The sequence below is a fragment of the Magallana gigas genome, chromosome 4 (assembly GCF_963853765.1).
Source record: "Magallana gigas chromosome 4, xbMagGiga1.1, whole genome shotgun sequence".
Taxonomy (NCBI): Eukaryota; Metazoa; Mollusca; class Bivalvia; order Ostreida; family Ostreidae; genus Magallana; species Magallana gigas.
This window is the reverse complement of record NC_088856.1, coordinates 55,802,749-55,912,668: the sequence shown is the minus strand read 5'-3', so window position 1 is coordinate 55,912,668 and position 109,920 is coordinate 55,802,749. Positions and strand designations below refer to the sequence as shown.

Here is a 109,920-nt window from a genome sequence, read left to right as displayed (position 1 = left end):
GTTTTCGTTCCTCGTCATGCAGGATCGTGATATTACGTCACGGGCAAAGGAGGATCATTCTAAATATTTTGGAGCTTAAAATTAAAGGCATGGTCGAATGTTTATTTGAAAAATCAGTTAAAATAACGTTACGTCCAGCATGCTGCCGTATAAATTTTGACACTCGCCTTTTGAAGAAATTTGTAAGGCAATCACGTGACTCGTTTCATCCAATGACGTCGAGATATTCTATTTCGAGGCAAAACAATTGTCAAGCAATTACCTTAAAAATTTCTTTAAACGGCAAGCATCAAAATGTATACGGCAACATGGCGGATGCAACGTTATTTGAACTGATGTTTTACACAAACGTTTGTTTACATATCATTTAGGTCCTCGACAAAACGCAAACAATTGTTATAAGAAATTTGTGGAGTCTGTAAAGTCCACACACACACACACACACACACACACACACACACACACACACACACACACACACACACACACACACACACACACACACACACACACACACACACACACACACACACACCGTGACATAGTACCAAATTATATGGAAGCCTGGTGTTTGTGTTCGAGCTTTTATTAATCAATTTAAACCACATACTAGGCAAATGAATGATTTTTGTTATATAAACATATGACTTTTACATTGAGTAAATTAATCTTTGTAATTAATTATATTATTAAACTACCGTAAGTACACGTTATCGAGAAATGCGGTTAAATGACCTTTTATGTACATAACAACTTTTTGAACTAAACACTTTTTCTTATAAATGAAATAGATTTAATCACTGTGACAGGAAATCGTTATTACCGGCTGACAACATCTAACTTCGGTGTACGATAATGCACTAGTAGTATTTGTAATGTATTGTACTCTAATTGGTTATTAGCGTTACTGTCGTTAGTCTTGCCGCATCCGTTGACGTTCTTCATCAACTGCGTCAATCAGTGTAAAACAGTTCTTTAAAAGCGGATATTAGTGATAAGAACACGTGTAATCCAGGACACATATCCCGTTTTATATGTCTCAAGTATTGATGTCGAAAAGATGCAAATTCAGGGATAATATTAGACATCTTTGATGCGCGTCGCTAGTGTTACAAATTCTGAACTGTTTTGGAATAGCTATTGAAAAATACGCCATCTTTTGTGTCAAACGTCACCATGAACAAGGAAGTGACGTTGGAAGCGGTGAACCGTGTCATGGCAGACGACAGATTGCCGGTGTCTGTTATCATGATAATAACAAATTCCATTGGTGCTGTCGCAAACTTTATGATCGTCTTTGTTTTCCTCTTTCGACTGACAAAATGGATGGATTCTTGTCGTTTTTTTGTCCCGTTTTTAGCTTTGAACGATGCTATTGTTTGTATAGTCGGGACTGTATACAGAGTGTACCTTAACTTTTACTTTATTACGCCTAAATCAGACATTCTCTGTCAGATAGGAACTTATTTCCTTGACGTATTTGTACACATATCGTCCATAATTTTACTTTTGATAGCAGTTGACCGGTTTCTGTTGTTCTACCACCATGGTAAGAAATCCTTTAGTTTAAAACAAAAGTGGATCTCGTTATGTGCCGCAGTATTTATTGCTGCGATCTCTGGCTCCACAATCTGGATCTTCTACGGAGAATTGGAGGTTCAAATTAAAGAGCATCGCAATTTGAACGTTGAAAACATTACGTTTCATCAATGCAGCGAGAAACACGGTCCGAAAAATGAAACAGCTGCCGTCCTTAATACGGGGATTATTCTGTGTCTGGTTTTCTGTCAAGTGATAGTAATGGCGGTTTTATACTCCTATATTGCCCGCATCATCCACACAGCGTTTAAAAAAAGAACCCACAGGAAGAAAATAAATGCAACGGCAAAACAAGATTCCATGAGCAAACCGTCGTCTTTTGAATTAGGACCCATTGGCACCAAAAACGACTCCATTATTAAAACCAAAAGAAAGACTGGAAGGTCAAGAGAACGTCTTAACAGTTTGTGGGGTAAGTCATTGTCGAGACAAACCTTGACCTTTCACTTCCGGAAGCACCGCTTCACCTACACCTTCATGGTATTAACAGGGGTGTACGCCATCAACCTGATTCCTTCCATGGTTATTACGCTCATGGCCATCACCGTGGGAGAGCACACGTTCTGGCACCAGCTCACCTACAGTCAGCTCCAGGCGAGCCTCATAGCCTACAACTCGGACACATTCGACTCAACAATTCATCCGTTCATCTATGGGTTTCTGGATACAAAATTAAGAGAAGAGATCAAGGGAATGTTTAACGGCAGAAAATAGGACATTTTCAACAGGCTAGTCACTCTTCTTTTATCATTTAAGAGAAGAAATAAAAGGAATGTTATCAGACAGAAGGTGACATGTTTCATTGTGAAGTAATTTTAGTGTATTTAAGTGTTAGGAACACTTTTATCGTAAAAAGACAAGACGTTTATATGTGTTCTTTTGTTTTCAAAAAATAAATTTATCCATCTTTACACATTGTGTTTCATTTTCAGTATGTAATTCATTTTCTTTACAAACCTATTTACATTCTATTCTGTGTTTGCAAAACATGTAATTCATAAGATGAAACTTTTTCCTCTTTGTTACAATGTAACAAAGACGTTCAAGTTTAATCTGATTTAATAAGTTGTTAACTTATTTCAATTCGATTGATTTCTATCATAGTGTGCATAAAGAAAAGATTGCAAACCCTCTTGTCATATACCTAAAATCATAAAACATCTTTCTGTAAAATCCATCAAACCGTGTATATGTATATTGTATGAATTTGAATTCCCGATGTACGTGTAAATTTACAAGATTGTATGCAAGCAAAGCAATTATTGCCTAACAATAAATAGTTGAAAAGCCTCAGAATATAGCTTGTGTTGTCTATAGATGTGTATGAATAAAAATACGGTAAACAGTTTAAAAAATGTATTCTATCTTTTTGTCAAGAGGCCCTCGCAAGGGAATCCTTTCTTATTTTTATTGATACAATAAGTAATTAATCTGTAATGTACCTCACCTGGACTAATCACTTTATGCTGGATCTTCGTGGAATAAACATTTTTATTGTATATCGACTCCATTTATCAATTACAGAAAACCGACCAACAACCAACCCAAGCACAAAATATTTTTCGTGACAAACTTATTATTTTTCGTGACACAGATATCGGTCAAATGAGCGGAAAACGAGCGATACACACTTTTTGTAAATGAATTCTGTTCAAGGATCAAGAATTAATACGATAGATACATGTATCTAGAACTCATTACTGTGATTTGAAGGCGCTTCACTTGAAAATCTTTCATTTTCGATGCTTGATGAGCTTGCAGTTTAATAAGAGTCAAAATTTTGGGCTATTTAATTTTTTTTTACATGCATGTACTTTTATTAGAATATCGTTTACGGAACGTATATATACCTGTAACGCATATAGCAAAAGCCTGGAGATGTTTTCAAAGTTTTATTTCCATTTCAATATATAGAAATATTTTTAATATATTCATTTATTTAATTAATTTATTCACACTAGTACTTTAAAGATATATAAATTTCACACAATTCACAGCTCTTCAGAGGTCAGCTCATAAATAATTGCATTGTTTAATTAATTTGGATTTACACGAAAATATAAATCAAACTGGTGTCTATTTTTTAAAAAAGAAAAATTATAAGACTTTGGATCGATATGTAAATAACAGAAGTTTACATAATAAGAGAGATTCGGTCCTGTAGAATCTGTCCAAGTAAATACGCGGTGTATACGATGTTTACCTTCGGTTATCGGTGGCCTCAAAAATACACCTATGTAAGATCTATAGTCGAGCGTCAGCGCCCATAAACCGAGCGCTCACTTGAAGAGCGTCAAAATGGCTTAGATGTGGTATGTAGTAGGAGGACTTACTCCGGAATTCCTCCGTCTGAACGTCAAAACCAGTAAATAACAAACAGCTTATCCTGTCACCCGCGCGTACCCGTCCGGTGTTCCTTCCGATTTTGTGTTTTTGTTTTTTGTTTGTTTTTCAATGATTTGTATACTTGTAAACAGGTGACATACACGTACCTACCTTTGCGGTCGGTGATATAAGTATTTACAACTGCTTTGATGACACGTATCAATAAAACGAAAGAAAAACCCTGGTCTACAATTGAGTGACACATATCTTCATGTTCATTATAACGTAAACAAGGCTGTTCTTCACCATAAACTAACGTCCTAAGAGTGGGGCCCATTTCTTACATTGCCATTCTCTCTCTCTCTCTCTCTCTCTCTCTCTCTCTCTCTCTCTCTCTCTCTCTCTCACATTCTCTTTTTCTCTTTAAGTCCTTTGCAACACACGGGAAGTGTTTAATTCCTCTACCTTTGTAACCTATGACCCAAAAAGATTAATGTCCACACTTAAAGCTGCTTGGTCTGATTTTATATCAAATTTTATGCACGCTTTTAATCGATGGCTATGCTTAGTATATGTATGATAATATACAATGCAGTAGTTTTACCCGTCAATTATGTCAAATTTCAATGAAGAAGAATACGTACAAAATTTGCTAACAAAACAAACGACATTAATAGGTACCGCGTTATTTCGCCTGATGTTAAATTTCACACCTGACGACGTGACGGGTATGGTTGTATTACGACTTTGATATCGCTTTAAATAAAGGTCGAAATGATCAGACATATTACAAATAAACATGCGTACGTTTTGTTCGCTAATATTTCCAAAGTCTGCTTTCTTTACAATCTTTACAAACCTATTTACATTCTATTCTGTGTTTGCAAAACATGTAATTCATAAGATGAAATTTTTTCCTCTTTGTTACAATGTAACAAAGACGTTCAAGCTTAATCTGATTTAATAAGTTGTTAACTTATTTCAATTAGATTGATTTCTATCATAGTGTGCATAAAATAAAGATTGCATACCCTCTTGTCATATACCTAAAATCATAAAACATCTTCCTGTAAAACCCATCAAACCGTGTATATGTATATGGTATAAATTTGAATTCCCGATGTACGTATAAATTTACAAGATTGTATGCAAGCAAAGCAATTATTGCCTAACAATAAATAGTTGAAAAGCCTCAGAATATAGCTTGTGTAGTCTATAGATGTGTATGGGTAAAAAGTTTAAAAAATGTATTAAGTTAAAATAGATACAACAGTGATTCGGGGTAAAATGCATGTCTGCATACGGAAGTAGAAAACCAAATTGCATAAAACTGTGTAACAGTTGAAAATGGAGTAGATCGTAAGAAACGATTCAACTATTGAATATATTCTGTTTCCTTCATATGAAAAAGTTAAACTGTGAGCATGAAACTAATGATTTAAAATGGCCTGGTTTAATCTCGGATTTTGATGCATGAGGAAATATAATTTAATAAATGTTTTCGACTGTACTGTAAGACTTTTGGATACAGACAGTGCATGCTATTTGGGTTGTAATTGACACTAGAAATGTGACATATAAGTGGTTAACTAAGAACTTTCTGATTAATTCTTTTAATTATATTTGTGTCTTTTTTTATTTATTTTCTGCTGCTTCCCTTCTTGATGATTTACACGTGCACTCTAATAAGTTTCAATGAAATATGTATATCAGCGCGCGAAACCAAGTTAGTTTCCTATCGGTGAAAATTAAATGCACGAATGCAAGAATCTACCTTTACTTTGAGAGAATACAGCTTAACATCAATGAAGTTTGATGAGAGTGATAAGAGCTAGACCAATGCACTTTAACTGGTGAGAGTGGCCGTGAATATATCGATGGTCCAGTGCAGGCCTAGGTCATCAAAAATATTCATGACAACCATAAAATTACTTAACTGTTTACTTATAAGAGCAATATTGTTAATCAACACAATTAAAGTGTATTAAAATTTTACATTACCTGCACTTTCTTTTGTTCCTTTGTTTTTCAACAGACTTAGTGGTTATACTTTCGGTGTAACTTTATACAAAACTTAATATTCCTATCTTTTTTTTTCTTTTTTGGGGGGAAGGGTGTGTGGTGTATTTAGATATTGATCACCTCCTTCCCACTCTCAATACTCTTTCAATACAACTATTGTTATTGGATTAATTATTTCTGCCTATTTATCTTTTTATCTGTTCATTTTTCTAATTTTATTCAATATGGGTAGTAATAATACTACACATGATATCAAAACTTAAATTTTAAAATATATATCTAGATGTGCTTGTTTAAAAATTGTTCACAAAGGTGTGAAGAACCTTAAACGATTCGGTACAGTGACATTACTATCACAAATGGCTTTTCGAAGTCATTTGTGGTTACCAAACACATCATTTGATTCAATAAGAGCATGAAAATGAAATCTAGTTGATGTTCATAGGTATAATAGATATAGCGCGTAATTGATATATCCAAACATCATTCTCAGTATATTGAAATAGTTTTCATGTAAAATGCGTTTGTGAGGAAAACAACTACGTTCAGTTGAAAACAACATAATTTGATTTACTCAAATCAAAACGAATTACTTTACAGGAAATCGTAGTCAATGTTTAACTGTAATTAAGTACAATGCACTACTGTATTATTTGTATGTTATATTACTCAAATTGGTCATTAGCGCATCTCAGGGTCGCCACATCCGCAAGCGTTCTACAATGTATGTTTATCAGTATTAAACATTTCTTTATTGTAGTAAACAATGTTAAGTCGAACTGACTTGGGAAAAATTGGGAAAATACATCATCAGTGGCGTTACACATTCTTCTTAAACAGCAAAGATTTATACAGCCATACCTAAATCATAAAGTACATAATCCTGCAAAACTCTTGTGTGTTCTGTATCATATAAATCACATGACACAATTCAAAATATATCTGATTATAATTAAGTATATGCAAACACCGATCAACGTATTTACCAGCCTAAATGCAAGCAAAGCATAAACGACATGATAATTTTAGTCTGTTTAATCAGAAACTAATTTATAAAAGTTAAAGAGCTAGAATACACCTTGTTGTATAGTCTACAGATGAGTGCATGTAAAGACTAGTAGACTAATTGTTCTCAAACAATTAGAGGTCTTTCCACCTTAATATTTTTTAATTAATTGCTAGATTGCTCAAAAAGGTATACCAAAAATAATTATACCTGTAATATATGTTGTACTAGAAAATGGGAAAACCACAAAGCCATAAATGATTTTTAAGAGATTTATGTGTATTTCAAGCCATTGCTTTAAAAATTCCCTGTTTGTTTATTGTAAATATCTTTTGAATTCCTTTTCTGAATTTTTTCTGGTGTGCTCGCAAAGTGAATATTCTTTACAAAAGCATATAAATAGAAAACCTATCAATAGAAAAGCTTGTTCTTGAGGCTAGCTGTCCTTTTACAATATGAATGGGTTGACTGTAAAAACAATTTCCACTTTAGTAACCATAGGACATTAATGTGATACCTGGCTGACCAAATTGAATACATTATTACGCAATCCAGCAAGCTAGTGAAACCATTACTAGAATTCTAAATTTCAAAAGAGATTCAAAAACTCATTAATTTACAGATTTCCAAATAATCTTGACCTTTGACCTTTATGTCATTTTGTTTGGCCAAGGTAGACGCTCCCATCCCAAGTGGTCCGAAGTCTCTATGATAGATATTAAAACGTTGGAAGTGAATTTATGGAACTGTTTATACTTTCAGGAGCAATAACTGCTAGAAAGGGGCCTCAGATCCTTTCGGTATCAATAGATTGAAAAACCCTCTAAGCGTACCAAGGACATTGGTAAAAGTTCCAAGTCTCTATCTCTTATGGTTTCAGAGGATTACCGATATAAAACATTTCATACAATAGGGGCAATAGCTATGCAATTATTTAAAGGTATGAGCTAAAGGGTTATATATAAAAATGTCTTAAGATGTCCTACTATATCCATGAAAAAGTTTTTCTCTATCACCCTAGAAAAAGAAATCTAAAAACTCATTAATTAACAGATTTCCAAATGACTTTGACCTTTGACATTTTGTTTGGCCAAGGTAGACGCTTCTATCCCAAGTGGTCCAAAGTCTCTATAATAAATAGTAAAAAAAGTTGGAAGTGATTTTATGAAAATGTAAATACTTTCAGGGGTTATAACTTCTAGATGGGGCCTCAGATCCTTTCGGTATGAATAGATTGAAAAACCCTTTAAGTGTTCTGAAGACATTGGTAAACGTTTCAAGTCTCTATCTCTTATGGTTTCAGAGGAGTAGCGATAACAAGCATTTCCTACTCAAAGGGCAATAACTCTGTAAGTTGTGGGAGTTTTTAGACACAGGGTCATTTGGTACCAAAACCTTTAATGACCAAACACATAAAGTTTAAATTGTTTGTATAACCATAATAACAAAAAAATCACTCCGAGATCAATAGAAAAAAAGAAGAATAAAAAACATAAAGAAATCAAAAGGTCTTTCACCTGGAAGGTGGAAAGACCTAAAAATAAAACTGTAAGTAAAAATACCTACAACAGGGATGAAGGGTAATACAGATCTGCATATAAATAAAAAAAAAGTTGATACAGGAAACGAGAAAACAAAATCACAAAAGCTGGTTTAAAAGTTGAAAATAGAAGTATAAGAGATGCAACAGATACACCTTTCCATTTTCCCAGCATTATGCACAATTCATAACTGTTTACACATATTTTTCTGTAAGAGTTCATCTTTTCACTTCACATTGTAAAAAATGAGATGAACTGGAAGCATAATGCTTATGACTTAGAGTATGCAATGTTTAATTTCGGTTGGGATGCCTGATTAATTATGTTAACTAGCAGTTCTCTTGTGTACATGATATTGTAACGTAATATGTGCATGCAACTGATTTTCTCACACCACAAAATTGCGATATTTACCGATATTTCATTTATAGCTCTATATTAGTAGAATTGTAAGGTCGATAAACAGTCTTTATACGTTTATGGTTTTATTTTTTTCACTTAAGCTAATCTTTCAAATCCTTACACATGATGAAGCCGTGCAATTCAGTTAACTTAAATGGAACTGAAAGGTATCTAAAAGGTAACTGAACGGCATAGCTTTGCCATTCAGTCACCTTTCCAGACCATTTATCTTGCTAATTCTCTTACACTGTTAATAAGAGAATACAGTTCACTGGAACATTCAAAGATGGAGTCACAAAAAATGATTTATTGGTAAATGTTCATATACGACAGAAGTGATGGATCTCTCTCCGTATAAAAGAGTTTGGCGATGTCTGGAAATGGCTTCAAACATTCGTTAAGGTTCAAATTTAGCCTTCCGCCTCGTCTACGATCTTGATGTCCAATAAAGGTAGTTATTGACCAATTGCTATAACAACCGGGGTATGGACCATTGACGTCACAGTTTATGACTTCATCAATGCAGTTGTTGGAGAAATCCACAAAATGGAACACTCTATCTGGATAGAGGTTGGATATATTTACTTTTGTCAGTGTTCCCCTTTGACTTTGGAAGTTCATGTCTATTAGCTGAAGGTACATGCAGGACACAACAAAGAGAGAGGCCACCATTTCCTTTATTCAACTGTTTTGAAACTTTGATATTTTGTGTTTTGGAACAAAAGCTTTTAATATTTCTTTAAATAGTCAAAGTATGAATGAAATCTGATGTCACATTTTTGTTCTCATCGTTTCAATTCTTCTATTTCCTCCTTTTCATGAGGTAAAAGAATGAAATTGTCATTTTTAGAATTTTCATTACTATAATACTACTTTTCGAGATATTGAATATTTTTTGTTATTAAAAAAAAACCTTTTTGTTCCTTTGAAATTGAAACATAAGTAAATTATGATACATCTTTTTTTTTAAAATGAATGCTTATTAATTATCGTTTAACAGCAGAATTGTCATAAACCCGTTAATAAGATATATTAAATAAGGAATTTGACCGCGAGTGAAATAAGATATGCTTTTAAAAATATTTGACAGAGGTGAAAACTGAAAAAAATCATAGATAACATCATTACAGTTGACCGTTGATTTATTTACATGACCTTAATTCTAAGTGCAAGTTACTCATTCTTAAGATTCTCCGGTCCTCAGCCTCAATGTATTTTTTCATCATAAAAATGTTATTTATCCTTCAAACTTAAATTGACATAAAATAAGAAGAAATTTGTTGATGGTATCCATGCATTTTAGGAAGTTATTGCAATTTTACCCACGATGAATATCATGGAATAAATATACAAGTTGAGATAAAATTAGAAAAAAAACCCGATTGTACCGGTGCATCGGAGGGTTAAACCCCTTTCCCAGAGTGTAGTAGTTCTATGTTAAACCACTAAGCTAAGAAGTTTGTTGAATAACTGCATGTTATATTAACACTACATAACTAATTAAAATTATCTATATAAAAAGGCAGATTTATGGTACGAATAAAAAAAATCCGGATAACTTAGTTATCGAACATTGCCGAGAATGGGGGATCGTTAAATTAAAGTTGACTAAATTGCACGTTAAATATAAAATAGTACAGCTGAAATGATCAAAATACCAAGTACTTCGATTTCTTACCTATTGTAATTGAAAGGTATGATTCGTATAAAAAAGAAATATTACTGTTTCTCTTAATCTATTCCCACATAGCAAGCTTATATTGACCCAGCGTTGGCCCGATGTTATCATTTATGTGGGCCCAATGTCGGAAAATAACATCGGTCCAATGTAATTTTGCTCATCGGCACAACATTGCACCAACACGCTGGCGTGACGTTGGACCATTGTCAGTAGATTGACACTTTAAATGTTGGCCCAATGTTGGGGCAACAATTTAATCCAACAAATATTCCCCAAACGTTGTCCTTATAAAACAATCTCACAAAGATTAACAGTAAGTCTAATCTTTATTGTTTTCTCACAGAAATATAATCAATATTCAAATTTTCAATTTTTTTTATAGTCGATCTATATACTTCCACATCTCTTCAATCTTCTTCATTTGTTTTCTTTACTCCTATTTTCATCCCCTTTTCCAATCAGATGAATAACGAATCACAATAAATGCGTTTGGTCACTATCTTTGTTCAGTTCCAGTTTAGTTCTCTGGTTCTGACCTCGTTGATAACTTCAAAAGCCCGTTTTCGCAAAATGCTGCTGTAAATTAAAAAAAATAATCATATAAATGGAGAAAAAAAAGATAAATTGATATATCTATGGAATTGCATTTACATTATAAGAATAATATTGCAGAAAAAATCCTCAATATATAACGATTTAAAACAAATGTAATACGTACATTATTGTGTCTTATTGAATTTAGTTTTCAATCCAACAACAAATTTGTTTGCGGGAAGGGGGCCTATTTTACTCTGCAGTTTTGATATGTGTATCAGAATTTTTTTTGTAATATAACTGCTTTTTTACTGATAATAAGTGAATTTGAATTTTCCGGGGAGGAGGCCAGGGGCGCGGGGTCTGGATCTATCCGACCTTTTTTAGATCCGTGCAAGACCCACAGCTTCTGATCTAATATTATCAGCATATCATGCCGATGATTTATCATACAAACATACGACAGAAGTATTTATTAAAGCTGCATTGAGGACAATTATATCATTTTGCCCTGACATATTCTGATCATCTCACATCAATGATAAAAAATTGTGTCTTTAATTCGTACCCTAAATATTGAATATTATCATAATATTAAATTCAGTTAAATTAGCTGTTCCTTTACCTTAACTTGAGCCGATAAACTGCATAGTTCTATTCATCTTCACAAATAATATAAAAGAGAGCATGTTTGAACATCAGCAGGAGGATGTCTGTACAAGAAAATTGCCTTTAATTTGCTTTCAAATTTTATTTTCATTCAAAGTTTTGAGAACATTATTGAAAAATAATCACCGATATATAATAAATCTGTTAAAGAACAACTTCATACTTACATTATTCTTGCAGGCAGCCATGATGATAACATCAGATCGAGTTACTCCGATGGTTTTGTCAAAAATGACATCACAGTTTTTTTTTAGCGGTAATGTTTCATTCAAGAGTGCAGAAAAGTTACTATGCATTGATACTACATTGCATTCAAAGTGTAGACAAGTAAAATGCTTCATGATGGACACACATAACATAGTCATGTACATTTAAAAAAAAAAATTAACAACAAAAATTCTTAATCTGAAATTAATTTGAATACATTTATATTTATAGTAACCATTATATATTTATGAAATATTCAATATAATACTAATCTAAATTAATCTAAAGATTTTTAAAATATAAAAGACTTTTAGTCAATAGTTTTCTAAAGACACACCAATTTTAAAATTATATACTTTGTTCATCTGTATAATAATCATTTATATATATAAAAATTCAAAACACACATTTTAGTCCGTCGGCCCGACATCGGTGTAGTGTATTCGCGCCCACCGAGATCAATTTGATTTTGGCCCAACGTTGGTACAATGCTGATGTACCAACGTTGGATTAATTACTTTGTCCAATCGTTCTACCAACAGCGATATGTAGCCAACCTTACAATCATAAGCCAACGTTGGGCCAACGTAAGCTTGCTATCTGGGTGATACTTTAAGTGAGCTGGATGGTGGTAGCCATTTTTAGGCCATATTTACACCAATCAGATGAAAAGTTTTGTATAAAGATATAAAACAAATCTTAAAAGCCAAATTATTTGTTTATAACTTTTTACTTATTAATAGTCAATAATAGATGTATCATAACATGTTTAGAAGTTTAAGGCAGATCTTATGGATAATTTGTTGACCACAGCCTCCTCAAAATTCTTTGGTATTTAGCGGGAAAATATTCCGAAATATTCCGAAAACGTCAAGAAAAATCAAACAATTTTTTCCAACAAAGTAATCCCTGTCAAAATTTGATGACACTGATCCGTTTATTAAGATTACACAATGGCTGCACAGATCTAAAAAAAAGAAGGATAAAAGGGAAACAGATACAATGTATATTCAATATGGTGTGTGAAATAGATTATTACTACAAAATGTCATTTTTGTAGCTAAATGCACTGTTCGAAACTTCTTATATTATACATTTATACATACAGACATATATGTCTATGTTAATGTATACCGAAAAATCAAATCCCAACAGTCAATATATTTTCATTCCAGTTTTTATAATATTTGTTGTAGTTGAGAAAGGGGATACGAACAATATAGTCTTATATATAATATAGTCTTATTATACGTTTACTTTATCTGATTTGCGCCGACATTTTCGATAATACCGACTGCAATTGGATACAGTAAACGTATAATTATAAAGTTCAACATTTTAACAATTTCATTGATTTAAAAAACAACAATATTGAAACAGCTAGAATGTCAGAGTTCACCCAGTAAATTGAAACTTTTATATTGTTCATTGTAAATTTTCTGAGTGGGTGTTAATAAAAAAAATTACAGTATGTCATATTGAGATTTTTGTGTTTGCACCCACTCAGTTTGTTAAAACTGTGACTATCTGAATTTTGTATTCACAGCCATCCAGCCAATAACAGTTTACAAAATGATGATATGCTAACATGATTACTCTTTCATGAACAATGCTGTAGTAACTATATCTTGAAAGCCGATTTTTGGTGTTTTGTTTGTTCCGTTAGAATAACTTTTGATGTAACTAAATATCATCAAAATCGCTAATTTTTCCAGGCATTAACAATTCTGCTTCATGGAATCTGTAGCAAGTAAGCAACCTAATTTTTGTACAGGATGACAATAGAATTTTGCTTTAAAGTTTCTAAACTGCTTTGATCACAAACATTTATCATAAATTTAATTACAGTAATTGTTTTCGTCAATAAATTGATAAATTGCATTTTTTGAATAGAAATAAGTAGTAGAAGATCATACAGCAGCGTTGGAGAAAATGGTTGACCTTCCTATCACAGCCACCTTCATTATTAATTTACTTTAAACGTGTTAAATGTGTATATTATGGTATATAAGACATGAGGTACTTGAATATTAAATAATTATCTGAATATTTATCATATATGATTGTATGACATACTGTTGGTAGACATGTTCACTCACACCTATATTAACAAACATATCACCTTCATTTATACCTGCAGAGATACAAACATAAGAATGAGATTTTCATGATCCAGCCCATTTAAAAAGAACAGTAAATAAAAGGGAACTATATATTAAGTAAATATACAGGTATAATACTTAAATAGGTTTAAACAGTGTACCTTAAGAGAATCAAAATCGCTTTGGAGATCTAATATAAGTATAAACATGGGAAACAATTTTACAATTTTATCTATGTGAAAAATCAGAACTACCATAAAGTATATAGTTCATATAAAATGGTACACTTATCTTGAATATCCAGGGGAAAAATCACATTTCCTTCAGATTCAGACCCACAGTATAAACATCGACTCACATCAGAAAAAAATCCTTAAATAAGTAAGTTTCACTAGCTTTATTCCGTAATTGACGTAAAATAATATTTCCTATTGTCTTAACTGAAAGGTTTGTAAGCTCTAGGTATATTTTGTTTTTAAGTTTTGACTTAAAAGAAAGATAAAGTTGATGAAATTTTCTTTTCTGCATGAAGATTATTCCATAATTTACATGTAGACGTAGCAAAGCTATTGTAATAAGTATATAGTGGTAGATAGTAAAAAAGCTAATTCGATCTATGATTATATGCATGTTCAGTAAGAAAATATGATTGAATTCAATCTAACATATCTTGTGGTGCTAAACCATTTATATTCTTGTAGAATATAATTAGTTTATGGTTACACTTTCGAGATTGCAAGGTTTCCAAATTAAGCTCACTATATAAAATTATTTTAGAAGAATTAACTCTGATCCCTGTCACTGTCCTGGTTGCTTCAATTTGTACATGTTTAAGCAATTCGGATTTTTCCTTGATACAGCTGCTGCAAACAACATATCTATCAGTTGTATACTTTTCGCATACCTTTTCATGTATATACTATTAATATAATTAGATCAACAATCCTCCGACTGTATATTTAGTTGCAAACCTACTTTTTTTTAAAATTGATATCATTTTTGCTGTAGAGGGTATATGTTTTTAATTTTGAGAAAATATATTACGTCAGTTGCCTGTGTTTCTAATTAACAGGTAAATAATAGAATTGAAAACTCAAAATTATAGAAATAAATTGCCTTTTTTAGAAGAACCATAACTTTTATGCAGAAAATTGGATGGTGCTTCAATAAAGTTAATCAGACAAGTTTATGAAAAATTATTTTTTTTAAGTCGTAAAAAATTAAAAACATGTGTAAATATGTATATGCTGTATATATATGTATAAAAAAAACCCAGTATATATAAAAAAGGATAAAAATATGACAACCAATCATTTATTATTTTGTCAGTGAAATATTCTGACTTCTTCAAATTAAGCATAGGTATTTGACATTATATCCTTTTGTCTTTGTAACGGGATGAGCGGAGGCTACTCCAAACAACAACAAGACATCTTAAATTTAACAAAATTTAATAACAAAAAAATAAGAGAAAGAAAGAAAAGATAGAAATATAAACACTAAACCACACAAACACTCACACACCTTTCACTCAACAAGAAAAAATATGATGTTTATACAAATGACCAAAAATAAATTAGAAGAGTGTCCGAATCTCCGGGGCTGTAGTCCTGGACCAACTACGGACAACTACAACTAAAGTAGTTTCGTCACCACAATCATCATCATCACCATAATCATCTACTTCATAATCATCACCGACGTCACCATGAACGACATCATCTACATCATCATCATCGACATGACCATCATCATCGTCGTCGTCATCATCACCATAACATCATCGTCGTCATCAACATGAACATCGCATCGTCATCGACTTCACCATGAACGACATCATCTACACCATCATCATCGACATGACCATCATCATCATCGTAGTCATCGACATCATAACATCATCGTCGTCATCACCATCAACAATATGACACTACAATAAGTGTACAAGTGACACCATAACACCATAATAAAAACAATATTGTATAATACATCATATAAGTATCTCACTGATAGTATCAAACTATGATAATGTATAAATAGTATTATATTAAAGGCAACATCTCAAAATATTGTAAGTATATGGTAACTAAGTTATTTGTTTACAGTAAACAATATGGCGTCTGAGACTTCCGGTGACGCACTTCCGCCCAAGTAGTTAAGTGGAAAAAGTGACAATAAATTGTAAAATAAAATAACGCATAGAAAATAGCCCTTTAAATCACCGTTTCTTTATACAGCAATAGCAAAAACTGTACTATAGAAAAAGACGAATTCCATTTAAACACTCTCGCTAAAGTCACACATCAGTGAACACACAGGTAACTCTACAGTGAACAATGGTCAAGGTGACTTTATAGGACGACTGCGTAATACTAATAAAAAGGCAAAAATTTACAAATAAACTACACCAAACTAAATAAATACTTACCACGGTCAGCTATCCGTGTCCGCGTCAAATGCTGAACTTGTGAAACTAAAACATGCCACACAGGCTTCTAACACGATACCCCCTTCACACACTAAGCACGTCTTTATTGCTGGACAGCTCGGCCGGGTATATCTTAGCGCCTATTGTTAGCGTCGGCCAAGCACGTTGCAAAGAATTATGGGAAAAATAAAATCGGGTGTGTTCGATATGAACAGTGATTGTCACACACCTCCCCCCTTAAAAAATTGTCCTGCAATTTCAAATAAACAATCACTGAATTTTGAAAATTCTCACGTATTTACAATAAAACCTATATACATACCTGTACTGTCTACTATACATCTCACTGACGACTCAGGTAATCCGCACCCACATTGTCGCTTCCTTTGATTGCAATGATCCTAAAGCGGTATGGCTGAAGCTGCAAAGCCCAACGCATCAGTCTGGAGTTCTCTGTCTTTGCTTTGTTAAGGTAGGTCAGGGGTTGGTGATCAGTTTCAAGTAGAAACTCGCATCCATAAAGGTACTGGTGGAACTTCTGTATTCCCCACACTACCGCCAAACACTCCTTCTCGATAACAGCGTATGCCTTTTCTCTTGGTTGAAGTTTCCTACTGGCGTACGCTACGGGTAGTTTCTCGTCATCCTCCATCTGTAACAGCACAGCACCTATCCCATCATCTGCAGCGTCCGTGCGTAAAATGAAGGTTTCATTAAATTATGGCAACTTCAATATTGGCCTTTCTGATAACATGTGTTTCAATGTATCAAAAGCTCGTTGCTGACTTTCAGTCCAAATAACTTTATTTGGTTGGCCCTTCTTCGTAAGATCAGAAAGTGGAATGGCTATCGCAGAGAAATTCGGAATAAACTTTCTGTAGAATCCTGCTAAGCCTAGGAAGGCACGAACCTGTTTCTTGGTTTGTGGTATTGGCGCATTTCTGACTGCATCAATCTTGTCCTGTTCTGGTTCTAGACACTTGTTGCCCACCATATGTCCCAAACAGTCAATCTTGTCAAATCCGATGAAACATTTTGTCGGTCTGGCCGCAAGTCCCGCATCTCTGAGTCGTTCGAACACAGTCTTCAGTATGTGTAGATGTTCTTCAAAGGTATCTGTAAAAACAATGACATCATCGATAAAGTTTTCTACGCCGTTCATACCTTGAAGTAGTTTTCTCATCATACGACTAAATGTTGCCGGCGCGTTTACAAGACCAAACGGCATTGTCCTGAATTGGTACAATCCGGATGGTGTGGAAAAGGCTGTAAGCGGCTTACTCTCGTCAGCCATCGGTACTTGCCAGTATCCTTTGCTTAAGTCTATCTTTGACACAAACTTCTTTCCGGTCATTTTGGAAAATATGCTTTCTGGACTGGGCATTGGTTCTGCATCAAATACCGTAGCACAGTTCAGTCGTCTATAATCAATGCAAAATCGATTCGTTCCATCTTTCTTCCGAGCTATGATAACTGGAGCTGAATAAGGGGAAGATGATGGCTCAATCACATTCAACTGTAGCATTTTCTGAACTTCTTCTGTAATTGTTTTCTCTGTACTGAACGGAATTGGATATGGTTTCACACGCACAGGTTCAGACGATGTCACAACAATCTTATGCTCCACTAAGTTCGTCATTCCAGGTATATCCGTAAATACATCTGAGAACGAATCACACAGTGATTTAGCAGTTTCCAACTGATCTGGTGTTAGTCTGTCTGCAAACTTTATGTCCTTTGCTGTTTCGGTTTGAGTAACAGGTGGCATAAGAATAGAGTCCTGTTGTTCATCATCATCTAGGTCACTAAAGTCTATGAGTGAAATTGCACATGTTGACAAAACACCACAGTTCAATGTATCTCGTTCAACATACTTCTTAAGAAGATTTGCGTGGAAAGTTTTCAGCTTGCCTCCCATATCGATCTTGTAGTCCATCTGTCCTAACGGTACTGCAGGTACTTTTTCTTTCGGAATAGTCCGCTGACACACGTCACATGATCTGCAAAACCGTCTAATGTCTGACTGAATTCCTGGCCAGTAAAATTCGGACACTATTCTGTCGGTTGTTTTCTTTGATCCCAGATGACCACCCATCAGCGTTTCATGTGCTATCTTCATGACGATAGTTCTGTATTTCCGAGGAACGATTAACTGTCGGAAAAGTTTTCCACTGGACACTTTGGGACTGCAAAATTCTCTGAACAACATTTGCTTCCGTTCACACATTTTTGAAAATCCGCCGTCACTGAAATGTTTAAGCTGTCCACTCTCAGCTAAGCTCCATAACTTTTTCAGTGTCTCGTCGTTTCGTTGTTCTTGTAAGATATCCTCCGGCGATACATCCCGTATTGCTTCCGGTACTTTCAATGGTTTGTATGGAGACTGTTTCTTTTTCAGTTGCGCACGCGTTTCAACAGCTGCTATGTTTTCAACGGAATGAATCCAGGCTGGATTTGGTTCATGTGGTTTCCTTACTCCACGAATATTACCAAGAATAAGATCGTACGAAGGCGAATCAAAGCACCAAGCATCAACACTTCCGGTAAAGTAAGGAGTATCGACATCAATTCTAGCCACATCTGAATCAATAATACGACCGTCTGCTAACTTGCATCGTTGAGATGTCCCTGTTAGTTGATCATCGTTTACCAGTTCTCTACGAATAACGGCACCACTACAACCTGTGTCTCTTAGCACAGTCACTAGTTTATTGCCAACACATCCCTTCACAACTGGCATTTCCGTTTCACAGAAAGCAACCGAATCACCAACACACGGTAAGTTTCCATGTTTCTCGACGACACTCGCGGCTCCTTGGCGACCTCTACCGCGTCCTGGATATCCATGGTTCCCATTATTGTACGACCCACGTTGAAAATCACTAGGGTAAGTATGTTTCGGTGTTGTTTCTTGTTTCTCGCTCGAATTAAACGGCCTGTTATTCGGACTTTTGCGGAAGTTGCAGTTAAAGGCTTTATGTCCTTGTCGTCCGCACTCATAACACTTCACTGCATTTCCAGATTGGTTTTGTTGCACGGAATCTTTGTACGGCGGTTGTCTATCGGACTGCTGTCGTCTGTCAAAGAGCGGTTTTTGCGTAAGTGAAGAGGATGTCACTGTTCTGGCCTCAGCAAACTGGTCCGCGTATCGCGCCATGTCTTGGATCGAAGTAGGAATCCTCTCCTTTAGGAATAAGGCAAGTTCTTTCGAGCAACACAATAAAAACTGTTCACGTAAGAACAAGTCCTTCAGATCATCGAATGTCTTGTTAGTCTTAGACAGCTGAATCCACCGCTCAAGGTAACTGTCCAGTCTGGTAGAAAATTGCATAAAAGTTTCACTTCCGTCTGGTTTTGAAAATCGGAACTTCTTGCGGAAACCGTCCTCCGTCATGTCAAATCGTTTCAACAGGGCGTTCTTCAACTCGTTGAAATCAAGTGCTGTTTCGGGTGAGAGTCTTGCGAACACATCCAGTGCCTTTCCTTTGAGTAATGCGCTAAGATGAGTCCCCCACGTGTCTTTATTCCATTTCTGCGTTGTTGCGTATATCTTAAATCTTTGAATGTACGCGTCAATGTTGTCTTTCGAATCCTCAAACGGAGGAAGTTTTGGTCCTTTTATCACTTGAGAAGTTTCTTTCTCCTCTTTAGTCACAACACTCGGATTCATGTGAGATCTCTCGAGTTGCAGTTTGTGATCAAGTTCCAGTTCTTCTAGTTTTTGCTGATGTCTCTTTTCTTCTATCAATCGGGCGTGCTCTCGCTCATCATGTTCTCTTGCGGCGCGCTCTTTCTCCATCTGTAGTTTGAAGTCGCGGTCTTTCTCCTCCATCTGTAGTTTGAAGTCGCGGTCTCTCTCCTCCTGTCTCTCGACTCTATGTTTCTCACGTTCGTCCCGCATTCTGGCCTGTTCGTCCTTCACGAATTGTTGAAGGTCTTCATCCTTCATCCCCATCTTGGTCCCCACTTCAAGTAGCTCCAGCATCTCCTTGACAGTAGACATGGTGCATTGACTGACAGACCAACTTACCTCAAAATTATCTCATAAAGGGACTAACTTCTCAACTTTTAACAAAACAATCTGCCTAACGTAATGTACTCACCAAGGGAAAAGGAAACAACGACCTACACTTGCTCTTACATGTACTACAAAAAAGATCAAAAAATGAAAAATAAAATAAACCTTGGCAACTGTTCACTTATAAAGATATCTTGTAGTATCTGGAGGAGTCAACTCATCCCACCGCTGCCACCAATTGTAACGGGATGAGCGGAGGCTACTCCAAACAACAACAAGACATCTTAAATTTAACAAAATTTAATAACAAAAAAATAAGAGAAAGAAAGAAAAGATAGAAATATAAACACTAAACCACACAAACACTCACACACCTTTCACTCAACAAGAAAAAATATGATGTTTATACAAATGACCAAAAATAAATTAGAAGAGTGTCCGAATCTCCGGGGCTGTAGTCCTGGACCAACTACGGACAACTACAACTAAAGTAGTTTCGTCACCACAATCATCATCATCACCATAATCATCTACTTCATAATCATCACCGACGTCACCATGAACGACATCATCTACATCATCATCATCGACATGACCATCATCATCGTCGTCGTCATCATCACCATAACATCATCGTCGTCATCAACATGAACATCGCATCGTCATCGACTTCACCATGAACGACATCATCTACACCATCATCATCGACATGACCATCATCATCATCGTAGTCATCGACATCATAACATCATCGTCGTCATCAACATCAACAATATGACACTACAATAAGTGTACAAGTGACACCATAACACCATAATAAAAACAATATTGTATAATACATCATATAAGTATCTCACTGATAGTATCAAACTATGATAATGTATAAATAGTATTATATTAAAGGCAACATCTCAAAATATTGTAAGTATATGGTAACTAAGTTATTTGTTTACAGTAAACAATATGGCGTCTGAGACTTCCGGTGACGCACTTCCGCCCAAGTAGTTAAGTGGAAAAAGTGACAATAAATTGTAAAATAAAATAACGCATAGAAAATAGCCCTTTAAATCACCATTTCTTTATACAGCAATAGCAAAAACTGTACTATAGAAAAAGACGAATTCCATTTAAACACTCTCGCTAAAGTCACACATCAGTGAACACACAGGTAACTCTACAGTGAACAATGGTCAAGGTGACTTTATAGGACGACTGCGTAATACTAATAAAAAGGCAAAAATTTACAAATAAACTACACCAAACTAAATAAATACTTACCACGGTCAGCTATCCGTGTCCGCGTCAAATGCTGAACTTGTGAAACTAAAACATGCCACACAGGCTTCTAACACGATACCCCCTTCACACACTAAGCACGTCTTTATTGCTGGACAGCTCGGCCGGGTATATCTTAGCGCCTATTGTTAGCGTCGGCCAAGCACGTTGCAAAGAATTATGGGAAAAATAAAATCGGGTGTGTTCGATATGAACAGTGATTGTCACGGTCTTGATATAAATATATATACCCTTTACCCAATAAAGCAGTATAGAGGTTATATATTTTCAATTATTAAAAAAAATATACAACGTCAGGTGCCTGTCGAATAGAGCTCTGTTGAATTGCCTTAAAGTGACGATAACGGGCAATATGTTTGTTAGATATATTTATCAGAGATTGTGACAAGTTTAAACTTTAAATTCTGTCACATGAGGGAATGAAAACCATGTCATCTATGTCAAAAAGTATTCTAGCCCTACTCGCCTGCTCCATTCCGAAGCAAACGGTCATCTTCTTGGATTTTATACATCGTATTGTAATAATAAATGGATATCATATTTTCAATCTAAAAACTAAATGATTAATTGGACATATCAGCCTACAAGATATTAGCCTTGTCCGCATATGTATCGGACAGTATGTACATTTTAAAACTGAAATTTTCAAATGTGTGCATGGTTGTACATTTAAACCATGAAGAGTAAGTTCCAGTTCAGATCAAAACTCTGCGGTTTGGGTCAATTCTCAACAGGATCAATTTTCAACGGGTCGAGGTAATCGGAGTTTAGAAAAATCTTTCTCATACCGTTGAAAATGACCCCGGGTATAAATTTCACGATTTTGGTATCAATTTTCAACGTTGAAAAATGACCCCCGGGTCAATTTTCAACCCGGGTCAATATTCTTCGTTACACCAGCGTAGAAGTATGTCTCTACAGGAAAAACGATTTCTCTATTTTTCCTTCTTTCAGGTAAGGACATAACATGTTATAATAGATGGTCATATTAACATGAAATTACAATTCCTTTTAAATTTTTTTCATGAATTATGTCCCTTTTCACACTTTTCACACTTTTTAAAATGTTTGTTATCTCTTGAAACAATGTGAATTTTGAAAGAAAATTAAATTGTATGGACGTTTGTAGTTAACAAAGACACCCTGTATTCTATTACATGTTTGCAGGAATTTCTCTTGTTGCTTTTGTCAATTATCATACATACCATCACATAGTACCAACGCATATTGAAGCCTGGGGTTTGTTTTTGAGCTTTTATTACTCAATTTAACACCACATAGGCAAAAGGACTATAACAAGGACTATAACTGTTTTTGTTATGTAAACATAAGTGAATCGTTGGATCGATTCTGTACAATGCATGGCATTATCATTAAAACTGGCTCCTTTTTGGTGGCATTTAAGTTTAACAAATATATCCTTGTAATTGATTATATTATAAAACTATATCGTGAAAATATTTTGGAAAAGTTTACTTAAAAATGTGTGGTTAAATGACTTTTTTTATGTACACAACAACTTTCTCAACAAAACTCTATTTTCTTAAAAATAAAACAGATTTAATCACTGTGACAGGAAATCGTGATTACTGACTGACAATATCTGACTTCGGTATACTGTAATGCACTAATACGTGCATGGTACAGTACTCTATTTGATCATTAGCGCTACTGTTATTAGTATTGCCGCATCCGTTGACGTTCTTCATCCATTGTGTTAATCATTGTAAAACATTTCTTTAAAAGCGGATGTTTGTTTTAATACCATGCGTAATCCAGGATGTACATCCTGCATGCTTTTATATGTCCAACGTATTGAAGACAAAAAAGATATAACTGTAGTGATAATGCTAGGCATCTTTGATGATCGTCTCTAGTGTTACAAATTCTGAACTTCAGTGATTTTGAATAGCTATTAAAAAAATGCCATCTATTGTGTCAAACGTCACCATGAACAAGGAAGTGACGTTGGAAGCGTTGAACCGTGTCATGGCAGACGACAGATTGCCGGTGTCTGTTATCATGATAATAACAAGTTCCATTGGTGCTGTCGCAAACTGTATGATCGTCTTTGTTTTCCTCTTTCGACTGACAAAATGGATGGATTCTGGTCGTTTTTTTGTCCCGTTTTTAGCGATGAATGATGCTATTTTATGTGTAGTCGGGACTGTATACAGAGTGTACCTTAACTTCTACTTTATTACACCTAAATCGAACATTCTCTGTCAGATGGGAACGTATTTCCTTAACGTATTTGAAGTTATAACTTCCATAATTTTACTATTAATAGCAGTTGACCGTTTTCTATTGTTCTACCAAAATGGTAAGAAATCCTTTAGTTTAAAACAAAAGTGGATTTCGTTATTTGTCGCAGTAGTTATTGCAGCGATCTCTAATTCCACAATCTGGATCTTCAACGGAGAATTTGAGGTTCAAGTTAAAGAGCATCGCAATCCGAATGCTGAAAACGTTACATTTTATCAATGCAGCAAGAAACAAGGTCGGATTATTGAAACAGGTGCCATCGTTTATATGGTTATTAGACTGTGTCTGGTTTTTTGTCAAATGATAGTTATGGCGGTTCTATATTCCTATATTGCTCGTATTATCTACACGGCGTTTAAAAAAAGAACTCAGAGGAAGGAAAACAATGCACCAGAAAAACAAGATTCCCTGAGCAAAACGTCGTCTATTGAATTAGGACCCATTGGCACCAAAAACGACTCCATTATCAAAACCGAAAGAAAGACTGAAAGGTCAAGAGAACGTTTGTGGGGTAAGTCATTGTGGAGACAAACCATGGCCTATCACTTCCGGCAGCACCGCTTCACGTACACCTTCATGGTAATAACAGGAGTGTACGCCTTCAACCTGATTCCTTCCACAGTCATAAGTCTCATGGTCAACACTGTCGGAGAAAACACGTTCTGGCACCAGCTCACCTACAGTCAGCTCCAGGCGAGCCTCATAGCCTACAACTCGGACATATTCATCTCAACAATTCATCCGTTCATCTATGGGTTTCTGGATACAAAATTAAGAGAAGAGATAAAGGGAATGTTTAACGGCAGAAAATAGACATATTTCAACACCGCAGGTCACTTTTATGTTGTTTGGTGTCTAGACACATAGAGAAGAGATAAAAGGAGTGTTAAAGGACAGAAATTATTATATTGTAAAGTACTTAATTCTTGTATATATAATTGTTAGGAACACTTATACAGTACACAGGCAAGATGTGCGTTTGTGTTTTTTATACTTTAGACAAAAAAGTATTTTATCCATCTTAACACATTGTGTTAATATTTCCAGTATTTTTACAATGTAAATAATTTTTATAACGAACATGTTTACATTCCATTTCATGAAAGTGATATTTTTTTATAGTGTGAATCGTAAGTTTAAACTTTCTCCTCTTTGTTACGATGTAATGAAGGCGTTCTATCTCAATCTTATTAAGATAAGTTGTAAACTGATTTTAGTTAGTTTGTTTAGATTGCTTTCTTTCTACCATGTGTGCATACAAAAACAAACTGTACACGAATTTGTCATACAGCTAAATTCCTAATACACCTTCCTGTAAAAATCAAAAGATGGCTGGTATCAATCACAGGACGAAAAACCACCTTTAAGCAAGTCCTTAAAGGTGGCTTAAAGGTGACTTAAAGGAGCTTAAAGGCTATACGACCTTTAAGCCGCCTTTAAGTCACCTTTAAGCAAGTGCTTATAGGTCCTTAATGTCCAAACTTCTTTAAGCCACCTTTAAGCCACCTTTAAGCATCTTTAAGTGGCATTTACGCTCTCTTTACACTGCCTTTACACTGTCTTTAAGTGGCCTTTAAGTCAATATTGATCAAGCTGAACAATAAACACATATATTAAATGCAAAAGCTCTTTTATAGAGATGGAAGGGAGTCATCCGAGTGATAATATAATTTCCAAGGAAGGGGGGGGGGGGGTGTTCCAGGCGGTTTTAATCGTCGCTCCATTAAACACAGATCGCTATCATCAGCACCGCTCCGATGGACACAGATTGCCGTTATAAAATTCTTTATAATTTTTGGGGGGTTTCAAAATTATTGTAGGGATGAGCGCAGTCTCTGTATCTTAATATGTGCATAAAACTAATTAAAGTATGTTTGTTTCCTATTATGAATTAATCGGTGAAAAAAATCTCTCTCTCTCTCTCTCTCTCTCTCTCTCTCTCTCTCTCTCTCAGTTCATCCGGTTATTAAACAAAATAAAGATAATGAACCAAAAATGCATGATTTAATTTGTTAATCGGTTTAAGGTTTGTATTTTTTTTTTCAATTTTCATTATTTCCAACTCTAGATCTGCTAGATACATGTTAAAGATGAAAAGACTCTCAACTGCCTTTGTTATATCGGGCAGGATATTACTTCTTTGTTTGTCTAGACATAGTTTTGTTCGTTTGTGTATATCTAATTAGAGTCTATTGTTTGTACAACTTAAAAAAAAAACCTGGAACTAACACATAATATACAAGATATACACAACAGTTGTGTCGTGTGCCCAGGTGCATGTTTGTGTATATCTAATTAAAGTCTATTGTTTGTCCAACTTAAGAAAACCCCTGGAACTAACACAGAATATACAAGATATACACAGCAGGTGTGTCGTGTGCCCAGGTGCACGTCAGGGTTTCTAAAGGCGTTGAATTTTAGTATGTACGAGTATACGATAAGTCTAGTGAATAAAAGTTAATTTACATTTGTAATTCATTTTCAAAGTATTATCTCCTAGCTCTGGGTTTCAAAGATGTTACGTCTACAAATTAACGATACATGTATGTAAGAGTAAAATCTTGAGGCTAATTAATTAATGTACCGGTGATCATAAATAAAGGTTGATTATTTAAATATATGTATAAGGGTAAATATGTCAAATATACCCGGCCTGGCACATCATACAATTGTATGTACAAGTCATTTGCAATTGCCACATACAGTAAATACGTCACCGGTAATTGGTAATTTTGTTTGTTATAGAATTGATAGTTTATAAATCATGTACATACAATTACATGTAAATATTTAAACATATTGGAACGGCGCCGCGATCATGAAAACCTGGAAATTGCGGGAAATTGAACAAATTCCCTAATAGTATCAATGCATTTAATAAAAGAAATGATTTCATTTTCTTTCTTACATTTTTATAGCTATAAATAAGATGAACGTATATCTACTCGGTTTAAATTTATTAACTACATGTCAGAAAGCCTACTATAGTGAACCTAACGGTTTCCATTTAGGTATAATATATTTTTGTTCACTGAAGACCAAGTTCCGTATTTCATTCTAAATACATGCATGCATGTAATTTATAAATTAGATATTATTGATTGTTACAAACTGAATGGTTTGTCAAAATCTTTTCAAGTAAACACATTCAATACAGTGATTCAATATCCACTGATATATAGGATATAAAAACGCGTACATATATGTAAGTTGCCGTGGCGCAGAGGATGTGTGGTGATGCTAGTAAACTAAGGGTCCCGGGTTCAATTCTCGCCGTGGCCGGTTTTTTTTTGTGTTTTTTTTTCATTTTTCTTTCTAGAGCAAAAACCGTTTTAATACCTTTTCTTTCATAAAGTTAATACATTTTGTTGGAAATTAAGCACAACATTGAATTAAATTTTTTTTAATGGCTTAAAGGTGGCTTAAAGGTAGCTTAAAGGTGGCTTAAAGAAGTTTGGACATTAAGGACCTATAAGTTGTCCTTAAAGGTGGCTTAAAGGTGACTTAAAGATAGTCTTTAAGCTGCCTTTAAGCCATCTTTACGCTTTCTTTAAGCCACCTTTAAGCAATACATATAGCTTAAAGGTAGCTTAAAGGTGGCTTAAAGATCGTCTTTAAGCTACCTTTAAACACCTTTAAGCTATCTTTAAGGAGGACTTAAAGATGGTCATTCATCCTGTGAATTTTAATTTCTGATATGCGTGTAGATATGCAAGATAATATGAAAGCAAAACATAAATTACATGCATGGGCATATTAACTATGAATAGTTTCAAATCAGAATATAGCGTATGATAGTCTATAGATGTGTATTATTAAAAATAAGATAAACAGTTTAAAAAAATGTATTGAATAAAAATAGCTACAACAATGTTTCAGGGTTAAGTGCATATCTGCATACAGTAGAAGAAAACCGAATCCTAGAAAATGGTTAAAAACTGAACATACAGCAGTATTAAAGGAACGATTCAATTATTGAATACATTTGTACCGGTACATTCTTTTCACTTCATATTGTCAAAAAAGTTAAACTGTGAGCATGAAACTTATGATTTAAAAATGGGTCTTGTTTGATGTCGGGTTTTTGGTGCATGAAGAAATATAATATAGTAAAAGTAGATACCGTATGTTTTCATGGTACTACAGGATAACAAAGGCACATGATATCTGAGGTAATAGACTCTAGGAGTGTAAGATATTAGAGGTCAATAAAGAATTGTGTTATTATTTTTTTTCGTGTTCCTTCTTTTTTTTCTTCTTTTTTTTAATTTTTTTGTTTCTACTGGCTCCCTTCTTGATGATATGTGCAGTGTAATAGTAACTTCAGTAAAAGATGTACATATCAACACGCGAACTCAAACCGATCATGTTTCCTATCTGTGAAAATCAAATGCATGAATGCAAGATTTTACCTTAACGCTATTCAAAAGAATACAGCTTAAATTGATTGATTTTACAGGTGTTATTCAGTTTTTATCTCCATGCCGCGGTGTGTCACGTCATCTGGGAATTGCTTGAGGTGCACGGCTCAAAACCCCCTTATACATATTTTTATCATCATATAGTGAGTCTATCGTGGTTATTGTTTATTTGATTTCAAAGTTGTGAAAACCGTCTTAATTACTGCATACTATAGCATTGAATGATTTATTCTGACGTCGTCGTGTCAATAACTACCGTCAGGTGAGCAGACAAATTATGATAACGCGCTAACGCGCGTTATTCGATATGTCTGCTCACCTGACGGCAGTTATTGACACGACGACGTCAAAAATACATCATTCAATGCTTATATTTACATTCCCTCACTGAAGAAATCAATTGCTTACTTAAATAAATCGATATAAAGTGCATATCACGGAGGGAGTAAATTAGTAACAGCAAGAACGGCTGATTTGTAAAACCGGTTTAAACTGGTTATCAAAGAGACTGTTGAGATGAGATCGACGAGCATGAAAATATAATCCATGAAAAATAACCATTGAAATGTTGCTTTTAACAATAAAGTCAACTGTTTTGGTGAATAATTATAAAACATGGTCTTTTGACAACATTTATGAAATACATTTTTTAACCGATAACATAGAAATAACTGTTTGAGAACTACTTATGTAAATTACTTGAAAATCCATATGCAGTGAATAGGTGTTGCATTTAGAGGCATTTAAACATCACGGAATTTAATGGAAAAACACAGTAGAATGTAAATATAGGGAAATATTCACCCCCGTTTTATTTTCGCCCCCTTCGCCCTCCTTGTCTGCGGGCGAATTTAAGACTGGACGAATTTTAGTCTCTCAAATTATCTCTCTGAACACAACTATGTCTCCAGGGCGAATCCAGGACTCAGGGCGAAACTGCTTGCAAGTGAAGAAGGGCGAACATTACAGGGGGCGAAAATAACCCTGCATATTTTGTACACATGCATGCCTATACGGATATATTGTTAAGAGAAAAAGTAAACTTGTTTAGTAGTTTTAAACATAATAACTTTTAAAATAAAAACCAGGTGTGCTTGTTTAAAAACTGTTTACAAAGGTGTGGAGAACCTTAAATGGTTAGGTACTGTAACATTACTATCACAATTGGCTTTTCGAGGTTGTTTGTTTTTACCAATAACATTACTTGATTCAATAATAATATGAAAAAAGAAAGCTTGACAATGGTTCAACGCACAGGCACTTGTTTCTGAGAAAAAAATGACCCTATAGTATAATAGATTATGCTATACTTTAGGGTATTTTTTTTTTCTCAGAAACAAGTGCATGTGTTTCAACGGTATGAATTGATAGAAATTATAGATAACCAAAAATCATACTCTTTACATTTAAGGGAAAACAACTACGCTCAGTTAAAAACAGCAGAATAAGATATAATTTAATCGAAACGAATTTATTCACTGACAGGAAATCGCAGTCAATGTTCAACTGTAATGAACTACAATGCACTAGTATTTTTAGGTTACTTTACTCAAACTGATCAAAGCGCATCTGGGTCATCACATCAGACCGATTTCTTTGTTAATCAGTATATTGAACATTTCTTTACTGTCGCAAAAAAAACCCGTTACATGTGGTCGAACCTATCCGGCAAAAACCGGAAAATACGTCAACAATGGTGGTACATCCATCTTAAACAGTTAACAGCTTTACCCAAGTCATAAAATATATGACCCTGCAAAATCCGATTATGCTGTGCATTACCTATAACATGACACCATATCATTGGCGTCGAACCGGGGGGGGGGGGGGAGGGGGCTAGGGGGGCATAGCCTCAACCTTTTTTAAGACCTAACCATTAGGCCCATAAAGCATCATAGTAGATATACTTTTAGCCCCCCCCCCCTTTTACACGGATCAGGAATTTCACGATTTTAGGAATAAGGTTTTTGCTTGTCAAGATTTCTGTGGATTAATCTAGCGCCCCCCCCCCCCCCCCACCACCACTATCAATTTGCTTCCGATGCCACTTCATATTCAATGTATATATAAGGAATATGGAATCATTCTTTGAGTATTATAAGGTGTGTCAACAACCTGTGTGTAGAAGTTATCAATAATCTGACCACCACAAAGGATAACGTCCAACTGAAAGTCGTCAGTGTAAGAGTCCTTCATGGCTATCAGGTCCCCTAGACAGTATGGCATCAGGAGGGCTTTTGAGCACTGTTCTGCTTTAATCATGTCCCATACTGACATGATGTCATTGCCTTTGATTGCCAGTGAGGAATCGCTGAACACCCGAGTGATGCCGTTGCTGATTTTGATGACAGGTGACCCGCCTACCCAGCCAAACGGCCGGTCGTTGTAAGTCTTTTCTTGAATGGACTCCACGGTGATCAATGTTGTTGACATCAAAGTGAGAATGTGGGACCATCTTGGGCTTCCCTGTGCTGCCGGAGGTGGTAAAAATAAGAATTTCGTCCTCGGGATAAAGCACTGGAAGCTGCACATCAGTGTCTTCCATTTCCAGGATTCCTGGAAGATTTCGGTAACCTTGGATACCGTCAACTTCCCTGAGAAACAAAACTGTCGCGTCGTTCGAGTCTATGTCCTTGTACTGTCTTGAAGGACGTCGGCGCCAAAAAAGCGCAAGTAACTGCAAAAATGGCGTCCAGAAACGCTTCTCCTTTCCGAGGGTCGATCAAGAAAGCTTTACAATTCGCCTGCCTGAAGATATCCCAGAGATCCCGCGCGTCTGTGACGCTTATTGTCACGTGGACAGCGACGCCTCCCGCCAAAAGTATCGCAAGCTCTCCTACAACCCATTCTAGAGTGTTTGGCCCAAACAAGGCAATCTTGTCCCCCTTTTGAATCCCTTTGTAATCCAGGAACTTTGCCAGCTTAGAGGCTTTCACGTACAGTTCCTTATACGTCATGGCATCACGTGACCCATCTATTCCGCGGTGTATCAAGATTTCGAGGTCTGGGAATCGCTGGGAGTTTTTCTGAATTAGTTTTGTGATTGTACAGTATCGATGGGGTTTCTCTCGGGGTTTCGAAAGATAGCTCAACTTCGACATGATAAGTGATATTGATGTCTTCTGTATATAGGACAAAAACGATCTACTTTTTATCGCATAAAATAACTTTACCCATGGCAATTTAAGCCTAAGGTCTCTATAATCAATGAAATTTTGTGAGAGAAGTAACAGAATGACAGATGGCCGTGGTCTGACAGGACAGAGCAAAAACAATACCATCTTCTCCCAACTTTGATCTCGAGTACATTAAAATAATGCAGATGTCTGATTTAATTTGTCGCTGTATGTGTTAAAGAGAGCAGTATATTGTAGCGCGACCGAGCGTGCGGTCTTATTTTCCCACTATTCTCTATAAACTAATCCATTTTTAATTCACTGTTAATTTCCTTCTTTGGTAGCGTAAATAAAAGTTCATGTATCTATTAACAAATTTATTCCGTGTTACATTTTAACAATTTACAAAAACGTAGGTCACTTTCTAACTCTGACTCTCGAAATAGAGCTCTACCTGTACATCTCATCTCACTCACGCTTTCACCCAAATATATATACATAACGGGGGCAGCTTACGTAATACACATACACACGCTTTTGTTGACAAACAAATCACTTTCTACAATATACTAGAACTAAAATCTCTCCTCTCTCTCTCTCTCTCTCTCTCTCTCTCTCTCTCTCTCTCTCTCTCTCTCTCTGTGTGTGTATGTGCGGTACAGAATCCAATTAGTTACGCCATGATTGAAATCATTTTGTATCAATTGTATTTATACAGACAGAATCCGTGACAATCATCCAGAGTCTCTGATGTTGATAACTTGATTTTCTTGGAATCACGGTTTGCTTAAACTCATTATATATAGGGGTAGAAATACATATATTAACCATGCCGGAATCTAGAAATTTTTCAATGAATTTTAAGGTCCTAAGATGTGAAATTATTACCTATGTTCAAGGGTAGTGATTTCAAAATTATAAAAACTAATATATGTAGCTCTCAACTTTGTATTATTTTTGTTGGTTTTTTAGAAACACTGGAAAATCTATTTTGATTGCAAGCAAGATATATACACCGTCAAAAGAAGGGCCGCTGCAACCAAATTGTGTTTTTTAACGAAAATATGCTTAATTTAATAAGTTTTAACACGATTTTTATTAAGTTGAAGTATCTTCGCCAGCCTAGTTTTTCCGGTCCGCTTCATACATCAAAGATGGATAGGATGGAGTGAATATTCAAAGTAATGTTGCAATATTTACGGTTAAAACGAGAAAAGAGAAGAGGTGTTACATTAAAAGTTTAAAATCAAAGATTTCTAAACCGAACTATACCTATCTAGATTGTTATAAAAGTAAAATTTATAAATCTTTGGTTTTAAACTTTTAATGTAACAGAGGGAATTGCCTGTTATACAAACAACACTTCGACTATCTCCAGCATAATATCGGAAGGGGGTGGGGGCGAAGTAATTTGATGTACACACAAAACTTTATTTGTTACTTGTGATAAAATTAAATAGAATTCCTTTAAATAATCAGATTTTAATTATCATATAAAACCATTGGATATTTATATTGTATGTACACGTCCAGAGAACAGTACATGGCTAGAAATTGATGTTTTCAAATTTTTTGAAGGTATAAATCCCCGAGAAATTTGCTAACAAATATCGAACTGAATTTCATTTAACACATATACTACCTTTCGGTGCCAATTTCCCACACAAATATTGTTATCTAAAAGAACAATTCCTAATCAGTAAAATTCCAAAGAGGGGTGGGCCCAGCCTCCTCTACCCTTCCCGCGTTGCACGGCGACTTCTGTCTTTAAATGATAAATACAAAATTTTCTTTGAGATAAAACCTGCAGGTAAAAAAAAAACAACCTTACCTTGTAGCTGCCTACTGTGTGCGTCCCATGGTCAGGGAAGACGACGTGTTCGTGAGACCAACAGGGCGAGTGTTAAATATAGGTCAGTGGTCAGCGGTCTTTTACTAGAGAGAGTGACCGTGAATCTATCAATGGTCCAGTACGGAATATATGGCTAGTCAAAAACTAACCAAACATGACAGAGAGCAAATTGGATATATATATATATATATATATATATATATATATATATATATATATATATATATATATATATATATATATATATATATATAATCCAAAATGAGTGAAAGGTGATATCACACAGTATAAATAATCAAAAAAGAAAAAGAAAATGAACAGTTCCAAAGTTTCTATTCACTATGAATAGAAACTTTGGAACTGTTCATTTTCTTTTTCTTTTTTGATTATATATATATATATATATATATATATATATATATATATATATATATATATATATATATATATATATATATATATATATATACAAACTTTGTTAATTTCAAAAGCAGTCCAGTTCCTCCGCGCCAATAAACTTGCTTTCCCAAAAAAGCTTAAATTTCTCTCTCTCCCATTATTATAATCCTGTTATCATAATCTTCAATCAAAACTGCTTTTCCGATTTGATTTTTTCCATTTTTTCTTATTTATTAAATCGGTGAGCACTACCTCAGTCCCTCTAGAATTGGAATTGTCTTAAATTTTCTCTAATATGCTAATCAGTATTTAGAAATCTGATACTGAAAACGTATTATATTTGGCGTGTATGATATTTGGCGAAAAACGATTATTCAACAAGTTTGCTTGAATTTGATTTAGCGCATTTCTAAAGGTACCCATTTATCTACAAACAAGTATATATTTGACGATATACTTGATTTAGCGGACGTCCTTTTCCGTCAAAAACGCTAAATAAATACACAGCCAATGGTATTTGCGTTTACAGTAATTCAAACCAATTGTTTTATAACATACAAATAATTAAGGTGGTATGAGACACCTGTTTATATAAATGTGGATAAAAGTACATTATATTCAAAATACTTTGACCTGTTTCGAATTTTTTAAAATTTTACAATATTCGACAAAAAAAATTGTTTTAAAACATTTTTGGAAAGGTTTATACTATAAAATAACCAGCGGGATTTGAACTCATGACTAACAATTTCATAGGTAATGCCGATTGCGCTACGCTGTAAGGTAACAATTTTCGGAAAGAAAAAGTTATAAAGTCATAAAGTCATACTTGATTTTATTGTTGATTTCGATAGGAGGTATCTCACATTATGGAGATGTCCCATACCACATTTAATCATGTCATCTATTGAAAGACAAACAGTCATACTCAGTAGGTCACGGACCATCAATAATTGAGAGACAAACAGTTATATTCAGTAAGTCACGGACCATCAATAGTACTTTCCTGAAATTGATTTGTTGATTAAAAACACACATATTTTATTTCAAATAATAATGTTGTAGAGTTTTCCTAAAATGCATTTATTTGGTTTTTGATATTTATCTGTTAAACAGCTAAATATTTCTTCCCTTCACTTTGTACATTTTGCAATACACATATACCACGTGATTCTTATATGGCAGTGCATTGCCTTTTATATAATGATAATGATACTTAATAATGCGCGTATTTTCAAAGTGTTTACTTGTAAAAATTGATATGAACATTTATGTCATAATGAAAAGTCACAAAATTGTTGCTTTAAAAAATAATACATTGTTCATTAACCATTCATATCGGGATCACATGAAACAATAAACATGCTACATACATACATCTCTAAGGTGATATAAGGATCGTATGAAACATTGTAGTTTATCAGGTAATGAACACATCTAATCTCTTTCTAACAGGGAGGATGGTATCACAGTCTCCTTGGTAACAACCCATGTTTTATTGTCTGATAGGTTTTTTGTCCATTACTTTCTTCTGGTGTGATTTGTTTTTCCTCCCTGTTTTTGTTTTCTCTTTTATTTCCTTTTGCCACTGTTTCCTGTACATGGTATACATTGCCAATATGGCTCCGGTGTCTTGTCCCTATTTAAGTGAAAGAAGAAAAGGTTGCTATTCATACCAAATTCTTGTGCCAAATTACAATTAAAATAGTAAAACCTTGTTAATGAAGTATTAAAGTTCTAAATCACAACCTCATTATCACAATCAAATAAGGTGCCTAATGAGGTCCTAACTTCATGTCCACAGAGAACTTAAGGTTCATCATCCTTATGCATAATCTTTAAAATCCTGCTGTTGTGATTATAATTCTAAAAATCTTTGAAATCTATATTGCAATTTATCATTACAATATCAGCATAATTTTCGAGGAGGAATCTAAAATAAGAATGCCTTTTGACAATGATATATGTTACTTGCAGTTGTTTATCTCAGTTATCTATCTTACCAGAGGTTCATTGGCCTTAAAGAGGTATGGGACACCTCCATTTTGTGCAAACACTGTAAACCAACTTTCATTTACGTGCGAGAAATTTTCGGGAGGTTCGCAAGGACCTCGTCGTTGCGAATATTTCTCGCCGCAAACCAGTCTTTGTCTTATGGTTCTTATACCAAGAAGGATCTGGATAAGGTTGGTCGCAAATGTTAGTCGTTGCGAATCAGTTATCGGTAGTAAATTGCGAAATAAAGTCATGGCGAATAAAAGTTGGATTACAGTGTTAGTTTGAAACCCACTCGAGCTTTTACATTTTATACCCATCTTTATAAGAATTCTTAGTATGTATTTAATGTCAAATGTTGTGTGATTTAAAAATCTTAAAACGGTGATTATGTTTTAGGTGGTATGGGACACCTGTCGATATCAATGTGGATAAAAGTACATTATTATCAGGATACTTTCACCATTTTAGATTTTTTAAATTTTACAATATTTGACCAAATATATGTTTTAGAAATTTTGGGAAAGCGCTAAAAATTATAAAACCAGCCAATGGGATTCGAACTCATGATTTAAAGATTCGTACTTGACTCGATGTTAGGTCACAATTATTGGAAAGAAAAAAATCATAAAAATATACTTGATTTTAATGTTTATTTCGATAGGATGTACGCCACTTTATGGAGCTGTCCTATACCACCTTAAGAGGGCTCGATGGACATGGCCATTTTTAGACTATATTGATCTCCTTCATAAAAGAGGCTACATATAACAAGAGTCACCTAAGTACCATAGTCCATACACAAACTTGTCGAGGAGTCTCATATATGCATTTAATTAAGTTTCATTCTGGAGTAGAAATATTATAATATTGTAATGATGACCACCTCCATGCCTGAAATCTTTCAAAAAGGACTAAGAAACCTATAATTTTAGCGAAAAACTTAAAGATCATAATAGAGTGCATGACCTGATATTGAAAAAGTGCAAGACTGATAGAAATTGATTTTCCCATATTGGTTAACTTTCAAGATATGTTTTATGTGTGTATGTTTTTATAGATAAACTAAAACAAGATGGCTAGTATACATGTTTTATTTAAAACAAATTACCATTCCCCATCCCCAGGGGCAGACAGAAACTCTCCCTGTGGGCATTTAAATAGAAACAAAAAAAGCTGTATAAGCTATCAAATGATTTTCACTTCTCCTGTTTCAGCTTTTTTATATTCAACGTTCCTTTACAGTTGATCACCATCTGGCATTTATACCAAAATCATTTTACATGTACTGCTTATCAATGATTTTGGTTAGCCAACTATTACTTTACTATTAACATGTCTATCTGTTTATCTAGAGAGTTTAAAAACTGTTTTTGTTTCAAATGATAAAAATACTTGCATAACGCTCTTGATCATACAACTTTTAATTACCTTATATTCAATGATTGAATACTAAATATGAACAAACAAAGGAAGATAACTCCATTATGAAGAGGCAAGAAAAGATCACTCCCTTAACTGCCTGAACTCTTTCCAAATGCAGCAAAGTTTTACAATATCTTTAATTTGATAGACAGCTACATTCTTTCTCTTTTCTAAATATGTGAATTTACTCATTCCTTTCATTGAAATTCCTGAGCAGAATAAAGTAATAAGACAAATATATAACCCCCCCCCCCCCCCAAGGCATAACCTTTACCTTAGATGTAGGTGACATGAAATATTATTAAAGATTACAGATTACTGGGTTTTTTTTAAATATGCAGTCAGTTTTTATTCTGTGTCAGTAGATGTTTTTTAAACATTATTTAATTATTTTACATTAACACTTAATGACCATTTTGGCCACACCCTGCATTAAGAACCCTATACATTTTGAAAGATGGCTTTATTTTCTTTCTTTACATGCAGTCAGTTTTTATTCAGTATCAGCAGAAGTAAAGAAAACGATTTTTAAAATATTAAATGCATTAACACTGTATGACTATTTTGGCCCCGCCCTAGAGTCAGAACCCCTACCTCAGGGGATATGAAATTAATACTTTTGTTAGAGGGCGTCCTGGTTTACAAAATCATGAATTCAGTTTTTTTTACATGTGTGTGGGAGTAGATAGGATAATTTTTAACCAGTATATGCATTTACACTATACATTCATTTTGGCCCCGACCTAGAGTCAAAACCCATACTCCAGGGGACATAAGATTTACAATTTTAATAGAGGACTTCTTGGTTAACATAATTATGAAGTCAGTTTTTTTTACAGATGTGCGAGAGTAGAGAAGAAGATTTGTAAACATAATATGCATTAACACTGTATGGCCATAGAGAGTAGAGAAGAAGATTTGTAAACATAATATGCATTAACACTGTATGGCTATATGGCCATATTGCCACCCCACCACACTACGGCCTAACCCTCTGACCCCAGGGGCCATGAATTTCACAATTAAAGCAGAGGATTTCGTGGACATCATAACAATGCATTAAGTTTTTTCCCTCACACGAGTGGGAATAAAGAAGATGTTCTAAGATTTAATACATTTTCACTATATGGCTATATTGGCCCCTCCCTAGGGTCTAAACCCCATGTCTCAGGGGTCAGGAATTTCAAATTTTAGGTAGAAGACTTCGTGGACATCATAACCATGCATTTAGTTTTTAAAAAATGTATATGAGAGTAAAGAAGAAGATTTTCTAAGATCTAATACATTTTTACAATATGGTCATATTGGCCCCACCCTAGAGTCTGAACCCCTGACCCCAGGGGCCATGAATTTTACAATTATAGTACAGGGCTCAATGCTTATTACAATTATGCCAACAGTTTGACTTCTTGATGCCTATGAGTAAAGAAATTTTTTTTAAAAAGATTGCATTAATTTTTATGGTTTTACCGCCACCCCGCAGACCCCAGGGGGACAAGAGCCATGAATTTCACTCCCGTTCACCCATAGATGCTTTATGCCAAAATTGGTTGAAATTGGTTCAGTGGTTCCAGAAAAGAATCTTAAAATGTTAATATGTTAACGCACGAAGGAGGACGCACAACGCACAGCGACGGACGAAAACAGATAGCATTGTAAGAAAATACCCAAAATTTAAAAGGTAAAATTAATGGATTTTTTGTTTAGTTTATAATAGTTTTTAGGTAAACAAACCATTTTTGAAAATTTAAGGCAAATCTGATGGTTAATTTGTTGACCTTAAATGTGATGTGTTTTAACCCACAATGATGTCCCATAGCGTCCCATCACACCTTAAGTGGACTTTTGTTTTGTTATACATATTCTACATGTATTCTACACTTTTTTGTTCACATTTTGGACGTTTTCAACACATTGTCTTTATGTTTTCTACACCATTTCCTACACTTTTTTCAAATCTTCTACACTGTTACTTACAGAGCTGTGCTCCCCCTCCTGTACACTGACCCCAAGGACCTGAGCGGACAGTTTCTTCAGGGACGGAGTTATCCCTTTGGTCAGCTACCGGAAACGTTTGTAGCGTGAAGTGTCCCGAATTTCTTTTTAAGGGTGTCCAATGTACAAAACCTAAGAAATAAACAAATATATGTCAATATTTGTTTTTGTCCATCAAATTGTTTGAGATAAAAATTCTAAGAATAATAGATAATTCCTGAATTTTTGGGATGTAAATGTATTTATTCATGAACCTGTAAATCATGTTGAATGGCATGCCCTACAAGTATTCTCCCCTGGAGTATTTCTCCGACTTCCTTCTGGACTACGGCAAACCCCTTACCTTATGAAACAAGAGATAATATACGCTAGCAATATCATCATCATTAGCATGAAATTTATACAACAGTGAGACACCTTTTTCATTTCAAATCAGTTTTAAAATCTTGTGTAAAATGTTGTTAATATTGATTACATGAATTCATTTCTAAACAGAATAGTTTAATTGTATTGGAAAAATAAATCATTTACCATGTTTACAAAATCTATTACATTGGCAAAATTTGAAGAAAAACAAATTATGTATAAATAATCACTACTGGTACTTTATTTATAAACAGAACATTTATCAGTTTATTTCAAATTAAAAATAATCAGTATCACCTCAAGGTCGTACCATTCTCAAGGTCGTGTTTGCGTACTCCACTGACCTTGGTGCGGTAGTCGACCACTTCCTCCATCGGCCGGACGAAGTGGTCGTACACACAGTGCCCGTGCTGGTTAACAACGGACACCCGGGCCAGCATGCTTTTCCTGCCCTCCCTCCCTACCCCAACCATCTCACAGGCCATAGCAACGACCTTGGTCAATCTACAAGGTCAATTATTAACCTTAAGGTACATCAACCAACAAGTTCTCAACAAAATTACATGTACATGTCATTGGTGAGCTTTGATTGGAAAAGTTCAAACTAGTGCATGCTTAGATTATAAGAATAAACAAGGAAAAAAAAATACATAGTCACAAAAAATTAAAAGGTACATCAACCATCAGTTCACTCAGATAAAATGTAAATTTTGTGGTACTGAGTTTTCAATAGATTTTTAAAATGCACAAAAATTTATAACACTTGTGGGAACAGCATTTGTTAGAAATCAACTTCTTTCAAGAAAGAAGCAATTTAGTCATTTACTCCAATCATAGTTATCTATCTTGTGAGTAGGTTGATGTACCTTAAGCTGTAGGAGACAAGTAGATGCCAAAGATATAATTGGCAGAGTAAAAAAAGGAGGACATCAAATCAGATCAAAAGTTTTGAATGCGCAGAAATCCCTGTTTCTTAAAACAAATACATCTATGACACATCTTTGATTCAGGAAATTTAAATTTCTACATCAGGTTTGCGAACTTCAAGTGCAGCATTCACATTTATTTATCAACGATATCTCGAATACAATGGATATGTCGAAGTGATTTGTAAGTCCCAACTATTTTTTTTAAGTATTGTACCCTCGATATCTCGAATAATCGGATATCTCGAAGCTTTTAAACAGTCCCATCTAGTTTGAGATAACGAAGTTTGACTGAGATAGATAGGATCTCACCATGAACGCCGTTATGTAAATATATAAATTGGTGGTGTAGAAGTAATTAAAATTCATGTTATAATACCGGTTGGCCTGCATACATTCAAAGATTCAAATTCCGCTGCTGTCTACACAGTTTGAAATGTATGCCTACAATCATGCCGGTCTGGTGAAGGGTGTAAATTGAGAACTAAATTTACTGTATCGTATGATTGCGATTAAAACAGACGTGTTGTTTTACGATCTAAACATCTGTATTAACACTTGGATATTGATAAGGAAAAGGGGTTAAATTTTGCATTGTTTAAAGTAATAGCAATAACGGTTAACCCATTATTCGATCACGAAAGGAGACCGTATATGTGGAAGGAAGGCGTGGGGGTCGCCTTTCCCCGGGTGGGACCTGATTTTTCTACATTTGTGACATCTTAATCTTAGTCTCGACCATTAAAAGACAGCGCGTCACACATTCAACCTGTAAAACTATTTTTTTCCACCGTTTCTTAAGAAGAGAAAATTCACATGTTTATGATGGAATTTGATTTTATGTATGAAATTACTTTTATAGGAATTAAATACCACCAGTGCATAGTATGTGCATTAAACTTTAACTTTTCATCGACTGGAGACTCCGTTAAACGCACATTGCCATAGAACTTCCTCGTATTTTTCTTGTTCACATTTTAACCAGACATGTTATTATTAACACAACTCTCCAAAATTCAATGTTTAAATATAAAACGGGATTTTATTGTTTCCAATTCTAAAACTGTCAAACCAGGGCTACATCTGCAAGTAGCTGCATGCGCGGATCGAGAATTTTTTTTTCCAGGAGGAGAGGCTCCGACGGTTATTTTAGTTTGCCGGGGATTCTGAGGCATATTTTTGGTAATTTTATAATTATGAAAATTGAAAGGAATTGGAATTTTGCAAGGGGGATGGGATGTCTAGACCCTTGACCCCCTCTAGATCTGTGCATGAGCTACAGGTTTGTAGCTCTACGAAAAAATAGGGTTACACCATGTCCCAGAGCTACGTGCAGTTCGACCAATACAAAAACTTCGCAATTTCTGGCGCACAAATAATTGGGTTAGTTTGGGACTGATTTACTTTTTGTTACAATAAATTCAGTACAACCAATCAATACCTAAAACCTCCAAGTCATTTTCTGACAGATGTATCACTGCTTCAAGACCATGTTGAAAAGGTGTGATCAAATCCCGTGCAAGACTCCGCACCACGTGAGATTAAACTTATAGCTCACACTTTAGCAGGCACAAAATATTGGGGAATTATTCTGTTATTGTTTAATCCGTTACATTGTACATGTACATTTTTCAAAAGTTAAAGAAATGTCATAGAAAAAAGAGGTTTCTAAATGTCATAAACAACATTAAATATAATCTACATAGGAATAATATTTACATTAAAATATAAAAAATCAAAAGCAAAATAGCATAAATTGAGATAAAACTACTTTTTATATGTACAAAAGTTTGTGTTGAGCTCCTCTACTGGAATATGACGATACACCGGCTTCTTGTTATCAACCATTCTCCCAGCACGTAAAGGTTGTCCAATTTCTCTTAGATATCACTCAAAAGATGCTTTTCAAATCTGAAGAAAAGTTTCAAACGTATAAATGCTTTAATGATCCTATCGTAGCAGTTCGAATATTTCACGTGATCAAAATTAACTAACATAAGTTTTTGCTTTGTTTGTTTCGGTACGAGTTCCAGATATGGCGCCATTCCATATTCATTTTTGTATCTTCGTGTTCTTGTAAGCCAAAGAACGCAGACGATAGAAATATGACATAATTTGCAGATTTTATCACGGATGATAACACTTGATCAAATATCGAAAACCCCGGGAGGAAATCCGGCTCAGTCCAATGAACTCGATATATCTGCAATTCAAAATAAGGTAAAAAGACGTCTTTAAGCCATTTTGTTAATTCGGGAGAATTTTCTTCACAACAAATATAAATATCAAACCTATAGTCTTGTTCTTTTGTTTTACGGAATGCAATGACCTCTCTGTTTAAAGGATAAACTTCAATTCTAAAATAATGCACGCTGAAGATCAATGCAATCGGAATGATAACAAATGCCAGATATATGTACCATCTTCGTGTTCACAAACGTCAAACTCTGAGGTATTGCGAATGCTAAAGCCGGTGTCCCTGCACGTGAATCCAAGGTCATCGCCACAGTCATGGTTCATCAGCCAATCTCTGAGCCACAGTTCCGAGCACTTGCAAGGGATGACTGCATCAATTTTTAGAACACACGTCCTCAAGAACAGACCCCGAAATATACTGGACAGAACAGATCTATCGAGGACGCTTTTTCCAGATTTCGCAGAAACGAGCGAGGAATGGCGGTTATCATGTTGTTTGATAAATCAATGCATTTCACGTTCCGTAGAAATTTCCCAGTAAAGTGTTTCAATGACGAGATCTCGTTATTGTCCAGGAGTACTGTTGTATTGTGGTATTGCCAGATATTTGTAACTTTACGACTGTCGCTTGTTTCTAAGCCTCGAAATGAGCAGTTCAAAAACACTGTTTCTAAGGATGGCTTATCATGGCTTTCGCATAGACTTGGACAGACGCTGTTGTTGAGACTGGTTCTGAAGATGTCAGTTCTGTTTTCACGATACAAGTAGTATACGTTATACATCTGCCCTGTAATATGGTCATTGCAGTCAGCTTTAACGCTCCAGATCTTGCTAATTCTCTTACACTGTTAAGAAGAGAATACAGTTAACTGGAACATTCAAAGATGGAGCCACAAAAAATGATGTATCGGTAAATTTTCAAAAAAGACAGAAGAGATGGATCTCTCTCCGTTTTAAATAGTTTGGCAATGTCTGGAAATGGCTTCAAACATCCGTTAAGGTTCACATTTAGCCTTCCGCCTCGTCTACGATCTTGATGTTCAATAAAGGTAGTTATTGGCCAGTTGTTATAACAACCGGGGTATGGACCATTGACGTCACTGTTTATGACTTAATCAATGCAGTTTTGGAGAAATCCACAAAATGGAACACTCCATCTGGATAGAGGTTGGATATATTTACTTTTGTCAGTGTTCCCCTCTGACTTTGGAATTTAATGTCTTTTAGCCGAAGGTGGGGAGACTGTAGAGTACTCTGATCAACCCAAGCTGTCATTGAAAGAGAGGTCAATTTTCCACAGGTAATACAGCTTGTCAAAAGTACCTTTACGTATGTAAGAAATCCTATTTTCACGAAGGTCAAGGACACTCAGAAAGGTCAAACAAGAAAGGTTCCATATGGTCTTTATTTGATTGTCAGACAAATCCAGCTCCAGAATGCTTGGGAACGTGCATTTATTTTCAGGAATTGAGCTAAGGTATCCATGGCTATGTCGACACTTAATAAATATTTGCTCTGCATTGCTCTTGTTTTCCATGTAGACAAATCTTGCATCACCAAGAGCACTGAAATATTCTACAAATAAAACATCTCCTCTCACATTGCTCTTGTGTGGAGAAAATGGTAGAATGGGGAGGCCTGACTGGCACATCATCTATAGCGGCCTCCATGGAAATTGAAGATATTAATGATTCGTCTTCCTCTGAGGGACACGATGTCGGACAGTACATAAAAGCGTCAGAGGAACTGTTGTCGCTAAGTCCCGCGATCAATTTTGTATACCCTGGCCGGTCGTGATAGATGACTAGTATACAATTGATTAATGCTTGAGCAGTTAATAGACCCGAATATTTTTACCTTGGTGCAGGGAACAGCTTAGTTCGATCTCTTGCCCGAGGCCAACGGCCGAGGGCAATAGATCATACTGAGCTGTTCCAAGCACCAAGGGAAAAAAAGTCGGGTCTATTGACTGTTCAGGCATTAAATAATTGTTTTACTACCTAATTCCGATTTTAGTATTTTGTGTTCACATTTATAAATTACAGGTTTTAATACCATTATGCATCCAGGTAATTGTTAATTAATACTTAGATGACCTAAAAGATAAATTTTAAGAACAATAGTAAAATAAACATAATAAAGTTATCTTTTAATCTTGTAACAATTAGTTGTTTTTTTTCTAAAATACGTTGCCGGTCCAATAGATCGCAGTCTATTGACCGGCGGTCCAATAGATCACAGTCTATTGACCGGCGGTCTAATAGATCGCAGTCTATTGACCGGCAGTTCAATAGATCACTTTCAAACCTGTTTACCCATACAAACTAGACGAAAATATTTAATCTGTAATAAAACAACAAAAACCCTTTGATAAGGTAATAAAGGACTTTAGTACCTTCCCCAATATGTCCACAAAGAAAGAACAGAATAATAGAAATTAAGTATCATTTCTTGAACTACAGTCTAAAAAACTCGAACTACAATAGATTAACAGTGAAGGATATTTCTTCCACCACAGTCCAAGAAACTCCATTACTGAAATTTTATTTAAAATCATGCTTATGTGTTCTTATATCTAGCGAAATCGAACGACATTTTTTTCATAAAAAGATTCCCGATCCAACCCGGAACAATATTTTATCTTCACCTATACTTCATTAATACCCTGAAAAGGAACTGATCGATATTAAGACCGCTCTTTTTATATCAGATAACATTTTGTCAAAAATATCTTTTGAGTCTTTATTTTGAAACTTTTGAAAATTTAAAAACACACTTTTATCACCAAGTTAATTACGATATTAGAAAATCTATTTCTGTACCCTGGGTATAATTGATTAAAAACCTTTGTTAAAATATTTTTTACTTCCTGTTACCCGTTTACATTAAAATGAATACCTACTTGTTTGACACAGGAAAAAAAGAGTTTGGTCTGTTTTATAAACCGCAGTGAGAGCGTAACCTGTTTCAGTACATTATACCGGTATTTGAGATATATTGAATATGTAGCTACATGTATATTATGTATTCTCCAAGACACCTAATTGTAACTTATAAAAAGCTTAAAGAAACAAAAAAAAATTATTCACATATTAAGAGATATGATATGGATTTCGAATTCAAGAGTTGTTTATATAAATAAAGATGTTCTTCGTGCTGATAAAATTGCACAGTAGCATGTCTTGTAAAATCGCCAGAAAAACCTTGGCGGATTTTAAAATCTCGCCTTTACTTTTTGTTCTCGGGATTTGATACAAAACCGCGAAATCGCGGGAAATTGAAATTTACAGTATCAGATTTGATCGGCCGAACCGTCTTTGATCACCTTATACTATTCAAGATATGAATCCTTATGAATACTGAAACATAACTAAAATTTACAACTTTTTTTTAACAGTACAAGGTAATTAAAATCTAGAAAATATGTAAGACTTTCAAGACTGTTGATATGTATATTCCTGTATCATCTGATAGTCTAGTTGTTTGTTTAAATATACATGTATGTTAAAGAGTGTCAATAAAAAAAAAATGTACTTTGACTGAGTTTTACTCACTCATAGGAAATGATTATCAATGACTTTGTTAAAGTTTAACTGTATTGCACTGTACTGCATGTGTGATTCAAGACTGAGTATAATATTCATATCTGTTACTAGCGTCACTGTTTATGCTGTCACCCAATCCGCCGGATAAGACTGATACATGGTTATTTCTCATAGATTTTCCATGTTGATGTAAAACAGCTATTTCTGTCAATTGATTAGGAAATTTGAACATGTCATAAAATGTAACGATCATTTTAAAAAATAATGAAAAGAGAAACGTTACAGTAAGCATTGAAATAACTTTCTTATTAGTTAACCATGACACAACGACCAATAAGTTTTTAATCTGACAACAACATCTACTATTATTTCCGTAGCTTATTATCATATATATGGTATAGTTGTATTTGTTTCACCCTCTTCAGAATTACTCATATAGACAGGAATTGGTTGTATGTTTTCTTTAATCCTATTTTGTGTGTTATCAGAATGTATCAGCATGGTACGTGTAAGGTTTAATCACATGGTTGTCAAAACTAGCACTGGTACATGATATTACCAATAATTATGTAAGTGTATATGTATATGATTATTTTCATGATGTGAACATCGACAGACTCCTTATTTCATTTCTTATTGCTCCTATTTTAAAAAAGAATCAGGGATTTGAAACAAGTTTTAGGGGTTCATTCCTAAGAGGGGTGGGGATGTATGAGCAAACGCCGTTTTGCAAATATAGAAAAATAGAGATGTTGACGTAATAAAGATTCATGATATAATATTTACATCTACCGAGTACGGTTTCTTCTCTATCTTTCGGAAACTTTAGTAAATGAAAAGCTCTGTAGAAAATATAAGGACTGATAATGAATACAAACTTTTAAGGTAGTGATATACAAGGGGCATTAACATTTCTTCTCTGTTATAACAGTTAATATCAATTGAATGTATGTCATATCTGGGCTTAACAATTTTATTGGAATAAGGTACCACCAGTGCGTAGTATGTGCATTAAACTTTAACTCTCCATCGAGTGGAGACTTCGTAACACGCATGTGCACAGTAGAACTTTATCGTATTATTCTTGTTCACATTTTAACCAGACAGGTTATTATTAACACAACTCTCTTAAACTTAATGTTTAATTTTACAACGGGATTATATTGATTTTAATTCAAAAACTGCCAGATCAGGGCCACGACTGCAAGTAGCTGCATGCGCGGATGGAGAAATTCTTCTATTTTATCCAGGTAGGAGGGGGTAGGTTGTTTCAGTTTGCCGGGGGATTTTGAGGAATATTTTTGGAAATGTTTTAATATAAATTTTAAGGAATTTAAATTTTGCAGGGGGGATGGGGGTTTAGATCCTTGATAACTCTAGATCCGCCCATGAGATGCAGGTATGTAGCTCTACGAAAAAGTAGGGTTATAGTACCATGTCACAGCTCAAGCTCTACCAAAAAAAAACTTCGCAAGTTCTGGCCCAAAAATATTTGGGCTAGTTTGGGGCTGATATACCTTTTGTTACAATAAATTCGGTACAATACCTAAAATTCCACAGACATTTTATGACAGACATATTACGATACTTTCCTCTGATATTCTTTTAATCATTATCACCAGGCCCGTTAAATGAGGGAGCGTGGTTTGTGTAGACATGGGAACTCTCAATCATCATGTGGATAGAACTACTTCACTTAATGGTTTCCAAGGAATACGTACAGAAATAAGAATAATCGGTTCAAAACTAGCGCATTTTTGTGCTCCGTAAATTGCAATTTTGTGTATTGGAACGAAGAATTGTAACTCTACGGAATGTGAACCCTAATTTTCCCGTAGACACAAATCGCAGAGGATCCGTTAACTCCAAGAACATTTCAGAACTCCGAGGTGGGCATGCGTAGTAAAGTCTCTCCAAAGCGCAACAACTCAGAGCAGCATCTTCATCCGTTTTCCTCTAAGACCATGTTGAAAAGGTATGATTAAACACCATGCAAGACTCCGAAGCACGTGAGATTAAACTTATAGGTCACATTTTAGCTTCCTCTGGGTTTCAAAAACTTAATAGGCACCAAATTAAAGGGAATTATTCTGTTATTCTTTAATCCAATAACATTGTACATGTATATTTTTTTTTCGAAATTTAAAGGAAAGCCACCTTTTTATAGAAAAAGAGGTCTCTAAACGTCATAAACAACATTAGATATAATCTACATGTGAAAACTATTTACATTCAAATATAAAAAAGTCAGAAAGTAAATAGCATGCATTGAGATAAAACTACTTTCTATCTGTACAAAAGTTTGTGTTGAGATCATCTAATGGAATATAACGATACACCGGCTTCTTGTTATCGACCATTCTCCCAGCACGAAAAGGTCGACCAATTTCTTCTTGGATATCACTTAAAAGATGCTTTTCAAATCTGAAGAAAAGTTTCAAACGTATAAATACTTTAATGATCCAATCGTAGCAGTAGCACGTGTTCAAAATTAACTAACAGAATTTTTTTGCTTTGTTTGTTTCGGTACGAGTTCCAGATAAGACGCCATTCCATATTCATTTTTGAGTCTTCATTTTCTCGTAAGCCACAGAATGCAGAGGACAGAAATATGACGTAATTTGCAGATTTTGTCACGGATGACGTCACTTGATCAAATATCGAGGACCCCGGAAGGAAATCCCGCTCAGGCCAATGAACTCGATACATTTGCGTTTCAAAATAAGGTAAAAAGACTTCTTTAAGCTATCTTGTCAATTCAGGGGAATTTTCTTCACAACAAATATAAATATCAAACCTACAGTCTTGTTCTTTTGTTTTACGGAATGCAATGACCTCTCTGATTAAAAGGTAAACTTCAGTTTTAAAATAATAAATAATAAAATTAATTAGGAATATACAGTAAATAAAACACTTTTATCACCAAGTTAACAACGATATGAGAAAATCTATTTCTGTATCCTGTGTATTATTGACTAAAGAGCTTTGTTAAAATGTTTTTACTTCCTGTTACCCGTTTCCATTAAAATGAATAGCCACTTGTTTTACACAGGAAAAAAGGTTTGGTTTGTTAATGCTTTATAAACTGCAGTGAGAGCGTAAACTGTTTCAGTACATTATATTTGAGATATATTGAATATATGTAGCTACATGTATGTTATGTATTCTCCAAGACATTTCCTTGTAACTTATGTAACACTTAAAGAAACAAAATATTTTTTATTTATATATTAAGAGATATGATAGGGAATTGAAGAGTTGTTAATATAAATAACGATGTTCTTCCAGCTGATAAAATTGTACAGTAGCATGTCTGGTTAAATCGCCAGAAGATCTTTGGCGGATTTTAAAATCTCGTTTTATATTTCGGCCGGTTTTGAACTACGTAAAAATATTACCAAAAAATGGTGTACGCGTATTTACATTCTGGGATTTGATACAGAACCGCGGAAAATTGTAATTTACAGTATGAGATCTGATCGGCCGGATCGTATTTGATCACCTTATGCTACTCAAAATATTAATCCTTATTAAAACTGAAACATAACTCAAATTTACAACTATTTTTTAACAGTACAATGTAATTAAGATCTAAATTTTTTTTTTTTAGACTTTTGAGACTGTAGAGATGTATATTCTTGTATTATCTGATAGTCTAGTTGTCTGTTTTATATATGTTTGTTAAAGAGTCTAAAAAAACCATACATATACTTTGACTGAGATTTGTTCGAGATTGACTTACTCACAGGAAATGTTTATCAATTACTTTCTTAAAGTCTAACTGTAATGCAATGTACTGCATCAGTCTGTGTAATTCCAGACTGAGTATAGTACTTAAATCGACCATTAGCGTCACTGTTTTCGCTGTCGCCAATCCGCCGGACGTTTATGATGATATTCAGTGTCAAACGTTTATTAGGAAACGGATATTAGTGATACATGTATACTTTTTGTAGATTTTACATGTTGATGTGAAGCAGCTATTTATGTCAATTGATCAGGAAGTTTGAACATATCATGAAATATATAGATTGTTCCAAAAATAATAAAAAAAAGAAGAAATGTTTCAGTAAACGATGAAATGGCGTTAAAATAATATGACAACCAATATGTTTCTATTATTGCCGTAGCTAATATTGTTATCAAATTTATATGGTACAGTTGTATATGTTTCACCTTTTTCAGAAAGACTCAAATAGACAGACATTGGTTGTTATCTTTTGTCACGACAGCCGTCGTGTGTCTAACCAGTCAAGCAATGAAAACAACAATAAGTATTTACAATCTTTATCTATATATAAAATCAATAAATTTACAAATATACACATTCACACACACACACAAAATATTAACAAAAAAATGTTTCTAATATCTGATTCGTCAATGTCCTATGGTGGAATATTGGACAGCAGTGTCCCTCCAGTGTTCCTCCAATGTGTCCTCCTTCGGTACCACGTCCTAAGATGACGGCTTCCGTCCACCGGCTTCCAGCGTAGTAAGTGAATACTCGAAGGAGGTTACACGGGTGGTAAGATGTTCAATACCGGAACACTGGTGACTATGGCCGAATCATCACTGGGACATTGCTGGAGTCTTGCTGGAACCTTTTAATTATATATAAATAACAATATTTTCAATTAAACGTTTCACTTTCACAATATACTTATTTACCTAATTACCGCAACTGCACGCCATACAATCACACCGAACAATACTCGCTGTGAAAAACCGTTAAGTGTATCAGACCCCTTAACGTATCAAACACAGTCACAGTTAAGCGTATAAGACCTCTTAACATGCAATAAAGTTAAGTGTATAAGACCCCTTAACATCACAAAACAGTCAATGTATGACCAATAACGCCGTACAAGACTACGAAATAAAAACTCACAAATAAACTAGCAAACCACGCTTGTCACACAAACGCACCATAACTCTACGGTAAATAAACAAGTACTATGTAAAACGTTAACACGAAAATACTATCGAACACGTATAAGAACAGTTACCTAAAGTCTTAAATATTACAAACAAGACTAAAGTATAAGGAAAAACGAACTTACCCCTAATGGATATGGTTACCGTAAAAAATACACTTAGCCATACATCGTGTTAGTACTGCAGTGCGTGCTAATGGACCCCGGCTCACTGACCAAAACATGGGTATTTATAGCATCATAGTAAACAAATAGAACAGTCCGAGTATAGTCCAATATTGACCAATACCTGAATTGACAAAATCTGAGGCACCAAAAAGGATATAACATAGAATAAAAATCAGAGGTACCGTACAGGAAAATAGTAAGCATGAATAAATCTATTGATTGTGACATCTTTAATCCTATTGTGTGTGTTATCAGAATGTACCAGAACGGTACCTGTAAGGTTTAATCACATGGTTGTCAAAGCTAGCAATTGTAAACAGCGACTGACTCCTAATTTCTTATTGTTCTTAATTTAAAAAAAGAATCACTCAGAGATGTGAAACAAGTTTTAGGGGTCTATATTAGATCACATGGTTGTCAAAACTAGCACTGGTAATGCATAATAACAATAGTTATATCAGTGCGTGTGATAATACAATTAAATGTCATGGTGTGAACACCGACATACTTTCCATTTTTTATTTCTATTAATTTTAAAAAGAATCAGGCATAATAAGTGTCTGTTTTGTAGAGGACCTAAAGTTTTAAGTGTTTTGTTTTGTAGAGGACCTAAAGTTTGATATATAAACAAACGAAAGATAATATAACAATTAGATTACTAGCTTAATTCTCTTATTTGTTTTCGTTCCTCGTCATGCAGTTGTCTTTGCAACATTTTAGGCATAATAAGTGTCTGTTTTGTAGAGGACCTAAAGTTTGATATATAAACAAACAAAAGATAATATAACAATTAGATTACTAGCTTAATTCTCTTATTTGTTTTCGTTCCTCGTCATGCAGTTGCCTGTGCAACATTTTAGGATCGTGATATTACGTCACGGGCAAAGAAGGATCATTCTAAATATTTTGGAACTTAAAAATTAAAGGCATGGTCGAATGTTTGTTTGAAAAATCAGTTAAAATAACGTTACTTCCAACATGCTGCCGTATAAATTTTGACGCTCGCCTTTTGAAGAAATTTGTAAGGCAATCTCGTTTCATCCAATGACGTCGAGATATTCTATTTTGAGGCAAAACAATTGTCAAGCGATTTCCTTAACAATAATGCCGTAAAGCTTCAAAATGTATACGGCAACATGGCGGATGCAACGTTATTTGAACTGATTTTTCACACAAACGTGTGTTTACATATCATTTAGGTCCTCGACAAAACGCAAACAATTGTTGTAAGAAATTTTCGGAGTCTGTAAAGTCCACACACACACACACACACACACACACACACACACACACACACACACACACACACACACACACACACACACCGTTACATATTAGTGTTTGTTTTCGAGCTTTTATTACTCAATTTAAACCACATACTAGGCAAATGAATGATTTTTGTTATATGAACATATGGCATTTACGTTGAACAAATTAATCTTTGTAATAAATTATATTATTAAACTACCGCAAGTACACGTTATCGTGAAATCTTTGAACAAAACACTATTTTCTTATAAATGAAATAGATTTAATCACTGTGACAGGAAATCGTTATTACCGGCTGACAACGTTTTACTTCAGTGTACTATAATGCACTAGTAGTATTTGTAATGTATTGTACTCTAATTGGTTATTAGCGTTACTGTTGATAGACTTGTCGCATCCGTTGACGTTCTTCATCAACTGTGTTAATCAGTGTAAAACATTTCTATAAAAGCGGATATTAGTGATAAAAACACGTGTAATCCAGGATATATATCCCGTTTTTATATGTCTCAAGTATTGATGTCGAAAAGATGCAAATACATGGATAATATTAGACATCTTTGATGCTCGTCGCTAGTGTTACAAATTCTGAACTGATTTGGAATAGCTATTAAAAAATACGCCACCTTTTGTGTCAAACGTCACCATGAACAAGGAAGTGACGTTGGAAGCGTTGAACCGTGTCATGGCAGACGACAGATTGCCGGTGTCTGTTATTATGATAATAACAAGTTCCATTGGTGCTGTCGCAAACTGTATGATCGTCTTTGTTTTCCTCTTTCGACTGACAAAATGGATGGATTCTGGTCGTTTTTTTGTCCCGTTTTTAGCGATGAACGATGCGATTGTTTGTGTAGTAGGGACTGTATACAGAGTGTACCTGAACTTTTACTTTATTACGCCTAAATCAGACATTCTCTGTCAGATAGGAACTTATTTCCTTGACGTATTTGTACACATATCGTCCATAATTTTACTTTTGATAGCAGTTGACCGGTTTCTGTTGTTCTACCACAATGGTAAGAAATCCTTAAGTTTAAAACAAAAGTGGATCTCGTTATGTGTCGCAGTAGTTATTGCTGCGATCTCTAGTTCCACAATCTGGATCTTCTACGGAGAATTGGAGGTTCAAATTAAAGAGCATCGCAATTTGAACGTTGAAAACATTACGTTTCATCAATGCAGCGAGAAACACGGTCCGAAAAATGAAACAGCTGCCGTCCTTAATACGGGGATTATTCTGTGTCTGGTTTTCTGTCAAGTGATAGTAATGGCGGTTCTATACTCCTATATTGCCCGCATCATCCACACAGCGTTTAAAAAAAGAACCCACAGGAAGAAAATAAATGCACCGGCAAAACAAGATTCCCTGAGCAAAACGTCGTCTTTTGAATTAGGACCCATTGGCTCCAAAACCGACTCTATTATTAAAACCGAAAGAAAGACCGGAAGGTCAAGAGAACGTCTTAACAGTTTGTGGGGTAAGGCATTGTGGAGACAAACCATGGCCTATCACTTCCGGAAGCACCGCTTCACGTACACCTTCATGGTACTAACAGGGGTGTACGCCTTCAACCTGATTCCTTCCGTGGTCATAACACTCATGTCCATCACCGTGGGAGAGCACACGTTCTGGCACCAGCTCACCTACAGTCAGCTCCAGGCGAGCCTCATAGCCTACAACTCCAACATATTCGACTCAACAATTCATCCGTTCATCTATGGGTTTATGGATACAAAATTAAGAGAAGAGATCAAGGGAATGTTTAACGGCAGAAAATAGGACATTTTCAACACGGCTAGTCCCTCTTTTATCGTTTGGTGTCTATAGTCTGTCCCAAGTTATGGCTTCAATTTTTGATGATTTTTAATAAAAATACACATACCTGTGAAAGAAATACAATTCAAATCGATGAAAAGGAATATATCCAAGATATCTTCATTGAACAATTATCCCTATTCACTCAAAAAATTCCACAGGAACGAAAAAAAATTTTTTACGGAGATAATGGGAAATGTTTACATCTTTTCTCCATTTGGAATACACTCGGAATACATAGCGCAATTTTTTAACATTATCATCCGGGCTTATTAATGGCTGATGCAATGCAAAATCTCCGTAGACTTTCAATTTTTGGATGTGTATTGAAACCTGAAGCGGTAGATGGGGCGTTTCAAAACAGATAATCTGGACATTTTTCATATTAATGGATGAACGTAGTTTGAGCACATGGGTATTTACTATTATTGAAATATCAAGCAAAAAGTGGTGGAAGCAAAAACTCGGGACAGAGTATAGATACAAATTAAGAGAAGAAATTACAGGAATGTTAAAGGACAGATAGTATAGCATTGTGAAGTAATTCTTGTGTATATAATTGTTAGGAACATTTCTGTAGTATACAGATGTTTGTGTTGTTGTTTTTTTTTACATTTTAGACAAAAAAGTATTTTATCCATCTTAACACATTGTGTTATATTGTGTTATATCTCCAGTATATATACAATGTAAATAATTTTTATAATTAACATGTTTACATTCCATTTCATGTAAGTGAAAATTTTTTATAGCATGATTCATAAGTTTAAACTTTCTCCTCTTTGTTAAGGTGTAATGGAGGCGTTTTCAATCTAATTAAAATAAGTTGTAAACTGATTTCAGTTAGTTTGTTTAGATTGCTTTCTTTCTACCATGTGTGCATACAAAAACAAACTGCACACGAATTTGTCATACAGCTAAATTCCTAATACACCTTCCTGTAAAAATCATCAAAACATGGCTGGTATCAATTTTAATTTCCGATATGCGTGTAGATATGCATGATAATATGAAAGCAAAACATAAAATACATGCATGGGCATGTTCACTATAAATAGTTTCAAATCAGAATATAGCGTATGATAGTCTATAGATGTGTATTATTAAAAATACGATAAACAGTTTAACAAAATGTATTGAATAAAAATAGCTACAACATATCTACATACAGGAGAAGAAAACCGAATCCTAGAAAATGGTTAAAAACTGAAAACACAGTAGTGGTGAGAGGAACGATTCAAACATTGAATACATTTGTACCGGTACATTCTTTTTACTTCATATTGTCAAAAAAGTTAAACTGTGAGCATGAAACTAATATGATTGAAAAAAGGGCCGTGGTTGATGTCGGGTTTTTTGGTGCATGAAGAAATATAATATAGTAAGAGTAGATACCGTATGTTTTCATGGTACTACAGGATAAAAAAGGCACATGATATCTGAGGTAATAGACTCCAGGAGTGTAAGATATCAGAGGCCAATAAAGAATTGTGTTATTGTTTGTTTCGTGTCCCTTTTTTTCTACTGAATCCCTTCGTGATGATACATGTATGTGCAGTGTAATAGTAACTTCACTAAAATATGTACACATCAACACGCGAACTCAAACCCAGCATGTTTCCTATTGGTGAAAATCAAATGCACGAATGCAAGATTTTACCTTAACGCTATTTAAAAGAATTTGATTTTAAAATTCACTGATTTTAGAGGTGGTATTCAGCTTCCATCTTTATCTCTATGCCGCGGTGTATCGCGTGATCTGGGATTTGCTTGAGGTGCAAAGGATATTTTTGGAAAGTCCTAATTTCCTTTTTCTTTTTTGCTTGTCAAGATTTTTTGGATGAGTCTGCCCCCCTCCCTCTTCAAAAACGATGCTACGTGCCTGTCATATTCTTTAAATTGAAGTAGTTCTCATGTAAAATGCTTATGTGGGGGAAAATAACTACGCTCAGTTAACAAGATATCTGTGAGCCAATGCTCACTAGTGATACCCCCGCTCTGATGTGAATATGCAAAATAAGCAAAATCTACATTTAACAGAAAGGTGGCATCCGATTGGTACAGAAATATATCCCACAATATGGCATGCCTTAACAAACACTGTGTTAAAATTTCAAGCATCTGTGATAAATAGCTGCTGAGAAATCTTTGACGAAAATTTGTTTCAAAATTTTGGCTAAAAATAAACAAAGTCGTTATTTAACAAGAAGTTGACGTCCGATTGATACAAAATATATCCCACAATATAGCATGCCTAAACAAATAGTGTGTTAAAATTTCAAGCATCTGCGATAAATAGTTGCTGCGAGATCTTTGTCGGAAATTTGTTTGAAAATTTTGGCTAAAAATAAACAAAGTACTCATTAAACAGGAAGTTGACGTCCGATTGGTACAAAAATACATCCCACGATATAGCATGCCTTTACAAATACTGTGTAAAAATTTCAAGCATCTGCGATAAACAGTTGGTGAGAATTCTTTGACAAAAATTTGTTTGAAAATTTTTGCTAAAAAAAACAAAGTCGTCTTTTAACAGGAAGTTGACATCTGATTGGTACAAAAATATATCCCACGATTTTACATGCCTTTACAAATATTGTGTAAAAATTTCAAGCATCTGCGATAAAAAGTTGCTGAGAAATCTTTGACGAAAATTTGTTTCAAAATTTTGGTTAAAAAATAAGCAAAGTCGTCATTTAACAGGAATTTGACGTCCGATTGGTACAAAAATATATCCCACGATATGGCATGCCTTAACAAACACTGTGTAAAACTTTCAAGCATCTGCGATAAATAGTTGCTGAGATAAATGCGACAGAATTTTTTGTTACGGACGGACAGACAGACAGACAGACGGACAGACAGACAAACAGACAGACAGACAGACAGACAGACACACAAGGGTAAAACAGTATACCCCCCCCCCCACTCTTTTGGAGCGGGGGTATAAAAACAGCAGAATTAGATATAATTTAATCGAAACGAATTTATTCACTGACAGGAAATCGCAGTCAATGTTCAACTGTAATGAACTACAATGCACTAGTATTTGTAGGTTACTTTACTCAAACTGGTCGAAGCGCATCTGGGTCATCACATCCGACCGATTTTTTTGTTAATCAGTATATTAAACATTTCTTTATTGTCGCAAAAAAACCGTTACATGTAGGTCGAACTTATCTGGCAAAAATCGAAAAATACGTCATCAGTGGTGTTACATTTGTCTTAAACAGCGATGTAAACAGCTTTACCCAAGTCATTAAGTACATGACCCTGCAAAACTCGATTATGCTGTGCATTATATATAACATGACACCATATTCAATGTATATATGATTATAAGTGCAGCATATAATTATGTAATCGCCGATCGACGTATTTACCAACTGTTATGGAACCACAGCATAAACGATAATTTTAGGATGTTTATTAAGAAACTAATGTATAAAGTTGACGAGCTAGAATACATCTTGTAGAGTAATATACAGGTGAGCATATGCCATATATAAAAGAAAATAAAACTGTACAAGTAAAAACAACAACAGAGATTCAGGGTAATAAAGAAACAAATGGTGATGCCCGAAACGTGAAAACAAAATCTTAAAAGCTAGTTTAAAAGTTGACAAATAGAAGAACAAGAAATTTAACAGATACATCTTTCCATCTTCCCAGCATTGTGCACAATCGATAACTGTTAACACATATTTTTGTAAGATAACATCAACACATTGAATGCATATTTATTACTAGTACATAATATTGTCAAAAGATTAAAACTTAACTACAAGAATGAAGCTTAATTATGGTATGATACTAGAACTTAGACCTAAACAATCTCATCTGCTCCTAACTAGCGAATGACGTCTGTGAATTTTCATTGAAGGTGAAAAATCATATGAATCATATGAATGATCAGCGCATGTAGCCCTCCCTAGCTGAGCCTTAAATCCAACAGAACACATCCTCTATTCATTGATTTTTGAGACGGTTCTCAGCGTCCATCTTTATCATCCGTTTGTTAGGTTTACCAGTGCCCAACATTGGAAACGAATCAAACTTGAAGTAGTACGTCGGTCTCTCACCCAATCCATCTGCCGACTGCCTAACTTCAAAATGCTCCTCACAAAAACGTTTGACGTCATCAACAGTGACGTCAGAATTTCTGTCTGTGACGAAGCAGAGACACACCTCTTCATATAGACGCTTGTCTGGGACAGGAACCACGGCCACGTGCAGTAGACCGCTCATCTGTATGATGACATCTTCTACAGCATCCGGCATAATTTTCCTGGTGCCGCGGGAAATAATGTCCTTTATTCGTCCTTGAATTACGACGTTGTTGTCATTGGTTATAGCTGCAATATCTCCTGATCGAAACCATCTGTTACCAATAAAAGAAACTTTGTTGGCTTCTTCGTTTTGAAAATATCCCTTAAATACCATACGGCTTCTGATGCAGAGCTCTCCCGGAACCCCTCGGGGAAGAACGTCTCCACTTTCATCCACGGTCTTCAGTTCGACTCCTCCCACCGGACCGCCAATGTCTCCGATCTCCAGTGTGTCCCCTTCTTGTATCGGGGGTCTCATTGTGACAAAGCCCGCCTCCGTCGACCCATACACTACTACCAGATTCTTTGTATAGACCCCAACAACCTGTGTGTAGAAGTTATCAATAATCTGACCACCACAAAGAATAACGTCTAACTGAAAGTCGTCAGTGTAAGAGTCCTTCATGGCTATCAGGTCCCCTAGACAGTAAGGCATCAGGAGGGCTTTTGAGCATCGTTCTGCTTTAATCATGTCCCATACCGACATGATGTCATTGCCTTTGATTGCCAGCGAGGAATCGCTGAACACCCGAGTGATGCCGTTGCTGATTTGGATGACAGGTGACCCGCCTACCCAGCCAAACGGCCGGTCGTTGTAAGTCTTTTCTTGAATGGACTCCATGGTGGGCTCTTTCTCAAAAAGGTCAATGTTGTTGACATCAAAGTGAGAATGGGAGACCATCTTGGGCTTCCCTGTGCTACCAGAGGTGGTAAAAATAAGAATTTCGTCCTCGGGATAAAGCACTGGAAGCTGCACATCAGTGTCTTCCATTTCCAGGATTCCTGGAAGATTTCGGTAACCTTGGATACCGTCAACTTCCCTGAGAAACAAAACTGTCGCGTCGTTCGAGTCTATGTCCTTGTACTGTCTTGAAGGACGTCGGCGCCGGAAAAGCGCAAGTAACTGGAAAATGGCGTCCAGAAACGCTTCGCCTTTCCCAGGGTCAATCAGGAAAGCTTTACAATCCGCCTGCCTGAAGATATCCCAGAGATCCCGCGCGTCTGTGACGCTGATTGTCACGTGGACAGCGACGCCTCCCGCCAAAAGTATCGCCAGCTCTCCTACTACCCATTCTAGAGTATTTGGTCCAAACAATGCAATCTTGTCCCCCTTTTGAATCCCTTTGTAAACCAGGAACTTTGCCAGCTTAGAGGCTTCCATGTATAGTTCCTTATACGTCATGGCATCACGTGACCCATCTATGCCGCGATGTATCAAGATTTCGTGGTCTGGGAAGCGCTGGGTGTTTTTCTGAATTAGTTCTGTGATTGTAGAGTATCGGTAGGGTTTCTGCCGGGGGTTGGAGAGATAGCTTAACTTCGACATGATGAGTGATATTGATGTGTTCTGTAAATAGAAAAAAAATGTACTCTTTATCACATTAGTTAACTTTACCTGCTTTTAAAAATTCGGGAAATTTTGTGAGAGAAGTAACAGAATGACAGATGGTCAGACATGACAGAGTAAAAACAATTAATTACGCCATGGTTTAAAGCATTTTGTTTCATTTGTATTCATAATCATACACACATGCAGAATCCGTGACAAAGTACATATTCAATTTATACATGTAACCTATTTCGTTGGTAGTTGTTTTAAAATCATATCAAAACCGACCTATTTAGCTCTTTACCCTTTATGACTTTGCATTTATTTTATTGTTTTTTTTTTAAGAAACATTGGTCAGGACAATTTATTTTGAATGTAAGCAAGATATCTACAGCGTCAAGAGGCCAGAGGTTGCAACCAAATTTTCCTTTAATGAAAATGCACCTTAATTTCTAATTTTTACCACGATTTTTGCGTACTTGTTCTAATGTTCGTGGAGGTAGAAGTGGGTGAACATGTACCTTGAAGTTCGCTAGCCAAGATTTTACGATCCGCTCTTTAAACCCGTGGCTAACAAAGAAGAATATGATGGGGTGAATATTCAATGCAACGTCGCAATATATTTACGGCTAAAATAAGAAAAGGAGTAGAGTTCGAGATAATTGTCTTTTATTCTAGATAACAACACTTGGACTATATACAGCAAATATCGGAGGGAGAATTTGTTGCATATGCAAAACTTTATTTGTTAGTAGTGATAATATCAAATAAAATTCCTTTTAAAAAATCAGAATATTATCTTAAAACTAACTTATATTGCATGTACACGACCATATCATGGTCCATGTCGAGAACCGTATGCTGCTAAAAATAATGTTAGGCCAAAACAAAATTTCTAGTTTTTTTCCCAGTGTATTAATCCCCGAGTCATTTACAAACAAACATCCAACTGAATTTCATTTAACACATACACTACATTTCCGTGCCAAATTCCCTTACAAATGTATTGATATCAATATCTTATTCCAGGGGGTGGGGGGAGAGTACCCCTCTTCCCTCCCCGTATTGCATATTGGTCTCTTTCTTAAAACGATACATGATATGATATATACAATATTTCTTCGAGGTAAAATCTGCAGGTAAAAACAAACATCTTACCTGTTAGCTGCCTACGTTGTGCGGTCAGCGAAGACGACGTGACGGTGAGGTCAACAGGGCGCTTGTCAGATCTAGGTCAGTGGTCAGCGATAGAGAATGACTGTGAATCTATCAATGGTCCAGTGCGGAATGTTTGGCCCCAGGTAAAAAAAAAGACAAACATGACTAACAGCAATTTGGATATATACACAAATTGAATTAGTTCCTCGCAAAAGCGATCTAGTTTCTCAGCGACACTTGTTCTCCCAAAAACAAGTTCACATCTCTCTCTCTCTCTCTCTCCTCTGTCTCTCTCTCTCCTCTCTCCAGGCACGTAGCATCAGGGTGCTGGGGGGGGGGGGGGGGGCGCAGCAAAGATTTTACTTAAATCTACATACAAAATATAGAGTTAACATGGAGTTGCCCCCCCCCCTCCCCCCCACTTTTTTGGGATCATGTAAAAAACTGAATTGAAAATAAACAGTGAAATTTAAGTTATACGTAACCGCCCCCACCTAACAAAAACGATGTTACGTGCTGCTCTCCCATTTTCTCTCCCTCTTTTTGTGCTCTCGCTCTCTGTCTCTCTCTTTGTGCATTTTCGACACTGTGTTAATCTCTTGTTATTTTGTTATTTTAACCTTCCATCGAAACTGATTTCGTGATTTAAGCACTACTTTGGCCCCTCTAGAATTCTTTGTTATACATATATGCCAATCAGTATTTAGGGTTCTGATCATTCAATAATAATTGATGACGTACAAATGATTAAGGTGATATGGAGCACCTGTCGATATTTATTTGGATAAAAGTACATTAAATTAAAAAATTGTTTACTGGGGAGGTCTAAAATTTTAAAATCTAACAATATTTGACGAAAAAAATATATTCAATATTTCTACATTTTTTAGAAGGTAAAAATTATAAAAATTCAAGGGGGATTCAAACTCATGGCTTACAGATTCTTAGTAAAATGATCTAACTCAAAGCTGGGCCGCTAGGTTAACAATTTTTACAAAGGAAAAAAAAATATAAAATCATACTAATCTTAAATTTAATTTTCTTGTTTATTTGGAAAATAAGTATGCCACAATATGGAGATGTCCCGTACCACCAATAATCAATGTCGACTATTGATCGACAAAACAGTCATACCAAGTAGCCCATATAGACCATGACACTACTGATTTGTTGATTAAAAAACACAGACATTCATTTCAAATAAAAGTGTGGTAGTGTTCTCTTAGAACTCATTTATTTTTATTTATCTGTTATTAGAGCTAAATATCTCTTTCCTTCCTTTGTAGATACTGCTTTACATGGATACACCACTTAATCTGGCAGTGCATTGCTTTTTATATGATGATAATGATTTACCTATTCATGCACAAATTATCAACGCATTTACTTTTAAACATTGATATGAACATTTATGTCATAATAAAAAGTCACACAATTTTTGCTTTAAAAATCATACATTGTTCATTAACCATTTACATCGGGATCACAGGAAGCAATAAACATGCAACAGTACAGATACACCATACAAGGATTATAAAAAAAACAACAATGAAGTTTATCAGGTAATGAACACATCTAATCTCTTTCTAACAGGGAGGATGGTATCACAGTCTCCCTGGTAACAACCCTTGTTTTACTGTCCGTTAAGTTTTTATTGTCCATTTTTTTCTTCTTATGTGATTTGTTTTTCCTCCCTGGTTTGGTTTTCTCTTTTATTTCCTTTTCCCACTGTTTCCTGTACATGGTGTACAATCGCATGGTGGCTTGGGCATCTTGTACCTATTGAAGTGAAAGGAGAAAAGATTGTTATTCAAATTCCTGTACTGACTTACAATTAAAACAGTAAAACCTTGTTAATGAGGTATTAAAGTTCTGAGTCACAACCTCATCATCACAATCACACCATGTGCCTAATGAGGTCCTATATAACTTCGTGTCCACGCAAAACTTAAGGTTCATCATCTCCATAATCTCTAAAATCATGCTTCTATGATTATCATTCTAAAAATCTTTTTTAATATAAATCCATATTGCAGTTTATCAGCATTAACAAAAGAATGCCTTTTGAGTTTTGACAATGGTATGTGTTATATGTAATTGTTTATCTCAGTTATCTAACTTACCAAATGGGCCATTGGCCTTATATAGGTATGGTACACCTTCATTTTGTATAAATATAAGTTTGAAACCCACTAGTGTTTTTACATTTTATACCTAACTTTACAATTATGAATTCTTAGCAAATGTTGTATGATTTAAACATCTTAAAAAGATGATTATGTATTATGGTGGTATTGGGACATCTGTTGATATTTATGTGAATAAAAGAAGTACATTATAATCAAAATATTTTCACCGTTTACGATTTTTTTGTGATTTTACATTATCGTGATTTATTAAATAAAATTGGTTGAATCACAGGTACTCTCCTAAAATCAGGAATCTACAAACTTTTCAAATCTTCTACGCTGTTACTTACAGAGTTGTGCTCCCCCTCCTGTACACTGACCCCAAGGACCTGAGCGGACAGTTTCTTCAGGGAAGGAGTTCTCCCATTGGTCACCTGCCGGAATCGTTTGTAGCGTGAAGTGTCCCGAATTTCTTTTTTAGGGTGTCCAATATACAAAACCTAAAAAATATTTGTCAATACTTGTTCTTGTCTATCAAACTGCTAAAGATATAAATTCTTAGAGTAATAAATAATTCCTGAATTTTGGGGATGTAAATGTATATATTCATGAACCTGTAAATCATGTTGAATGGCATGCCCTACAAGTATCCTCCCCTGGAGAATTTCTCCCACTTCCTTCTGGACTACAGCAAACTCCTTACCTTGTGAAACAAAAGATAGGCTAAACTTATGCAATATCATCATCATTAGCATGAAAGGCATATAACAGTGGAACACTATTTTTCATATTTAAAATCAGATTAAAAATCATTTGCAAAATGTTGTTAATATTTATTACATTTTTTACGTTTTCAAAAAGAATCTTTTAAGTGTCTTGGAAAAAAGGATCAATAAAAAGATCTATTTAAATCAAAATTTAAATTTGAAGAAAAACAAATAATCTATACTTTATTTATCAAAAAAATATTTATCAGTTTATTTCAAATTAAAAATAATCAATAACATCTCATTATGTACCATTCTCAAGGTCGTGTTTGCGTACTCCGCTGACCTTGGTGCGGTAGTCGACCACTTCCTCCATGGGCTGTACAAAGTGGTCATACACACAATGACCGTGCTGGTTAACGATGGACACCCGGGCCAACATGCTCTCCCTGCCCTCCCTACCCACCCCCACCATCTCGCAGTCCATAGCGACGACCTTGGTCAACCTACAACATCAATATCAACGTTAAGGTACATCAACAAACAGGCTGTCTCAACAATATCAATATTACATTTATCACATCGTGATAAGCTTTTTCGTAGCAATACCTCGTAAAACATTAATATGAATAGTTTAAACTAGTACATGCTTCATCTTTGCTAGCCAAGGGTTTTCGGTCAACTTTGGACTGAAAACCTTTGGCTAGCGAAGATGTACATGCTTAGGTTATAATATAAATAATTAAAAATATAAAAAAAAAAGAATACAAAATCTGCAAGGTCACAATAAATTTTAAGGTACATGAACCCTCAGTTTACTCAGATAAAAATGGTGTGGTACTGAGCTTTCAAGAGAATTTTAAAATGCATACAATTTATATTACTTGCAGAGGCGCATTTGTAATTGTTAGAAATCACCTTCTTATTTCAAGGAAGAAGTAATTTTAAATTAGTCATTTATCCCAATGAGAGTTAACAAACTTGTGAGTAGGTTGGTGTACCTTAAGCTGTAGAAGACAATAAGATACCAGAGATGTGATTGGCAGAAAAACAAGAGGCCCATGGGCCACGTCGCTCACCGGAGCAACAATAGGCATGATAAAATCAGCTTAATGGAGTCATAATTCCAAATATCTGGACAATGTAGTAGATTCTATAATGTAGTAGTAGAATCATTTAGATCCTGTAAATATGAAAATCCATTTCCCCTTGGATATTCTAATGTTTCCTGGCTGATTAGTTTCTGAAGAAGATTTTTAAAGATTTACTTTATATATTCCTTTGTAAAATTTGAACCCCCCCCCCCCCCATTGTGGCCCCTCCCTACCTCCAGGGTCATGATTTTCACAACTTTGAATCTACACATCCTGAGGATACTTCCACATAAGTTTCAGATTAACTGGCCAAATGGTTCTTGAGAAGAAGATTTTGAAAATTTCATGAAAATTTTCAATTATTTCTAATTACCTCCCCTTGTAAAAGGGTGTGGTCTTTAATTTTCACGACTTTGAATCCTCCTTGCCTAAGGTTGCTTTGTTGTTTGGTTGAAATTGGCCCAGTTGTTCTGGAGAAGGTGTTGAAAATGTGAGAAGTTTACACACAGACATACTGACAGACAAACAGACGGACGACAGACAAAATGTGATCAGAAAAGCTCACTTAAGCTTTCAGCTCAGGTGAGCTAAAAATTTGGAAACTAAATCAGATAAAACTTTTAAATTTGCAGAAAAATTCATTTTTCTGTGAAAAAAATAAGTCTCTGAGATATCTTTGATTCATAAATTAAAATTCTACATCAGCATTACAAACTTCAGGTGCAGCATCCACATTTATTTATCAGGAAATTTACACAAAACTCTGTCAAAATAATTCCTTAAAAAATTGTGTCAATGCTTTGTTGCAAAGACTAAAAACTTCTCCTCACCCCCCGTAGGAATCGACCTTGACCAGGGGATTGTGGGTACTTGTACACTTCTCTGTATGTTTGATTTTTCTGTCCAGCAAAATTTCATCCACATCGTCAAACCAAATCTCTGGTTCCCTAAAAAATCATCATTTTTTAATATCTACAAATTAACGGTATATCAGTGGACAAAATTTCCACATAATTGAAATAATTTATCTATTATAACAACAAAGACTTTTAATATCATATAAATCATAATTGTGATATTTAAATGATTGGTTTCCATCTATTAATCTGATTTTTGTGATGTCATGATATTAATCTGACTACTGTAATGTCAACTTGTCTGACTTCTGTGATGTCATTTTGTTAATCTGACTACTGTGATGTCATAAAATTACTCTGACTACTGTGCTGCCATGTTATTTGACTACTGTGATGTCATTATATTAATCTGACTACTGTGCTGCCATGTTATCTGACTACTGTGATGCCATAATTTTAATCTGACTACTGTGATGTCATGATATTATTCTGACTACTGTGATGTCATGTTATCTGACTTTGTGATGTCATTATATTAATCTGACTACTGTGATGTCATGATATTAATCTGACTACTGTGCTGCCATGTTATCTGACTACTGTGATGTCATTATATTAATCTGACTACTGTGCTGCCATGTTATCTGACTACTGTGATGTCATAATATTAATCTGACTACTGTGATGTCATGATATTATTCTGACTACTGTGATGTCATGTTATCTGACTTTGTGATGTCATTATATTAATCTGACTACTGTGATGTCATGTTATTTGACTTTGATGATGTCATGATATTAATCTGACTACTGTGATGTCATGTTATCTGACTTTGTGATGTCATTATATAAATCTGACTACTGTGATGTCATGTTATTTGACTTTTGTGATGTCATGATATTAATCTGACTACTGTGATGTCATGATATTAATCTGACTACTGTGATGTCATGATATTATTCTGACTACTGTGATGTCATTATATTTATCTGATATTTGTGATGTCATTATATTAATCTGACTACTGTGATGTCATGTTATCTGACTTTGTGATGTCATTATATTAATCTGACTACTGTGATGTCATGTTATCTGACTACTGTAATGTCATGATATTAATCTGACTACTGTAATGTCATGATATTAATCTGACTACTGTGATGTCATTATATTAATCTGACTACTGTGATGTCATGTTATCTGACTACTGTAATGTAATTTTATTAATCTGACTACTGTGATGTCATGTTATCTGACTACTGTAATGTAATTTTATTAATCTGACTACTGTGATGTCATTATATTAATCTGACTTTGTGATGTCATTATATTAATCTGACTACTGTGATGTCATGTTATCTGACTACTGTAATGTCATTATATTAATCTGACTACTGTGATGTCATGTTATTAATCTGACTACTGTGATATCATGATATTAATCTGACTACTGTAATGTCATGCTATCTGTCTTTTGTGATGTCATGATATTAATCTGATTACTGAGATGTCATAATATTAATCTGACTACTGTAATGTCATGCTATCTGTCTTTTGTGATGTCATGATATTAATCTGACTACTGTGATGTCATTATATTAATCTGACTACTGTGATGTCATGATATTAATCTGACTACTGTGATGTCAGGTTATCTGACCACTATGATGTCATGCTTTAATGATATCAATTTGACTACTGTAGATTCCTTTTTTTACATGAATACTTAATTCCAAAATTCAATCTTTTTCCATGAAATTACGAGAACATAAAATTGGGAATGCTGAATTTTTACCGTAATTAGTAAAAATATGTAGTTTACATATGTCCAAAAAATAAAGGCGATATTTTAAAAATTGGGAGATGTGCTTCTTGCGATTTTACACGAAAAGTTATTCCTCTTGTTTAATCAGGAATCTACAGTATTTGACTAATTTTATGTCATTTTCAGCATCATCTCACTGACTTGTCTTCCTGACTCTCCTCTTTGGTTGCCGTCACTTTCTGGTTAACATTCTTCCGTTTTGTTTGTATTCCCAAATCCTGTATTAAGAAATCACAGTTGTTATAGAGACCAGACACAAGATTCTAAGTAAGAAACAAAGTAACCCAATTAATATTTATCAAAATGTAACATCCAAACAGTTGTAACAGAAACTTGACATAAATTCTCTGTTTCAACCAAACTGATGCATCACCTGATCTTTAATGAAAGTGTAACCTATGGAACGCCATGGCTGCCTTATAGCATTAAACTATAGTTCTATTACGTCAATTTGTTATTACACGATGTCAAATACCATTACATGGTGGTAATATATCTTTACCATGTTTACGTTTGGTCAAATCATTATAATATGATGTCAAAGACCCATTATGTGATGTCAACATATCTTTACATGATGTCAACTTTTTACGCCGTGATGGGAAATTATCCTTACAATGTGTGAACATTTAATAACGAGGTGTAAATTTATTCTTATTTGATGTCAAAATATGATGACATTATGTCTACACTATATGACATGGGGCAAATATTACCTTCTGTTATGTCATTTTTTCATTACATGAAATGCTATCTTTGCCCTATTGCATTAAACTACAGCTATAATATGTCAATTTGGTATTACATGCTGTCTAATATACCATTACGTGGTGTTTATACATCTTTACGTTTAGTCAAATCATTATAATATGATGTCAAAGACCCATTATGTGATGTCAACATATCTTTACATGATGTCAACTTTTTACGCTGTGATGGGAAATTATCCTTGCAATGTGTCAACATTTAATAATGAGGTGTAAATTTATTCTTATTTGATGTCAAAATATGATGACATTATGTCACCTGTAGTTTAACTGACCAATGCAGGTTTTGACAATAGGTTTACATCTAGATATTGTAACTTGCTTATTAATAAGCACAATGCAGCAAAAATACTCATTCAAAATGCTTAACAATAAATTCATGCTTAGAATAAAGCACATTGTCTGTTTAAAACCCCAGAACGCTATTCATAAATCTTTGAATTAAAGTAAAAAGATATTTTTTTTTCCCTTCAAATAATAAAGAAGTTATCAAATCATTTAAATTAAGTATCTATTAAAAGCTCACAGTTGACTTTACCTGCTGAAGTTGTTTCCAGTTTGATGAGACATCCATAGGCTTCACATTCCCCATGGTAGGGTTATTTCCCTTTGTCTTGGCAGCAAGTGGCACATTCTTGGCTTTCTTTTTGTCATCTTTCTCATCAATCCTGTCAGTCTTTTTCTTGAATCTCTGCCATTTATTCAGTTTCTTGCCAGTCTTCTTGGAATCTGTGCCTCCGCCTGCCATACTGTCGGCTGTCACTGCCTTACTGTCGGCTGTCACACTTTGACTAGATGCTGCTGTGCTCTTTTGAACAGTCACTGTCCGACCTGATAATGCATCTTGGAATTTCTTTTCCTCTCTTGGTGCACTTGTAATGTGTAGCTTGGTTTTACAGGTATCTTCACCCAACGTTTTATCTTTTAACAGTTTTTCCCTCCTTGGCACTTGGTTGTTGTTGCTTCCTTTCCTTTTCTTTTGTTGTTTGACCTTGTTTTCCAGTTCTGGTGGGTCAACAGGTTTACGATTTCGTTGTAAATCTGGGTCAGGTTTTGCTTTTTTACAATAAACAAAGCTACCACTGCTCCCCTGCTGTCTCTTTCTCTTTGTATTCTGAAAAAAAACTTTTGAATTGAGTTGATCACATGTCAGTATCGATATAAAACCAGTACATGTGTACAGGTAAGTACATGTATATTCTCTACTAGCCTAAGTACCGTTTCTTGCCACTTAGTAATTATATGTGTTATCATGACATAGTTACATTGTAATTAATACACTGGCGAGATATGATATGAAAATGGCAAACAGTTAACATGGTTAAGAATGATTAAAATAACCATGTTTTTATGTTTACAATAATGTAACCATCAAGCTATAAGCATGCGCGGTAATCATTGTCAATGACATCATTAAAAAGTTCATGCAGAATTGAATGTTTTTGCAATTAAATAGGTTCTAACACGGAAGCATGAATGCAAATGTAAATATTCAATATACAGCTGATGTACACATGCCAAAATACCTTCCCCGTTCCCTGATATACAGTCCCTGAAACGTTCTACTTTTTCATTTTTTCTGTATTAACCGTGCGCTTATAGTGCGTTTACTTGCGCTCTCCGTTCTGCTCCCATCGCGCTCAACGTTCACAAAGCACTCACTGTCCGTTGACCTTGCGTTCATCTTTTGTTCAGTGTTCACTTATCGTTCAGTCAGATGATATCATATTTAGGCTGATAACAATACGTAAATGTAGATTGTTATTTTTTTATGATTACTGACGAAACAAAATGCAAGAATAACTCCTGAGGCTCTCGGAATCAATCGTTAATCTTGCGTTCACATATTCAGCATTTAGAAATAGCCACCGAGCATGTACTCTTCACTTTGCGCTTGCATTTATGCTCTGTTTTCACTCTGCATTGGCTCACCGTTCACAAGTGCTCACCATATTCAGCCCAGAGTGCGCTGACCGTTCACACAGCGTGCGTTCACTTTTCACTCACTGTTCAAGCGGGAAAGAGAACGTTTCAGGGACTGTAGTAATTAGGAAAAACTGACTCCTATTTATAGATAAAAAATTGGTTGAATTAATGCGTTTGACCACCAAAAAGGGACCTTAGTCCATCATACTTAGGATAAGAAGGATTTAGAGTCATCCTGTCCATATTAAAGAAATAATCACATGAAAGCCTTATGTTTGATAATTAGCAAATGTTTGATTATCTAACAAAATTGTAGTGCACAAAGTAAACACAAATCTGGTAATAACTAAATATTTGGGTTTTTCTGCTACCTTTTTGGAACCTACCATTTTGTGGATGTGAAACACGTTTTCAGGCATAACCGGATGATAATAAAGTCTAGCTAAATCAAGAACCAAAAAAAGGTCAATTAATGAAATATGTTCATAAATATGCTAAATTATTATGTTCCAATTTCAATGTTACTATTTTGAAGAAAAAAACATCAACATAAGAACAAAAATTATTCAAGTTTTACTTTTCTAAAAATTTTAAAGGAACTTCTCTAATACCGGAAATAAAACTACCACTTCGTTTTTTTTTATTTACCTTCTTTAAAGTACATCCTATTTGAGAAGGAGAAGAACAGCACGTGTAATTATTTTTCATAAAGTTTGTAGCATTTATGTGTGTTCTGATTCTTTTTAGAATTATATTCAACCTTTACTCATTTCTCTTTCTCTTCATTTATGTCACCAGAGACCATCAAACTCCAAACTAACACCTGCGGATGCAAAATCTCCTCACATCTCGACCTCGGGTTACAATCGCAGAAAATTCAGGTTGGAACTTTTAGTTAATCATATGATAAGTAAATCTTGCATCAAGATAATACAGTTTCGCTGTTTGAAGAATTCATTCTTGACTTTGTTTAACTGTTCTGTTTTGCAGTATGTTGAATTGTTAAATATATTTTTATGCATTGCACTCGTATATTTAATTTATCAATAGACTCATGAATGTATACTGTTGTGATGTGCTTTGCCTGCAGTAAGTACTGGTAGGTTATTTATTTATGTAAGTATGATGACAACATGATGATAGGTGGGAGGTAACTTGAGTCAGCGCCCACCTGAGTCAAAGATTGTCAAAGAATAATGAAATGAGGGGATGTCCATTGTCAGGGGTACAAGTTAGATCTCTTGTCTGACTGTAATCACAACAGAACTAAACAGCAAAAAATAAATTTTGTTTATTTTTTTTGAGAAAACAATTGCAATTTTATTGGTCCAAGAAATCTTTAAGACTGGTCTGATAATAACAAATGTATACAGGATCATTTTCGCCCCGTGTTATTTTTGCCCTTCTGCGGTTGCAACCAGTTTTGCTCCGTCTTTAATTTGTCTAGACAAAGCTGTGTTTAAAGAGAGATAACTTGGACATTAGAATTTGCCCACTGAAAATGAGGGTGAAAGGGCAGAAAATAAAACAGTGATGAATATATTCCTGCATACATTTTATTAAAATCTGAAATTTGAAGTATCTTTTTGCTTTGAAGAGAGTGAAGATGGCCTGACCAGTGATATTTTGAGGATCGCTGGAAAAATTTCTAGGAAGATTGAAAGAAAAGAGAAAAAGCGCAAAAAGTCTGAGTCTAACAATGCAGGTAAACGATACAATTTGTTTCTTTGTAGTGAAAAATTAAAGAAATAAATTCTACTTATTAAAGGGAAATCATTGGTTAACAGCAGTCATGTGGAGACCATATATAACCCATACACTATCAGTACAAAATATACCTCCCATTTAGCATTATTATGCCTCCTGTCAGTTTGTCGCTATATATTCAATACTCATCTACTTTAGCATAGTATACAAAGGGTTTATATAGCCTAAGCATACTATGCCGAAATAGAGCATGGCAAATGTTTTCCATAAAAACTTTACAAGCGCCGACAGCGGGTTTCGAACTCTTGACCCTATAATCATTACGTCTTGAAGCCCAACACGTTACTGTTACGCTACATAAGCAGATGATGTATTTGACGGTATTTATATACCGGTATATAAAATGTAGAAACATAAGATTGACATCAAGACTGAAGTAATTAAAATTATTAATCTTTCCTACTATTGGCTTTGATTTGTGACAACGTTTTAACAATGCTTAAAGTTTTGCTAAAATTTTCAACAAATTGATTAAATATTTTTCAAAAGAAATTCTACTTGAGAATCACAAAAATGCTTTTTTAAATGACGCCTGATAAAGAATGTACAAGAAAAATTTTCGATGAGATTTGCTAAACATATTGAGTTTTTTCGGTAAGGTGAAACTTCATGCACTCGTTTCTTGAAAAGAACATAAACCTAAAGTTTGTGCACCATGTATCAAACCCTGACTACTATTTAGGCAGAGTACATGCACAACACAACACTATAATTATATAACTATGATATCATCTTAGAGTATCATGACACCTGGTTTTGTACCCAAATTGAAACTTGTAATTTTGTTACTTAATATGCTTGATTTGCATTGTTTTATTTACATTTTGTCATTAACACAAAGGCACTTGGTAAGATAAAATCACCACAGGGTTTGTAGTTGACCTAATAAGGTTTATATTTAGTAATTACATTCCTGAATGGGGACTTAAGCTCAGCTCTTGAGCCATTTTAGGTCAACTAGAAACCATGTAACTAGTGATATCATCATCATCATGTTTATAATAGAGATTAGAAAAAGAACCATAATAAAATTTAATACAAGTCTTGAGTAGATCTTTGGGAGCCTAATATATGGGTAAAAAATACATAGGTAATATGTAAGGTTCCATTACTATAAACACTGACTCTTGCAGGGCTGTCAAACTTTTTGATTTAGGTCCCATAAACAAAATCCATTTAAAAATACTGTGGTTTCATCAATATTTCATTGAATTTTCGCGGATTTCCTTATCAAGTTGATCCACGAAATTATGTGTTTATTGAAGTGCAATTTCTATTAACATTTTGTATTGATAGGGTCATTGGCCACGAATTTAGGTATCCTTGAAACTGTGATTTTTACTTTATCCATGAAAATTGATACCCTTGAATATTAATGAGACCACAGTAATTGTTTTCAAGTAGACTTGAAATTTCAATTTTTCGAAGTTAATTAATAGAAGATAATGCTATGATATAAAGATATCCTTTTGGTAATGTAAGGATTTTAATTTTTCCCAATTTGACAAAAAATGTCAATATTTTTCCAAATTGGGAGGGACTCGGTCCCTGTGCCAAATGTGCTGTGACGGCCCTGTCTTGATTCATCCTTATAGTCTTTTTAATATCAGAGTTCTGCACACATTTATTATAGACTGCTCTATGTGGACTACTCCCTAAAACCATGATGTATGCAATGAATGAAAACTTTCCCAATTCCCCAAATATGGCTCCCAAAATAGGCTTATAAATCCCTGATAATTTGAAACACTATATTTTTTCATGTTGAGTCCTGTGATGTAGCCAATATACCTTAAAAATAGTACATGTTTTTGATTTCTACTGATAGATGTGGACAATGCAAACAGCAGACTCCTAGATAGTCGGCGTGTTCTGGAAATGCCTACTGATAAAAAAAGAAAGTCCAAGCAAGGAGCTATGTCCCCCTCGGAGAAGGAGCAGGCAGCTGAAAGGGATGCCCAATCTCCTGTGAAAAAGGAAAAGCACAAACTGAACAAGTCACTGGTCAGAGACTTGGTTACAGAGAATGGAGTGAAATCTGACACTGTGTGCTCTCCGCGAAAAAGGAAACTAACAAACACTGCTACAAGTGAGGCTTCTAGTAAGAAAAAGAAACATAGTGAAGATTCAGGTTCTGTTTGGGTGAATTCTGGATTTCATACTCAAGGTCACACAGAATCGTCAACCTCAACGAAGAAAAAACTTCCACAGCACAAGTTCAGGTCCGTACTTGGTCATGATCTGTATATGCAGGGTTTTTTTTCACGTGTCACAAAATTTGCAAAAATGTGTAGCATTTTATAATTTGTGTCAGTCATTTTTTTGCAATTTTAAAAGTTTCTTGAAAAAAATAATACAGGGCATAATTTCTCAGTTTTCAATATTTTGCGATTTGAAAGAGTTCACGAAAAAAACCAAAAATTAGATCATTGGAAAATTTACAGGATATATAGGGTACGTTATTCAGGCAATATTACAAGAAATCACCAAAATAAAATCTGTGCAGGGCCAGGACTCAAAATTATTATATCAACCTTACATCTCAACGATCTCCAACAAGCTGATTGTACCAATTGTCTTGAATTAAATTACTGTGGTATCATTAGATTTGTTGTGTTGAAGTGTTGATGTAATTTTCAGGAAAATCATAGGTTCTCAATAGCCATGAGTTAGCATCCGTAGTGAATTCTGAAACACAGCAATAAATCATCAATTAAGGAAGCAAGTCCATGAAAATGTCAAACTGGCAATCTGTGAAAATCTGCGCAGATAAATTTTGATGATTCCACAGTTATGTCAAATAAGAAGAATTTCATCAATATTTAGTACTGGTAACTGCAATTAATTGAATTTCCAAGAATGGAAATTTGTTCTGTGACCTGTTTAAAACAAGAGTTGTGTTTTTCTCTATCCACAGATTTCAGAGGGAAAACTTTCACCCGGTGGATGGCCCGTCGGCGTCCGATGGCACGGTTCTGTTACAGAATCCTCTAACAAAGGCGGAGCTCTGGCTGATCAAAGCTCCCAGTGATGTAAGTGTCTGTAGAATTGAAATGGAGGATTGCATAGGGTCCAGACAAAAATCACCAAAATTAAGTATTCTTTTTAATTAGTCATAGAGCACTTTTTTTATTCCCTGCAACATTGAATGTAGTACCATTACTCATGCATAGACACTTGAAGTCTGATTGTTGATAGACAGTCACACACGTATTAGATATTGTGAGATATTAGATATATATGATGCATAGTTAAAAACAAGATAGTTATTATCCAGCATGGCTTTTAATGTAGTTCTAGGAAAAAGAATGACTTTAAATTTACATAACATGGGAATTATATTCTTTTGTCTTGTATAGTTAGACATATCCATGTTGGACAAAAGTAAAGTTTCTTTGTCGGACAAAGTGATCGAGCTAGATCTAGCCAGTCAGAAGTGTGAAGTGGTTGTGTCACGGCAGCAAACAGAGTTATGTCCCCTGGTGATTGGCCCGACTTCAGGAAAGTTACAACAAGGTAACTATGGATAGAGAGATTGGTAATGAAGACTGATGAATGAACTTGATGAATAAGGAGAGTGAGCTTGGTAAATAAGGATAGGGAGATTGGTCAATATGGATAGGGAGATTGGTCAATAAGGAGAGAGAGCTTGGTGAATAAAGATAGAAAACTTGGTCAATAAGGTGAGAGAGCTTGGGGAATAAGGATAGAGAACTTGGGGAATAAGGAAAGAGAGTTTAGTACATATAACTAAGGATAGGAATTTGGTAACTAATGATAAAGAGCTTGGTAACTAAGGATAAAGAGCTTGGTAATTAAGGATAAAGAGCTTGGTAACTAGGTAACATTCATTACATTTATAGATGAATAAAGATGAACTACTTTCCTAACTAACCACATTATTACCCGGTACATGACTGTACATGTAATACATTTCTGTTTTTGTTACAAATAGGGGTGGACTTTACTGGTCAGCTACAGATTATAAACAAGATGGACGTTCCCTCGGCTCCCCCCATACCTGTCCCCCCCAAGAAGGAACATCCCATCCCAGACACCCTCAGGCAGAGATTTATTCCCTTCGGAGCAGGTAATTTAAACACCATCACCAGCCCCGTAAAGTGAAGTGGTGCAGTTGATTTACATCTAAAATTGGTGACTCTCGATATCGATGTGAATTTAACATACTTGATTTCCAAGGTCAGTAGTGTGTTCCGGAGAAAGTCTGAGGCAAGTAAAGAGACGATATCTGTAGTAAATTGCTTGAATAATTTAATGGTACTAATTGTTTTCACAGAATTTGCATATAAATAAGGTTAATCAGTCCAGAACTAGGGGATGTTAATTTTGTGCGCAATAAATACACAATCGGTGGCACTGTAGCTCCCAGGTTGTCCATTTAAATTTTTTCAGACTGGGAGCTGCAGACCAGCAGCTAGTATTGGACAAAGTTGAACTACTGATGGGTCCCCCTCCCTCTGTCAGTCTTCTACTGTTATCTTAATTAATGAAGGATATACTCTTGTGGTCTGGTAATCAAATCTAATTGAAATAAGACTTGTACATCTACTTCTTTAATATACACTGTACAATGTTATTGTATAACGTATGGTAGGGGGCAGATATACAAATATACAAGTCTTCCAATATTTTAATTATATTGTCACCTACCAATTCTTTAATATATGCAACACAAGGTTATTGTATAATTATGTTATTATATAGGGTATGGTAGGAGGCAGATACGGTAGTTTTATTAAAGTAATCTTTTAATTACATTTCTTTTGATCTGACTGTCATGGTTTTATTGGGGTTTTTTTTCTGTTTAAAGATGTTCCAGACACTGTTGTATCCCCACAGAAGAAGAAAAAGAGGAAGAAACACAAGCAAGGTTGGTATTTAATTAGGATTAAGATACATACTATTGACAATTAATTCAAAAGCAATTACAAGGCCATTTTGTTGTCAAATTTCACAATGACGTCTACTGTAAATATGCAATTTATTATTGCCACTATGTCAGACGTGAAAGGATCCTGCATTGTGGTGTAGGATGAAGCAACTATAGTTGATTGATTTATACTTGTTTCTAAATAAAAATGATGTGACTAATTCTTCTTCAAACAGAAAAAATGGAGTTGATAGAGGAGTCAGAAAGCATGCCCAAAAACTCCAAGAAGAAGAAGAAAATGAAAGGATGAACATTGTTATTACTGTATTATTATTACATTTTAAATAAAAGATATTATATTAACCCCTGTGTCTTTATTTTCCATGCCCATGTCATGTGCATGGCATATGATAAATATCAGTCACTTAACACGAAGCATTGATTGTTCTTGTGTTCAAAAGAATCAACGTTATTAAAGTAAATTTTTTTTACATTATTAACATTTAGCGTCAGCACCAAGATCTATCAAATCTGATGGATTTAATCAAATCTCGTTTTATGAAAGAAATAGATTTTGGTCAAGGAATAGTATGATGCAAAAAGTTAAAGAATCTAAAATACACCAGTTTATGAAAAATTGAATGTTGCAATCCGACAAAGTTTATGTGCGCTTTATCAATGTATTATATGAACAAGTTGTCTTGTACCGACGTCGCCTTTTCGCGGAGGATGTCGAGTGCGAGGAAACGTGGACAGAATTCTGTGTTTGTTACCGTGGGAACGACGCAATTCGAGAAGCTGACTGACTACGTCTGTAGTTCTGCCGTTCTCAAAGTAAGCTCGATTCCCAGGTTCAGTTAAACCTAGTCCAAAGATTAAATAATTTGCAAGGAATGCATCTCGAATTTCCTCTAAGACCTTCACAATCTCAAAACTTCTCTCATTTGATATATTTTAGATGCATTAGATTGAATTAAATTATGAAATTACGATTTTTGAATGTGCAATATAATATTTGGTAAGTAATATGTCCAGCGCATGCCCGGTATTTCTGTGTTTTGTGAGAACATGAGTGATAGGATGATTTTTTTCACTTATGTCTATAACTCTCTCTTTAGACCCTAGCTAATCTAGGATACAGGAAGGTGGTTGTCCAGATAGGGCGTGGACGAGATCCTTTGATTGATACAGTGCCAGGGATAGAGGTAGAGGTTTACAGACTGAAACCAAGCATCACCGAGGACATTAGACAGGCCAGTCTTGTCATAAGTCACGCTGGTAAGTGTAAACAACTTGTAAGATAATGGTACGTAAAATTACTAGATAGTTTGATGAAATTGGAACAGGAAGAATGGTAGATTCTGTCATTATTTTATACACATAAACAGCAAATTGACAAGAACCTCTGAAACTATCTAGAGCAGGCTCAACATTAATGTTTGTCTACTCTCAAAATGATAATGTAAAACCCTGTGGAGATAGGCCATTTTGTCTAGTCCTGCTGACCATAGGTTAAATGAAGTTCATTGTACAGTCAAAAATAGATAAATCTGATATGTTAATTTCATGTGGCCGTCACATTGAAGTAACTGAAAAATTTAAAGCTTCTGAATTAGTACTAGCTGTGATGGGTACAATGTAGTTTGAATAAAGAGTTAGATAAGATTGAATTGATATTTACATCAGAGTTGGACAGCTTTAACAGGCTGACTTGTCAGTTATGTTTGAAGAACTTGCCACTCAGACTGAATTTCACTAAGAATTACGGGTAGATTACACCTACTCTACAGGTGCAGGGAGCTGTTTGGAGACCCTCGCGGCCAACAAGCCACTCCTTGTTGTCATCAACAACGATTTGATGAACAACCATCAACTGGAACTTGCCTATCAGCTCAATAAAGACGGACATTTGTTCTACTGCACAGTGAGGTACAGACGTCCTCTTTAAATTGTTTTGATTCATTTCTAAATTTCTTAATGTTTTTATCATAAACAATTCTTCATCACCACATAACGGATTTAAATATAGGCACACTCTCGCTTAGTTTTCTCTGTTGGGACCTTCTTTTATACGAAGTCCATATTAAGATATAAGAAATTTATTAAAGCTGGAGGTCCAGGTATTATTACTACCGGTATTTCAATTATGCTGTTTGGTTTAAAACAGTAATCACGTAGGTTGTTTTATTTCTGAATCAGTACTTTTTTGTAGGTTCCCATTCTTGTATTTAACATGTCATGTTTTTGATACTCTCTAAATATGGTGGAAACTTATCTGTGTACAATTTTGTTATTATACCCAAAGAAAACTCAGTTCATTATCTCCTTTTGATTCACATCATAACTTTTTAAGTATTCCGTGAAATCATTTCAAGCCCAGTACACGTTTTTTCCAGTACCCTGGTGGACACCCTTCACTCTGTGGATTTCTCCTCACTGAAGCCATTCCCTCCCGGTCAGCCACACAAGTTTGGTCAGTTTCTGGATCGCCTGTTCAACATCAATTACTAGCAACACAGGTGAGATAATGTACATACAGGTAATTCATGGAAGTTATTTTCAAAAGAAAACACAGACTGAAAATATCCATGTACCAGTAATTAACAAGGCAAGACACTGGCAGTGATTGCGGTATTTATTCACCAAAATAAGAAAATTTCATGTTTCATTTGTAAATTTTAATTTGAGTAAATTTGTATACATTTATTTTGAATGGATGATTTTAAATTTAAATTGAGTTCCAAATGTCAAACATGCTTACAAGTTTTGATTTAGCAGAAACATTGAATGTTTTCTAACTGTATTTAACAAATTATCTTTTGTTTCACTAGCATCATGACCTTGTCTTTGAGGTATCTTTGTGTGGTGGAGAGACAAATCATTTCCTCCATTTATACACAACACCAAACTGTCAGGAGAAACCACTGCAGCCAAGCAGCCAGAGGTAGTGAATATGAATTGCTGGGTCCCCAAAGAGTTGTGAACAGTGTGTGTCACTCTAAGGATATGGTGAGGAATACAAAAAATATTTTGGATCTTCTTCGAAAATCATTTACAACAGATGTAAGGCTGCATTGTAAAACAGGGAAATCAGGAACCCCACATAGTGGGGAAACCACAGGAACCACCCAGGGTGGGGAAATCACAGGAACCACCCAGGGAGGGGAAAGTCAAACTGAGCCAAATAGGGAGGTGGTCTCTACGGACGATCAGGACAGAGAGGTGGGACGTCCTAAGCTCGAGTACAAATGTATCTATTTCTTTCCTCCCATTAACATCATAAGAATCGTGCAGAGATTTCAGTTGTTGGTGTATTCCACTCTGTTTCCAACGGCGGTGGCTTACCTCTGTACGGTTCCCGCGGCGTCGTACATGATGATGGGCTTCGTGGTGACTAACGTGATGTTGATGCCGCTGGTTTTCTACATGATGCCGCGCATGATAGGAAGCATGTTCGTGGGAGGGGTGGGTGATGTTGTAGACACTCTCCAAGTGTCGCGGCTGTCTTTCTTTGGAAACAGGAAGGATTCATTTTATAAGATAGAGAATGTGAAGCCTCTGTCAGAAGTTTCTCATGTAAATTTAGTGTACTCAAAGTTTGAACTTTATAACAAGAAAGAAAAACTCTATTTATTTCATTCTTACTCTCAAGTACTTGATAAGGAACTGTATGAAATTATATTTGGTAGAATGAATGAATAAAATAGTTGGATAAACCCCATCTTTTTCACATGTTGTTTCATTTATAGTTTTATCATAAAATGCCAACAAAGCATTATGTGCACGTTTAATTATAGACATTATATTGCTTACAAAATCCAATGTGTTTTAAAGAGACAACACAGTATTGATATGAAGATGAACTAAACACATCTTTGTTTTCATAACCTACTGCAATGTGTATATCTCCTACTGCCATCCCACATTTTCAGTCAATTTTCTTTGCAGTTTTGAAAACATGCATTGTTCATTTACAAATACATGTAACACCACCGCCGCCATACTACATGTATAGTGTTGATACACGGGCGCTTGACGTTAAAATCTTTCTTTTTATAATATTATTCCTGGTACTGTTACAATTTATTATAAAAGAAATATTCTTAACTTTACGGGACAGTGTATTATGCTGTGATTTAGAGAAGTTTAAATTACAATCGGGAATATACATGAAATACATAATAAAAATCATTATAACTTACAGTTTTACGATAAATGAAATATCACTTGATAAAACAGATTTCGTGCTTGTTACAAAGTGGTAACTGATGTAGCCAGAATGAATTTGATTAAAGCATTAAAAATTTAGGCTACGAGTATCTACACTTGGGGGCTGACTAGCTTACTGCTCAATAGCGTAGTTACTACGTAGCACTGTGTAGCAGCTATGTTCTTGAACACATCTCTGGCTCAACTGTCATTGTCACACCCATCATGAAGGGTACATGTTGTAATATTGTCTCGCTAAAATATTTACATCCTCAATTATTCTGTAGGTGTGTTCTTTTATAACGCAGACTGGATACTACCAGTAAATTACTGATCAAAATATTGTCTTGAAGTCCATGAAAATGTTGCGCTCAAGTGAGAGATTTTTTTATATTTTAGAACTACTTATTTGATTGAGTGGAAATCCGCTTAAAGTGTAAGGATTAGAAATCAGGTGAAATTGAGAACAAACAGCAATCGCGTTTGATGAAACTTTTATTTCGGTACAAATCAATGTATATTCATATTCTAATAAATGTGATGATCCACACACATATTTCCGAATTTTGTAGGGATGAAGTAATCGGTAGACGTCAAGGATCTACCTTAATGTTAGCCAACTATTAGACCCTCTGACATTCTGAAACAAATGCAAAAAAAAAAACGGTGTCTGAGAAAAACGCGGGTTTCATATTGAAGATAATAAACCCTTCAGACACGTAGCATCGTTATTGAGAGGGGAGCGACTCATCCAAAATATCTTGACAAGCATAAAAACCACAAATAACCATTAATTTAAATTTCATTGTTAATTTTCTTATTTACACTTTTTTTTACTTCCCAAAAAGTGGAGAGCAAACTTCATGATATTTCAATTTAATTTTCTGTATGTAAAATAAGTAAAACTTTTCTGCGAAAAAGTGATATAATAACTCCCACCATGATATGCAATGTGCCTGACGTTGGATTGAGCCTGAATTTTGGAATTTAATTTGGCAATCAAACAAAAGTGAAATCATGTTGCAACGTTTCAGAAACATGTATGGAAAAATGGTGTTAGAATGAACATACGGGACTTCGCAGATAAAGTTGGCCTTCTTGGAACAATCCTCATCGTTCCAGTAGTGACGCGGGGATGCCGAGAGGCCAACCATGATCTCCAAGCAATCCTCGTTGGAGCCGCTGTCGCTGGGGTTCCCCGGGTACCAGTCGGTGAAGCCCAGCCTCTGCATCGTGGAAATCCAGACCCAGTGTCCCTCTACAAACTCGTCCGTCCCTCCGATCCAGAAATCATCTATACGCCAAATAACATCAATATAAGTTCAAGCACTCATTGTTTTATAGATAGCGTATCATCCACGCAGGTTTAACAGTTAAACAAACACAGTTCTTACTGTCACGGTGCTGGGGTATAGAGAGTAAATGCTGGTATATAAACTCTTACTGTCACGGTGCTGGGGTATAGAGAGTAAATGCTGGTATATAAACTCATTCTTACTGTCACGGTGCTGGGGTATAGAGAGTAAATGGTATATAAACTCGTTCTTACTGTCACGGTGCTGGGGTATAGAGAGTAAATGCTGGTATATAAACTCTTACTGTCACGGTGCTGGGGTATAGAGAGTAAATGCTGGTATATAAACTCTTACTGTCACGGTGCTGGGGTATAGAGAGTAAATGCTGGTATATAAACTCTTACTGTCACGGTGCTGGGGTATAGAGAGTAAATGCTGGTATATAAACTCGTTCTTACTGTCACGGTGCTGGGGTATAGAGAGTAAATGCTGGTATATAAACTCTTACTGTCACGGTGCTGGGGTATAGAGAGTAAATGCTGGTATATAAACTCGTTCTTACTGTCACGGTGCTGGGGTACAGAGAGTAAATGCTGGTATATAAACTCTTACTGTCACGGTGCTGGGGTATAGAGAGTAAATGCTGGTATATAAACTCTTACTGTCACGGTGCTGGGGTATAGAGAGTAAATGCTGGTATATAAACTCTTACTGTCACGGTGCTGGGGTATAGAGAGTAAATGCTGGTATATAAACTCGTTCTTACTGTCACGGTGCTGGGGTATAGAGAGTAAATGCTGGTATATAAACTCTTACTGTCACGGTGCTGGGGTATAGAGAGTAAATGCTGGTATATAAACTCTTACTGACACGGTGCTGGGGTATAGAGATTAAATGCTGGTATATAAACTCGTTCTTACTGTCACGGTGCTGGGGTATAGAGAGTAAATGCTGGTATATAAACTCTTACTGTCACGGTGCTGGGGTATAGAGAGTAAATGCTGGTATATAAACTCGTTCTGACACGGTGCTGGGGTATAGAGATTAAATGCTGGTATATAAACTCTTACTGTCACGGTGCTGGGGTATAGAGAGTAAATGCTGGTATATAAACTCTTACTGTCACGGTGCTGGGGTATAGAGAGTAAATGCTGGTATATAAACTCTTACTGTCACGGTGCTGGGGTATAGAGAGTAAATGCTGGTATATAAACTCGTTCTCGGATTGCGTCTGTATGGCAACAAGGTCTCCTCCATTGAATCTCTTGCAGAAAGACTGAACCGGAAATTAATACTTTTCATGTAATGAATGAAAAAAATGACAATAACAAACTGTCAAAATCAAATCAACAAATTCTTATCATGTGGACATTCGTATGAATGCGATAATTATTGCATTTAATTACCATATATATTTTATATACATGTACCTTATACTCAGTACATGTGATCTGGGTTGCTTTCAAGTTCGGAGCTGCTGCGTATGGCTACGTAGCAGCTACGCTGTTGAACGATAAGCTAACCTTGCCACTACGTAGATATTCGTAGCCTAAATATTTTATGTTAAGCATCAAATTCAAGATGGCCACCATAGTAACCTCTTTGTAACAAACATGAAATTTATTTATTTACTGATATTTTGTTCATCCTATGAGTTACAATGAATTTTAACATCTACATTTCCACTTGATTTTAAAAAATTAATATGTTAATGTTATTAGTCTTTAGTTAAATATTTCCAACTTCAAATCTGAGACATAGCGGCTAACCGAGCCGTCCGTTCAATAGACCTAAATATCTACGACCTAGCGGCTGGGAAAGCTGCTACGATCTTGAACGCAGTCCTGTTTTTACCCAAAATGATGCATGTCCGAGCATTGATAGTTTTATTTTTTTTTTATAGATATCCAAAAGTAAATTATCAAAGTCAGGTTGAACGTTCATGTTGATAATGAAAATATACACGTAGTTACATGTAGAATACGCTTTTATCATTACATGAATACATTTACATGTTTGAAAGAATTTTAATAGTGGATTTGAATTAAATATTTATATTTACAGAGTTACCGTTCCTAAGTAACGTTACATTACCCCCGCCTCGATCTAAATATGACAGAGTAACTGTTCCTTAGTAACGTTACATTATCTTTGCCTCGATCTCAATATTACATAGTTACCGTTCCTTTAAGTTAGTTATGTTATATTACCTCCACCTCGATCTGAATATTGCAGAGCTACCGTTCCTTAGTAACGCTACATTACCTCCGCATCCATCTTAATAAAACAGAGTTACCGTTCTTTAGTAACGGTTCCTTAGTAACGTTACATTACCTCCTGCTCGATCTAAATATTACAGAGTTACCGTTCCATAGTAATGTTACATTACCCCCGCCTCGATCCAGTCTGCCGCCAGATGGGAGGAGAAGAAGTAACATGACTCTCCGTGCTTCATAAAACCCTCAGGGCACACTTCCTGGGCCGTGTTTACTATAAACCATAAACAGCAATATTAAACAAATCTAATTAAATGTTTTGAGCTCGTTTTTCTCAAGGACAAAAACAATTAAACCAATATGAAACCAATGATAGTAAACCACATGTGTTGTTATCAATGTAGTCGTTTTTTATTTAAATATTTCTTTAGCCACAAAAACTATTAAACTCTAACCCAAACTTTACGGCATTACTTCACAATTTTGAAAAATTAATGAATTTATTTTTTCTTTGTATTTAGTGACAGAACACGTATAAATCCTGAATTTATTGGATAAAGCATGGATTAATTTACATACAGATCTCGTGTACTGAATGAATTCATATATTTTGTTTTCAGGAAAAGTGAAAAGATGTAGCACATGTAAGTTACATTTCTTTGTGTATGCATTAGTCTATGGGTACATAATTTGTTGGTACTTTAGTTAATATTGGGTGAAATTTTATGAGTGCTTTACTTTGTATGTGCATTGATTTGTTGAAGCATAACCTTTTTTTGGCACATTACTTCGTGGTTACATTTATTCGTGGGTACATTTACCTTGTGGGTGCATCACCTTGTGGGTGCATCACCTTGTAAATTTGTAAATACACAGCTATGTGGGTACTTAACTTCGTTGGTAAACTTATCGTGGGTACATTATTTTTTATCAAACTTTCATGTTAATCCGTTCTATTACCCTCAGCGTAAGCAACACACTTGACAACGGGTAACACAACGAATTGTTACACACGCGTAAATTATGCGCGTTCGGTTCGCCGTAGAATTCACTTCATTTCTATATAAAAGCAGAAAATATGACATTCAATATTATAAAATAAATAGTGCCTGTTTGGGAGGATAACTGTTGAAATTGACACCCCTCGAAAACCATTGTCAACCTCCATTTCGCGTCGGTTGACAATAGTTTTCTCGGGGTGTCAATTTCAACAGTTACCCTCCCAAACAGGCACTATTTATATAGTGTGTCTTTTAATTGTATTGGTATTTTTTTTTGTAATCCATAAAATTCGTCGGTTACACAACTGCTGCGTATGTCCAAAACAATGTAGTTTTGGCAGTGAGCAATGGTAATAATTAAGATATAATTTTTTATATGTATTTCTTTACTTTGTTGGTTATGGTGATGGCTTATCGGTATAAAACTATTGTTTGTGCTAGTTATTTAATGTAGAGAGAGAGAGAGAGAGAGAGAGAGAGAGAGAGAGAGAGAGAGAGAGAGAGAGATCTTCTACTATATGTACCTTTGAGAAGGAGAATCGCCAAAAATACGACATTAGCATATTGAACAATCATCATGGTAAATGTATTTCTTATCTTTCTACCAGAGGTCAATATGTAGAACAGCTTTGCAGACAAATATTAGAAAGGAAAATCCAACAAATCATACATGTATGTTGTTCGCGTCTTAATCCATTATAATTGCTTTGTATACACTTGACTATATATATATATATATATATATATATATATATATATATATATATATATATATATATATATATATATATATATATATATATATATATATATATGCAAGTACAAGTTGATGTCCTTTAAAAAAGGACTGCAATACGTGGACCATATGCATATGTTTCCAACGAAACATGAAAGCAGGCATTCGGCGAATTCTACTATTTGCGCACACATTACGATTCGCACTACTTTATTAACTAAGCAGCGACAGCTTTGTGTAAATTAATTTCATATTATTATGCATTTTTCTTGAGATTTAAACTTTTATACAGTGACATACATGCGCGGATCTAGAGGGGGGGTCGGGGGGGGGGGGGGTCCCGACCCCCCCTGGAAAATGAAAATTTATTAAATTTACATAGTAAAATTATCGCGAAAATAGGCCTCGGACCCCCCCCCCCCCCCCCCTGGCAAACACAATTATCCTTCGGACCCCCCCTGGAAAAATTTTCTGGATCCGCGCATGACATAATTATCCAATCATCTATTATATATAGTCAAATAATTATTCCATCATACTTAAATGCTTAAAAACTTTTCATCGGCAGGAAGTCTAGCCTCGCCTACTATAAAAGTAAAGTTAAGGTATCTCACTCCTCATGTTTTGATTTCATTGCGCAGATGATCATTATACTGTATTTAAAATGAATATGATTTTATTTATTTAATCATCACAGATAGATTATTATTTCATAATTACACAACATTCATAAAGAAAATCCATTTGAAGTCAAGAAACAAACAAGTTTTTTGGGGAACTCTTTTTTCGTGCGGAAGGTTTTTTAGACAAAAATGACAGAAACAAGCCATTTTATGAATTTTCAATATACTTTTCTTTTTATTATACTTTAATCATTATTCCCATTTTTAACATTTGATAGGTTTGTAACATATTTTATAGGTTCTGTGTGACATGTACAAAATCAAATCTTGAGAATGTGATAGCCGTTTAGCATAAAATCATGCATATATATAGAACATGTCTGAATTTTTTAAAGCCAAATTTTGCGAGAATTTTACCTTTGAAGCCCTATATCAAAAATTTGACATCACTGACCCCCATGTTATATTATGTCAAAATGATAGTGAATACATATTTAGGCAAACTGGATTAATCTTATAAAATTCTTGATATTCAAAAAGTTTTTATTTCAAATCCAATTGTAACTATTAAAGAAATTGTCTATTTTAAGTGCAAAAAGGTCACACAAAAAATTATGCAGCTTTTTAGAATTTTTTTTCGTAATCCCTCTATTCAATGTGACCATTGTGTATAATTAAAAACAATATTTGAAGAAATAAGTTTGCTTAATCAAAAATACTGACAACAAATCCTAATCAGGATGAAATTGCATTTTAGGTGCAAAAAAGTCAAATTAAATGGGCCTTAACTCAGAGGGATGGATACTGATCCCCCATTATCTTTGTATTTTTTAAGTTTGTTTTGTCTACAGATTTCAATGATATACTTCTCAAGAAAATCTTGATACATCAACATTGAGGAGTGGGATACCTTAAGCTACATGTGTATTCGGAAAACGACGAAACGTTGCAAATTATGCTATTTGATGCATGTTGTAGTTTCGGCATAACATTAACTTATTTCATAATACTGACAGTTTATATCACCTGCCAATCATTTATTTAAAAGGAATACACTGTTTCTGTACTGTTTACCGACAACTTTACAATTACAGCGCCTTTGAACTTATATGTGTATATGACATGGAATCCCGATCCCGATTCACGTGTGCTAGCCTGGTTCCCTGAGCTACCCATTACGCACAGGAACCAGGCTAGCTTACTGGTTACATACAGGCTGGTTACATTACCCCTGTCTCTCTCACGTCTTTACATCATCCCTGCCTCTATCACGTGGTTACATTACCCCTGTCTCTATCACCTCATAACATTAACCGTGTCTCTATCACGTCATAACATTACCCCTATCTCTATTAGGTCGTTACATTACCTCTGTCTGTATTACGTCGTTACATTATCCCTGCCTTTATCACGTCGTTAAATTACCCCCTCATTCTATCACATGGTTACCTTACCCCTGCCTCTAACACGTCGTTACATTATCCCTGCCTCTTTCCAAAATTCTGAAAATCCTAATCCGTGGGAGGGGGGGGGGGGGGGCAGTAGGTATACTTTTAACTTCAATTTCACTGTTTATTACCTTACTCTCAATTCAATTTTTACATGGTCGCAGAAAAGTGGGGGGGGGGGGGGGACCAACTCTATCTTAATTCAATTTTTTGTATGTAAATTTAAAAAAAATCTTTGCTGCGCAAAAACGTGGGGGGGAGGGTTACGCCCCTCCTGCCCCCCCCCCCCCCCTGCCTTGATGCTACGTGCCTGACGTGTTGACCATTGATGAAGGAGAAATAAAAAAACAAAGATTGGGTTATAAATATATATAAAGAGGATCCAGCGATTTTAATTAACATCTAAAAGCAATTTCTCCTTATACATGTACTTTTACCTTGGAGAAGAAGTGTGTCGAACAATCATGGCAAATGGATTCCTTATCTGTCTGCCAGAGGTCAATATGAAGAACAGGCCCCACAGGCATCAACATTTTCAAATCTCTTAATTCAGTCCTCAGCCCAAATCATTGAAAGAAGTGCATAAATATGAAGTAAAACTCAGACTTGAAGCTGAGTATTGACTTGAGGAAAGTTGGTGACGGTGGGGCCAGTGTTATTGAGTTGACGTACATACATTCCCCATTTTAATATTGGATAGAATAAACGCATTTTTTGTTTCTAGTTTATTTCCATAAACGTTAGCACAAACACTACATATTTAGATAAACGTGTGCTACACAAGATACATATTAGTACAAATATGAAATAATGCATTTATTTAGTAATGTTCACTATATACAGGTAGTTATTACATGTATTTAATTAGCGCACCACTCTCCTCTCTAGCTATATAAACACACCCTGAAACTATTTCAATATATACAGTTTTTAATATCAATACATCACATGATATAAACTTTAAATGCAATGAAACTTTTGACTTGACTTAATATTCTTTAGATCCTGTTAAAGGTTCAGAGAAACTCTGAGAAAGTAGATAATTTCCTTGAAAATGATTTTGAGGACACTTTGGAATTTTTTCAGAGTTCTCTTTAGAAAGTTTTGTTTTTAGCATTTTGAGCATCACATACAATGCACATACATCTACAAGATTCACTGAAGGGCTGCAAAATGTAGAAATAAAAATCAGAAGGTTTAGTTGACTTCCAGCTAAAGAATCATGCAAAAGCTTAGTAAAAAGAAGTCTGTTTTGGGGGTTTTTTTTGGTTTTTTTTAAAGAAATATTACCCTTTTTAAATTTGACACCGTTAACTGTTTAATAATTCAATTGTGAAAACATTAAATATTAAACATGTTGACACTCTAAAAGCCTTTATTTCAAAAGCTGTTTTCCTTAAAATATAAGCGCAAAACGTCACAGACACTTGTGCAGCTAATATAGTTTCTTAAAACAACAACTTTTTTGTGTTCTGAGCATTGCACATGATTTCGAGCAGTAGATGATGTTATTAGTTCCCTTTGTTAAGATTATTGTAACACATATCATAAAAACGAATTTTGGAAAAAAAATGAATATGTATGGTACGTATACACTTGAGTACACGTCATATATACTTACATTTTACTATATTTTTTCACTGGTACAAAACCCTCACCGCCCCCGCAAAAAATGATTAAATAAAAAATTTAAAAAAACAAACAAACAAAACAAAACAACCAAACAATCTTATGGACCACGTGCACGTGACGATGATTTATTTCTTGTCATCAAACATCAAGATCATCCAATTACATTTATCGGTGAACCATCTAACATCCTGTAACAAAAATGTACAGAAATTTAAGATGTACTTCCGCTATATGTATTTTTTTTAAAATTTGAGATCATAGCAACAATAAACAAGAGGCCAATAGGCCTTAATGGTCCCCTGAGAAGCATATAACTCATACACAAACTTGTCAACGAGTCTCATGTATGCATTAAATTAGGTTTCATTTTGGAGTAGAAAATTATAAATATGTAATGACGACCACCTACCTGCCTGAATTCTTTCAAAAAGAACTGTGAACCTATAATTTTGGTGAAAATCTTAAACCTCTGGTCTACAAAATCATGAATTCAATTTTCCTTTGAGGTGTGTGGGAGTAAAGAAGATAATTTTTATACATTGTATGCATTAACACCTATACATCCATTTTGGCCCTGCCCTAAAGTCAAAACCCATACTCCAGGGGACATAAAATTTAAAATTTTAGTAGAGGACTTCGTGGTAAACATAATAATGGAGTCAGTTTTTCATACAGACGTGTGAGAATAGAGAAGATTTTTAAACATTATATGCATTGACACTATATTGCCATATTGTCCCCCCCCCCTCCTCCATGTCTTGAACCCCTGACCCAGGGGCCATGAATTTCACAATTTAAGTAGAGGAGTTGGTGGACATCATAACCATGTAATTGTGGGAGTAGAGAAGAAAAAAATTTAAGATTTAAAACATTTTTACAATATGGCCATATTGGCTCAACCATATAGCCTGAACCCCTAACACAGAGGTCATGAATTTCACAATTTTGGTAGAGGGCTTCATGGACATTAAAACCAGGCATTTAGTTTTTAAAAAATATATATGGGAGTAAAGAAGATGATTTTGTAAGACTTAATACATTTTTACTATATGGTCATATTAGCCCCACCCTAGAGCCTGAACCCCTGACCCAGGGGCCATGAATTTCACAATTTTGGTAGATGGCCTCATGGACATCATAATCATGCATTTTGTTTTTAACAAATATATAAGGGAGTAGAGAAGATTTAAAACATTTTTACGATATGGCCATATTGTCCTCACCATGTCCTGAACCCATGACCCAGGGGCCATGAATTTCACAATTTAGGTAGAGGAGTTAGTGGACATCATAACCATTTATTTAGTTTTTTGCCCACATGTGTGGGAGTAGAGAAGAAGAGTTTTTAAGATTTAATACATTTTTACTTTATGGCCATATTGGCCCCATCCTAGAGCCTGTACCCCTGACCCAGGGGCCATGAATTTCACAATTTATGTAGAGGGCTTCATGGACATTATAACTATGCAACCAGTTTTTTCCTAACATGTGTGGGAGTAGAGAAGAAGATTTTTGAAAATTTGGCTCTTTTTTTTGCATATTTGGCCCCACCTGTAGCGTCCTAGGGGTGGTAGAGCCATGCATTTTACAATTTAGATTCCTCTTACCATAGAGATGCCTCACATCAAAAATGGTAACAATTAGCCTTGTAGTTTTTAAGAAAAAGTTAAAAATGTAAAATTATTAACGCACAACGGACAACGCACGGCGCACGTCGCACGACGCTCGACGACGGACGAAAACGGATAGCAATAGGGCACCCGAGTTTACTCAGGTGACCTAAAAAGCCCCACTGAATCGAAATAGTGTAGATGAAATAAAGCGTTATATTAAAACTGTAGTATATATATGCTCCTCGACTGAGTATGAAAACAATGCTTGTAGTGTGTTGGGATATTAATGAAACATAAAGTAGTCTGAACAAAAACGTTCATCTACTTTACATACGGGACTTCGCAGATGAAGTTTGCTTTCTTGGAGCAGTCGTCGTCGTTCCAGTGGGTGGTCGGCGCCGAGTGACCCACAATGATCTCCATGCAGTCCTCGTTGGAGCTGCTGTCGCTGGGGTTTCCCGGACTCCAGTCGGTGAAGCCCAGCCTCTGCATCGTGGGAATCCAGACCCAGTGTCCCTCTACAAACTCGTCCGTCCCTCCGATCCAGAAATTATCTATATAAGAAGATATATGATAATACAAGATTTATATAATGAACAGAGTTGGTGAGGGAAGGATGCATACACAGTAATCGAGGTGTGCTTGATAGGATGTATACATATATATGCATATATAATCGACTTGTGAATTTTAGTACGTTAAAAGAAGTATCGGTGTGTGTGCTTGGTTGAATGTGTACACAATTATCGGTGTGTGCGTGCTTTATATGATGTATCAACGATTGTATGCACGATTATCGGTGTGTGCTTGAGCTTGATTCCGGAATTAAAGGTCACGTTGTTCTTTAATAAGGTATATATACGAAATCAATTTCGATGCCTATTTTTTATTGTATGTTCTCAAAATTTTGTGAAATTTGAAGCCTATTAAATTACTTAAAAAAATTCAAGATGGCATCTTTCTCTTTTTTCAGTTTATATAAAAAGAGACTATTTTTAGCAATAGAGGAATTAGTGATAGAGGACAAAGCAAATGATGACTTGATAATGTAAATTATTCATTGTATTGTTTATTGGCTAAATTCAAATGAATTATAAGCTGTTGAAACATATGTACATAATTATAAATATATAATGCTACACTCTATCCAATCAAAATCAAACAGTTCGCTATTGACGTTAAACAATATTCTAAAAAAATATTATTCATACATGTACATTCATAGGAGGAGAGACCCTATAAATCAATAAATCAAATGATTATAATAATGATAATAATGATAATAATAGTAATATTAATAATAATAGTGATAGTAATAATACATCAGTTGGATGTACTAGTTATCCGACATCCCGTTTTTTACCTGCCTCACGCAGAAACATTGCGAGATGGCACAATTGTATGCGATTATGAATGGCAAGGAGTTGAACTAACTTAAACATTGAAGGACGAGACCAGTAATATTTTTTTAAATACAATACCCGTAGACTTTTATATTTATATTCATAAAGTCTCTTACTATGATCATGCATCAAAAGTAATTGCTGGTAAATAAACGTGTTTTCAGATTGTGTTTCTATGGCAACAAGATCTCCACCATTGAACCTTCTGCAGAAAGACTGGAATAGAAATTACATCAGGATATGAATTAGCAATTATTTACAAATTAAAGTCTTAATCCTTACTTAATATATTTTTTTTATGCTTAATATATATTATTGGATCATAGTAAAACGACCGCCTTTAGAAATTATGAACTTGATTTCTTGGGCTTCAGTTTCGGTAAATCGGGAAAGATTTGTGAGGGTAATATTGCAAACTCTAAAATATCAAACACTAAAGACATGTATTTAGTATTATTTGATATTACACATTGTATATTCCTGGTACGACATCATGAGCTGTATTTTAGAGAATTTAATTTTGCTGCCTGGACAAGCCAAGATGATAATTCTGTGTTTAGGTGAACCTAGGTGATGAATAGGTGGAAAATAAATCTTTAAAATCTTATAAAGATAAAGATTCCTATATAATGGAATATATATATATATATATATAGCAAAGCAATTTTTGTACTGAACGACAGTGATGTAATTTGTCTTTAATCAGTGCCTGAAAAATAGCTCCCCCCTAGGAAATATAACGTACAGAAGTTTGAAAACCATAATGTTATTATACTTTAATTTGGTCAATGTAATACTAAAGTAATTAGTTACATTTTCACCAAAAAAATCCAACATGAAAATTGCAGCTTATATTGCTTTAACCTACATCTAACTCTTTTAAAGGGAGCTTAATATATTTGTTCTACTGGATAAAATTAATCAAAATCGTCAAAAATAAGATCTCCGATTTATACATAGAATTTACATAGATTTTAGATAAAGAGCGGATTCAAATATACGATTTTACATTTATTTAACTTTAATTCACAGAGTTACCGTTCCTTAGTAAGATTACTAGTATATTACCCCCGCCTCGATCCTAATATGGCAGAGTTACCGTTTCTTAGTAACGTTACATTACCCCCGCCTCGATCTAAATATGACAGAGTTACCGTTCCATAGTAACGTTACATTACCGCCGCCTCGATCTCAATATTACAGAGTTACCGTTCCATAGTAACGTTACATTACCCCCGCCTCGATCTGTATATTACAGAGTTACCGTTCCTTGGTAACGTTACATTACCCCCGCCTCGATCCAGTCTGCCGCCAGGTGGGAGGAGAAGAAATAACAGGAGGTCCCATGTTGGAAAAATCCCTCAGGACACGCCTCTTGTGCTGTGTATACTTTAAATGAAATTGAATGTACAGCGATTTAATACTAAGACCACCAACGTAAAAGCTGTACGAAAAACACATTGGAGAGTTTATCTCATATCAAATTCCTTGAATTATTGAAAATTAAGATTATTTGATAATTTAGAATATTTTTACTTTGAAATATAAGGATCAAATCATGTTTAGCTATTTACAACAATTGTACAACTTTTCTGATAATAGTTGATAATAATAGTAGGACTGTTGATCACAATTTGAAATTTTTTAACTTAGGAAAACATCCAATCCCCACTTTAATTATTTATCAAATATAAGCTTATCATAAGTTTGTTTTCAACTACCATATTCTTTTTTACGATAACTTTATGGCTTATTACATATTAATAGAATTTTGTATCTATTAGTATACATAAAACATACAGTAAATCACGTTTCTATCTGTAAAAATAATCAGTTGTCTTTGTACCGAGTCAGGGGCTCCAACATGCAGATATTGTGTCGACACACATTAATAAGTTACTTATATAATAAGAAAATATTTTCCATGTTGCTATTTGGACATTTTATGAAATTGAATATTTTTAAAAAGTTCAACGATGTATCGGGGCATGCTTCAATCTAATAAAAATTAGATCTTTGATCCGCTCCTATTAGATCGCTTCTTTGTGTAGTGATCTATTAGGAGCGGATCAACGATCTCACTTTACATGTAATTAGATTAGGGTTTGCTTATCACAAATTTGGAATTTACAAGATATTCATTTTGTTCTTAAATATGCGTCGTTGTACTGATGTAGAAAACAATGCATGAACACCTCACTATAAAGTAAGAAGACGTATACCCAGAACCTTGTATAAGTCCAGTTATCCACAATACCAGAACTCGGTGCCACATTGTGAGTGTAAGTGTTGTCTTATCTGTTGAGTACGGAGGAACAGCTCTGCCATTAGTAAATATCCATGTATATAACGAATTTATACCCAAGTACATGTACTTACTTTTGGAAGTATGTTAACTATACTTTAAAAGACATTTAAAAGCAAAGACTTCATTTCTAGTCATTTCCCCCCACATTGTACAATGACAGGATTATAATTACAAACAACCTTTTATCATCAGACTTAGATTTGGTCACGCAAACGATAATGTTGTATAAATCAGGGTAAGGTTAGGAATTCAAAACTTATTTGGGGTATTATTATGAGAAATGTGAACAATTTACTAGGCTTTTCATTGTTAGGGAAAGAATACATTATGAAAAAAATTAGTTTTAATAGAAATTTTTCCATTCTAGATCTTTGTCTCGGTTACTATGGAACCGGTTACCCACAGCCCGACAGGAAACAACTATAGTGCTATATTATACACTATAATCAATTCAAAATCCTTTTTCTTAGGGGAAAATTGATAAATAAATTTCATGTTTATATCCATCAAACAAGCAAAGACGTTGGACTACAGTAACTGTTGAATAAACCTGAATTTTTATGACATATACTGTACTCTTATTCGCTTGTAAGAAATTTTCGCGAGGTTCGCGAAAGCCTTGTTGTCGCAAATATTTCTCGCCGCAGATCAGTATTTGCCATATTGGTGTACTGAAAAAAAAACCCCAAAAACAAAAAATAAACAGGTGTGGATTAGGCTTGGTCACGCAAACCGGTCGCCGTGAACCATTTCATCTCGCGGAAATCGCGAAATAAAGTCGTCGCAAATAATAGTTGGTTTACAATATTTGAACATTTCCAGCGGCTACTAGGAATAAAGTACATCAGAAGAGTTTATGAAAGGTTGCTGGTAGAATAAACACAAACATCTGTGTAACTTTATAGATATATTCGGAAACAAGTACAGAGTCACATAAACAATATGTAAACAACATCATCATGTACATCATCCAACGATATCGGGCCCACCTAGCGCACTGAAACAGAAAAATTGTAAACAGTTAAAAAAAAACAAAAAAACCAAAAACTCCCATGCAGGTCGCCCATCCGTTTTCATACGGTTTTTTTTTCAGACCAAGAGCTTCAAAAGACCTGCAGCTAGAATGGGGTTGTGAAGTGTAGCCCCATTATCTACTCGGAAAGCCAGATTTAAAAAACACACCTGAAAGACTACCAAGTATAGGCATATTGGACCTTATTTGTTGGAAAAAAGGGACCCATAAAATTCTCTGGCCGTCAGAAATTTACGAGGGCTCGATGGTCGTGGCCATTTTTAGAGTGTATAGTATTTATCTCCATTAGAAGGAGAGTCCCGTATAAAATTATAGGAAAATATCCAATTTTAAAAGGTAAAATATGTGGAGTTTTCCTTTTCTAAATAATAATTTACAGCTGTAGAAATCATATTTTAATATTTTAGACAGACCTGATGGTTAATTTGTTAACCAACCAGTCTCCTTTAAGAATATATTTCATAAATTTGTAATTCCATGACTTATATTATTATAACTATATAATTATTATAATTATATGTAAACGTACGGGACCTCGCAGATGAAGTTGGACCTGACTGAGCACACGGCGTCCTTCCACCGACCCCCCGCCTGGATCTGGAGACAGTCCTCGTGAGAACCGTGGCCGTCGTGATAACCTTGACCCCAGTCGGTGAAGGTCATTTTGTCCATGGTAGAGATCCAAATCCAGTGACCTTCAACAAACTCGTCCGTCCCGCCCATCCAAAAACTCTCTGAAAAGTACTTCAATATTAAATTATATAGATATAGAATGTATACATGATGTTTATATAGTAATATCAATGCTACATAAAGTTAAATTTGAATATTATGAACGATTTGGTTTAGACGCCAACTAATAAGCAATAAAGAGGCACCTGAATTATGAATATTTCAAATCGAGATAGTTCTTTCGAAATATATATTCCAATGATTTTTAACACAATCGCTAAGTTAAATATAAATTTGAAGATGGGTGGATAAGGCATGTAAAATGCGTATACGCGGACGGACAGGCTACTGAAAAATTAAAGTATCAATAAATCTGATGTTTTTTTTAAATCATTGAAAACAATATATATTTAACGAATCATTGATTTTCAACCTATAGGTGTGTTCAGTACTTGGAATATGTTGACTCAAACAGGCGTGTACGTATCAAAACCAGCAAATACTGTCATTTTTTTAGAACTTCAGGGCATTTTCTTTTATAGAGTGGGTTTGTGCTCCATATATTTTTCATAGTCTAATTAAGGTCTATTGGAAAACAAACCGATTTCAATCAACAAAAACGTGGAGAGATGACCCACTATACATTAAGAATATCATTTTGTATCCCAACAATTGTTCAACGTTTTGAAAAAATAATACCAAGTCCGGTAACTCGTGGCCTTAGTCACACATAATATTTAAAAAGCCCACTTTTTTGTGTCTGAAATGGCTCAGTGGTTAGAGTACCTGGCATAAGCTAACCTTATATCTCAAGGGTTTTTATGTTACGGGTTCAATACCACCAAAATTTCCGACAATATTTTTTTTCTTATTTTTTGTTAAATATATTAAAAATGACTACAGTTAGAAATTTTGCTTTTGCAAAGTTTTATTACGATATATTTGAATAAATATTAGGGAAAAATAAATTCAAAATTGTATTTCACAACTAAACCGAATGGGCATTTGCGCCATCTTATTCCCCCATCTTCTTATGAATAACTTAAGTATCCGTTTTCTAGATCTAGTATTTTTTAATTATAAAAAGCTTTAAGATAAAAGGAAGATGATAGCTAAGGTTTGCCCTTAAGAGAAATGAAATAAAAATTTACACCGATTTGTTCCTGATATTACTTAAATTAATATATGTACCTCTTTTTGCCAAAACATTTTTCTGGTATTTATTTATTATTATTTAAGAAATAAAGAATTCTTCGTTGTGTATATTGAGGTGACCAAAAACAATCGGGCGTGATCAAATCAATTAACGCCCAAAGGGCTTTACGATATATTTGTGATCAAATCAATTGATGCCCAAAAGGGCTTTATGATATACTAGTATTTGATTACACCCGACGTATTTGAACACCTCATGATAACCAAAGAAAGGTTCCTCATTACTGATATTAATAATATTTTCAGCAATTTGTTTTTTATTTTAAAACACCACGAAAGCTCAATGGTCGCGGCCATTTTTTACACTACGTATACATTAATCTCCTTCAGACAGTAAAGTAATGGGAAACATTCAATTTTTAAAGCTATAAAATTTGATGATTTCTTTGTCTAATAATAGTTCACAGCATGAAATATCATATTTAGAAAATTAACGTAAAAATTATCTGTACGCCCAAAGTCTCGTAAACTTCTTTACATTGTTTTCAGTTCGCATAATTATGCAAACACTGCGTGTGTCTTAACACTACGTCATTAACGTGACGTAAAATCAATGAACTTTATCGTATTATACAGGTACTTACTATCTGAACGCATAAAATGTAGTATTTGATACAGAAACTCGTTTTCTGAATGCGATTCGACGGCAACTAAGTCTCCCCCATTAAATCGGTTACAGAAAAACTGAAAAAGAAAAAAAATATTAAAAGACAAACAAATCAACAAGTTTAATACTACAAATACGTCATTTATTTGTATATGTGCTGTCGACAGTTTAACCTATAGCTATGTCATGAAGTCATTCAATCGCGTCTATAAGGTCACTGTTTTTGCTATCTGTATGTACATGTATATTTACGCCTACATTCCAGTGCCTCTGACCTACAATCGGTTTTGACGATTTTCCATTAAAGCTAGGGGCAAAGAGGACAACTTGTTGAGCAATACGTCAAAATTATCTGTTTCTCCTCCAAGATGATAATTCAGATCAGTGAAATAAATTTTTACCTAGCATTACATCCTAATTATCTTTATTTTTTTTCGTTAATGCGTTGATTGGATGAATTTTGGTCATAAAATCTGTCGCTCTGAACCTCAATTATTGATCACCCAAGCCCGTGCCTGCTTCAATGTACATGTAGAGTAAAACCTGAGTATTAATGACATACTGTATTCTATACACTGAAGAGTTCTTATATCGAGGTCCTTTATTAGCAGTTAGAGGGGTTTGCCCTTCGATGTAAAATCTTAATATTTCAGAGTAACCGTTCCTTAGTACCGTTACATTACCCCGGCCTCGATCTCAATATTACAGAGTTACCGTTCATTAGTAACGTTACATTACCCCGGCCTCGATCTCAATATTACAGAGTTACCGTTCCTTAGTAACGTTACATTACCCCCGCCTCTATCTTAATATTACAGAGTTACTGTTTCTTAGTAACGTTACATTACCCCGGCCTCGATCTCAATATTACAGAGTTACCGTTCCTTAGTAACGTTACATTACCCCCGCCTCTATTTTAATATTACAGAGTTACCGTTTCTTAGTAACGTTACATCATCCCGGCCTCGATCTTAATAGTACAGAGTTACCGTTCCTTAGTAACGTTACATTACCCCCGCCTCTATTTTAATATTACAGAGTTACTGTTTCTTAGTAACGTTACATTACCCCGGCCTCGATCTCAATATTACAGAGTTACCGTTCCTTAGTAACGTTACATTACCCCCGCCTCTATTCTAATATTACAGAGTTACCGTTCATTAGTAACGTTACATTACCCCGGCCTCGATCTTAATATTACAGAGTTACCGTTTCTTAGTAACGTTACATTACCCCGGCCTCGATCTCAATATTACAGAGTTACCGTTCCTTAGTAACGTTACATTACCCCCGCCTCTATTTTAATATTACAGAGTTAGTGTTTCTTAGTAACGTTACATTACCCCGGCCTCGATCTCAATATTACAGAGTTACCGTTCCTTAGTAACGTTACATTACCCCCGCCTCTATTTTAATATTACAGAGTTACCGTTTCTTAGTAACGTTACATCATCCCGGCCTCGATCTTAATATTACAGAGTTACCGTTCATTAGTAACGTTACATTACCCCCGCCTCTATTTTAATATTACAGAGTTACCGTTCATTAGTAACGTTACATTATCCCGGCCTCGGTCTCAATATTACAGAGTTACCGTTCCTCAGTAATTTTACATTACCCCGGCCTCGATCCAGTCAGCTTCCATGCTGGAGGAGAAGAAGTAACAAGAGTCACCATGCGGGAAAAACCCCTCCGGACACGCCCCCTCAACCGTGGTCACTACAAACAATATATAGGTCAGTGGCTATCGCTGTGCTCTGGTCTATACATCCTTTACTACTAAAATCAGTAGGTGTGAACCGTAAATACCAGTGTTTCTGGTAACGTTTTCAATCGTAAGGGTTACTTAAAAAGTACACTGAAATATCTAAAATATATTGAGAAGTCATATAAATGGACTTTTATATTAAGTTAGTTTATATGTTAAAGGGGCATGGTCACGAGTTTGGTCAAATTCTGTTTTTATTATTTAGATGCTTAAGAAATTCATTTCTAATGTTCAAATGAAATTTGAGAGTCAGTCGTTAAGTAATAAGCAAGATACAGAGCTCATAATTCTTTGATATGTAAACAAGGCTCGTGCCCTGTTTTTGTTTACATAGGTTTAATATACCGGTAAAAAATCTTGTTCATGCTGATGTGTTATCTTCTTATTAATTTTCAGCATGAATTAACAGTTTCTTACGTTTAACACATTCATTTTAGGTTTGAAATTGGAATTTTTCCTTCAGCATTTAAAATGTAAACAAAATAAATGCTTTGTTTACATAGTAAAGAATTGTAAGAACTGTAACTTGCTTATAACTCAACGAATGACACTCAAATTTTGGTTGTTTATTAAAAATACCTTACTAAAGCATTGTAAAGTTAACATTAAAATTGGAAAAAAAATTGACCAAAAACGTGACCATGCTCCTTTAAATTGTTCACAAACATATGAACATTTACAAAAACATATTTAGATTAATTATAATTTAAGAACGAGTCTGTCCTAAAAAGTCTGCAAGTTAAAGCGAGTAAAGGGTAAAGTAAGTGTGACTGAACCTGCTGACAGGATGATACACCACAGACCTAGTCCAGAACGCACGGAAATCATAGCCATTGTAGTACCTGCATATCTCTCACTAGTGTCCAGTATGGGAAGCCATAACGGCAATTGCTATAGAGGAGCTAGAATTCTAAAACTAATACAGATTTTTTTTACCTAACTTAAATGTTTAAATAAAGAGAATAGGGATTTATTTATTTTTTTAAATATTATATCAAAAATTTTCAAACGTTTCATCATATGGGTGTTTTTACTTTGACAATTCAGATTTATTGCCAGTACTTGTGTTGTCTGTATGGTAGGGGCATGATGGATGTAAATGATTCATGTATGTATATGGTTCATAAGTTTGTGTGTAAATGAAAGAAAAAAAATGTCTATAGCTATTTAAACCTCCTCCACCTACGCCTATGATCAGTGACTAATATGTGTGTGTGTGTGTGGGGGGGGGGGGGAGGAGGGGGGTATAAAATGCCTTTGTAGTAACTTACTTTACTGAATCTCAATCTCCTTGAGAGTTTATTTTTTTTTTTGGGGGGGGGGGAGGGGGGTGGTTGGGGGAATTAATGGGTGGCGCTAGGTGTGGATAGTGCTGAGTGGCTTAAGAAGTAGGGGAGGGGGAGGATTAAAGGTCGTGCCGTCAATACACGTGCCTGTATAAGTAAGTGTTCACTTTTCTGAGCTTTCCTTTATCATCAACAACAAAGTGAGACACGAGGTTGGAGAATATATCGTAACAAGGATGTGCGAAACAGTTCTCTACCAATAAGACGCTAGTAACCCCCCCCCCACCCCCCCCACCCCCCCCCCCCCCCCCCCCCCCGAGATGCTATACGTTGATATATCTGCATAGTGCCCATCTCTGCATTGTTCACTGTTTTCGGTTATAATATTGACGTTATATCATAATAATAAGAAGAATTATACAGGACTTTTATTCAACCTACACGATAATTTAAACCGTTCGTCTTGAGAAGTTTGAAGTGCAGGGCATAGATCAAACAATTAACGCACTCGGTTAACCGCAAAAGTCATTTAAACAACTGCAAATTATCACAGTCGGCAGTGGATTAAATCGGCATTATCTATTGATACGCCATATTTCCTATGATTATCACAGAGATATTAAATCTTTAGTTCCAATCCATTGTCAGATAATCTGGGGCCTGATACGTCATTAAATCTACATAGGAGCAACCCCCAATACCTGCCGCAGAATATCTCTTTACAGGGTAAACAAACATAATTAGTTACTGAACAAAACCTAAGACGATTTGCGACCTTTAAACCTGTTCATTTCTGTCAAAACATTTTTCTATGGATGAATTGTCACTTTCACTCTACCGAAGTGTGTACGAAGCTAGTCGCATGTCGGGTTTTAATTGATTTCTCGACTATTTTTATTTTCATTTGTCGAATCTTGAGGATATATTCATTAAGTGTGGGTTTTTAAAGCTTCATTCATATTCAAAGATAAACAAATTCAAGAGAGAAAAACTGACTTGAATGTGCCATACAGAGGATAAATCTTGGCTGTTATAATTCAAAAGAATTTGTGTTCAGAAAAAATGGAATACACCTTACTCAATAAAAAAGCTCTAAAGTTATGAATTGTGCCAAATTCCTGTCTGGATTAACGTGAAATGTCAAACACAGAACAAGCATCTGCCGCCTCGTGCCCCGCCGATACCCCTGGAGCCGATCCCCCAACTTCAACCCCCGGGGACCCCCCTCGATACGTTGATAGGCGCCGCTCCTGGCTGACGGAGGATGTCCCGGATGTTGATGACGATGACTCGATTGATGACGCCATCATGTTACCCATCCTGCCCCTGGAGTTGGCCGTGGTGTGCTGTATGACGAACTTCCTACTCCCAGGAGTAGGTCTGTAGGCTTTTTTCAGATGTGCATTATTTATATCTACCACTTATGGTATGCGCAGATAGAGGTTGGTTGAAGGTGGGGGTGGGTTAGCATCTCTCTCTGTCTCTCTCTGTTTTTTATGGTACCTAGTACAAAAATTTGAGCTAACCTGTTTTAACTAAGGTAGAATATCAACCTTTTTTGTTTAAACATAGCCTCAAATTATAGATTCTACAATTTACGTGTAATGAAACGAGTAATTGCATACATACAAAATAAAACGATCTGAATATTATAAATAGTGGTTTACATTACAAGTCTGTACATTGACTGTAATACACATCGTTAAGGATACAGGTAGCTTCGGCGTGTCAACCTGAATTTTTTCCGTAACGCTCTAAAGATCTATACACACAACAGAGTTTCCCATTGTAAATGATCCATTCTCCTTTGTAGGCACTATGATATCCGGGTTCTCCGTTCTGTGCTGCGCCAAGACGGACGATCTGACCCCCAAACAGCGCTACATCTCCAGCCTCGTTGTGGTGGTGATTGGGGTCCTCCAGCTGCTGATGGTGTCCTGTTTTCTGATTGGTTGGATCTGGAGCGGAATCTGGGGAGTGTCTCTGATAGGAAACTCAGGTTAAATCATAACTCTACACAAAATGTAACATTGATATGAACAACTGTCAGTGACAAAGAGTTGAACTTATTAAAGTAAAAAATAGTCGAGAACATTTTTGCCGTGAGAATTCTTCCTTTTTACCCTTTTAAAATAACAAGTGAAAACATTTTATTGAAATTTATAAAGGAAAATTTAAACATATTTATCCCTTCGGAAGGACAACTCGCAATTTTTAATAAAAATTTATCATAATTTTTCATAATACAAACTTCTGTATTTTGTACGTGTACAAACTTACTCATATGATACTAGATTTAATCAAGTTATTTAGCAAGTGTTTGCATCAGTTACAAAATTCTTTATAATAATTTTAAATATATGTTACAGCCGAGTACTATAAAGAAACAGAGACTTCGAACTGGCGGAATGACAGCCGGCGGCGTCTGCGCCCTCGCTCCAACCTGATCTACCCGATGCGGGCCCGCTCCAACATCCGGTACCACAGCCCACCCCCACCCTACGAGATGTACCGGAGTCCTCCGCCCGGCTACTCTATGCCTGGACAAACGCTAGATACGCAGCAAACGGATCTGGAAGCTCAGGAAGAAATGGAAATTCCTGCGGAGCCCGAGCCCGACCGAAATTTAGATATGGTAGATTGTTTTGACCTTTTATGCAAAAGATCTTTGATAATCAAATTGAAAAAAAAGATTATTAAAATACTTAAACCACCAGATTTTCAGAGGGTTTTTTTTTTCAAGAATAAGAATTCAGAAAAGAGAGATCAATCATATCAAATACACAATTGTATGGTTTCCATTTTTTATGAAAAATATAATCCGTCTTATTATTAACACTTTCTCATAATACGGCATGAACTTTTAGGTAGAGGAGCGAATAGTACGAGACGAGGCAAGTAACCCCCGGCCCCAGTACTGGAAGTGTGCAGTCTGTCAGAAGCAGAACAACTCATCGGAACACAAGGTAAAGTATACAGAAGCTAGGAGTGTTAAATACTTCAATTCTTCAGAATATTTCATAAAGTAAAAACAATGAGTGACATTTTACAGAATATAGTCAAATGAAAGATTGAAGTATTCATTGATTTGTATGTAAAACCTAACTTAGCAAGAAAATCTTTAAAATTACCTTTGGATTTATTTAAAAAAACAAAACACAATATCTTGAAGAATTGACAGCAGGTACAAGTACCTCGATTTAGGTTTATAAAACTTAGATAATTCATACCGCAAAAAACTTCGATGTATAACTAAAGATAAAAAAAAAAGACATACGTACGGGAGAATTAAACAGTCTGATGTAGATAGCCATGCGTGTATATTACATGTACATGTATATACCTAACCCACCGTATAATAGGACTGTTTCTGTTCACAGTTCCAATGTACACGCTGTATAGAGAACGTGTGCGGATCCTGCTACCAACAACAAATCACCATACCTAACGGGGAGCGGATCCCAGTCTGTGAAACGTGCTACAACGAACTAACGCTCAACGATTGTGTGACTTGATTAAAGCCCCCTCCACGTGCTTCCTCTTCAATTATTTTATGATTCTGTTAGATGCCTTTTTAAATGTTTTATATTTTCATCATTAGTATTTATGTTGTTGTGAAAACTATGCAGCTAAACAGAGTCAGGGAAGATGAAACCCTCGGGAGCTACGTGTATTAAAATGTTATTATAGAATCTGACATCTGTCCATAAGCCAGTACCAATATCTATTTAATGAATTAAAATGTTCGTCCCTATCAAAATATTGTCCTATTTGCTGGAATTTATGCATGTAATATTTTAAAAGTATTTATTTCAAATATTAGTGAATGTTCCTGACAGGGTGAACATGTGTTGTGTCTTCGGGGTCGAAGACTATTTAAGGAGGGAGGAATGTAGTAGTTGGGGATATATGGACCGTGGATATCGGCCTGTATGGTAGCTCAGTGGTAAAGCCCCTGACTAGAGTTGCAGGGGTTCAGTGTTTTTAGTGTAGTTATATGTTTATTCCTCCTTTCCTTCTGTATACTCTGTCCCAAGATATCCTGGATTCACATTTTACTAAATCACTCGATATTAATAGATACGTATTACTATACCCCAGATTTCATCTCAATTGAAACGCCCCCTCAAGTTTATCAGGTTTTAATACATTGTTCAAAATGACACGGGGATGTCTACAAGTATTGCAACAGGCCCAAATGATAGCGTTGAAAAATTGCGGTAGTATTCAGAGTGTCTTCCGAATAAAGAAAAGATGTCAAAATCCACCGTGATAAATCTCCGTAAGAAATTTGTTTTTGTTCCTGTAATTTTTTCCAAGTAAAAAGGATTACGAGTGAATGAAGATGTTAGATATTTACCCTTTCATGTACTTGAATTGCACATCTTTGACAGGTATTTGTTTTATTAAAAATCGTCCAAATGTGCAGCATAGATCTTTGGACATACTATAAATGCATAAATACATAAATATAATGTAATTCCTTTCATTAATAATTTTCACCAAAAAGATTTATAGTTAAATATATATTTTAAAGGACCATTATTACAGACAAATAAATGAGGAGAAGCCCAATAATATCACACAAAATTTGTAATCACCAAAACCAGGATCCACCTATGTTCAGCGAGATCATAGCCGAAAGGGAAGTTACTCGTGTATTACAGCAATGTTTACAAGCAAAACAGGTAAGACTAATACTCAAAGTTGTTTTTTTCCTCTTGAAATTTAAGTTTAAAGAATTTAAAGTCCTTTTATTCAAATATCTGGACTCAAAAAATAGCGTATATTAAAACTAATCAACTGATATATCTGTACAATATTCTTAAAATTTTGTGTTTAAGGATGACGTTTACTCAGAATGAAAAAAAAAATCCACTGATGATAATGAAAAACCATATATTGTGTGTTATAGTCCTTTGCTTGTATTGTTATTTTTCACTTTCAGAAAAGTAGGTCAATGACCTACTTTTTGAGTTAATGGCCATTGAATATTTATTGAAAAATCAAGAAAAATCCCATAAAATTTTACACTACGATTGAGATTTTCTTAATCAAAAAAATATCACAAATAATTAAACACTTTAAAAAATAAGATACACTTTATGAATGGTAGTGGCACTAAATAAGTACACAACATTAAGATTTCAGCATAAATTTTTAAAAATAATTCAGTCCGAATTTCCTCTATAATTTTTCAAATCCCTTCCCATTTTTTATTCAATTTTACAAAAAATTGAATGATGATAATACAAAAACATTTATGGTATTGAACTACTTAAATTGACCTTATTCTGTTGGCATAAAATTTATATGAGGTCAATGATCTTTTGAGATATGGTGTCTTTTATCGTTTTTAAGCATTTTTCAATATTTTTATTATTCATGCCATAAGATTATTTTTATGAATAAGTGATGTAAAACTAAGGGAAAATATGCAAAATTACATACACTTAAATATAAAATCCTAACTTTTAACATTAGACTACTGCCAAAAAACTTTTAGCAGAAAACAAAATCTGCAAAATTTAGTCCGAATTTTCTCTGTTTGACTTAAAGTCAATTTTTGTTTGAGCCTAATTTCATAATAAAGTAAAACTATTCAATGTTTTGTCAATAATAATTCATTTCATAAATACTTCTTGTGTTTAGAACAAATTTTACTCATTACATTGAACTTTATAACAATCGGAATTTGAGAACTCAAACCCTGAGTAAATAACACCCTTAATAGTTGAATCTAACCCCCGCTTTTATATTTAATATGACATGTGCGGACATGTCATTTTTATTAAGCAGGAGTTAAAGTCAGGGGATTTGCACTCAGGAACAAGTCCAACACTCTAACCATTTTGTACACAAAGTGAAGTTATAGTTTTGATCGTCCTCGTCAATAGCGGAATGTCTGGCCCCGCCATCACCAACTTTCCTCAAGTCAATACTCAGCCTCAAATCTGAGGTTTGACCTCAAATTTATGCATGTTTCTGTTGAGGATTTGAGTTGAGGAATGAGTTGAGGGATTTGAAAATTTTGGTGACGGTGGGGCCAGGTGTGTGCTATATCTATGACCGTATACTGATGAGCCAAGGTATTCTCAATCAGATATATTTGCATTTACCATGTATTGTTCCCTCTATTTTTTACGAAAACTTATAGTTAAATCATAGCTTAATAGAAACAGCCAGACTGAAATCTACACGTCCCGTTTATCGATTGGTCGAAATCTACAGCAGCTGGAACTGACAAGAAACTGACAGGACAGAAATTAATACGCCCTGTTTATCGACTGGTCGAAACCTACAGCAACCTATGAAAAATCAAAGTACTGAAAGAACTGACACGAGTTGATGCTTCAGAAATTAGACATTTATTGCCCCTTTTCTGCTCTCAATAAGCAGAACTTGAAATAAATAATAAATAAAGTATATGGGTATCTTATTATACTAGGCCACAACATATCAAAGATAAAAAATCATGAATCGTGAAAGATCATTTTTTAAATTATCTAAATATTCTTTAAATTGACTTCGACAGAACATTTAAAATTTCATTTTTCCTTTTTCTTTATGTTCAGAATGGTTAATTTGGGTATTTTTAATGTCTTGCCAAAATTTAAAAGTCATATATTAAGGGAGAAGCACGATTAAGAGTTTTTATTTCTTTGTTTTGTAAGCAATACCCGAGTCTTGTTATTGTTTACATATGTGTTTTGTTAGTATGAATTTCCATCAAATGTGCTGTCTTCTGTTGATAATCTAAATATCATATAGAGGGATGTTCGGCCATCTTTTACATTTGAGGGTCAAAATGTAAACATATATTGAACTGGTTTGTTTTTGCCCAAAACTGACTAAAACAGTTGTCATAACATAAAAAGGCAATAAATATGAGTTCTACTTGTTGTTTAGTCTGCAAATTACGCATACAAAAACAGGAAAACAGTACAACACCTTTTTTAAAGCTGCATGATCCGATTTTATATCAAATTTTGTGTACGCTTTTAAACGATGGTTATGCTAAGTATGTGTATGATAACAGACATTGCGGTAGTTTTCCCGGTCAATTAAGCCATATATCAATGAAAATAATTATAGTTTTTTTAACAAAACAAACGTCATAAAAAGGGTATCGCGTTATTTCGCCTCATATCCAAATTCGTCCCTGCAGTCGAGGTGGGGATGATTGTATTACGACTTTGACATCGAGTGTTAATGTGAGTTGTGGCAAAACAAAAATAAGATAATTGGTTTGTATGGATAATAATTAGACCATGCAGCTTTAAACAGGTGGTTTGTATTGCTATGTCGATCAACACAAATAATGTTAAGTTCATTCATTCGGCCACATTTAATTAATGTTATATTTATCTTTCTCATAATTAAATTATATAGCTACCTTCTATACCGGTACCTTATTATTAGGTAGAGGGTTGCTATATATTTTTTATTATGAAAAAATGTATATTGTATGTGCCTGTGATTTATCGTATTTACTTCAATGAAAGCAAACCGTCAATATGATCAAATGATGGTCTCTTTTTCTGTCATTCC

General features: G+C 34.9%; 10 protein-coding genes, 1 long non-coding RNA gene and 1 pseudogene across 13 annotated transcripts; 3 read left to right on the top strand and 9 right to left on the bottom strand.

Moving 5' to 3' along the window:
- Nucleotides 1-16,018: 16,018 nt before the first annotated feature.
- On the bottom strand, nucleotides 16,019-22,031 carry LOC117686714 (uncharacterized). Of its 2 annotated transcripts, XM_066083126.1 has the most exons (3): nucleotides 21,813-22,031; nucleotides 17,821-21,314; nucleotides 17,580-17,632 (listed from the first exon to the last, which is right to left on the bottom strand). In XM_066083126.1, coding segments are annotated over exons 2-3 (2,700 nt in total). In that variant the 5' UTR covers nucleotides 20,520-21,314; nucleotides 21,813-22,031; the 3' UTR covers nucleotides 17,580-17,631. The 2 variants fall into 2 exon arrangements, with proteins under 2 accessions (XP_065939197.1, XP_065939198.1); XM_066083125.1 differs by having other exon boundaries at nucleotides 16,019-21,314.
- An 8,540-nt stretch (nucleotides 22,032-30,571) lies between these two features.
- On the bottom strand, nucleotides 30,572-32,139 carry LOC136275112 (medium-chain acyl-CoA ligase ACSF2, mitochondrial-like; annotated as a pseudogene).
- A 2,958-nt stretch (nucleotides 32,140-35,097) lies between these two features.
- Nucleotides 35,098-40,161, bottom strand: LOC136274389 (RNA exonuclease 4-like). Its single transcript, XM_066081026.1, is given in 4 exon segments — nucleotides 35,098-35,522; nucleotides 39,281-39,430; nucleotides 39,553-39,641; nucleotides 39,975-40,161. Coding segments are annotated over 4 exon segments (558 nt in total). The 5' UTR covers nucleotides 40,150-40,161; the 3' UTR covers nucleotides 35,098-35,378.
- Nucleotides 40,162-50,604: 10,443 nt separating this feature from the next.
- Nucleotides 50,605-52,576, bottom strand: LOC136274388 (uncharacterized). Its single transcript, XR_010712704.1, has 2 exons — nucleotides 51,395-52,576; nucleotides 50,605-50,935 (listed from the first exon to the last, which is right to left on the bottom strand). It is a non-coding gene; the product is annotated as an uncharacterized lncRNA (long non-coding RNA).
- A 5,357-nt stretch (nucleotides 52,577-57,933) lies between these two features.
- Nucleotides 57,934-61,551, bottom strand: LOC105326462 (medium-chain acyl-CoA ligase ACSF2, mitochondrial). 2 transcript variants are annotated; one of them, XM_011426513.4, is made up of 2 exons: nucleotides 61,341-61,551; nucleotides 57,934-60,200 (listed from the first exon to the last, which is right to left on the bottom strand). In XM_011426513.4, the coding sequence occupies exon 2, from the start codon at nucleotides 60,177-60,179 to the stop codon at nucleotides 58,494-58,496; it is 1,686 nt and encodes a 561-aa protein (XP_011424815.3). In that variant the 5' UTR covers nucleotides 60,180-60,200; nucleotides 61,341-61,551; the 3' UTR covers nucleotides 57,934-58,493. The 2 variants fall into 2 exon arrangements, with proteins under 2 accessions (XP_011424815.3, XP_065939196.1); XM_066083124.1 differs by lacking the exon at nucleotides 61,341-61,551 and adding an exon at nucleotides 60,704-60,726.
- Nucleotides 61,552-62,534: 983 nt separating this feature from the next.
- On the bottom strand, nucleotides 62,535-71,159 carry LOC105326461 (uncharacterized). Its single transcript, XM_034452163.2, has 8 exons — nucleotides 71,033-71,159; nucleotides 69,259-69,834; nucleotides 68,095-68,171; nucleotides 66,101-66,217; nucleotides 64,489-64,682; nucleotides 64,084-64,172; nucleotides 63,820-63,969; nucleotides 62,535-63,119 (listed from the first exon to the last, which is right to left on the bottom strand). Exons 1-8 carry the CDS (start codon nucleotides 71,063-71,065, stop codon nucleotides 62,916-62,918), a joined length of 1,440 nt encoding a protein of 479 aa, XP_034308054.2. The 5' UTR covers nucleotides 71,066-71,159; the 3' UTR covers nucleotides 62,535-62,915.
- Nucleotides 71,160-71,292: 133 nt separating this feature from the next.
- Nucleotides 71,293-77,658, top strand: LOC105322903 (uncharacterized). Its single transcript, XM_066083123.1, has 9 exons — nucleotides 71,293-71,339; nucleotides 71,445-71,527; nucleotides 72,244-72,351; nucleotides 74,242-74,635; nucleotides 75,331-75,445; nucleotides 75,773-75,929; nucleotides 76,369-76,503; nucleotides 77,245-77,304; nucleotides 77,541-77,658. The coding sequence occupies exons 2-9, from the start codon at nucleotides 71,476-71,478 to the stop codon at nucleotides 77,612-77,614; spliced, it is 1,095 nt and encodes a 364-aa protein (XP_065939195.1). The 5' UTR covers nucleotides 71,293-71,339; nucleotides 71,445-71,475; the 3' UTR covers nucleotides 77,615-77,658.
- A 322-nt stretch (nucleotides 77,659-77,980) lies between these two features.
- Nucleotides 77,981-80,465, top strand: LOC105322904 (UDP-N-acetylglucosamine transferase subunit ALG13). The gene is made up of 5 exons (XM_034452166.2): nucleotides 77,981-78,138; nucleotides 78,423-78,582; nucleotides 79,095-79,233; nucleotides 79,701-79,823; nucleotides 80,136-80,465. Exons 1-4 carry the CDS (start codon nucleotides 77,983-77,985, stop codon nucleotides 79,813-79,815), a joined length of 570 nt encoding a protein of 189 aa, XP_034308057.2. The 5' UTR covers nucleotides 77,981-77,982; the 3' UTR covers nucleotides 79,816-79,823; nucleotides 80,136-80,465.
- Nucleotides 80,466-81,996: 1,531 nt separating this feature from the next.
- Nucleotides 81,997-86,690, bottom strand: LOC105322906 (perlucin). Its single transcript, XM_066083121.1, has 5 exons — nucleotides 86,550-86,690; nucleotides 85,198-85,298; nucleotides 83,979-84,084; nucleotides 82,585-82,807; nucleotides 81,997-82,153 (listed from the first exon to the last, which is right to left on the bottom strand). Exons 1-5 carry the CDS (start codon nucleotides 86,602-86,604, stop codon nucleotides 82,126-82,128), a joined length of 513 nt encoding a protein of 170 aa, XP_065939193.1. The 5' UTR covers nucleotides 86,605-86,690; the 3' UTR covers nucleotides 81,997-82,125.
- Nucleotides 86,691-90,556: 3,866 nt separating this feature from the next.
- Nucleotides 90,557-95,822, bottom strand: LOC105319960 (perlucin). Its single transcript, XM_066083120.1, has 5 exons — nucleotides 95,710-95,822; nucleotides 94,769-94,869; nucleotides 93,597-93,696; nucleotides 92,412-92,631; nucleotides 90,557-90,652 (listed from the first exon to the last, which is right to left on the bottom strand). The coding sequence occupies exons 1-5, from the start codon at nucleotides 95,753-95,755 to the stop codon at nucleotides 90,616-90,618; spliced, it is 504 nt and encodes a 167-aa protein (XP_065939192.1). The 5' UTR covers nucleotides 95,756-95,822; the 3' UTR covers nucleotides 90,557-90,615.
- An 860-nt stretch (nucleotides 95,823-96,682) lies between these two features.
- LOC105319961 (perlucin) lies at nucleotides 96,683-101,943 on the bottom strand. The gene is made up of 5 exons (XM_066083122.1): nucleotides 101,860-101,943; nucleotides 100,934-101,034; nucleotides 99,293-99,392; nucleotides 97,351-97,555; nucleotides 96,683-96,785 (listed from the first exon to the last, which is right to left on the bottom strand). The coding sequence occupies exons 1-5, from the start codon at nucleotides 101,915-101,917 to the stop codon at nucleotides 96,755-96,757; spliced, it is 495 nt and encodes a 164-aa protein (XP_065939194.1). The 5' UTR covers nucleotides 101,918-101,943; the 3' UTR covers nucleotides 96,683-96,754.
- Nucleotides 101,944-103,076: 1,133 nt separating this feature from the next.
- LOC105319962 (uncharacterized) lies at nucleotides 103,077-106,034 on the top strand. Its single transcript, XM_011417700.4, has 5 exons — nucleotides 103,077-103,747; nucleotides 104,183-104,368; nucleotides 104,739-105,004; nucleotides 105,237-105,335; nucleotides 105,750-106,034. The coding sequence occupies exons 1-5, from the start codon at nucleotides 103,507-103,509 to the stop codon at nucleotides 105,882-105,884; spliced, it is 927 nt and encodes a 308-aa protein (XP_011416002.3). The 5' UTR covers nucleotides 103,077-103,506; the 3' UTR covers nucleotides 105,885-106,034.
- The last annotated feature ends 3,886 nt before the right edge of the window (nucleotides 106,035-109,920 follow it).

Excerpts from the sequence above, each read along its gene's own strand:
- LOC117686714 (XM_066083125.1), bottom strand. The coding sequence starts at position 20,519 with ATGTCTACTGTCAAGGAGATGCTGGAGCTACTTGAAGTGGGGACCAAG.
- LOC105326462 (XM_011426513.4), bottom strand. The coding sequence starts at position 60,179 with ATGTCGAAGTTAAGCTATCTCTCCAACCCCCGGCAGAAACCCTACCGA.
- LOC105326461 (XM_034452163.2), bottom strand. The coding sequence starts at position 71,065 with ATGCCTGAAAACGTGTTTCACATCCACAAAATG. Across the intron at positions 64,173-64,488 it reads CAAACACGACCTTGAGAATG|GTAAGGAGTTTGCTGTAGTC; the intron begins GTACATAATGAG and ends TTGTTTCACAAG. Across the intron at positions 63,120-63,819 it reads AGGAGGGGGAGCACAACTCT|GTACAAGATGCCCAAGCCAC; the intron begins GTAAGTAACAGC and ends TCACTTCAATAG.
- LOC105322903 (XM_066083123.1), top strand. The coding sequence starts at position 71,476 with ATGCAAAATCTCCTCACATCTCGACCTCGGGTTACAATCGCAGAAAAT. Across the intron at positions 75,930-76,368 it reads TTCAGGAAAGTTACAACAAG|GGGTGGACTTTACTGGTCAG; the intron begins GTAACTATGGAT and ends TGTTACAAATAG. Across the intron at positions 76,504-77,244 it reads ATTTATTCCCTTCGGAGCAG|ATGTTCCAGACACTGTTGTA; the intron begins GTAATTTAAACA and ends TTCTGTTTAAAG.
- LOC105322904 (XM_034452166.2), top strand. The coding sequence starts at position 77,983 with ATGTATTATATGAACAAGTTGTCTTGTACCGACGTCGCCTTTTCGCGG. Across the intron at positions 78,583-79,094 it reads TCTTGTCATAAGTCACGCTG|GTGCAGGGAGCTGTTTGGAG; the intron begins GTAAGTGTAAAC and ends CCTACTCTACAG. Across the intron at positions 79,234-79,700 it reads TTGTTCTACTGCACAGTGAG|TACCCTGGTGGACACCCTTC; the intron begins GTACAGACGTCC and ends CGTTTTTTCCAG.
- LOC105322906 (XM_066083121.1), bottom strand. The coding sequence starts at position 86,604 with ATGATGATTGTTCAATATGCTAATGTCGTATTTTTGGCGATTCTCCTT. Across the intron at positions 84,085-85,197 it reads CAGACTGGATCGAGGCGGGG|TCTTTCTGCAAGAGATTCAA; the intron begins GTAATGTAACAT and ends TTTCCGGTTCAG. Across the intron at positions 82,808-83,978 it reads TATACCCCAGCACCGTGACA|ATGATTTCTGGATCGGAGGG; the intron begins GTAAGAGTTTAT and ends TTTGGCGTATAG.
- LOC105319960 (XM_066083120.1), bottom strand. The coding sequence starts at position 95,755 with ATGTGGCACCGAGTTCTGGTATTGTGGATAACTGGACTTATACAAG. Across the intron at positions 94,870-95,709 it reads GATAACTGGACTTATACAAG|TATACACAGCACAAGAGGCG; the intron begins GTTCTGGGTATA and ends TTTCATTTAAAG. Across the intron at positions 90,653-92,411 it reads AACTTCATCTGCGAAGTCCC|GATGTTAGATGGTTCACCGA; the intron begins GTATGTAAAGTA and ends TTTTTGTTACAG.
- LOC105319961 (XM_066083122.1), bottom strand. The coding sequence starts at position 101,917 with ATGGCTATGATTTCCGTGCGTTCTGGACTAGGTCTGTGGTGTATCATC. Across the intron at positions 101,035-101,859 it reads GTGTATCATCCTGTCAGCAG|TGACCACGGTTGAGGGGGCG; the intron begins GTTCAGTCACAC and ends TATTGTTTGTAG. Across the intron at positions 96,786-97,350 it reads AACTTCATCTGCGAGGTCCC|TGCGCTAGGTGGGCCCGATA; the intron begins GTACGTTTACAT and ends TTTCTGTTTCAG.
- LOC105319962 (XM_011417700.4), top strand. The coding sequence starts at position 103,507 with ATGTCAAACACAGAACAAGCATCTGCCGCCTCGTGCCCCGCCGATACC. Across the intron at positions 103,748-104,182 it reads CTTCCTACTCCCAGGAGTAG|GCACTATGATATCCGGGTTC; the intron begins GTCTGTAGGCTT and ends TCTCCTTTGTAG. Across the intron at positions 104,369-104,738 it reads GTCTCTGATAGGAAACTCAG|CCGAGTACTATAAAGAAACA; the intron begins GTTAAATCATAA and ends TATATGTTACAG.